Source organism: Haliotis rufescens, unplaced genomic scaffold (genome assembly GCF_023055435.1).
Source record: "Haliotis rufescens isolate VD_foot unplaced genomic scaffold, xgHalRufe1.0.p SCAF_10, whole genome shotgun sequence".
NCBI classification, from domain to species: domain Eukaryota; kingdom Metazoa; phylum Mollusca; class Gastropoda; order Lepetellida; family Haliotidae; genus Haliotis; species Haliotis rufescens.
The window spans coordinates 2,523,346-2,630,314 of record NW_025963780.1 but is presented as its reverse complement, the minus strand read 5'-3'; the positions used below and the strand labels follow the sequence as shown (position 1 = coordinate 2,630,314).

The 106,969-nt window shown below is 38.9% G+C and overlaps 3 protein-coding genes across 5 annotated transcripts; 2 read left to right on the top strand and 1 right to left on the bottom strand.

The window, feature by feature from the left end:
* Positions 1-13,972: 13,972 nt before the first annotated feature.
* LOC124145451 (E3 ubiquitin-protein ligase TRIM56-like) lies at positions 13,973-53,155 on the bottom strand. 3 transcript variants are annotated; one of them, XM_046515216.2, is made up of 4 exons: positions 53,040-53,155; positions 20,881-21,044; positions 16,117-16,785; positions 13,973-15,481 (listed from the first exon to the last, which is right to left on the bottom strand). In XM_046515216.2, the coding sequence occupies exons 2-4, from the start codon at positions 21,042-21,044 to the stop codon at positions 14,989-14,991; spliced, it is 1,326 nt and encodes a 441-aa protein (XP_046371172.1). In that variant the 5' UTR covers positions 53,040-53,155; the 3' UTR covers positions 13,973-14,988. The 3 variants fall into 3 exon arrangements, with proteins under 3 accessions (XP_046371172.1, XP_046371171.1, XP_048242373.1); XM_046515215.2 differs by lacking the exon at positions 53,040-53,155 and adding an exon at positions 22,010-22,440; XM_048386416.1 differs by lacking the exon at positions 53,040-53,155 and adding an exon at positions 21,886-21,947.
* Positions 53,156-58,892: 5,737 nt separating this feature from the next.
* LOC124145455 (post-GPI attachment to proteins factor 3-like) lies at positions 58,893-66,500 on the top strand. The gene is made up of 7 exons (XM_046515220.2): positions 58,893-59,485; positions 61,907-62,056; positions 62,793-62,855; positions 64,119-64,180; positions 64,930-65,066; positions 65,526-65,730; positions 65,973-66,500. Exons 1-7 carry the CDS (start codon positions 59,210-59,212, stop codon positions 66,037-66,039), a joined length of 960 nt encoding a protein of 319 aa, XP_046371176.2. The 5' UTR covers positions 58,893-59,209; the 3' UTR covers positions 66,040-66,500.
* A 4,565-nt stretch (positions 66,501-71,065) lies between these two features.
* LOC124145454 (post-GPI attachment to proteins factor 3-like) lies at positions 71,066-80,936 on the top strand. Its single transcript, XM_048386411.1, has 7 exons — positions 71,066-71,830; positions 75,335-75,484; positions 76,108-76,170; positions 77,982-78,043; positions 79,007-79,140; positions 79,586-79,790; positions 80,760-80,936. Exons 1-7 carry the CDS (start codon positions 71,555-71,557, stop codon positions 80,824-80,826), a joined length of 957 nt encoding a protein of 318 aa, XP_048242368.1. The 5' UTR covers positions 71,066-71,554; the 3' UTR covers positions 80,827-80,936.
* The last annotated feature ends 26,033 nt before the right edge of the window (positions 80,937-106,969 follow it).

The window sequence follows — 106,969 nt, the reverse complement described above, 5'->3', positions numbered from 1 at the left end:
GGTACCCAACCCCCTGTCACCCGACCATACCCGGGTACCCGCTGTAGGTCTCAAGAGATTGGTACAAAATGTCTGATAGGGAATTGTTTGACCAGAGACCTGGCAGAAAGTAGTCAGGTACTCTATAATATAATCTGGTCATGCATCACTGGTCTTGACTGAAGCTTTGTCTTTATTCAAAAATATATAAGTCGGAAGGAATGTGTGAATAGTTCGAAAAAAGGGAAAATCCGTGACCTGTAGGGTATTCACAGAGTTCTAGAGAACTTTTGTCATTAAACAATATATCATGTGACTTACCACGGGTCCGGGTAGTCCTGTGAGTACCGTGGTCCTACTCAGTACCCACCAGACTTGAGTACCCGAGTTACCCGTCCCAGCCTTAATCTGCACGTCATTAGCTTGTCAGAAGGTTCGAGGAACACTTTGAGGAATCATTACTTAATGTTGGACTTCTGAATGTTTTTATGCAGTCAGTCTTAAGAATGCCATCAACTAATAATATACCACTAAAAAAAGAGTTGAAGATCCCGTTTCCTTCATATTACTGTAGGGGGCACGGGTGGCCCAGTCGTCTAAGGCGCTGCCATTCGCTGTGCAGAAACGTATGATTGTGGGTTCGAATACCAGTATGTTTCTAGGTTTGTCAGCACCATTCCGTGCTCATGGATTTCACCGAAGTGGTAAACGTCCGAGACCTGCATCACTTCCGGCTTTCCTCCCACATTAAGCTGACACACTGCGAAATAACTTGAATACTGTTAAAATTGGCGTTAAACCCAACTCACTCACTCATATTACTGTAGTCAATCTGTCATAGACTCAAACAATGTTCAGGACCATCTGATTCTTCCTTATTACTTTAGTAAATATGGTTTAACTTTTGTAATATGACAGAATTTGATGGCCCTTAACTTGTTTCGAGTAGTATATCATTAGGGCTTAATGTAGGCGATAGTGAAGGTTAGCTACAACCGAGTCCAGGTAGTTAACGTGTTGACAAAGTTGTAGGTGCTGGCTTGTTTTTTTAACAGGCATGTATTTTTGCTTTTGTTTATATTTTACAAGATAGTCATATTTTTGTATATATGTAGAAATATATTTATTGTTATGACACTTGTTACGTACGGACAAAAGATGAACCATTTATGTGTGGTTTGTGGGTCTGAACGCTTTGACTTTGTCAATAAGGGTACATGATTCTGTTTCAAACTGTTGCCATGGACAGTTGGTTGCTAAGAACAACTTTGAATGCCAAAGTAGCCAATGAATTTATTGCCATATATTTTATGCAGTTACATGCATTCAGATGTTTTATGGATAGTATGTATTTCAGTTTATGCTGACTGTGTCATATCTGATTTGTTTCCAAGTTACCATGGTTACTAAAGGAGTCTGATAACGTCATAATCACCTGAAAATGAGCTTAAGAAGTCCAACCTATGCTTGTCTCTCCAGGGGGATTCTGAGGTAGAATAGGTCACCAGTAACCTATGCTCGTCTCCCCACGGGGATTCTGAGATAGAATAGGTCCCCCGTAACCTATACTTGTCTCTCCAGGGGGGTTCTGGGATAGAATAGGTCCCCAGTAACCTATGCTTGTCTCCCCACGGGAATTCTGGGATAGAATAGGTCCCCAGTAACATATGCTCGTCTCCCCATGGTGATTCCAGGTTTGAAAATAATATTTGCAGTGTAACACACCCATGCTCCAATAAAAGCCACCTGACCAACTTCCGGACCACCCTGTTCGTCTCTGTCAGAGTAAACTTCATAAGTGTCCCCTACTTATCCTTATATGCTTGTACAGGTGATTATGATGCTAGATGTCTGTCTGTCTGTCTGTCTGTCTTTATACTGACCGGATGATGACCTGAACTCTTTGTGCTTGTTGGTACTATTCTTGTGTTGCGTGAATGTGCACCAGATGTTGTCATGTCACAAGCACTCGCTGCAAACAACACTCCTTAGATGTGACAAGTACATGACACACCATCTTCTTGAGGCAAGGGAGTTAACTGACTTTTAAAAGTCCAGTTTCCATCCTTGCCAAACTAGGCTGGTATTATGGAGTTACATTTTGGCTGGATTTACGAGTCTATGCATAGTCCAATCAAAATCTCGCAATGAAATTGAAATACATTTAGTAAACTGTCATGCAGATTTCGGCTGATTGCAGTATTTGCAAAGCATGTCCACCACCAACTCGTTTTCAACAGATATTTTCCTAATGTTTTTAATCAAGGTGCTCATATGATTTGATGCACTTCACGATGTAAGACCTGTTTTATCACAATATAGATCTCTATTATCGATCAGATCATCGTGACTGGGCGCCGCCATTTTGTATGAAGCAAATGTAAGTGATATGAGAGGTGGAATCTGATTGGTCAGTAGGAGAGGCATAGAAGGGACATAACTTGTAATAGCCTCTGGTGGTGCTGCAATCGCGCCCAGGAATTCCAGCCTAGTTCGGCAAGGGTGGAAACTGGACTTTTGTAGTCGGTTAACTAACTCTCTTGCCTCGTGAAGATGACACATGTGCTGAATTATCTTTACAACATAAGTTTGTGAGTGTGAACATGGATAAAACAGTTTCCAAACCAGATCTATAATACTAAAAAATAATTTTCCCAATGTTTTAGTGTTTTCAAACTCAAATTTCACCTGTGAATGGTTGTTAAACATATTGGTCACTTACAGCCAATCAGATACGGTGTAGATCTAACCTGATCTTGACATCTATTACAAAATGGTGTCAGCATTGAGAGAATTGAGGCGGAACTTGGTTACAAGATAATGTTTGTCGTGTGAAAACACAAATTAGCAATCATTTTGGAGTTTACAAGTCTCTTCTTGAAATAGTTCTCCTTGAAGCTGAATATTGATCATCATGATGAATGTGTGGAAGAGCAGGATACAAAGTGAACATATCGTTTTGATTTTCTGATATCAGCCTGGCATAAGATACGGTTTCTTTCTAGTTTTTATTTGATTTGAATATTTTTCAATGTACATTACATTTTATCTGAAAGACTTGCATCCTCACAAAGAAAAGGTATGTATGTCTGAAATAAAACCAATATCCTATCTCGTCTCATGGTTGTGTTATTTATGAAAACTGACGAGCCACAGTTCATCTGACCCAGTACTGCCAAGACTGGCAAGGGTCCACAGTTCATCTGAGCTTGTATAGCCAAATTCTTCTGTGATCCAGTTCATCTGACCCAGTACAGCCAAATCTGGCAAGGGTCCACAGTTCATCTGAGCTTGTATAGCCAAATTCTTCAATGATCCAGTTCATCTGACCCGGTACAGCCAAATCTGGCAAGGGGCGACAGTTCATCTGAGCTTGTATAGCCAAATTCTTCTGTGATCCAGTTCATCTGACCCAGTATAGCCAAATTCTTCTGTGATCCAGTTCATCTGACCCAGTACAGCCAAGTCTATCAAGGGTCCACAGTTCATCTGATCTTGGTAAAGCGGTGATCAGATGGTCACAATGACAGTAGAGTATGGATGAGGACTGAATCCTGCAGTATTTCAGTTATAGAGGAAATCCTGAGGAGATGCTGACCTTTTATGTTGACAAACCAAGAATAATAAGGCAAATCTTGGATTCGAACCCATGTAATCTGTAGTCATGTGCTCTTACTGTCACTGGTTTGTCTTGTCCTGATGGAGGTACGGGTGGCCCTGTCGTCTAGGGCGCCGCAATTGGCTGTGCAGAGTTGAGTGCCTTGGGCACGCCAGAAACCTATGATTGTGGGTTCGAATCCCGGTTCGCCCCAATTATGTTTCTAGGTTTGTCAGCACCATACCCGTGCTCGTGGGTTTCACCAAAGTGGTAAACGTCTGAGACCTGCATCACTTCGGGCTTTCCTCCCCCATCAAGCTGACACACCACAATATAACTGGAATACTGTTAAAAGAGGCATTAAACCCAACTCACTCACTCACTCTTGTCCAGACTGACACACTGTCGAGATAAGTTGTAGTTTTCACTTGCCAATAAAGAGAAGAGAAAAACTGATTTTTCTAAAACAATTTTATCAACACTTTGCAACAAGTGCTACAAAACAAGATGTTATGCAAAGCAATTAACAAAAACATACATGTAATTTACTATCATTAAAAGTATAAAACATACAAAACTGTACACTTTGCAAGTTAGCACTCACAACCAAAAGGATAGTAACTCTCACAAGTAGACAATGCTGATGAACAAACTAAAAGAAAAACCTCACCCCACCACTTTTCAAACAAGCAGAAAAATATCCCGGATTCACTATCAAAAGGTGAGTGGTACATTTAGCAACATTGATATAGTTACTTGAAATGTTTTCAGATCGTGTCAAAATGTCTTATCATCGAGAAACAAATATACAGATCTATATAGTAAAATACTGATCGCCAAACAAATAAATATTGGGTAGATCCATATTAGTGAAATGCTGATACCCAAACAAATATACAGATCTACATTAGTGAAATGCTGATCAAACAAATATCAAGATCTTTATCATACCTCCATGTCAGAATGTCGAGGTCTGATTGATTCACGTGATCATGACAAAATATGATGCATCTCACCTCACCTGCGTGGGAAATATATTTCTGAGACGGAGAATAAATCCCTTATGACCTGCTTTAAAACAGAAAGCCGAGTCAATGAAAGTCATGGGGCAGCACAAATTAGCCTCAGCTCAATGGAACAGCTATTTTCTATTACTTTGTGTATACCGTATTCGACGTAATAAGCGCCCTTGGTGATATTTGCTAATATATTGGCCAGTGAACAATCCCAATTAGCACCCCTTCCGATAGATCAGTGTACACAACACATATAAATTCGCGTATAATACGAACTCGTTTGTTATATGCACCCTCAATTATGGGCAATTAAATTCCGAAAATATGTATCTCTCGTATATAAACATTTTAGGCTGTCTGTATAAACCACGAAATTTATCTTTCGACTCTGTTTTTTTGTCACCAAAATAATATTCTAATAAGAGCCCCCAATTTCTAATTTTGAGAGCGCCCTGGGCGCTTATTACGTCGAATACGGTATGTGCAGGGCTGTTGTGGACTGAGATGGCAGGCTTTACCTCACTACAGCAATATTCAGTCAATATAAATGCTCTAGCATCAACTTCACATATTACACAGACTGAAGCAGACAGATTGCAAGACATTCTTATATTAAAAAACTATACAAGTTAAACTTTTAACTACAATCTAAATTAATTGAATACTGAAAATTAATAATTATGTGAACTATGTGGCTGTACCAATCTCACTAAAACATTTTTTACACCAATACGATGCCCACCTGCTTGAAGAACTGACCACACCTCCAAAGTCAGTTGCGTCGCTGAACCCTGACAGTAGTTAAAACCAGCCCTTTATTTGTTTGCATTCAGAATTTCCTGATAATGTTCGTTTTCAAGACATCCGATATGCTTGTTTGAATGTTTTGAGTGAGTGAGTGGGGTTTAATGCCGTTGAACGCCGTTTTTAAAAGTATTCTAGTTATATGACGGCATGTCAGCTTAATGTGGGAGGAAAGCCGGCAGGTCTCAGACGTTGACCACTTCGGTGAAACTCATGAGCACGGGTATAGTACTGACAAACCCACAATCATAGGTTTCTAGCGTGCCCAAGGGACACAAGTCTGCACAGTGAATCGCGGCGCCTCAGACGACTGGGCCACCCGTGCCTCCACTCGTACCAAGAGTTTACAAACCTCAACAGTGGCTGATCAGAAAGCTCCCCTGATCTACTCACAGAGATCATATCGTAGAAAAAGGGCTGATTTTAACATTGTGGCTCTTCTAACTGGATTTAAATGTGTTAGCTTGCAAGATAAGTCCTGGTTCATAATTACAACCCTATTACTCACTGTACAATAAAAGTCATACAAATTGATTGTCTTGGTAGAAACTTTCAAATCTGCAGTTGAAAACTGTCCTTATTGTTCAAACACATTGAAAATGGGGATAGTTTTGAATGCCTGAAACATGAAGCATTGTTTATCACAAGTCGATCATGCAAAAAAGAGAGCTAAGTTTTGGGGTTTTTTATTCGTAAAAAAATATATTTAACAGGGTAGGATGCACAGGAATGAGAAATAATTATTGCCATGGGAAAATATAAAACCTTTATCAGATTTTCTCCTAAACGTGTTAAATATTGATTTGTCAGATGTAAGAAGAGATTCTGTGGCATGTATACATTTTCACAGCGTATGTGAAAAAAATAACGAACAGGCATCCCTCAAAATGAAATTGTGGTCCCCTGGATAACACTGACATAACAATAAGGACAGTTTCATGATCTTTGAAAGGTCACTGGGTACACACATACAAATATACATAAAACGGACAAATCGAAACACCGTCACACGCAAAGCAATCTGATTATACGGACACTTTTTGAAAACACTTTCTAGCTTCCGTAACCATGGTTACAGGGTAACTGTTTTGGAGCGCAGATAATTATGATAAGTGCCTTCAGAAGAATGACAGAAAATCCAATAAGAACAAACTAATGAAGATGACACGACAATAAACACACATATCGAGATGAAAATATGTCACCTTATTAATGCAAGCTCACATTTTTCACATTAATTTCATGATTTACAGTAACCATTTCATAAAAAACCAGCATAATTAGTGTCCTGTTTCAATATTGATTATGGCTTAAAACATATAAGACAAACAATACATGAAGCACAGAACACAAATTCCACTATTATCCAGCTTATATGCTCCTGGTCTAATGTATATATTTGAATACTTCTTTGGTACTGGATTTGCATAATGGTTTATTTCGGAGGGCACTGCGGTATCGATCCTCTGTATCTCCAGGGTAAGAATATGTGCTGCCTGGAGTCTATTGTACAGTGGTCCATTCTCTTGCAACTAAAGTTCGTTTCAAGGCGTCAATAGCGGTAATCTGACCGTGGTTGCTGTAAATAACGGTGAGTTGTGCGATCTACCGATCACTTCACACATGATTTTGCCGAAATTATTGTAAACATTATTATAATTATTGAATGAAATATTGATTAATATTAATCAAATATATTGCAAACTCTAGTCCAGATAAACAGTGAAAAAAAAATTTATTACCAGATATTATAATGATAGGATTAAATTGCGTTCTTTAGTTCGGATTTGTTGACTTGTATTTCTGGTGTTACGTGATCGCGGTGATCAGCTGATAATGTTTTCTGAGATGGGGGAAAACATTGTGTCATTGGAAAACTTAAGTTTACTAAAAATGTTAGTAAATTTGGGGAGCCATGCTTTACCGCGCTATAACCGAAGCGCTCAATAACGAGGGAACACTGTACGTAACAACTTGTAATGTGTGTGAAAAGTCGTACGAAAATATATACGCTATTTGAAGGGGGCGTGGCCTAAATGCAAATGTCCGATTTGGATTTTAAATTTTCCAGACCCCTGCTATTGTATCTAATACCCACTGACGTCCAACCTCATTAAAATCAGATCTTAGTTCTCGCTACCGCCAAACAAAGATCTGAAAACACTCCAATATGGGTCACATCAGACCGACCATTGGAATGACTGACAAGAAGGCAGCTTTCTCGTGCTTTACGGCACTAATTTCAAATTGGCAACTACGCTTCGAAACATTTTGACAAATTCTTAATTAAAAATTTGAAACTTGACCAAAAGATGGTCTAGATTGTATGGATTCAGTCATTAAACCTGAGGTTCAGCTGTATATATATAAAGCATTGCCTAGTTTCATCTCCTTAACAAACATTGAACAGCATAAGTTAGCATGGTGTACATCTAGCAATTAGCACCTCTATGAACGACAATATGAGAAAGCAAACTGCCTATCACATCACAACCACAAACTCATTATTCAGATAACACTTTCAACTATACATGTGGATGTAAAAATAGCAAATACCTATAAAATTGTTTCTTTGGTGAATAGCTCGTCTTGTCTACAAGAACGTTCATATAAACAATATGGCACTAACAAGGTATTTTTACATGATACAACAACTGGTTAAAAAAAGCAAACTCTCCAAAACAGACATCTCAGGGTATAGAGATATAGTGAAATATAGGTTTTCAGGAAGTAATATAGACGTTCATCCCGCCTACTGGACGACAACACATTTCTTATGATGGTATTTTCAGGCCTCAAAGTTTAAATTTTTAATAAGAAGCAATATGGCTACAAGCATTTTTTCCAGGTAGCCAGTGGTAAAATGAAAAAGTCAAGCCAATATTGTAGGTAGCCAAAAGCATTTGAAATTAATTTTTAACAATTAACTATTATATGTACAAGTCATAGCACTAGTCTTGGAATTGTATATTAGTGGAAACTGTACTTGATTTTTGTTATTTGTGACTCAAACAATGATGTTATTTATGTTACTAGATTATTTAGGTATATCCTTGTTTATCCAATGAGCATTGTCAACTGAAATAAAATACTAATTACACTAATATTTTTGTACTTCGGTTCATTGTTGTCTGTAGACGGTATTATACACAAGTACAATTATTAGCAGACATGTTTTCCACAATCAGCTATTATTTATTTTTGTGTTTCAAATGAAAAGCAATAGAATTTAGTTGCCACTAGATGGTTTTCAGGGTATATATTTGGTGACCTCTGAATTTTAAACAATAGACAAATTGAAATTTAGGTCAAATTGGCTACCATTTTTGTCACAACTTTGAGGCCTGATTGTCTCCAGGACCCACTTGCACAAAGCGATCTTAGCGCTAAGATGATCGTAACTCCCATACTTTAACATAGGCTTACAATAGTCTTAGCGCTAAGATCGTTTTGTGCAAGTGGGCCCAGGTCAGGTGTTCACTCCTTCGTTTAGGGTAAATCACCACAGACGGTCCATCAATGGATACTTGTTACATGTGAATCCATCCATCAAGACTCAATGTACACAGCTACCTTGAACAGTTTCATTACAACACATAAAAAACCAAATGCCTCAATATCTGATTTGATACCATCCACAAAAAATGGATGAAAATATCAGGTCTTGAGCACTTATGTTAATATATAATAGTCGAACTACAACAAATATGACTTTCAACGACTCAAAGTATGGCATTTATTATATATATATCCTTCTCTGTCTAATAAAGTTTGTTTCAAGGTGTCAATAGGGTTTATCTGACCGTGGTTGCCATTAGTAACTTCACAAACGTTTTTCGTCAAAATTAATGTAAACAATATCGAATGAATTTTTGAATAAAATTAATAAAATTGATTACAAACTTAAGTCCAGATAAACAATGAACAGTTTTATAACCAGACACCGTAATTACATTATTAATTTACATACTTCAGTACAGATTTGTTGACATGGTATTTCGAGTGTTACGTGCTCACAATAATGTCTTTGCGTTGGGGGAAAAACTTCAAAACTCTTCAACCCTGTGTATGGGGTGAACCCCCTTGAAAGCCACCTAATTCTAGGTACTAAAAACTAGGCTGATACACAGTGATATACGGTATATCATCAGGGATTTAGCAGAGATTAAATACTAGATGTGGTAAGCAGGGAGATGGGGAAAAATGTTGTGTTCAAAAGTCAATTTAAAAAATTCAATGTATTCAATGTAATTGCCGTATTCGACATAATAAGTGCCCTGCTCTAATAAGCGCCTATGGCGATATTTGCTGATATTGGCTAGTAAACAATCCTAATTAGCACTCCTTCCGATTGATCAATGTACACGAGACTTATTTATTCGCATATAATAAGCAATTGTGTGTTATATGCACCCTTAATTGTTAAAAATATTTCTGTCGTATATAAACATTTCAGGCTGTCAGCATAAACCACGAAATTTATCTTTCAACTGTAATAAGAGCCCCCTATTTCTAATTTTGAGAGCGCCCTGGGCGCTTATTACGTCAAATACGGTATGTGAAACTGAGTACCATTAAAGCCACTTCCTTTTCCTTGGCCCTGTGATCAGTGAAATACAAGTCATCTCTGCAAAGACATGACATGAACTGGGAATTTACCATTCCAATTTTGGAATTTTGACTAACATTTGCTGCAAACTTGTGGCCGATTTATAAATCAGCCTCTTAGCAGGTCTCAATAAATCCCTGAGTGTCTCAGCTTTTGCGTGTAACTTTTATCTTTGTTCCCCCTAATTAACTGGTATCTTGACTTAATTCAAACCCAAGTAAAACCATTTTGGTCAGCATACCTATCCATCTCCAAATAGACTGTTACATATTTAATTGTTCTGGTGATCAACTTGGACCCTCTTGACATAATGTTAAAAGCAGCCTTTTGAAATTGGTGCTCATCCACTAGCCCAAGACTACAAAATTGTTCTGAGGACAAGTAGAACATCCAAGATGGTAGTCCTCACTGACTAGAGCATTTGAGATCTGTAATCTTGTACCAGTTCTCAAGGCTTCAGTTTTGCTACAAATTGGAACTGATTAAAACTGACAGAAAATGTAAACATTGTAAATATTTTTGTCTTGTTTAAGCAGGACAAGCTGCTAACTCTGAGGACGAGTGAAATAAGATTTCCACTAGGGGTGGGACAAGTCCAAATTTACTACCCAGGTACCCAATCCCCTATTACCCGACCCTATCCGGGAACCCACAGTAGGCCTCAAGAGATTGGTAAAAAAAAAATTCCCAATCTGACATTTTGTACCTTAGTCCTGGCAAAACGTATTTAGATACATGTATTAAACAATCTGGTCATGCATACACTGAAGTTATATCTTCATTCAACCACATGAAAGTCAGAAGGAATGGGTGCGTAATTTTTGTCATTAAACAATATATCATGTGACTAACCACCAATTACAACCAACCAAGCAGCCTACATCTTCCGGAGGCAAGTGTGTCCGCAATCCTGTATCAATCTGTTTTTGTTTGTTTGTTTGTTTGTTGTTTAACGCCGAACTCAGCAATATTACAGCTATATGGCGGTTGTCTGTAAATAATCGGGTCTGGACCAGACAATCAAGTGATTGATATCATGAGCATCGATCCACGCAATAGGGATGCGATGGCATGCATTTACCAAGTCAGTGAGTCTGACCACCCGATTCCGTTAGTCGCCTCTTATGACAAGCATAGTAGCCAATCTTTAGTGAAAACTAGACTTTGATATAGGATAGTTGACATACTTGCCTCAGGAAGTTGAGCAGCCTTTTTTATGTTCCAGACAGTTAGGGACAAACATTGATATTCTCTGTGTGTGTGTGTGTGTGTGTGTGTGTGTGTGTGTGTGTGTGTGTGTGTGTGTGTGTGTGTGTGTGTGTGTGTGTGTGAGGGGGGGGGAGAGGAGGTGTCTGGAAATTTTGTTTCTTTATTACAGACCTAAGTGACTAACATTAATATTTTCATATGCCAACCATTTCATTCCATGGAGCCACACTGAGAGTCTGAGATAGGACATGTATTCATAGGGGTTTCACTGAGTAAAGTCGAAACATCTTTATTTTCCCCCAAATTACCGCGTCCCTAGAGGGGTGTGCACATTATGCTTGGGTGTACAATACATTAGGGACTGTCATCAGTTCTGTTTGTTTTTTAGGTTGCCAAATTGCCGTGCAGTAGATCAAATAAGGGCGCCAATCATAGATTTAAACCACATCGGCAACTTAGAAGATTGAAAATATATTGTCTTGAAAAAAAAAATTACACTTCAGACTGATGAAAAGAAAAGAAGCTGTCTTCCACAAAAATTATATTGTTGCAAGGCATCTTTCTTAAAAATTATTCAGGCTCAGAGTTTTAATTAAAAAAATATCTAGTTTTGCAGCTTTAACTGAAAAAATACATCATTTCCAGAAAAAATCCCACCCCAAAATATCAAATGGTCGGTCCCTTAATATGAGAGGAAATATCATTCAGGAACATAACGTAATGGTTGGGTTTGACGTTGAATTCACATGTCACATTTCACTGAGTTTCCTCGTATTCCTCCCTTCCTCTCTAGTTCCATGACACAATATCAATGTTGGAACATGTTTCTAGGCGTCTGTTTACATTTGGTCCAGCATTATGGTCAGATGGTATCAAATCACAACTATTGCGAAGACCGGAACATTCAGGTTAAAAAAGATAATAGTCTTGGTTCTCAGGCACCACCAGCATCATCATAAAGTCTGCCACACGTTTTGTTTATATTTCCATTTTCCCAAAAATATAAAAATCCTAATACTTAAACACAATGCACCAAAAAAAATGGAAAATGGAAAACGAAACGTGCAATGAACTTTATGATGATGTGGGCAGTGCCTGAGAACCAATTTTTTTTAGCCTCAGCTTACTGAATTTCCTCTACTGAGGGCCGAACCCCACATAAAGGGCAGGTCAGCTACAAATACAATGATTGCTCCTAATGATATTTAAATAACAAGTTACTTAACTACTTCCTTCTCATAACAGATAGAAAGGAATAACACTGGCCTCAACTTGTGGACTTGTCTGACAGTAAACTGAAGTCACTAAGGGCACATGCTATCAAATAGAGGCAATACTTTTGTATTACACATTTTCATAGCCAACATTAAAAGAGACAAGAGTTAAATGATTTACAGGGCTGGTTAAAAGTTTATATCCAAGATAACCAACAATGCAGCTCTTGAAACACATCCAACATGATGTTCAAAATAAGCACACATTTTCGGAAACACAGTTTTATGTTTTTACACATACATGGTTGTCCATAAAAAAATATTTTGGCTTAAAACAAATTATGATGGCAATATTGGAAATGCTAAAAAGGGGCACAGTGCTAAAAGGGGCACTAAATGTGATAGTTTAGCAATGCATTCTTGCCCCATAAACCACCTTGGCACATCCTCAGTGACAACTGAGCCAGACCCTCCTTCTCAAAGTTCAAGGTCACAGACCAGCATCGTATGGTCTTGTCAACAACACTGCATACAAATATATCCTGACCAGTGTTTTGCAAAATCAAATGAAGTCCTTAGGAACAAACTTCCCCGTTAACACCAGACACATGGAAGAACTATCAACATCTAAGTCTCAACTGATAACACAACTGAAGCCAGAAGATGAGGCTTTCTACAAAGTTTGTCATTGTTCCAAACCACGGACCTATATAACATATACAAGTCCGTGTCCAAACAGAGCTCTTGAGCAGGTTATGGGTCGGAATTGGCACAATATGAATTCCTATTATTCACCTTTCATATTATCTAGACCCTGGAGAACAATCAATTCCAGACTAGCATCACGGACTAGTTCTGACCACCCACAAAGATCAGTAATGAATCAGTTATATACCATATACAGATTCCTATACTTATTGATTATGCTAAGCCTTCTTATGCAACAAACGCGTCAAAAGTCATGTCAGAATTGCACAACAAAAACAATATCCAACAAAGATCAAGGTAGGATGCAAACCCTATCTGGCCCATTTAAACAGCCAAATTTCAAACTTGGAGAAATGTTTAGAAAACATCCTGAAATTCTTTGAAACATTTCGTCAGACTGACAGACAGTATTTGTCTTTTAATGCCTTTACGTTTTGGCCTTAGACATTAAATACAGAGGTACGATTTAATGTAATATCAGCAAGTTCTTGCTGGTCAAGATTATATTTATTATGTAAGGCCTATTTTTGTTACTTGCTTCACAGATCCACTGACTGTAAAAATAATTGAAATGGAAAAAAATAAAATTCAGAATTTGCTCTTTTTTCATCCCACCGATAAGCTGTTAGCATATTGCAACCAAAACTATTTTCTATGCAATGACCCATACAGTAATGGGGGGGCTGTGGTGGCCCAGAGTTGCGTCCCTTGGGCACACCAGAAACCTATGATTGTGGGTTCGCCCCGATTATGTTTCTAGGTTTGTCAGCACCATACCCATGCTCGTGGGTTTCACCAAAGTGGTTAACTTCTGAGGCCTGCATCATTTCGGCCTTTCCTCCCACATTAAGCTGACACGCCGTGATATAACTGGAATACTGTTAACAGCAGCGTTAAACCCAACTCACTCACTCACTACAGAAATGCAGCAGAAAACTAAACAAACAAAAACTGAATTGCCTTTTTTCCCCACATACCCACAAGTATTTTCCTGTAAAAAATCTGTAAAGCAAGCAAAGAATAGAGTGGCCTAAATATGTGTACATAAGAACAGTACAGTCATTTTGGAAAATTTCGTTTTGGATCACGGACAAAAAAATCTGCTTTTTTTCATGCCTTTTTCATACATTTTAGCCATCTATATCTATTACAGTTGTAAGTACAAATTATAAGTGTCTTTAATGAAATAAATCTTGTCAATTATTTCAACACACATCTGTCGACGCAACTCAGTGGGCCAGATCAGTTCCCATCATGCCTCATCCAGTCAGGACCTTGTGTCACCCATTCCGCACCATCCAGAACTGTGTATTAGTGACCATGCTATCATGTCAATCATAACTGCGAAGCAAGACAGATTCCATTCATGTGAAGAAACTGTACCATGACCACAGTTAGACTAGTTTGTTAATTTTGTCGAACTTTTTAATTATTTTCATTAATGTGTTCGGAATGCATTAAAAAAATCAAAACTAAAGTCGGCCTAATTGTCTCATTGCAGTGTCAGATTTTTATTATAATTACAATAAAAAGTATCAGATCCAGTCTGTAGTTTGCAGCACTAACATACAAATTTCAAAAATCTGCAGGAAGTTTGCAAGAATTATGTGTTGTATATCTATATCTATATCACAGCGGCGAGACACCCAGCAAGGGCTTCACACATTGTACCCATTAAACCCCAGTCTTATCATCATCATCATCATCATCTATCCAGGACAAATCTGTCACTGACAAAACAATGCATTTTGGCATCATCATCATCATCATCATAATCATCATCATCATCTATCCAGGACAAATCTGTCTCTGAAAAGACAATGCATTTTGGCACTGGGATTGTCACGATTGTTATGATTTCCTATACGCAAAATACGATGCTAGAAATAAATAAACACAAAAGAAGAGACCCACGCCTACTTCTTGAGCATTGTTCGGATCAGAAATGTAGGCATGAATAAGCTGACCAATCGTAAACAACATTGAAATCACAACAAGCAACAAAGCAATTTTCCCCGGTGTGAGCAGACGGAACAGAAACTCCTTCACTGAGTAGTTGTCAAGCAAACCCTTTTTTGTCAGGAACTTTTGGCGGGAAGAATAACAAGCCAGCTTGCCAACACTGCCGGCATAATACTGTTGAAACTGCAAGTCCCAGCCCTCTGACAAGGTGAATTTCTTCAGCTCAACGGCTTTGTTGGACGATTTGATCTTCTGTTCTTCCAAAGAATTCCTGTATTTATCATAGCAGTCCAAGAGTTCCAGACACATGTCCCCCTCCTGCAGGTCTTGCAGGAACCGCAGGCCCTTGTCCGCCTCCTCCGAATACTTCCTCAGGTCCTTGCTGAAACATTGAGTAATGAGTGAGTGAGGGAGGGAGGGAGCGTTATTTAATGACTATCCCCACTCTATCAACAGACAGGCCTGTAAGCCTAAAAAAAATAATAGTCTTGGTTCTCAGGCACTGCCCACGTCATCATAAAGTTCATTGCACATTTCGTTTTTGTTTCCATTTTCAATTTTTTTTGTGCATTAGGATTTTTATATTTCTTTGAAAATGGAAATAAAAACAAAACATGCGGCAGACTCTATGATGATGCGGACAGTGCCTGAGAACCAAGACTATCATTTATTTTTTTAGCCTAAATAATAACCTGTACTTGGCAATCCAAGTAAACAAAAATTATGTTTGTTTTGTTGTTTTTTTAGTAAAAATCTCACTGTATCTTTACTGGGCTGGGCCCCATTCCACAAAGCGATCTTAGCCCTACGACTACCGCAGGCCTGTGTTAAAGTATGGGAGTTACGATCATCTTAGCGTTAAGATCGCTTTGTGGAACAGGGCCCTGGTCTATTATCATGGATGATCATTCATAGTCTCGCCCAGATTGTTTTGGTCAAGTGGGCCATCTTCTTACAAATCTGAAGTGAGTTCCACAGACCACTACTCCAGTGACCGACATGAATTACCTCCCCTACCTGTATGTGCCGAGTTCGTGAAGCGTCCTCCTCTCTCCTTCTCCGACAACACTGATGTGCTCCATGACCATCTTGTCTATCCTGCCATGCAGATCCTTGCCCCGATCCTGAACCTCCTTCCTGGCGCCATCTGCCCACTTTGACACCGAGTCCGACGTCGCTTGGACCTGACCCAGCGTCTGTTGAATGTGTCTCTTCTCCGAAGCTAGCCGGTCCAACTCTTCCTGAAGAGCTAATCTGGATGCTGACAGCTTTGTTGCCATGGGAACAGTCTCGTGTCGTTTATGATCCTCACAAATACATGTAATACACACCGGTTTGTCGCAAGTACAGCAATACAATTGCAAAATTTCTTCCAAGTGTTTGGGGCAGGATCTTGTCGAGGACAGGTGGACATCGGCTGGGGTTATCTCAATTCTCATGATGTTGTACTGTCGGGAAGCATCGTGCTGGAAGAGTCTATGTTCGTGGATGCAGAACTTGCATATCACCATGTCACAGTCCACACACCTGAATTGGGAAATGAGCCAGTCCCTCTTGCACATGTCACACGTGTCGTGGTACGTCTTCGTGCCGAGCTCATCCTGCAGACTGATGATGTAGAAGTTGAGGGGGAACTCGTGGATGCCTCCGCGGGGAACACACACATCTCTCCTGCACTGTGGGCACCTTGAGTGAGGGAAGAAAAAAGAATAGCTATTTATGCCATGTTAAGATTATTAATTAATTTATTTATAGTTATTACAGATTTTGTGCCAATTAGGAGATAAACATACTGTGTTTTCAATGTAGAACTAGGCTACCTGTAGATTTAACCCTGCTAAATTGAATTCGGAACCGAACGCGTAGCATGAGGTTTCAAATGTTAATTTTAGCACGGTTAAATCTACAGGTAACCTAGCTCTACATTGAAAACACAGTATGTTTATCTCCATTCTACCATAAAACGCGAACTCTTTGGTGTTAGCAAGTATACTGAGTGAAGCGGCATGGGTTGAGTTCAGTGTTTTGAGTGGGTTATCGATCTGAATTACGGAATCACCGAACAAAATATGGTGCTGTGTATACTCAAGCAGTTTGTTGACACCGTAATACTTCACTCGAAGATATGACAGGCATTGAAAGCATATAAGCACGGCAACTTGGCAAGCTAACATGAGGTGGGCATCCCTAAAGAAAACAAGTATTTGTCACAGAGTGACGAAATATCCCCCGCCTGTACACCATAGTACCAAATATGAAGACAATCCAGCGATTAGTTCTTGAGATATTGTGGCAACACCGTTTTCCAACTCCAAAAACAGATTTGCCTGCTGTGACCTTGAAAATGGGGTCAAGGTCACCAAATCTGACAGGTGTATGCGGTGTCTGTATATACACTATAGTTCCAAATATGAAGACAATCCAGCGATTAGTTCTTGAGATATCGCGGCAACACCGTTTTCTAACTCCAAAAGCAGATTTGCCTGCTGTGACCTTGAAAATGGGGTCAAGGTCACCAAAACCGACTGGTGTCTGCGGTGTCTGTATATACACTATAGTTCCAAATATGAAGACAATCCAGTGTTTAGTTCTTGAGATATCGCGGCAACACCGTTTTCTAACTCCAAAAACAGATTTGCCTGCTGTGACCTTGACAATGGGGTCAAGGTCACCAAAACCGACTGGTGTCTGCGGTGTCTGTATATACACCATAGTTCCAAATATGAAGACAATCCAGTGTTTAGTTCTTGAGATATCGCGGCAACACTGTTTTCTAACTCCAAAAGCAGATTTGCCTGCTGTGACCTTGAAAATGGGATCAAGGTCACCAAAACCGACTGGTGTCTGCGGAGTCTGTATATACACCATAGTTCCAAATATGAAGACAATCCAGTGTTTAGTTCTTGAGATATCGCGGCAACACCGTTTTCCAACTCTAAAAGCAGATTTGTCTGCTGTGACCTTGAAAATGGGATCAAGGTCACCAAAACCGACTGGTGTCTGCGGAGTCTGTATATACACCATAGTTCCAAATATGAAGACAATCCAGTGTTTAGTTCTTGAGATATCGCGGCAACACCGTTTTCCAACTCTAAAAGCAGATTTGTCTGCTGTGACCTTGAAAATGGGATCAAGGTCACCAAAACCGACTGGTGTCTGCGGAGTCTGTATATACACCATAGTTCCAAATATGAAGACAATCCAGTGTTTAGTTCTTGAGATATCGCGGCAACACCGTTTTCCAACTCCAAAAGCAGATATGCCTGCTGTGACCTTGAAAATGGTGTCAAGGTCACCAAAACCGACTGGTGTCTGCGGAGTCTGTATATACACCATAGTTCCAAATATGGAGACAATCCAGTGTTTAGTTCTTGAGATATCGCGGCAACAAACAGGTGGGACGTACGGGACGTACGGACGGTCGTGAATACTATATCCCCCGCTTCGCGCTTTCGCGCGGCGGGGGATAACAAAGCAAGCTTTGCAAGACTTTCCCTCTACATCGCACGTCACCATTATGACGTCATATCGCTCATTGTGACGCAAAAGATATGACGTCACAGTCGTATGTAGAAATGCGCCAAAATTCCAAGCTCCCTGTTGTCTCCAAAACGTAAATACATTCTCTTTGATGATTTCTGTCATGTTTTTCTGCACGAAATGTATTGCAACACATCCTTTGAATATTGTAGTAACCGCATCTGTGCATTTTGTAACCTGTAATTGCAGATATAATTATTTAAATATGTCTACCGACAATGACTGAAAATAGTACTATTCTATGAATATTAGCTTCCGCGGTGATGCGGCCGTCAAACCAGCTGTTTCAATCAGAGGGGATTTATTGTGATTTAATAGCCTCTGATTGACCAATCAGAATCAAGTAAATTCCAAATTCATGTTAGAATTCTTCATTAGCTGGAAGCAGTCACGAAATCTCAGTGGCTTTTGTTATGTACACACAATTCCATTTAGAAAGTGGTCAAATGTAAAAAGTGTTATAGTTGGGATAACACTTTCTCGGCAAAGGACAGATTCTGGTACTTTTTTGGGTTAACTCCCATCCAGGTTTCGAACCCACACTGCCAGAGTGATCTAGACTACCAATTGTAGGACTTTCATATTTTGTAGAAGCCTCAGTGGCTGAGTGGGTTCGATCGCTGACTTTGTGTGCTGGGGATTAGGTGCCTCACTCTGGCAGTGTGGGTGTGATTCCCGGATGGGACACAACCCAAAAAAGTACTATAATCTGTACTTTACTAAGAAAGTGTTATCCCAAACATAACATTTGTTATAGTAGCTTTTGTTGATGCCTGGGGTAATAATGTAAGCGCCATGAGCACACGACCTGGTATGGAGTTTGGAACCATACAAATGGACTTATTATTATTATCTGATCCAGTAAAGACCAATAGCGTCCTGATGGTGACAGGGAAGTAGTATGTCTTACCTGAACATGCGTCCAGTGATGGAGACAGGGAAGTAGTATGTCTTACCTGAACATGCGTCCAGTGATGGTGACAGGGAAGTAGTATGTCTTACCTGAACATGCGTCCAGTGATGGAGACAGGGAAGTAGTATGTCTTACCTGAACATGCGTCCAGTGATGGTGACAGGGAAGTAGTATGTCTTACCTGAACATGCGTCCAGTGATGGTGACAGGGAAGTAGTATGTCTTACCTGAACATGCGTCCAGTGATGGAGACAGGGAAGTAATATGTCTTACCTGAACATGCGTCAAGTGATGATGGCAGGGAAGTAGAATGTCTTACCTGAACATGCATCCAGTGATGGTGACAGGGAAGTAGTATGTCTTACCTGAACATGCGTCCAGTGATGGTGGCAGGGAAGTAGTATGTCTTACCTGAACATGCGTCCAGTGATGGTGACTGGGAAGTAGTATGTCTTACCTGAACATGCGTCCAGTGATGGTGGCAGGGAAGTAGTATGTCTTACCTGAACATGCGTCCAGTGATGGTGACTGGGAAGTAGGATGTCTTACCTGAACATGCGTCCAGTGATGGAGACAGGGAAGTAGTATGTCTTACCTGAACATGCGTCCAGTGATGGAGACAGGGAAGTAGTATGTCTTACCTGAACATGCGTCCAGTCATGGTGACAGGGAAGTAGTATGTCTTACCTGAACATGCGTCCAGTGATGGTGACAGGGAAGTAGTATGTCTTACCTGAACATGCGTCCAGTGATGGTGACAGGGAAGTAGTATGTCTTACCTGAACATGCGTCCAGTGATGGTGACAGGGAAGTAGTATGTCTTACCTGAACATGCGTCCAGTGATGGTGACAGGGAAGTAGTATGTCTTACCTGAACATGCGTCCAGTGATGATGTCAGGGAAGTAGTATGTCTTACCTGAACATGCGTCCAGTGATGATGTCAGGGAAGTAGTATGTCTTACCTGAACATGCATCCAGTGATGATGACAGGGAAGTAGTATGTCTTACCTGAACATGCGTCCAGTGATGATGGCAGGGAAGTAGTATGTCTTGACTGAACATGCATCCAGTGATGATGGCAGGGAAGTAGTATGTCTTACCTGAACATGCGTCCAGTGATGGTGACAGGGAAGTAGTATGTCTTTCCTGAACATGCGTCCAGTGATGGTGACAGGGAAGTAGTATGTCTTTCCTGAACCCTCTAGTGATGATGTCAGGGAAGTAGTATGTCTTACCTGGACATGCGTCCAGTGATGATGGCAGGGAAGTAGTATGTCTTACCTGAACATGCGTCCAGTGATGATGGCAGGGAAGTAGTATGTCTTACCTGAACATGCGTCCAGTGATGGAGCTGGCCTGGAGGATGTTGTGGATGCAGTCCAGGCAGACTGTGTGGTGGCAGGGAAGAAGTCTCGGATCTTTGTACTCATCCATACAGATCGGGCACATCAGTAGCCGGTCCCGTAGACGCTCAACCTTGTCTAAGTCCATCTACAACACAGGATATATAGGTGATGTACAACACAGGATATATGGGAGATACACACCACAGGATACATAAATGATATACAAGATATATAGTTGATGTACAACAGGATATATAGGTGTTATACTCAACAGGATATATAGGTGATATACAACAGGATATATAGGTGATATACACCACAGAATATATAGGTGATATACACCAACATATATAGGTGATACACACCAAAGGATATATATGTGATATAAACCAGAGGGTATACAGGTGATATACAACAGGATATATAGGTGATGTATACCATAGGATATACAGGTGATATACAACAGGATATATAGATGATATACAACAGGATATATAGATAATATACAACACAGGATATACAGCAGGATATATAGATGATATACAACACAGGATATATAGATTATACACACCACAGGATATATAGGTGATATACACCAGGATATATAAGTGATACACACCATAGGATATATATATAGGTTTGTTTGTTGTTTAACGTCGCACTCAGCAATATTTCAGCTTTATGATGCAGGTTTGTAAATAATCGAGTCAGGACCAGACAATCCAGTGATTGACATCATGAGCATCGATCCACGCAATTAGGATGCAATGACATGCATCAGCAAGTCTGACCACCCGATCCTGTTAGTCGCTGAAGACCTATTCTACCCCGGATCTTCACGGGTCGGATATATAGGTGATATACAACAGGATATATCGGTGATATACGACAGGATATATAGGTGATACACAATAGGATATATAGGTGATATACAACACGGGATATACAGGTGATACAGGGTGATATACAACCCGACGGATACATACGTCAGCTTGGGGTTTTCATTAACGACGTCCAGAGTAACGAGGTTTCACTGTATCCAGGGGAAAGAAGACTTACACATAATTGTTCTATACCATATTGATAAACGAATCACCAGTCAGTACTCACACACACACGTTGATGTTTTGACCTTCAAAATCTCAGTAGTGTATATTTTACGGGTGCTTCTTGCTCATGACGAATTACTTTACTAAAACGTTTTCTTTCTCTTTCCAAACGACATATCATCAGACTCAGGAAAAGAGTGGCGTCTTGCGTAATCTCAATCTTGGATGCAGGCACCTGACCACACAATTTGAATACATCGCAAGTTTTTACTTCACTGCCTGTAAGCGTTGTATCCTGACTGGTTGAATTCAATACCGTTCGTGATCACTTGTGTCTTCGAGAAAACTCTTTTATTTGCGACATGCGCATTCCATTCGTGAACAACTCGAGCCATTCCGGGACAAGCCTTTTCGTAAGTTACGGAAAGATGCGAGTGGTGACGAATAAGAATGGCAGCGTTCGTGGCCCACTCGTGTCTTCACGGGGCAAGTGTCAAGCAGTTTGACGGAAGGGATGGTTTTTAGGTTTCAAGTCAATTTGTACAAAGCTTATCGTCATGTTTTAGCCGCAAAAGCGCCACCAACTTTGTGAATCCCTGTGGAGTAGGAGATGCTCGATAACCAATCTTCGAGGATGTCAACATTTTTTTTACCAATAAGTTTGTTTGAGCGAGTGTCTTATATGTTATTGGATAAAATCACTTTATCCTATATTGGAATTTTGAAATGCCCCCTTACCGAAACAAGACCAGAGGCCATATCAGCGTATGGTTTCTGGCAGAACAGGCCACCATAGTCACCAGTTCTTAGTGATAATCAATGTCTTTAAAAACAGATAGTTTACTCTGATACTATATATATGTCTTGATCGTTAATTGAGTGTTATCGGGAGCAGGTCAAAACGGCCTCAAAAAGTAAAATAAAAACACTGAAAGGCCAAGGCCGTAGTTAACATTTTTTGACGGGGGGGGGGGGGGGGGGGGGGCAAATATAAAGATTATGCATTTCTTATTCAAGTTAACTTTCACAAGGAAAAATGTTTTCTATAAAAAATCCATGGGGGCAACTGACTTTTTTGTTGTGGCCGGTTTGACTATGGGTTTGTGACCATTTTGACTTTTTTTGTGTGGCCCTTTTGACTTTTAAGTTTCGAGGCCGCTTTGAATGCAACCCATGTAATCGAGGCCATAAACCAATCCGATGAACATGATGTCACGATCCGATTAATATGCAAATGAGGTCGCCTAGCTGGAACTACTTTCAAACTTCATACATCGATGTTATGCGACCCGTGAAGATCAGGGATAGAAAAGGTCTTCAACAACCCATGCTTGTCGTAAAAGGCGTCTAACGGGATCGGGTGGTCAGGCTCACTGACGTGGTTGATGCATGTCATCGTATCCCAATTGCGCGGATCGATGTTTATGATGTCAATCACTGGATTGTTTTGGTCCAGACTCAATTATTTACGGACCGCCATCCTATAGCTGGAATATTGCTGAGTGCGGCGTTAAACAACAAACAAACAAATCGATGTTGTGCTGATTTGATTTTAATGAGTTTGATGTTGTAAGGTTACAACGTTTGACTTCCCCGCGCTTAGACAGATGTCTGCTGTTGGTGTAACAGTGGTTTACCTGAACCCTGAACCAAACTTGTTTAATTACTGGCCGATGTCAAAAAGTTGTAATATTACCCACTGGGACCAAAAACACAGTAAAAAGAGTCAATTCTTATAAATCAGTGTAAATGTTCATTGTCGGATAGATCTACAGGTGATACGATGACATGCATCAACCAAGTCAGGACCCGTGATGATTCCGGGGGTAGAATAGGTCTTCAGCAACACATACTTGCCGTAAAAGGCGACTATGCTTGTCGTAAAAGGCGGCTCACGGGATCGGGTGGTCAGGCTCCCTGACTTGGTTGATACATGCCATCGATCCCAATTGCGTGGGTCGATGCTCATGATGTCAATCACTGGATTGTCTGGTCCAGACTAGATTATTTTACAGACCGCCGTCATATAGCTGGAATATTGCTGAGTGCGGCGTTAAACAACAAACAAACAAACAACCAAGTCAGCGTGCCTGACCATCCGATCACGTTAGTAGCCTTTTACAGAAAGCATTGGTTGCTGAAGACCTATTCTAACCGGGATCTTCACCGGTCACATTGCAACCAGTAGGTTTATCTGTAGTCTACCACGACACCGGTGGAGTTCAGCGTCTTGGGCGAGTAGTCGACTGATACTTGCCTACACGTATAAACAAAACATGTCGCTGTAGAAACGTTGTTGTTTTACATCGTCATATTTTACTCGTACATAGTTCGGGCATTGAAAGCGTAGCAAGGCTACTTCATAGACCAACATAACGTGGGTACCCCTGCAGAAAACGAAGCAAGCCTTGCAAGTATCAGTTCTATTTCGGACATCACTATAATGCCGTCGAAGCGCTCATTGTGTGAAACAAAGGATACGTCTCAGACTGATATCGAAAGCGCCAATTTTCTAGTTAACTGTGGTCCCCAAAACTTAAAATACACTTTCTCAGTGTTCTATATATCGTGTTTCGTGCCAACATGTATCAGCCAATCAGAAACGAGTACTCACCAAATTCATGGTAGGATTCTGCCATGATCGTTAGAATCCTGCATTCTGATTGGTCCCCCAGTGGTATCGAATCTACGTTAGACAATGATTTTGCTGATGGCCACATACCACCGCGAAAGAAAATATGTATTCAGAACCACTTCTTTCGCAAGCCCGTCCCTTTGGCAATTTCAAATAGTCATCTTACTTCTCTCAGTGTAACCTGTTGCTGTTCCTATATTATTTACAGTAAGTGTGGTAATATAATGGTTTAAACATATTTTTTCACAAGAAGTGAACGGGATTTGGTGACAAGTTTTTCCAAGTTAGATTGACCTATCCATAGTATTTACAAATTTCGCAGTTTAGAAATACAACATACATTTATACAACACTGTAGAAGAGGCAAAAAATGTTGAAAGATAGAGGGAGAGGGAAAGGGAGTGAAGGAGAAGAGAAATTTATTGGATGAACAGTTCTTTACAAAATGTTTTTAGTAGTACATATTTAATGTTTGACTGTCTGAAATAAATACAGCAATATATTTCAGGCAGAAAACGTGACGAACAAGTAGAACAAAGCGTAACAAAGGTGGCTTCATTTTTTCTAGATGTCACTTTGAATAAATCATATAGGGTATCTGCCAACGTGACTTTATCGTGTCTCGGTGAAGTGATTCAAGTTGTAGGGAAATTTATGGTTGGATACATAAAGCAAACATATACCCAGATGAATTCGCCCTCTCAACCTACTGGAAATATTAGTCGCAACCGATTCCACATCAATAATCATTTCTGCTTGATCAATATGCAAAGACTTCGCGTTTGTTTTGACATTGTGTTATGGTACAACAGAGACACACAAATTGTGTTTTAAATGTAGAAGTTCTGAACTTAAGATATTTAAAGTCGCGTTCGGTTTCTAATGAAATTTACCGATAACGAATCTACGTTTAAAACCTTAACACTGAAAATAGTAGGTTTGTCTTCTAATTGTAAAAATAATGGCAATGTGTACTGTAATCTGATTGGTTGGAAAAAGTGATAAAATGGGATTCGAAGCACTGCTCATTAACACTTTTGTTGATAAATATTTTTTCTTCTCAACCCCAAATTTGAAAAACGAGTCTTGGTGAAGTGAATACCACTTTTTAAAGTTAGTTAAATATTATTGTTGATCAATATTTATCAGAACTTCGATTTAATTGGTGTTTTGCACTTGTTCGCTTTCTAATTTGTTATCGCGGTGACCGCCTCCGTGGTCTTGTGGTAGAGCGTCCGCCCGGAGAGCGGAAGGTCCAGGGTTCGATCCCGGGCCGCGTCATACAAAAAGACGTTAAAAGATTGTACTTGTTGTTACCCTGTCTGGCGCTCGGCATTAAGGGGCTAAAACAAGGACTGGTCGGCTCGGAGTCAGTATACTGTGTCTGAGTGGGGTATTCATGTTAAACTGCGGCATGGTATCTCAGTGAGCTAGCACTATAAATCGGCATCAGTCCGGACTAGTACAAGCAGCCACACACACACATACACGTGCATGCACGTCGCTATATAAGTGCAATAATCTTGGACGCGACGTTAAACTCAATTTCACCTCACTGTTATCGCGGTAGCATATGACGTCACCCATGGTATAACAAGATGTCATTGATGGTGACGTCATAGTAGTCTAGTATTCATGCCTATCGCGTAGCTGTGATAGGACACGAAGATATTGAGTATCTGAAGCCCGGATATTTCATTTAAACCGCGGGCATTAGCAAAATTGAAAAAAATATTTATGTCGTAATTCAGAACTTACCCAGATTAGAAACACAACTCAAATCCCATTCGCTATATTGAGCGACCTCTTACACGAAAACTTCCCCATTTACTGAAAATGACAGATTCGTTCACCTTACAAACGTAGGTCGCGTCACTCCATTTTGTGTGAATATTATCCATGTACATAGCCCCCATCGCAACTGAAGAATCCTGAATATGCCGGTCAGTCCTAACCGACCGGGCTCTACTGAACATATACATCTGTGTAGACAATGATATACCCTGAATGTAAGGTATGCGATCAGCAAGACAACGGAATGCGACCTCACGTTCTCCTAAACCTAGATAATATCGCTGGTTCCATTCATATTTTCCGCTCCGCGCTGACAGTGGCCTATAACTCAAGGCCACTCGGCTGGAATTACATTATGAATGTGTGTTCAACCAGCCGGAGATGGGTTTTCTACTTATTAGTTTTGATATGATCTCAAAAGGATTCTGATAATGTTCTGCTAAGTCGACAAATATTGTATGGCAATCCTAACAGGAAGTTCTATACGACGAGGCGACACACTGCCCCCTTAGAAGGGGTGGTGAGTGGGGGGTGGATGGGGGTCTCCAGTGACAAAACGCTGGAGTAGGTTTATTGAAATATTTAATAGATCTAGACACTCTACGTTTACTTGGGAACTACAAGTGTAATATCGAGGGAAATGAATGTGAGTTGTGGTACACGTATAATACCGAGGGAAGGGAATGTGAGTTGAACTACAAGCGTAATATCGAGGGAATGGCTCACTGCACACACGAAAACATTGTTTTTCTCCGTATATGGTCATTAGACGAAAAAACGACGTTATTTGGACGCTTTCAAATCATCGTTTTTCCGTCCAAATAACATCGTTATTTGACATCGGAATTTACTGGGAGAGAACGATATCATCAAGCTCCCCCCTTTCCTGATTGACACAGTCAATCAAGCAACAGTGTCTACCGGTATTCCTACTTCTCAGATTTCATTGGTCAGTTCTCGCGTGTTAGATTACAGGCCCGAGTTTGACGCTGTACTCGAAGCGCTTAGCGGAAGTACTGAAATCAATCGTTCTGCGCATGCGGATTGCTTAATGCCTTGTCCAAATTTTTCGTTCTGTGCATTCGCGATTTCGGGTATTGTTTCCACTATGTCACCACTATTTGACAATGATTCATAAACACAGTCTCGTGATAAGTTCATAATCGTATAAATGTCACTTTAATTTATGGCACGCATTTCCCATTAACTAATACAATGATAACGGTAATAATTTTAGTAAAAATAATAAGGAAAGCGCAAGGCTCAGGAACGTCTGAGTATAGGAATTGGATTTATACTTTCGGAAGTTATATAATCGTCAAACATGCAAACGAATATCAACCGGCTTTTAAAACTTATTTTTGTAGAAGGTGATCTTGGTGTATATTGCAAGATATTATATGCATATACATTTCCCCGATATTGCTTATTTTAATGTATATTAATAGTTTTAAGGTTCGTCCGCCTAATTGACGGGATTCCACTTTCTCATTTGTACATGACACTTAAGCAGTGGCCTGTTACTGTAAACAGATTAGTTTCAAATTCCATACTGGTGATGTCTTTTCAGACTAATGCTTAGTCTCTAAAACTGTATAGTTTTGAAAGAAACACGTAACTCAATTTAAATTGAAGAGGGGCCCCAGTTATAGGGAGATTCCGAGATGAACCTATTCTATGGATATCTAAGCTGCCACCCAAACCGATCTAAACGTGACCCGAAAACTTATTGCATGCTATATAGTCACATGGACGTGCACCAGAATTATACATTGTATTCCGGACGATTGTGTTCTTTCATTTACTTTTAAGTCAGGAAAAAAGACTTAAAAGGAGAGTTGTTGAATCTAATTATTAAATGTTGCCTATATTCACTAATCTGGACGTACTACTCATTGTTCTATTTATGTCATCCTATATATATATTCAGAATTACAATTTCTTGCAACATTTATACTACGAGAGCCTAACGCTTACTCACCGGTGGAACGTAGACAATATCGCTAATACAGATATCACGTATTTGAATGTTTATACTAAAGACAACCACTCATTATTTTTGCAGTGACGATAATACACTTATACACGTTTATTGGTGACTTTCATCAGTTTTGCTAGTCATTTTAATAACTTTGTTTTCACATATACAAGTAGCAATACCCGACTAGCCTGTCATACATACTTATGGGGCAGTTTTCAATCCTGTACTGACTTACTTTGGTATCCGGAGCGAAGCTTATTGGCTTGTGTGTTATACCCCGTCTGGTAATCCTATTATTACTTCATTTGTATCTGATGACACCCTGTTCTCTGGATCACGGCTCCGTGACTATCCATAACAATTAAGATGAACGTTCAGATCAAGTACATGAATGAGTTTGTTTTGAAGCCACAGTCAATCAAAGACCAATGCTGTGCGGTTTGATTACACCCTTCTACCAGGTCGAACATCGTGGATCTTTATTTTCTACCTAAAGAGAATCATATTTCATATGCTAATCCAACTACGAAAACCGTCCTGCTCAAGATGACCTTGCTTGTTGTTAAATCCACCATCTATCCCCCTACTCTCTACCCCCCCCACCCCACCCCCACGCACGCACGCACGCACGCACGCACACACACACACACACACACAAACACACACACAAACACACAAACACAACGGACCTAAATAACCTGGACAGGAAAGACTGCTGATCGCCTATGGTCAACACCGCCGCGCTACCACGGAATGTTCGTCCAACTCTGCAGTTGGCATTCTCAGTAGCTTCAAACGCGCTGAAATGCTTTCGCCTTGCATCCAAGATGGTGGACAAGTGAAATCGTATCATATTTGGCTATTTTAGGTCGCTATGTCTTTATGGATTACCCAATAAAGTCAATTCATGGTAACACGGTTGTGGAGAAGCTTACAACTTTATAACACTTATTCATTTTCAAATGAGCTACTCGTACTCACATAAAGTTGTAGTTATTATGTCACTGTGTTATTTCTTTAAAAATATATTACGTGTTCACCAATAACAATTAAGATGAACATTCAATTTCCGATACAAGTAAATGAATAAGTGTGTTTTACGCCACAACCAGTCAAAGACCAAAGTTGTCCGGTTTGATGACACACGGTCTACCAGGTACCACATTATGTTCACCCGATCCCCATTTAAGTCTCCTCTGTGTGGATATTCCTGCCGAAAAGGCCCCATGTACCTGGGAATCTCATTGATACATTCATGTGCGGCATTCTCTGCCTTAAGCAGATCATAGTTAACATGCTTATCCAACTCGAACTACCATCCCGCTAAAGATGAATGTTTTATGTTTATCCAACAGACCCACATTGACACACACACAACACACACACACACACACACACACACACACACACACACACACACACACAACACACACACACACACACACACACACACACACACACACACACACACACACACGTGCATGCACATCTCTATAAAAGTGCAATAATCGTGGACGCGACGTTAAACCCCATTTCACCTCACCTCACTGTGCAATTTGTAATTGCGAACACCATGTTCCAATCGTCTCAGTGATCGATGGCAGGCATTCCCTTTTGCCCGGTTGTGTATTTATATCCTGGGAATATAATTTTAAACAGTTTGAGAATTGGTGTCGTTAATTTCTTTTACTGTTCTATGATACACATGCACAAAAGTTAAGCGCCACCATATTCATAGTCTTTTAATTTCACGTGTGGAAATCAGAAATACGAAATATGATGATGTATGACTGAATTGGGCTTCCATAGTTTCATGAACCCAAATTTGTCCAGATACCACAAGGAAAGCGTGCTTTACGTGTTGCTGCAGTTCCCCCCACCCTATAAATAGTGAAATTCAAGTTTCAGACACGTGGTTGCATATTGCTCCTGTGTGAGATTCCCCTTCCAATAGAGGTTGAAAATCAGCCATGGTGAGGAGAAAGTTAACGAACGCTAAAAGATGGCAAGTGATAGGCATGAAAAATGCTGGCATGTCATGCAGGGCCATTGCAAGACAAATGGGTCGTCATCACAGTGTTATCACTCGTTTGATTGTCAAACATGGTCAAACCTATGATGTCAATGTCAGGCATAGGTCTGGTAGGCCAAGAAAGACCTCTAACAGAGAGGATAGACGTCTTTTCAGGATAGTCAGACGAAATCCATTTGCCACTTCAACAGATTTAGGACTGCAGTGGATTACCCATCAGAGACTCTTGATGATGACCGTAAGGCGTCGCCTCAGAGCGGCTGGTTATAACGCCAGAAGACCAGTAAAACGTCCTCAACTGATTGAGATGCACATGCGGAATCGTCTGATATGGTGTCGTCCCCGTAGTCGATGGAACTTGGCCAACTGGAGAAGGATCCATTGGTCTGACGAGTGTCGAATGCTGCTACGAACTGTTGATGGTCGAATACGTGTTTGGAGGCAACGTAACACTCGTTTTGCACCAAGGAACATCCAGAAGACCTTACCATGTGGCGGCGGTCTGTCATGATATGGGGTTGTGTTTCCTTCGGCTGGTGACAATTCGTGGAAACCTGAATGGCCAACAATACCAAGATGCCGTTCTTCGTCCAGTGGTAGTCACTCATTTTGACAACCATCCTCTTCAGACAAGACCTGTTTACATGGACGACAATGCTAGACCACACAGATCTCGGGCAGTTTTGGCTTAATTGCGTCAAGAAGCTATTGCCACTCTTCCTTGGCCGGCCTGTAGTCCGGATCTTAATCTGATTGAGCATCTCTGGGACATTCTTGGCCGGAAAATCAGACATCATGATCCCCCAGTTCAAAATCTCGCTGGACTTGAAGCCGCACTTCATGAAGAATGCATCCGTTTGCCTCAGAGAAGCATTCAACAACTTGTAATGAGTATGAGGCGTAGGTTTGAAGCTGTGGTCAATGTCCGTGGATCATACACATGTTACTGACGTTTCCGTCTTGCAATAGACTCTGCACTCCCTAGGATGTCTATGTGACACCTGATATGGTCTGCTGATATCATGACAGTTACATGACAAAAAAAGTTTTTCAAAGTTTTCTAATGCTTCAATTTCTGGTCTTCGGTAAAATTCCTTTCTGCTCATATTCTTTTGGAACACAAGATAAACTTGCTTTAGGACAACTTTTGCATCACATGAGGTTTACATATACGGCTTATAACAATCGTACATCTCGTTATAATTGTCTTCGTTAAGTGCCAAAAGTAACAGCTCACAAATATGGTGGGTGGCGCTTAACTTTTGTGCATGTGTATATTTTTGATACTGTACAGCAGTAATGAATAGTTTCCTAGACAGAAAGCATGATCTATGAAACGGTTTCTGGTAGTTCGTAATACTCTTTGGCCGACATCGACCTTGTGTCTGCAATCCGACTATCCCCTCTCCCAGGTAAGTTACATCATGTCAAGAGGTCTTTGTGTGTCAAGGACGTAAAAAATCAGCTGATGCCCGATGCTGAAGAACCGTGCTCACAGCTGACCGACTTGATATTTTTCTACACTGACAGAAACTGGATATACTGACACACAGCTTTTATAGTTATTTAAATAACCCCTGATCATATAGATGCCCTTCGTTAATGTCTGTGTGGAGTAACGTATATACCTTTGATAACGGTACCGGTGGCGATGCTGATGCTGATGATGGTAGTGATGATAATGATGGTGACGACGATGATGATGGTGATGGTGATGATATGCTGATATCCTTGCATTTTACAGTGGTGATAAACATTATCTATGAAAATGAAAACACATATAGTTGATCATATGATCAAGGCCGCTGGGGTTGCCTTGTGGTAAAAGCGTTCGCTCCTCGTGCTGAAAGTCCAGGTTCGATTCTCTGCATATCATAGGCACAATGTGGGAATCCCCTGCCGTGATATTGCTGGAATATTGCTAAGGCGGCGTAAAATCCGACTCGCTCACAAACTCGCTACACAAACACACACTAACACACACTACCACTAACACACACACACACACACACACACACACACACACACACACACACACACACACACACACATTAATTGTTTTATTAAATGTATCCTCGAGAGTCAGAAAGAAACAAGAAATAACTGCCTTTGTTCTGTAAATCTCACCAAGTTTCAGTTTTCCCCTCTTCCTTTGTGGAATGAGGTTTCGTATTTGTAAAATGATCTCTCTTATCTGTCTGTACCATCAACTTAAACTGCCCTCACCCCCCCCGCAGTTTTCCAGTCCCATATTGCCAAGCAGGTGACCCACAAGGAGGAACACGGCCCTTCCTCAGTCCAGAATCATGAGTTATACTGTGCCTACCACAATAAGTTGTGAATACGTAGCCTTGCTGTGGCCACACATTTTGTAACAATTTGGCAAACTTTGATATGTAATCAGCACATATAATTCAGATTTATTTCATCTTAATATATCAGTTGAATCCCACTTGACCTTTGAAGATCTGGGTTAGAATAGGTCTTCAGCAACCCATGCTTGCCATTATAGGCGACTATGCTCGTCATAAGAGGCGACTAAAGGGATCGGGTGGTCAGGTTGGCTGACTTGGTTGATGCATGTCATCGATCCCAATTGCGTGGATCGATGCTCATGATATTAATCACTGGATTGTCTGGTCCAGACTCGATTATTTACAGACCGCCGTCATATAGCTGGAATATGCTGAGTGCGGCGTTAAACAACAAACCGACCAACCAACCAATCATCTCGGAATCTCCCATATAACTGGGGCTCCTCTTCAATTTAAATTGAGTTACGTGTTTCTTTCAAAACTATACAGTTTTAGACATGTTAGAGACTAAGCATTAGTCTCAAAAGACATCACCAGTATGGAATTTGAAACTAATCTGTTTACAGTAACAGGACACTGCTTAAACGTCATGTACAAATGCGTGGATCGATGCTCATGATATCAATGTCTGGCCCAGACTGGATTATTTACAGACAACCGTCATACAGCTGGAATATTGCTGCGTGCGGCGTTAAACAAAGAACAACAAAAACGGAAAAAACCCAGATCCTACTTATTTTGTGGATACCATAACAATATATCAAACCAATAGATCGTTTGAGCTAGCTAAATATAAAAAATAGTCGATAGTCATAATTCCCTCTGTTGGTCCCACTTGAAATGTTCTTCATGAATCCTGTAAATCATAAACTTAACGCAATAATAAGTCAGCACATTAATGCGAGTATAGAACCCTCGCCTAAAATGCGTCATGACATTTAAGAGAACAGTCTTGCACTGTAGACTCACAATTTAATAATGTAGTATTGGCTCATAGACATTCGACCGAATAATATCATTTGATAACTTCAACTGTTCATCTAATTTCCATTAATGTATGTTACATAGATAATATGTTCATGGGTTTCTTCACTGAACGTATAGTGTTGAGGACTACTTCAGTTGAGGATAAGTAACATAAATAATGATGATATTATTATGATATTATTGTCATAATTATTCCTTCAGATGATTAAAAAGAGTTATTATGTTTTCATATTAAACATAGAGAAAGAGGTATGGATACTGTGGATATTATTTTTTAGCATCGGCATTGTTAACATAATTCTTAAGATATTATGTTTTGTTTATTGTCTAATGCTGCACTCAGCAACTTAAGGATATTACAACATACATACATTTAGGTTCAGTTGTATTATTAAATTTGTTTATTTTGCAAATGTTACAGAGACCTGATAAAGTGATATAAAAATGTATAGTCGCTATTCTTAAAAGTAAGCATATGTTAAATTTATCAACCAGAAATATTGCACACCAAACGATAATCATATATCATGACACTATGTCGAAGTCAACGATATTTGTGTATGCTATTGCTACATGATTGGTTATGACACGGATACGTCATGATAAAGCAATGTGAAATTGACATTTGATGATATAAGACAGCTCTGGATAAATCGCAAAGAACAAAGAAGAAGGAAGCGATATTTATTTCACGATAAAACATTGTTCTATCATGACGTCATTTAAGGAGATTCGAACATGCACTCGCAACTTAAGGACGTCATAAATTTGACGTTATTTGTGAGAGGGAAGTGTCTAGTGAGTTGTTCCAAATAGATGTAGCTGGGGAAGGTAGATAAATGCAATGCCCGAACAATCGCATCAGAAAGTGAGAGCGAAATGACAATCGGTATTGGGACAAAAGGCACAGATAATCAACGAGAAAATTGTGAGAATATGCGGGAAAGACCAAATTCAAACCCTTCTGATCATAAGTTGGATTTACCTGGCATTGCCGCGGTCGGATTCTATTCAGGGAGTCATCATTATTTAAGTACGGGTAAATATTTTTAAAGCGTGTACTTTTTCCTAATTTAACACCCTTAAAGAGGCTGTACGTAATGTTGATATCTCATAAAAGAAATAAACGAGTCATGGTCGTTGTTTATCGTACAATAAACAACTTTCACTTGCGGTTTGTTTCTTAATTACATGACCATATACACTGACATAATATCACATATTTATCAGTTGACAAAAACGACATTAGCCGTTCCATCATCACAAGAAACCCTTGCTAAAAGTGCCAACTGCACGATTCCGACAACACCAGGAGTATGTTTCATTATTCACCCTATAAAATGATGACACTGGGTGCTCGCAAATAGGCGAGCTCATCCCGATCCACTAGTGGCATCCGCCACAAACACATGCAAAGGCAAGCCAATTGTTCACCCGAAAAGGCACGGAAACACACGGTACAAGTCAAAATAGAGAATTGCATCAGACATCATTTTGGTCATTGATACGTCAAACCTGGAAATGCTGTCTTCACGTCCAACACAAAGCCCAAGCCAGGACCCGAATCCTTTAAACCCGCCCAAACAACCACCTGAGCATGAAACTTGCCGAAATCCAAAGTTCTGTTAATTACATACATTTTCCCTCAACCTAAAGTAATCTATACTAGTTCTGAAGTAAATCGTATTTACCCGCATGAATCGGTTTATGTCATTTATTGGCGATAAACAGAATATGCACACTTTCTGACAGTAATGTGTGATAGGTCCTATACCTATACTCTCGATATACATGTTGCTCTTACTTAAAACACTATTGGGCTAACAAGATACGTATATTAAAGTGCCATGCTTTCCTGATGTGCTATCATTCTAATTTGAAATAATGACATAAATAGTTTCACTTCAAACTTCAATATTTTTCAAGGTCGGGTTAATCACAAACATATTTAAATATAAACAACAGCTATACATACTTATCTTTATACTTAAAAGCATTACGTTTGTCTGTCATAGAGACCCCGAAACAAATATGTCCAATACAGCCCAAAATTTGGCAAAATGAAGAAAGTCTCTTGGCTCCTTTTTATTATGTTTTATAACTATTGTTTAACAACTGTTTTTTTCTGTAAAATATGTTCATTTCTGAGATTAGTTGTAATTCTAGCATCAGGTCTGTGGTACGTTCACTGCATCACCTTTGACATAAAAACGATATTTACATATATAAATACATACAGAGGAAATGCTTAGCATTTATCTTTTAAGGAAGAATGTGGGACTTGCTTAATACATATGTATGTGGTAGGGCTGGGACGGGTAACTCGGGTACTCGGGTCGGGTGGGTCCTGAGTAGGACCCGGGTACCCACAGGACTACCCGGACCCGTGCTTAGTCACATGATATATTGTTTAATGACAAAAACGTACTATAGCTCAATGCCTACACTACAAATTGCTAATGTTAGCTTTTCTTTCTGACGATGCTCACGTTCCTTTTGACTTGTAAATGTTTGAGTAAAGATTAAGCTTCAGTAAAGTTCAGTGAACGCATGATCTGATTGTTTGATATATGTATCTCAATAGTTCTAGCCAGGGCTGCGGTAAAACGATTACCAATCAGACATTTTGTTCCCAACTCTTGAGACTTGCAGTGGGTACCCGGGTAGGGTCGGGTATTAGGGGGTCGGGTACTCGGGTAATAAATCTGGACTCATCCCAGGCCTAGTATGTGGACATATATGTATGAACATTCGGATGAATATAGATATTCCTGCTTATAGATAGTGATCGTAGATGATTGTAGAACGTGCATGGAGAAAATGGAATAATTATGTGAGTTATCGGGTAAATACCACGTTTAGCCATATTCAGCCATATTGCAATATTGGTTTCCAACATACAAGACGGGCCATGAAATTATTACTTGAATTTGGACCTGGCTTTCTGGTGTGATGTAACACCCCATAATCTCCTGTAGAAAAAGAGCTAAAAGCACGAATAAAGATCACGAGATGAAACTGATGAATACATCTGGACATATATTTGCTTAGTATTACTACGTTAATTTATCAGTATATATGTATTTTGCGCAAAAGGATATTGTAGGATGGACGCTGACATGCTCATATAACCTATTCACCAGTGCTGTAATATTTAATTCATTTGTCTTTTGATACATATCGATAGGAACATGGAGAGTCTGTCTGAAGAAATATAGACATGCATGGGATCTTTTGGAAAGTTGTACTTCAAGGTTAGACTAATGTCTCTGAAAATATATTATTTTGGTTAAAACGAAAAACTAGATTTAAATTTAAAAATAGCCCAAGTGATATGGAAATTTCAGCCTGAACCTGTTGAACATCTAGGCTTGTTTCATTTGGGGCTATAGCATTGCAGTAAGGCCTGGGCGGAAGGGAAAATAATATGGTTCAGGGACTGTGAGACAAACTACTTCATGGTCTGTATCGACGTCCTGATCTTTAGAGCTACGAAATTAGAGCCATCTGAGAAAGCGACTCGACACCTGTTTGCGACCATCAGATACCAGTCACTACTGTCACTACGTCTCTCTCCAAACGAAAAAAACGCCTCTGTGGTCTAATAGTAGAGCGTCCGCCCGGAGAGCGGAAGGTCCGGGGTTCGATTCCCAGCCGTGTCATACCAAAAGACGTTAAGATGGTACTTGTTGTAACCCTGTCTGGCGCTCAGCATTAAGGGGCTAAAACAAGGACTGTTCGGCTCAGAGTCAGTATACTGTGTCTGAGTAGGGTATTCATGTTAAACTGTGGCATGGTATCTCAGTGAGCTAGCACTATAAATCGGCATCAGTCCGGACTAGTACAAGCAGTGACACACACACACATGCATGCACATCGCTATATAAGTGCGATAATCTTGCACGCGACGTTAAACCCCATTTCACCTCACCTCACCAAAAGAAAAAAATACAAAAAATGTCGGAAGTGTATATTTTTAATCCTTCTAATTTACTATTTAGATACGTTTTGTCGCCATTGTGTAGCTTTTGTGGAGTTATTATGAATATCAAATACATGTCTTTAAATATAGACATGTAAAAGAGTTCATCAATGAACCATAAGCAGTCTAACCCATTTAATTGGCGTGTATGGATATATTATCCATTTACTTATACATGTACACACTTATTATGGACATATACAGAATTTCATTGTACCTTATTATTAAAAAAAATACCCGTGAAGATCCGGGTTAGAATAGGCCCTCAACAACCCATGCTTGTACGAAGGTGACTAACGTGATCGGGTGATTAGACTCGCTGACTTGGTGGATGCATGTCATCGTATCCCACTTGCGTAGATTGGTGCTCTTGATGTCAATAACTGGACTGTCTGGCCCAGATTGGATTATTTACAGACCGCCATCATATAGCTGGTATATTGTTGAGTGCGGCGTTAAACAACAAACAATCAAACAAAAACTATTATTAAACACCTTCCAACAATGAGAAATTAAACTTTTATTTTCTATATATTTAGTTTTATTTATAAAATAATTTGATTCATAATTAAATAATTGCATTGCTTTCTAGTCTGTCATTCAATGAACATGTTCAAACCCCTTAACTTTTAATATTGTTCTTGGCTCCTTTAGATTATATTTTGTAGATACATATTTTTAACTACGAAAATTTTACTGACACCGGTACTGTCCCTTGAAGCTATTTATAGCTCGAATAAGAATTTCGAATTATCGTCCATTGTTCGATGTCAATACATCGATGACAAGTGAGGATATCATATAGTAATCGTTGATGCCGCGCTACACTATAATAAACATTATAATCAAGTTGACTAGTATGAACATTACTACAGTGAACATGTACCTGATCATGCCCTTTGTAATATCAAATACAAATATGTGATTGTGTGATGAGTTTAACTGGATTATTGGTGACATGTGATATTAATAATCCATCGATTTCTTTCCTGGTTGGCCTATCCATGTCCACAAAATAAAAATAAAAAAATAAAAAAATAAAAAAGAGGACAGAACAATTCTTAATTTCAGGCTAGAGCTGAGGAAATCTAGACTTTCCCAATCATTGTAGCCTTGCGTTGGTCTCATTTTTTACTTTATTCTCTTGGGTCTACGTAACAGCTCATACCACACAATAATATCACCAGTTTGCTCCAGTTAGCTTCTGGATTTTGGTTATATCATCTAACATGGCCACTTCTGCTCTTAAGTAAACAAGAACCTAATCAGTGAGGGGTCCTTTAACATCCCTATTTGACTGCTTATACAAATCTTATATCTCTCCTCACAGCTGGTTACTATATATTTTTGCTGCTGAATATTCGAAACAGAGTGATTGAGTTGGTACTACACATGTATACGGTTCCATTTTAAATGACTGCAGCGCTCCATTATGAAAACAAATTGTTTTAACTGCTCTCAGCAGTATTCCAGTAATACACGATGGTGGTCTGTTGTATATGAAATAAATGCAAACTGAATCTTGAATCTTGAAAGTTGTAGCTTTCCCGCAAATCAGTATCACATGCAGTATACAGTATATCAACTGCAATATACTGTATACAACATGCAGTATACAGTGTGTCGCAAGCTCCGCGCTGGGCTGGAGCACACATTTCCTGCCCCTCTCCTTTCGGCAAACACAGCATTGCCTAAAAGTCGGGCCGGGCCGGGCCAAGACGGACCAAAGTTGTATAGGCTAATTACTCCATTATCGGCGACCATACCTACATATTATTGATGCAACATACACATCAGAACTCCAGATAAGCCTCATGGTGTTGTGGGTATTTTACCCATGCATTTTAAAATCATTGGGTATCAGTAATTCTATCTGGGTATTCAAATTTCTGTTACCCACTAGTTTTTACACATGTGGGTATTTAAGTTAAATATTTAAAACCACTATACATCTAGTCCCTGCAAACTGGTGTCGTGTGGGTTCAAGAGCTTTATACCACAATACTTCCACAAGAAAGTGTGATGGCAAATGATCATGATGTAACTGTCATCTTGGAGTTTGGCAAGGTTGACGGAATGCCCGTTTATAATTTCAAAATAAGTTGCTGATTTGCTAATCGAATACGCAGGGTTACTTCACAATATTTTGATGATACGCACAAGTTTTATTTTTGTAACGTATCTGTAATGTTCGTTGCGTATTTGATACGCTTGGATTTTATTTTACTGCGTATTTCTGCATTTCTGATGCATATTTTACGCAGATACGCAGCTTATCTGGAGCTCTGCACATATGACATTAATGAACAATTATCAACCAAGAACGTGCACCATAATTAAGTGTTTCGGAGTAAATCGCTTGAAAACCAGAATGTGGAGCTGTGTGTAAGCGCCGCTGATCTAGGTAACATGTAAAAGGGCAATCGTTAAACGAAATAGGATTTGAAACGTATCAAATACTTCTGGCTATCGTGATACAAATTTCCATCTGTCGGCACAGCGTTTTCATTATAGGACAGTACTATATCTAAGGAAATACCACTTTATAATGTCACTGTTCATCGCATTTAAAACAGACACGTTAGTTAAAGTAGACCTCTTCTCCCCATACTCTCAACAGTCTCACAAGTGTTCGGTCCGACTTGGCCCGGGCTGTCAAAATAACTTTAAACACACGGATGTATCATCAAATGTGTTTACATCTATAGACTAGTATTATATCTACCTTTATACCATTTTATAATGTCATGGTACATCGCATTGAAAGAAAACTGATCCGTTAAAGAAAATATCTGTCAGAGTGTTCTTTCCGACTTGAACCGGGCTGTCAAAATCAACTTTAAACACACATATGTATCATCAAATGTGTTTACATCAGTGGATTAGTATAATATCTACCTATATATCACTTTATAGTGTCTCAGGTCGCAGTATTTAAAGAAAACAAGGTGCTCAAAGTGAAGCCCTTTTCCCTCTCCATTCTCAACATAGACTCTATCAGAAGTGTTTGGCTTGTGTTGGGTCCGACTTGGCCCGGGCTGTCAAAATTAACTTTAAACACACATATGTAACATCAAATGGTTTCACATCTATCAACTAGTATAATATCTACCTATATATCACTTTGTAGTGTCTCAGGTCGCAGTATTTAAAGAAAACAAGGTGCTCAAAGTGAAGCCCTGTTCCCTGCACATTCTCAACATAGTCTCTATTAAAACTGTTTGGCTTGTGTTGGGTCCAACGTGGCTGTCAAAATCAACTTTAAACACACAGATGTAACATTAAATGTGTTTACATCTATAGATTAGTATTATATCTACCTATATACAAATTCATAATGTCACATTACATCGCATTGAAAAAAAACTGATCCGTCAATCCAACACTTTTACTGTATTTTGTTAAGAAAATCTTTGTCAGAAGTGTTGGGTCGGGACTTGCCCGGACTGACAAAATCAACCTATATACCTACCTACCTATATATACCTCTTTATAGTGTCTCAGATCACGGTATTTAAAGGAAACAAGGTGCTCAAAGTGAAGCCCTTTTCCCTCTCCACTCTCAACATAGTCTCCATCAAAAGTGTTGGGTCCGACTTGGCCCGGGCTGTCAAAATCAACTTTAAACACACAAATGTATAAGACCTGCATCACTTCGGGTTTTCCTCCCACATCAAGCTGACGGCCGTGATATAACTGAAATTATACTATTCAAAGCAGCGTTAAACCCATATCACTCACTCACTACTCTTGTGTACGGTTCCGTTTGGTTTAACTGGGTTTGTGTTGTGATTACTTCCGGTTTAAATTTGAAGTATGTTTAGAAGAATTATGTTTCGAGAAAATAATTGCAAACTAAGGGCCAACATGTTGATTTCCAATGTATCCAGAAGCAAAGAACTTAAACGGGTGTATAATCTCTGCAGGAAGTTAAAACAACTGTCAATACAATAAACCTCATAGAACCGTAAACCGCCGTATGAAACGGTATGAATCATATTTTACATACAGGGAACTACTTGAAACTGTGCTCAAATCTGCACAGCAAGCACCATACATGTTATTGTGAAAACAACTTATCACAAATTTCTGATATCAAACCCGTTGTTTTACATGTATTGTTTATTAAACAAAGTCATGCTTCATAGAAGCCTGGTATTAAATCGTGTTGAACAATAAGTTGCAATAGCAGTGTGAAGGGAGAAGCTGAGTGCATGTTACATGCTTGACCTGAATTCCTCCTTGGAACCATTCTCGCTGGCTGCCTGAGTAACATATGATACATTGCAAAGGTAGTGGGCAATAGAGCCAATTGGGTAAGATAATCACTCACTCTCAGTGATACACCTTGAATAAGATACTATGTACAGCATTGCAAGGTTACAGTGATAAATCTCTATACTACACATAGAGCTAAAGAAGATAATCTCTCAATGCGCAATAGGTTATTCTAACAAAATATAGACCGGTCAACTTAAGCGAAAGGAGATATACACTCTTCGAAAAAAGAAACGCACAGGTAGATTTGTAGTAAATTTATTGTACCTAATAAAGTCGATATATTTAATTTAATATCATAGATACAAATATGAAATTTTGGAGTCCGATAGTCACATGTTGTCGTTGTACAAAGGCATTGAAAACTGTTCATTGTCACGTCACATAAGACCACAAGGGTGCGCTGAACTCAAAATCTCATGTGACCGCCCTTGGCAGCAATCACAGCTCTGCATGTCACCAGCTGTTAATATACAAAACAGAATAATACATCAAGATGGCAGTTTTCATGTAAAGATTAAGTATTTCTAAGCAAATTAAAGATACATATATCTAGATATTGAACATATATTTAAGTTGCTTAGAAATACTTAATTGTTACATGGAAACTGTCATCTTGATGTATTATAATGTATTGTATATCGACAGCTTAAGATTAATTGTTACCAGATGGCTCCAGCTGGGGTAGCAGACGACACACTTTCCAACAATGGGGAACAAGGTAAAAATATGAGCATGCTGGTTATCATCGAACTTTAGCTGGGCTAGCAGACGACTCACCAGTCTAAGGTGTATTGAAAAAACACAATTAATTCTCAACTTTATTTAATGTTAATTCAACAATTTATCATATACTTTTCAGTGGGATATTCTGTTCTCTCTCATAATTCTATTGAATGGTTCTGTACATTCTATCAATGTTTATTTGTACAAAGCTGTTTTATGTATGTACAGAAGTGAGACACTAATAAGTTATTGTCTGTCTGTCTACAATGTATACCGCACAATTAACCGATTACACACAGATGCTTCACTTTGAGCTCCTTTTTTTCTTTAAATACCGCGACCTGAGACACTTCAAAGTGATATATAGGTAAATATTATACTAGTTGATAGATGTGAAACCATTTGATGTTACATCTGTGTGTTTAAAGTTGATTTTGACGGCCCGGGCCAAGGTGAACACAAGCCAAACACTTTTGATAGAGACTATGTTGAGAATGGAGAGGGAAAAGGGCTTCACTTTGAGCACCTTGTTTTCTTTAAATACCGCAACCTGAGGCACTATAAGTGGTATATGGGTAGATATTATACCAGTCTATAGATGTAAACACATTTGATGATACATCTGTGTGTTTAAAATTGATTTTGACAGCCGGGGCCAAGACGAACCCAACACAAGCCAAATACTTCTGATGGACTATGTTGAGGATGTTGAGAATGTGGAATGAGAAGGGCTTCATTTTGAGCACCTTGTTTTCTTTAAATAACTGAGACACTATGAAGTGGTATATAATGTTGCGTTGTCGAATTGTCGTGCATTGGTTAATTTTGACACGTTTTGCTTGTTTTTGTAAGGGCGTCCCTGTCCCTTCAAAGATTCCATACTGATCTGTGCAAATAAAACTGAGTTATGAAATAGAAGTCTAACATGCCAATTAAAAGATAAAGTGTAAAAATGCGCTATAGCAGCTTCTGAATTCATAGCTCTTAAAGAAGGATTATCAATAATGGGATGGGTGATGAGTTCATCTGCATGCCGAGTCTATACGCTGTGATTAACAATAATTCTCTGAGTCAATACATTCTGTCAAATGTATGACATGTATTACCCGTAGGAACATATTGTTTATACTCGTCCATGTTTTGGACGGACAATACAATTTACATGCTCGGTAATAGTGAGGACAGGCATCATTGTGTGTTTCCGTGCTTTGTTCAGGTGAACAGTTGACTTGTCCTTGCATGTGTTTATGACGGGTGCCACCTGTGTGGCAGGATACGATCACCTTTTCGCGAACACCCGTTGGATGGCCTGAACCACTTCGGATTTTTATCCCACATCAGTCTGATACACTGTGAAAAACTGAAATACTGTTCAAAGTGGTGTTTAATGCGATCACCGTAGTGTGTGACTGCAATTGTCCACATTTTGTGTAGTGATGTTATGTAATATGTAAAATAAAGCATATTCAATTATCCAATTGATTTGATTAGAATATACTTGCGTCAGTGTATTTTATTAACGCCCCAAACTGTATTTGTTAAACACATATAACAACAGATCATATACACGCATGGCGCCTTGACTTACTGTTAGCTTTAATAGGCCATTCCGGAATAAAATAGTTCCCCCAATTCCTAGTTTGTTTACAAGAAATGTATTAAAAAAATATCCTCATTAGTTGAGAAGGTCTGTTAAGAACTAACTCAGTAAGTCAATCACAATGACAGAGCGTTGTAATACATTTACATCAAGTACAAGACGTCAAAACGTCCGACACGATAAACGTGACGGGAGATATTTCCGAAATTGTTAATTAACCTGTGGCGATTTCAAGCCTTTGTCATCACTGATCAATTGGTCGATCATTGAAAGGTGATTTAAAAGATTTGTCAAATAGATACTAAGGTAAATTCATAGATTGCTGTAGATTGTCACTACGATAGTTTGGATTTTTAGGGGTTTTTTTTCTCTAGGATGGGTTGTAGCGAGGGTATCCTTGAACGGGCATGCAACCAAACTCTACGACTTATCCCGGAGTATGCTAAGACGCTATGTTCAAAATTAAAGGGCCTAAATAATGACAACTAACGCTTCTGTATGAATTCGTACTAGAGAATTCCCAGGGTTTTCCCCAGGATGTGGAAGTAGTCAGTGTTTACGCCATTTCAAGAATACAGTCACATGAAAAACGTCATGTGACCCACCTCTCGTCCTCTGGAAAAGCTGTATATCGTGTAAACTTCACATTACAATGTTAGTTACTGTTATAACCAAATAAAACACAACCAATTATCCGATAGAGGTAACTGTGCATAGCGGAGGGATATGTTATCTCAATAAACTTGGTAACATGGTTTGGTTTGACTTCTTGGCGCGTGTCTGAATTCCATTAACGTGTTACATATCCTAAAACTGACTAATCAGCAAATCTCGCTGCACTGCGCACGACAGATACTAGAGTAACGCATGCCAGAAATACAAAACTTAATGCTTCCGAAAGGAAGCCTTGGGCATCACGGGCGTCGGGGGACCAGCACCATCTGATTAGCCGGCCGTTAACAGTTGTACAAGGCGGAGCAAAAAGCATCGTTTTTCCGTCCATTTTACGCTTGAAAAACTCCGGACTTTCCGGACACTTTCTAGACGCTAACCAATTACCGTATTTGACGTAATAAGCGCCCCGCTCTAATAAGCGCCCACGGCGATATTTGCTAATATATTGGCTAGTGAACAATCCCAAACAGCACCCCTTCCGATTGATCAATGTACACAAGACTTTTTTATTTGTGTATAATACACACTCGTGTGTTATATCACCCTTAATTATGGGCAATTAAATTCTTGAAAAATATATCCTTCGCATGTAAACATTTCAGGCTGTTAGCATAAACCACGAAATTTACGATCTTTCAACTCAAAATAATATTCTAATAAGCGTCCCCTATTTCTAATTTTGAGAGCGCCCTGGGCACTTATTACGTTGAATAAGGTAATCAATTTTAATGAATTTTTAGTCATTTTTCCGTCCAATGACCATATACAGAAAAAAACGACGTGTTTGCAGTGGATGGAGGTTGTGGTTTACTGTGATATGGAGGGAATGTATGCGCGGTGTACATTTTGAGGTGTATTTTTGAAGTAACATGTATGTGTAAGTACACTGGAGTTATATCGACGTGTAATATCGAGGGAATGGTATGGAAATTGGTGCTTCAGTAGACGTCTAATATAACATGGGAATGCGACTTGTGTACTCGTTAATATTGAGAGAGGTGTGATACATGTACCACACATATACTAGTACACCATGAAATCATTCTATCTATGACCAAGTCTGAAACTCCGGGATCAGTGCCGACATCGCCATATACTAACTATCGAGCACATGCCCGTGTGTGCTTTAGAGCTGGGTGTAAGAAACCAGATCTACCAGCCAGCTGGGGCTATCATTGTCAGCTAACACAAGGCCCAGACACAATCAATACTTTATCGATTAGTATGTGTGGAGGGATATGATGAACACCAAGTGTGACTCTTCAAAATACCCAATACTTCGAGTATACACAGATCTAGGAGACATCAGCAACTCTGGGCACATCTTAATATGACCAGCATAAGGATAAATGCAGAGTCACCAGCCCTTGCGACATACCAACCCTTCCCTGATACTATTCCTTTGCCAAAATCTAAACGGGAAAAAAATAAATACAATGAGATGCCACTGTGGATCACCAAGACATGCGGTCAAAATTTGAGAATGTCAAGAAAGACAGACAATCAACGAGAGTTTAGTTCAGAGAATTAAAGAGCGACGCATTGTGGACATTTGACAAACAAGCCATGAAAAAGGTCATGGATAATGCTACCTCGGAAAGATCCAATCATAAAATGTCAATTAATACAAACCCAAAAGTTTTTTACACAAAATACATACATGCTATTGTAGCTCTGCACTGTCGTACCCAGCATGTTTTAAACCAAAGGGTGTAACTCGATTTTTTTTCAATTCATGTCCCCACTCCGTTTCTTTGTAAATCTGTGTAACGGGATAGACCAGGATCGGACCAGGAGCAGTCAAACCACGTAGGAAGTGTCGCTCGAAACATTTTTACGACATCATAAAGCATTCGTGACCTGACGTCCTAATCCGTGACAAGCCGAATGGTTATGGAAGGATGCGAGGGGTGAAGAATCGGACTGCTGGGGTGGCGTTATAGCGAGGTCTGGATGTACAACTGCATGTCGCAGCAAAATGTCTGTCCGGCATCGGGAGGGCAATACACAAGCATATAGATGCTGAAAGCGAGCATGTTGATGTCTGGCACTGTGTATGATGATGTCTGCGTGATTCGTGCAAAACATTCCTCCACGAAGAAGCCTGACCAGTTCTTTTGAAAGCCAGGTGCATTCGTGACCAACTCGTGGCCATTTTTGCAACTGGGTTTCGTCTAAGCGCAAACGGGCATTGCTAAAGGAATTGTCAACTCGTTGCGTCATGATTCACGTATATTTGCCCCATATATCATGTACGTTCCATAGGCTATTGGGGACACGTTGGGATATACAGTATTATACAGTATGATTGAACACATCACGCATTCAAAATGTCTTAGCTGCACCAAATATATCGTCTTTCCCTCGCATTAATAACATCGGAGAGAGTCCACATCGGGCGTATATCTGCATCTTCCGGAGGCAAGGGTTGGTAGGTTGTTTTACGCCACACTCGGCAATATTCCAGCTATTCCAATATTGACGTCGGTCTGTAAATAATTGAGTCTGAACCAGAAAATCCAGTGATTGATATCATGAGCATCAATCCACGCAATTGGGATCGATGACATGCTTCAACAAAGTAAGTGAGACTGACCACCCGATCCCGTTAGTCGCCTCTCACGACAAGCATAGTCGCCTTTTACAGAAAGAATGGGTTGCTGAAGACCTATTCTATGTCGGATCTTCACTGGCAAGGGAGTGAATGGACTTTAAAAGTCAAGTAGAAACTGGACTTTTACAGTCAGTTAACTCCCTTGAATCGGAAAGATGTATATCTGGACCTCCGGTGTATTATGCAGACATTCACGACATTGGTCACGTTGAGTGGATATCAGTGGACAGCCCTCCAATACACTAGCTATACAGCCTAGTGGTTAAACAGTCATTGCTTGAATATTGCTGAAGCGGCGAAAGAAATCAGATGCCTCATTTCACAACAACAGGTATACTGACATATATTTGGTATCTTGCAGACATTGGGGTGTGGTTGTAGCATGGTTGATAGACTAACATCTAGTCTCTGAAATGAACATATCGTACAGAAAAAACAGTTGTTCAGTTATCTACCAATATAATAAAAGGGTGCCCAGTGACTCTCTTCATTTTCATCATCTGTTTAAGAGTGATACTGCAGTAATCTAGACTTGCCAAACATTATAGACTTGCATGGGCTGTATTTGATATATATTTGTATCAGGGTAAGACAGACTACATGGTTGTGTCCGTAGACATGATTGCTGACCCTGGCCGTAATTGAATATACCACGAGATGTCAGAATATTTATTAGCGCAAGTGATCTTGACACAATCCCTCTCATTCGAACAAGAACGTAATGCTGTTAGATGACATTCCTGACCTTCAGTAAGTCTGGTTTTCCCGACAGAGCAATTAATGATGACACGAGGAAATACCTTAACTGATTCATATGTTGACACATATGCTGGCTATATATACATACTGCATAACATATCCAGTTATATCATTGTATATCTATAGTGTATAATATACCAGTTATATCTATAGGGTATTATATAATGGCTAAACATAATATACCAGCTATATCTTTCCCACGCTACTTTTTCCCTAATCTTCTGGTCCTTTCCTTGGTGGTCATTGTAAAATAACACGCAAATAATGGTGAGAGTAAGCCATCGATTTCATTTTAATTCCAATTTCATAATTGTTGTCAAAACAATTTTCCTATTGTAAAGGGAGGCAACTCTTAATTATTTTCTTAAAATCCGGACACAAATTCAATTGTCCAATCTCAATAGAGAAAGTCTGTCTGTCTGTCTATAATATAATATAGATATAGTTGGTATATATTATGCCAGCCGTACCTATACTATATACTGTATATCTGGAAATTAATGTGTCTCCAAATTAATATGACTGCTGACCCCTAGCCAAAAAGGTGAGGTGAAATGGGGTTTAACGTCGCGCCCAAGATTATTGCACTTATATAGCGACGTGCATGTACGTGTGTGTGTTTGTGTGTAGCTGCTTGTACTAGTCCGGACTGATGCCGATTTATAGTGCTAGCTCACTGAGATACCATGCCGCAGTTTAACATGAATACCCCACTCAGACACAGTATACTGACTCCGAGCCGACCAGTCCTTGTTTTAGCCCCTTAATGCCGAGCGCCAGACATGGTAACAACAAGTACCATCTTTTAACGTCTTTTGGTATGACGCGGCCGGGGATCGAACCCCGGACCTTCCGCTCTCTGGGCGGACGCTCTACCACCAGGCCACGGAGGCGGTCCCTAGCCAAAAATGCAACTCAATATCAACACAACTCCCCCCACCCCATCCCCAGTGGAATCCCATATCCTTACCTTAATCCAATCAAACAGCAAATAGCTCGCTTATTAGCACTGAGTAGAGCACTTCCATAAAAACTGGCATTAAGGAAGTTCAAAGGCAGTAAATAATTGAACCAACAACAGTTCACTGATTGGTATGCGGAGAAGGTGTCAACAAGCTTGACACGAGTGGGTAGAACTCTTGACCCCAGCAGTGGCCACTCACCGGATGCCCATTATAGTATATATGTTACAGGAAATATGTATAATCAGGGAATATGTGTATTCCCTGAAATTTTCAGGGAATATATTTAATGTCTGATTCACTCAGGAAATATACATAATCCCTAAATGTTTCAGGGATTATACATATTCCCTGATTATACATATATACAAAATAGATACATATTACACCAGCTGTATCTATATCATATATATATATATATACACACACACACACACACACACACACACACACACACACACACACACACACACACACATGGTGTAATATATACAATATAGATATACCATATTCGACATAATAAGCGCCTAGGGCCCTCTCAAAATTAGAAATAGGGGGCTCTTATTAGAACATTATTTTGGGAAAAAACAACAGAGTTGAAAGATCGTAAATATCGTGGTTTGTGCTGACATGACAGCCTGAAATGTTTATATACAACAGATATTTTTTTCCAGAATTTAATTGCCCATAATTAAGGGTGCATATTACAAACGTATTATAGCACAAATAAATAGTCTTGAGTACATTTATCAATCAGAAGGGGTGCTAATTGGGATTGTTTACTAGCCAATATATTAGCAAATATCGCCATGGGCACTTATTAGAGCGGAACGCTTATTACATCGAATACAGTAGTCAGTATATATATATATAGATACAGCTGGTGTAATTATATAGTCGGCATATATATTACACCAGCTGTATCTATAAAATATATAGTATAGATATAATTGGTATATATTACACCGGCTGTATCTATAATATATATAGTATAGATATAATTAGTATATATATCATAGATATAATTAGTATATATTACACTGGCTGTATCTATAATATATATAGTATAGATATAATTGGTATATATTACACCGGCTGTATCTATAATATATATAGTATAGATATAAATAGTATATATATCATAGATATAATTAGTATATATTACACTGGCTGTATCTATAATATATATAGTATAGATATAATTGGTATATATCACACCGGCTGTATCTATATAGATATAATTAGTATATATTACACCGGCTGTATCTATAAGATATATAGTATAGATATAATTGGTATATATCACACCGGCTGTATCTATATAGATATAATTAGTATATATTACACCGGCTGTATCTATAAGATATATAGTATAGATATAATTGGTATATATTACACCGGCTGTATCTATAATATATATAGTATAGATATAATTAGTATATACTACACCGGCTGTATCTATAATATATATAGTATAGATATAATTGGTATATATTACACCGGCTGTATCTATAAAGATATAATTAATAATATTACATCAGCTGTATCTATAAGATATATAGTATAGATATAATTGGTATATATTACACCGGCTGTATCTATAATATATATAGTATAGATATAATTGGTATATACTACACCGGCTGTATCTATATAGATATAATTGGTATATACCACACCGGCTGTATCTATATAGATATAATTGGTATATATTACACCGGCTGTATCTATATAGATATAATTGGTATATATTACACCGGCTGTATCTATATAGATATAATTGGTATATACCACACCGGCTGTATCTATAATATATATAATTGGTATATATTACACCGGCTGTATCTATAATATATATAGTATAGATATAATTGGTATATATTACACCGGCTGTATCTATAATATATATAGTATAGATATAATTGGTATATATTACACCAGCTGTATCTATATAGATATAATTGGTATATATTACACCGGCTGTATCTATATAGATATAATTGGTATATATTACACCGGCTGTATCTATATAGATATAATTGGTATATATTACACCAGCTGTATCTATATAGATATAATTGGTATATATTACACCGGCTGTATCTACACTGTACAATATACAGCCAGGGCAAAGGATTGAGAGGGGTTCCATGTTTACTGTTGTGAGAGGGGTCCTATGTCTACAGTGTAGGTGTAAACATGTAGGTCAGTGGCCTGACCCCTTCACAGTCAACAAAACAGGATACAGATGCTGCTGAAAGTGATTGCATCGTGACCTCGCCACATCATCCTACGGTCAGCAGGCTACTCTGTTGTAGGTAGGACAGGACAGCCTTGTCCACGTGCTGTGGGGCTCTAGTTCCCATTTTTATGGTTATTATAACAATATTTCTTCCCAGCTGATGATAATGGATGTGGGCATCTATTTAACCATACACTTGTGATAAATATCACACAAAATAATACTCCCATGTTTCACAGATCATATATGAAAAATATTGCTGATTGTGTTCACATAGATCTATATATTTTCTGGTCCATTCCCAAAATATAACAATTCCACAAAAATGTTAATTAACTCTTGAAGTTCGTGTTTAAATATTCCATTGTCAAATATCAAACATAATTTGAATAACATATTGTCCAACTACTACAAACAAAAATTAGTTTTTAATTTATATCCATAAATGATTTTCCCATTATATTTTGAACATGAGATGAGACCATATTAAAAAACATATTCCCCCATATTGTCATTATATATATAAAGACAGAGGGTTGCACACATACCTGCAGTTATCTGTATGATAGAACTTACAGAAAAATGTATTGTATATGTTTTCCAAGATATGTACCACACTGAGTTGTGGAGAATGGTACCATAGCTAGGTCTCAAGTGGAACAATTCGGTAATTTTTAAAATAAAATATTTAAACAAAGTCAAATGAAGTAAGAAGAATACCTATTGGTGCAATAATATATGCTTTCGTATATGCATGACATGCACAATGTCAGACATATGTACTGACGGTGCAATTAGATCATCACATACAATAGACTATTGATAACTATATAGCACCAGCTGATCATGGACCATGTGATTCAGTGTACTTTCTAAAGATGCGACAGTCATCAGTACCTGTCAATTTCAACAAATGGTCTCTGGTTTCAACTGTAAAGCCAATAAAATCACTTCATAGCGACAGTACAGTACCAAGGGAGCGTCTCAAACAGAATCTAGTCCATTTACCTGTCAGCGTTACGCCAGGTGTCCCGAACACCGAGTGGAACACATGTACATACAGTTAGATGTCATCTTGATATTGTCCACATAAACATTAACCAATCCAATCCCGTGTTACAAACACGTTTAAATAAGAAAATATAGACGTAGAATAATTATGTCTTCGGTCAGTTGTTTTGTTTCTTTGATCCAAGAATAATTACAATATCTGCTGATGTTTAGTTCAATCACATCTACTACACCGTGTCACGCCGAGAGCCAGGTTCAATTTTGACGATGATATTCCATTTTATTTGTTAAAATATTTGGCGTTGTGATCTGGAAAGATGAGTCACTCATTTTGACTGCAACGGTCTGTCCATCTTGATTCAGAGTTTGAAACATGATCTCAATCTGGGTTAAGATATTTGAAATGTTTTTGATCAATTTATTTATTTGTTTACGGTGGCATCCATATTAAAAGATATTATGTGAATGTTACAATATGAAATATCGAATTAGTTCTACCTTAATGGCTGTGATCACAACTGTCTCATTGTTTGTGTCCGAAACACATTCTTCTTTCGAGCCGTCCTTCCATCGTTATTTGGCAGGTGCCCGTGTCATTACAACAAAGCTTCCGCATAGTTCTTTTCATGTCAGGGATTGTGATTGGTTGGAGATACAGATTTCATCCAATAGGGGAAGGTGAGAGATACATGGCTGAGAATAGTAGCTTATGGACAACTAATGGTATGTTATATTTTGATGAGCAGTCATCTGCAGAAATGGAAACTATTGATTAAATTTAGTCTAGATTAATTTACACAACTGTAGCAGTTCTTTCTAACTTTACGTATTAAAAGTAACGAAATAGAATTATTTATTTGTGCGTGAACAAAACTTTAAATGTGTATATATGAAATCATATCATATAAATAAACTGCAAGTGATTCGAAGGCATTTAATTATAAATAATCAAGCAATTGTTTTTTGCGTATATATATTTCCATAAATCGAAAAGAATAAGCCACGCCCACTACCGGACTACTGTTTCCTTTATTGGAGGATAATAGAGTGGGCGTGGCTCATGTTGCATTACTGCGCTGGTCGTTGTAGAGGGTTGTTGTTTCTTTTTAAAAATTATAAATGTTGCTTAAATAAGCAGTCTGTGAAGTTATCATTGTTCACTCATTCGTGAGTATTGACTTCAATATGTTTTTTACGTTTATGGAGATATAAACGTGAATTCCTGATTGACACTGTGTGCACATCGCATTTTTAGTTTATACCTCCATACATGCAAAAAGATAATGTAGTCCTTTCTTAAATATCTCAGACATCGCATCGTTGTTTTAATCTCAATGAAATATACAAACAATAAAACCTCCTGCTAGTTATAACTTGTCTTTTACCCGATATTCTTCTGTAATTTCACCGTTTGCATGGAGTAGGAACCGTCGTTGTTATTGTTTTTTCATTGTTACGTTTCAGTATATATTAACAATGTATGCAACAATAAGTTTCCATACTGAACCTTTCTGCCTTTCTGGGAGGTGAACACTGCTTAATAAAGGAGACCGCCTCCGTGGTCAGTGGCAGAGCGTCCGCCCCGGCCACATCACACCAAAATACGTTAAATGATGGTACTTGTTGTAACCCTGCCTGGTGCTGGGCGTTTAGGAGCTGAAACAAGGACTGTCGGCTCGGAGACAGTATCCTGTGTCTGAGTAGGATATTCATGTTAAACAGCATTAGTCCGGACAAGTACACACACACACACACACACACACACACACACACACACACACACACACACATGCACGCACACACACACGAGCACGCACGCACACACACACACACACACACGCATACACGTAGCTGTATATGTGCAATGATCTTGAACCTCACCTCTCTTTAATAAAGGATGTTACTGACCAATTGTGTCACTGTTTCTATAAATAATAACAGACAGACAGACTATTTTTATGATCAGTGTTAAGACATAAATATAAACACATGTAAGTACAATTACGTCACTCGCAAATGGAAATTTGGGAGTTTTACGTGATACACATTGTTTTATGCTGTCATATTAGGGCGTGTTCACCAAGACAGTTTTCACACTGACATACGCACACGCACACGCACACGCACACGCACACACACATACGCGCGGAATCGAACTCATTTCTTCGATGTGATGAGCGAATACTTTATCAACTAGTCTTCACAACAGCTCCAAGTTGGGATAAGTGAGTGAATGGGCGTCGCTTCGGTCGTCAGCATTGTTATGACATGAACCCTCAGCCCGATGGCACAATACCAAAATATCTGTCCCCCGCGCCATCGGTCAGTACTGTTGTTCTCGCACCTTGTCATACCGGCAGGGGTTTATCTACATTTGCTGATATATTTGGTCCCGAGTCTACATACAATGTCAGATATGATCCCCAAATTATCAAATTACAAATTTCCCGAAACCGTGACACTATCATAGTAATAACTTTAATATATTATTGCTTTATAGAGATGATACTTAGTTTCATCTTCCCGAGGCAAAGGAGTTAACGGACAACAAACTGGACAGTTAATTCACTGGCCTAGGGAAGATGCGTATTTTACTGATAACAGGGTCATTACCGTATTGAATGCAATGTCAGAATAGGGGGTAAAATACCTAAGAATTTAGGAAAATACTTTAAATTTTAAAATAATCACAATTTTAACCAAAATATGGCTTTATCGCCAGACACTCCACTCCTAGATAAATGCCTGCATCGTAAGGATACGACGAAACACAATAAATCAGGCACTAATTTTTTGGGATTTCCTCGAAGTTGCTTTTCCATAGTGTCCATACCCAGCGGCCATTTTAACCATCCAATCCTCACTTAGTGGGCCCTCAGTTTACAAAATGTAAAGCGGAGGGAATGATGGCGATGGAATCAAAGTGTCGTGTATTCTCAACAACAGATTGACAAGGATATAGATGAACATGTTTACAGGAAGTATTATCACTGAGCACTGTAATTTGTGCGTCACGCTGATTGTCAGAGAAGTCGACCGCACTTAGTTTCCAGGGAAGTGGCGGCATCAACAGGTTCGTAGAGTCAACTCTTCGTGGAACTGCAGGAAGGGACAGCGACACCCTCATGGGTCTAGTTGCGCAGTTTCCGTGTCATAGATTATCTGCGTCGGAGTTGGCTCGGACTGATCTCGCTGACGTAGAGAACTGGCTATCTTCCCCGCTACTTGGGCCCACTTGCACAAATCGATCTTAGCGCTAGGACTACTGTAAGCCTATGTTAAAGTATGGGAGTTAAGATCATCTTAGCGCTAAGATCGCTTTGAGCAGGTGAGCCCTGGGCATTGTTCCACAAAGCGATCTTAGCGCTATAACAGTCGTACGTCTATGTTAAAGTATGGGAGTTACGATCAACTTAGCGCTAAGATCGCTTTGTGAAACGGGGCCCTGGTCTCCTGGCGGATGGTTGTGTGAAGGCACATTCCGGACAAACCGGTGGTCTGTGGTACACTTCCCTAGGCATACATCCTGTACATAGACTGACGATAAAGGTATCCTTTTTTTAAATTACATCTCTACGAAATAAAAAAATAACATCCAAATGGAGCCCAGAACAATGCCTAGTGCTTAACTTCAGGACAGAGGCAGTCTAGACTTGCCATATCATTCTAGGCTTCTAGACTTATTTATTCTCAATAGAAACTAGGCGCCAGAATGACATTTCCAGTATACACAAGTATGTCGCTGGTTGTAGAGGCTGTGGTCATGCATCTAATAGGATTTGTTGACAAGCTTTTTGTGTTGTGAAGTATTCGACTTTCTTAAGATTCGCCATGGTTTGAACCAAGAATTTCCTGACAGGCATTTTACAAAGATCCTTCTTCACCATGAGTAAACTAAATATAACAAAACATCTTGCACCATTTCCAGCTCAAACTTGGCTTACACCAGGTAACACATGCACAGACACTAAAACAACAGACCCGTGAAGATTCCGGGGTAGAATAGGTCTTCAGCAACCCATGCTTGCCGTAATAGGCGACTATGCTTGTCCCAAGAGGCGACTAACGGGATCGGATGGTCAGGCTCGCTGACTTGCTTGATACGTGCCATTGATCCCAATTGAGTGGATAGATGCTCATGATATCAATCACTGGATTGTCTGGTGCAGACTCGATTATTTACAGACCGCCGTCATATAGCTGGAAATATTGCTGAGTGCGGCGTTAAACAACAAACAAACCAAACTATACCACAAAAACAACAAACTTACTAACCCTTCGCGCAAATCTTTCCGCTTTTTTGTTTGTTTGCGAATTAACAGGTTCCTGTTCATGCTTGCGATAGGCTGTGGAGGGAGAGAAGCGACACCATGCACGGGAACCGGGAACTGGTCTATTTAAGAGGTAAAACATTCTGTATTTTCGATTTGATAGAGCCAGGTTACCTGTATATTTAACCGCACAAATTGAATTTGGAACGGGTTTACTGCTTCACCGCACGTCACTCCGTTCATTGGGATGCAAAGGTTATGACGTCACAGTCGGCTACAGAAAAGGCGCCAAATTTCAACCTCCCTGCTTTTCCTAAAACTTACACTATCTGCATTTTGAAGCCCATAAGTGTACATGTTATGGTTTTAAAATGGCCTACTGACAATAACTGAGAAATAAGTTTTTTTCAGTAATACTAGAATTGAGCCTCATCACAGTTTCTTTTGATATCAAATACTCGTTGATAAAGGTCTAAAACTTCGCGGCAAGTCTCGGAGGTTTGATCTTTTCATGGACTTGTGCTGATGTATATCATGTCAAAAGACGCGAGGGTGGGATTCTATTTACACCCAAAACATTTACAGTTTGTAAACAGTAATAACCAGTGTCTTGTGAGCAAAACATAGAACTAACAAGCTTCAGTAGCAGAGCGATTATAGTGATTTATCATCCCAAACTGGCTCCCACAGGAGATATCGCTTGGGTGAGATCAAGCGATATCTACATTGTAGATATAGATATTGTTCCGTGAAAGTTATGTTCACAGCAGTGAAATAGCAAGTGTTATGTTCACTACAGTGAAATATCAATTGTTATATTCACTTCAATGAAAATATCACTTTCTTCAACTTCGGAAAATACAGTCTTTCACACGTAAGTATATAATAAAATTCCCAATCGAACATTACCCACAGGACAATTCCCCACAGCGCATTTCCCAACAGGATTTTCCCACAGGACAATACAATACCAACAAAGACACTTCTTCCACCAATAAAGGGATAGTTCCCAACACCCAACAATAACTTGCTGTTAGTGTGACAGAAGGATTTGTTTTCTAAGCATTATATTATAGGAGCAGATGAATAAAGGGTTTGTGTTCCTTATAATAAACAGTTTAGTAGTGAATGATTACTGCTTTAAAAAAAAACCTCCGTTCAATAAAGAACAATCATTATCTTATTATTCTCTTGAGGATTTCATCTTCAAAAACACATTCTCTTACTTTTATCAATTGACTTATTCATATACTTGTAGTTGGTGAATATGTATTCTACCATGAATTTGGAATTTACTCGATTCTGATTAGTCAATCAGAGGCTATTAAATCACAATAAACCCCCTCTGATTGAAACAGCTGGTTTGACGGCCGCATCACCGCGGGAGCTAATATTCATAGAATAGTTTTTTTTCAGTCATTGTCGGTAGGCATATTTAAATAATTATATCTACAATTACAGGTTACAAAATGCACAGATGCGGTTACTACAATATTCAATTGATGTGTGGAAATACATTTCGTGCATAAAACACGATAGCAATCTACAAAGGGACTGTATTTATATTTTGGAGACAACAGAGAGCTTGGAATTTTGGCGCTTTTCTATGTACGACTATGGCGTCATATATTTGCGTCACAATGAGCGATATGACGTCATAATGGTGACGCGCGATGTAGAGCGAAAGCCTTGCAAAGCTTGCTTTGTTTTCTTTAGGGATTCCCAACTCATGTTAGCTTACCAAGTTGCCGTGCTTATATGCTTTCAATGCCTGTCATATGTTCGAGTGAAGTATTATGGTGTAAACAAACTGCTTGAGTATACACAGCGCCATATTGTGTTCGGTGATTCCGTAATTCAGATCGACAACCCACTCAAAACACTCGACTAAACCCATGCCGCTTCACTCAGTATATTTGCTGACACCAAAGAGTTCGCGTTTTATTTTGTCATGGTAGAATGGAGATAAACATACTGTGTTTTCAATGTAGAGCTAGGTTACCTGTAGATTTACCTCGCTAAATTGAATTTGGAACCGAACGCGCAGCGTGAGGTTTCAAATTTTAAATTTAGCGCGGTTGTCACGTTGTATGAGATCGAACAGACCGCTAAGCAGTAGCGAGAATATAGGCAATGACAGGCAGTGAACGGTAGCAGCAGCAGACTGGCAGAATGCCCATGTGAAATTTCTCGCAAACCGGCTGCATGGATATTGACATTAAGTGTATTGATTTGTTCACGTGTCTTATCGTATATGAGTCTGAACTTCAGGCTTAGCGTTTCTGGATAAATATTTAATGTCGATGGTGTCGCTTGGTAATACGCTAAATATTAACACAAAAATGTCACCAAGAATTCCCCAACCCTAGACCTGCTTGCTCGGCACGATCACAGACAATGCATTCCAGTATTCTTACAACGGCAGCCTTGTCAATGATATATGTCGCCTCGGTGGGTGCTTCTGTCGGAGACAGATCATGGATTTATCAGAAGTGTGTGAAAAACTGCAGCACAAGCAACTGTACGGACGTAGAGACGTTTCTTAAAAAACAACCATATCATCTTCAGTTGTTGCAGTGGAACTGTACCGATGAATGTCAATATGAGTGTATGTGGTCAACTGTTGAGGCTTTAAGACGTGATGGAAGTGGAGTTCCACAGTTCCATGGGAAGGTAAGGACGAACCAGGGCTGGATTTAGCTTAATAAAACATACACTATTACTGGAAAATGCAACTAAATAATTATGTCTACACGAACCCAGTGCATGTCAAAATCTTTCACATTTGTGGCTAAACCTTTGTGTCCACACAACATTGCTTTTGTAACACATTGATATTTCTAAGCTTTGTTTACAATACTGCTCAAACAGTCACAGTGTTATTGTCATGCTTTTCGGGGGCTTGATGTCCTCAAACTATGGGTACTTCATGGGCATGGGTGCATATGTTTCAACTTTGATAAATTGATGAGATCTGGGTGCAACCTGTTTTTTTCTGGTGCAACTTGGTTTTCATGTCAACATGTTTGTTGGTTTGTTGTTTTACGACGCACTCAGCAATATTCCAGCGATATGACGGCAGTCTCTAAATAATCGAGTCTGGACCAGACAATCCAGCTCGTCACGCCGAAGACCCGGGTTCGATTCCCGACGTGGCTACAATGTGTGAAGCCCATTTCTGGTGTCCCCCGCTGTGATATTCCTGGAATATTGCTAAAAGCGGCGTAAAACCATACTCACTCACTCATGTTTACTTTGCCCCACCATCTCAGAGCTACAGATAAGCTGCGTATTTGCGTAAAATACCCCTAAAAATATTCAAACCTTATTACTTTCAGTTAACTTGCGTACAGAAACGCATGTCTTTTATTAAAAACTCAATTGTATAAAAACAGCACGCGTAAATACCCAATGAAGCTTTTTGGCGGCATGTGTACAACAGAGCTAATTTCCGAAACACAATTACGAGCTTACTTACTTTCCAAATCAAGCCTATATATTTAGAACCGTTATATACATCTAAAAGATTATTTCATTTTTTTAAAATCTCAAAATGTTTACTCATTTTGGGAAAATCCAAAAAGAGTGATGAATAGATGAGTGACAAAATACTGGTTACCAAATTAAAAATGTAATAAACCAATTAAAATAGAAACCATCAGGTAAAACCTCAATTGTTCAAAAAGTTATCTGGAGCTCTGCCATGGGTAGTCTCATTTATCCATACTACCAGGTACCCATCTTACAATCTGAAGTATGGATTATTGAATGAAGAAGTTCAATTTGAATATATATATTGTATATCAGGGTTTAATCTTGACTTTCAAAACTAGGGGTCCAGAGGACCCCCAATTACTAATTTCAAGGGTCCTTACGGGTAAAATATGAGGGTCCTGTAAATTAATGAAATGGTGTTGTTGACTGTTTATAAGATCTAATAATTACCTTAATTACAGGAAGTAAATATTTCTTGTCAAGAATTTGGTGCAGTGAACATTATTGTACATCCCTTGGGATGCAAATATATTTTTGTCTGCATCCATTCTATACATTTGTGCGTAATGGACGCACATTTCTGCGTCGCGTAAAACCCTGCAATGTGTATCGCGATACAACACTCTGTATTGCGATATATTGCTATATGATTTATGTGGCAATATGTCAACCCTTAAACATGCTGAGAACTTCCTTACAAATGTATTAATTATATTTAGGGGGCTGAAGAAAAATAGTTGATCAGTTGATAAATCCAATAATATTAAAAATGCCATTAATATAATTAAGCTTGTGAATTGCATATATCTTACAATATCTGACAACTAATATTACGACCGATGCTCATGTTGTCAATCACTGGATTGTCTGGTCCAGACTCGATTATTTACAGACTGCCGTCATATAGCTGGAATATTGCTGAGTGTGGCATTAAACAACAACAAACAACAACAACAACAGAGGTGTTGGAATCACTTGTGCTCTGTGTAGATATACCCTTTTTATCCCCCCCAGCATATAACATGTATAATGTCTGTCTGTCCCTCCATCCGTCCGTCTTAATTCAGGGTATGAAACTCCCAAAGATTTCAGCCAGACCACAGGACTGGCTAGCTGAAATACTTGCCAGCCCTGACCAAAACCTGCCTGCCCACTATAATCATATGTTTCTCAGGATAAGCTAACGGGGTTTCTTTTTGGTTACATTTTATCATTCATCTTTACATGTGAATTAATGCTTATCATCGGGAAATATTTAGAATATTTTCACATATGAAATATAACCCGACCGTCGGGCAGGGGGATTTGAAAATCTGGCAGCCCGAGTTGAAATCAACCCGTCTCGGACGGTCGGGGGCAGGTATTTCGAACACTGCTTATTTCCAGAGCATAACTTGAAAACCTTGAGAGATTTTCATCGAATCTTTGTACATGTATTAACCAGAGGCTGATTTTGTTGGGATGTCTTCAACTCGTCTAAATAGTTATTATATAAAATAAATAAATATTGTATTGAAGCAAAAGAAATCATATTTCACACAAAAACATACAGCATAATACAGGATTTTTACAGTCGAATTTTAATCTTTCTTTTCCAAGTGGCCGTTTGTCCGCGTCCTTGGGGTACAGGAGCCTGCATCCACTCTGTTCTCCATCCTCAACGCCTTGTCCCGCCTGGGGATGATCAGGTTTCGGTCGCAGGTGTCCAAGTCCTGCCCTCTCTACTATGTCTGGCACGGGGAAGCTATGGTATGTTAACATTTCACTCACCGACGTACCCGTGAAGATCCGGGTTACAATAGTTTTCAGCAACCCATGCTTGCCGAAAAAAATGACAATGTTTGTCAGGATAGGTTGGTCAGGCTCAATGACTTGGCTGATGCATGTCATTGTATCCACATTGCGTAGGTTGATGCTAATGATGGCAATCACTGGATTGTATTGCCTTGACTCGCTTATTTACAGACTGCCGTCATATAGCGGGAATATTTCTGAGTGCGGTGTTAAACAACAAACAAACAAACTTGATGAAACCTCCTCGTCGAACTAAACATCCATGCTTCATGTACATGACGTACGGCACATCCATAGACAGCTGATGTTTGTTTGTTTGTTGTTTTACGGCACACTGAGCAATATTCCAGCTATATGACGGCGGTCTGTATCTAATCAAATCTGAACCAGACAATCCAGTGATTAATATCATGAGCATCGATCCATGCAATTGGGAAACGATGACATGCATCAACCAAGTCAGCGAGCCTGACCACCCGATCCCGTTGGTCACCTCTTATGACAAGCATAGTCGCCTTTTACAGCAAGCATGGGTTGCTGAAGACCTATTCTACCCCGGATCTTCATGGGTCTGATAGTTGATGTACACAGATGTCTTGTACAAAAAATCAAACGTAAAAAATGAAGTGCCTCCCATCACACTGTTTTTAACAATGTTGATAAACTTAAATAATTGATTTATTGTTTACAGGTTGCGATTAATGCTTGGACGTGGTCCACTGTCTTCCATACAAGAGACACCGACTTCACCGAGGTAAGGAACACTTTGGCCAAAACCACCTACTGCTGTTTCAGGGAGCATGGACCAATCAGAAGGGCCTGTAGGCAGGGTTTAGGGTTGTTGTTTTGTTTTTGTAAAATAATGTTTAACACTGATGGCATTTTCAGAAATGATATTAGTTGCAATTTTTCTTGAATTTTAGATCAGAACAGCAATTATAACATGTGGAAACATTCAATGTTTTATCAGAATGAAAATGTCGGATTCTTGACGTCTGTTTCCATAGAACTTTTGGATAGCAAGTGGAACAATGGGTCGGTCAGGTTACCTGAAATACAAGAATGTTTTGGGGGAGAGGCGCCCTGGTCAATAACATACATGTAGCTGGTACATATTATCACCATCAAAAGTTAAATATAACAAATTCAAAATGAGTTGGTAATCAATCTTATTGAAATCAGATCTTTTTCTCCAATATGATACCTCCTCATTGGTTAAGTTTGGGACACCTCAACCAGGAGCAAATTTTGACCTTCAAAATAAAGACTGTGTAGATTCTTTATCCAATCAGACATTCGCTTTCTATAATGACACAGCTCTTGCCGGCTTCATTCATATTGGCCTTTATTCAAAAATTTTGATTTGTACAGATAAAAACCCACACAGACGACAAACGTTTCCTCGATGGTAATCCGTTTTGGGTGTAGAAGCTATGGTGCTCTGAAAGACAGGGTGTATGAAAATATCTACAAAAATAAAATAGCACAGACTTACTTATCTGCATTTGGAACTTGTGGTTTTAGTTTGTTTTTCGAGATACAGAAATCAGTTATGCTGGTCTGAGTGCTTCACTCCCTCATACTAAGACTTTGGAGTCTTTGATGCTGATTGGCTAAGAAGAAAGTTCACCTGACACAACTGCCTATGGACGGTTCCTTAGACCTACAAACAGAGGGGTATCGTATTTGAGTAAAAGATCTGAGATTGTTTATGATTGAATTGGAATATATTAATCAAGACTGGAATGCTGATTAAAGAAGTTCACAATTATTATCATGATAATAAACCAATCAGCCATTCATGATGTTTGTAATTAATCATAATATAAAAATCTGTGGGAATTAATGTGTATGTCCCTTGTACGTCTGAATGGAGAGGGGAGCTGTTGTCTTTGGGGAATAACATTTCCATGATGAAATTCACATATATTTCTTGAAGACAGTGTTTTATGTCGTCATCATGTGTTACCATGGAAACTGATCGACATACACATGATAAAGATGATCTCTGTTTCAGAAAATGGACTATTTCTTTGCCTTTTCCATTGTGCTTTACAATGTGTTTATCTTCAGCTGCAGGTGAGTACAGAGAAGAATTGTAAGTGTTCATGAGGTTGATTGGTTTGTGGTTTTACGCCACACTCAGCAATATTCCAGCTCTATGACGGCGGTCTGTAAATAATTGAGTCTGGACCAGACAATCCAGTGATTGACATCATGAGCATCGATCCACGCAATTGGGATCGATGACATGCATCAACTAAGTCAGCGAGCCTGACCACCCGATCCCGTTAGTCGCCACTTACGACAAGCAGTCTCCTCTTACGGCAAGCATGGGTTGCTGAAGACCTATTCTACCCCGGATCTTCACGGGTCTCATTCAGTTGAAACCAATGATAAAGATGATGAAAGGAAACATGTCAAGATTCTAGTAATACTTTGTTGTTGAGTGATCGAGTATGGTTTTACACCCAATATTCCAGCAATATCACAGCGGGGACACCAGAAATGGGCTTTACCCATTGTACCGATGTCGGGAATCGAACCCGGGTCTTCGGCGAGCGACTTTAAACCACTCGGCTACCCAACCGCCCCCTTTGTTGATGAACACAACATGACTGCAGTGACAGTTTAGTGGTGATGACATTGATGGCTTACAGATGATGTTATTGATGATGATGATGACTTTGATGCGGATGGGAATATAGATGGCAATGATTATAATTATTATTATGATTACTGAATGACGATGTTGATTAGTTGACGATTATGGTGACTATGGTGGTGATGATGAGGTTGATGATGATGTTGCTTTTGAATGTGTCTAGGATTCTGGGGACGAAAGTAAGATGGCGTCAGTGCCTGGTGGGTGTGATCCTTCTCGTCATCTACGCACAACACATCTACTATCTCCATTTCATAAAGTTTGACTACGGTTATAACATGAAGATGAATTTATTCTTTGGTGAGTTTGAAGTTTTCTTCTCTGCCAAAATATTTCTGACGTCAGTGGAGGTTATGGCATGGTACATTATCCCCGTCGGCTGTTCATAATCCGTTAATTTAGGATTCTACATCTTAATTTTGATGTAAGAATGAAATTTTCAGAGAATGTCCAGCACTATTGGACTCAAATTTCAAAACAGTTTTAAAATGTAAATTTTACATAATGTTTTTTATGGTCGAGGAATCACAAGCATTGATTTTATGTGTAGCAGCATCATGGGATGTCCCTCCTAACGACCAATCACATCAGTAAAATAACATAGGGCAACCAATGAAGCAATTAATGTGAACCAGCCCATTTACCACAAGGTGAGAATGATAATGCTCAGTGAAAAGTATCGACAGTAATATGTCTGATATCCTTGGCTTGGCCTCATGGGTGGGTATGAACGCTTTTGAAAAAAAATAATTCTTGCAGGCATCGTGAACTTGGTCGGATGGTTGATCTTGTGTGGCGTGAAGTACAAGAAACAACGCTATGTGTGGAAGTGTGCTGCTGTTGTTTTAGGAATCAATGCGTTGTTGTTGCTGGAGTTGTTTGACTTTCCGCCATTGTGGTGGGCGCTGGATGCACATGCACTGTGGCATGCTGGGACGGCTCCCCTCGGGTGGCTGTTGTACAGGTGAGTTCATCCCTCTGTTGTTGGGGGGGGGGGGGGGGGGGGAGAGAGGTTTTTAAGATAAAGTGGCTAATGTCGACTTCTTGTAAGTCATTGGTCAGTCAAAGTTCGCTTCAGGTTGTTGTGATGTAATGGAATATAATGTTATACTGTTATAATGGAATGTCCTGAGATCTTTGTTTAGCAGAAGCAAATGGTGCCTGTTTCGTTAGAATTGGTGTTAGCTTTATAGTCCTTTGTTTCAGTTTTATCATAGACGATTCCCTGTATCTGAAGCAGTGGGAAGAAGACATGGCACTCAAACTGGATTAACAACAACAACAACAACAACAACAACAACTACAGATAGCATCATCATCAACAACACAAAGGAGTTGATGAACAAGGGAGATATATCTATGGATGTACAACTTCTTTATAACAATGCATGCCACTTTTCGGTGTAGGTACTAACACCGTTGTCAATTGACTTATCTCCCTTGATCATCATACCAACTTCTGAATCATTCGTCACCACTCGCCCCTTTCCGTAACCTGCAAGAAGACTTGTCCCCCCTATGGATGAATGTTATGTGAGAAAAAAAGACAAACCAATCAGAATGCGTGTATGATTTTAAGATCTTCCTCAAAGAATCCCTCAGAAATAATTTTTGATTTTACATGTCTTGCATCTAAAAATATACCTGACACAGTTAAATGTGTTCAACAATCATACTGTATAATTCCGCATGTCCCGATGTGCTTTAAATTACATCTGCAATATATATAACATGCAATGAGTAGACAGTTGTTTTTGGTATGCCCGTTTGCGCTAAGACGGAACCCGGTCGCAAAAATGGCCATGAGAGGGGCATGAGTCGCTATTTGGCTTGTCCGGGAATAACACGATTTGGTCACGAATGCTTCTAAATGCCACTTGAAGACCTTAAGGTAGTTTATGCACTGAATTATTTTTTATCAAGGCACCTTACATTTGTGACTGGTATATGAATGTGTCGCACCTCTCCAACATGGAGTGGTTCACTTTAGCTGCTGATACTGAGCCCAGACATTTTTAAAACTTGGTTTACAAATCCACTGACTCCCAAAAATTGAATGGTTGGAAAATAAAAAAAGTACAGTGTTTTTTTTATTTTGCCAACAAGAAATAAGTAAAATAATGTTTAGTCATTTACAGCCACTATCAAAATAAATAAATTATTTCAGATACTGTAATTGAAACCTGTTAAAAGTTTATCTTAAAGACATCCCCAACTCCATTTAATACCTTTACCATAATAATCCCTAACTTCTGAACATGAAAATCATTAAAAATATATCAAATTGGCATCATTTACAATTATTTGTTTTCAATCTACCAACCGTAATTTTAGGGAACAAAAACTGTGAACCAAAAAGAAGAAATGAAACAAAAATTGGAATAGTGCTGACAAACCAGGTTGCGAATGCAGCAAGGATTATAGAAAAATTTAATGCATTTTTTTAAGATTACCATTTTATAGCTTTTTTGGTAATCATCACTAATCTAAGGAAGAGAGTTTATGAATGTCAACGTCTTTGTTATGAGAAACACAACGTTTCGGAGTATATACTTACTCCTTCATCAGTTGACATCCATTAATTCCTTATGTGTATCACTTCTAAATGCCTTTCAAAGACTTGATCACTAATCTAACGCAATATTTTGAGGAAGCATTAGTGATGTTGCCATGCCATTTTAGAAAGCATTTTCCACAATACAATCATTCATACACAGTAAAATATCCCTGGCTCGATTCCTACTCGATTTCCTGGCTTCACATCCCAAATAACATGTCACAGCCAATCAGAGCGCTGCACACCCACCCACCATGTTGCAATGCATACTCATATTACTTTCAGGAATTCCAAGTAACTTGATAGCCAAACTGGGAAAGAACATTTTGTTCAAATTGTTAAAGTTGTCAATTTCTTAAATTCAGATTTATCTTATTGAATTTGATGCAGTAATGTGAAACTGAGGGTTAATACTTAGCGGTCCTGGTCCCAGTTCCACAAAGCGATCTTAGCGCTACGACAATCTATGCTAAAGTATGGGAGTTACGATCCCCTTAGAACTACGATCGCTTTGTGGAATGGCCCTCTGTTATCAGTGAAATAGACACAAGACACCTCTACAACATTAGTTACACCATCTTCCCGAGGCAAGGGAGTTAACTGACTGTAAAAAGTCCAGTTCCAACCTTGCCGAACAAGGCTGGAATTTCTGGGCTCAATCGTAGCACCATCAGTTATGACCAGTTACGTCCGTTCTATGTCCCTTCTATAGACCAATCAGATTCCGCCTCTCTTATCACTTGCATTTGCTTCAAACAAGACAGGGATGCCATGTCGAGACGATTTGATCGATAATTAAGATCTATATTGTGATAAAACGGGTCTTACTTTGCAAAGTGCATCAAATCATGTGAGCACCCTGATTATAAACATGAAAAGATTTTGAAAATATCTTTTGACGCCGAGTTGATGGCACATATGCTTTGCAAATCAGCACGGCAGTTTACTAACCACATGCCGATTTCATGACATGATTTTGATTGGACTATGCATGGACTCGTTAGTCCAGCCAAACCGTAACTCCATAATACCAGCGTAGTTTGGCAAGGGTGGAAACTGGACCTTTATTGTCAGTTAACTCCCTTGCCTCGGGAAGATGTAGTTCCAAGTACATAACGGGAATTGGGACATGTTTTATGCCTCTATAGACATTTTCACTGACATTGGCTGTAGGCTTTGTGCCATACTTGGGCCATACTTAGACCTTGGAGCAGGTCTAGATAAATTCCTGACTGTTTTCTTGTGATTTCTGCTGCTGATGTTTTATTGTAACGTGACTTTGATATGTGATGTACGTTTATGGCCTGTATGGGGAATGACTGTTTATTCAAATTGTGTGTATCGTGTTTGTGATGCGAGTGTAATATATTGTATTTGTCATGTTTGAAAATGTTGAAGTGAATGCCAGTTAAGGTTTTAATACATTGAATGGAAGTATTGAAACCATTGTATTCAGTTACCGGAATTGGCATATCACAGTTCATGGTAAAGATGTGTTTTGTAAACTATATCCTCGAAGTATATCTCAGATTGGTCAGGAATTTTCTTGCATCAAGCCTTAGTGCATAAACAGAGGCAGTCATGGATGAAAATGTGTCCATGTTTCCTGTCATATTTCATTAACAGAGAGGGGGACACGGGTGGCACGATTCGCTGTGCAGAGTTGCGTCCCTTGGGCACGCTAGAAACCGATGATTGTGGGTAAGAATCCCGGTTCGCCCCGATTATGTTTCTAGGTTTGTCAGCACCATACCCGTGCTCGTGGATTTCACCGAAGTCGTAAACGTCTGAGACCTGCATCACTTCGGGCCTTCCTCCTACATTAAGCTGACACGCGTTGATGCGAGGGGTGAAGAATCGGACTGCTGGGGTGGCGTTATAGCGAGGTGCTGAAAGCGAGCATGTTGATGTCTGGCACTGTGTATGTTGATGTCTGGCACTGTGTATGCTGATGTCTGGCACTGTGTATGTTGATGTCTGGCACTGTGTATGTTGACGTCTGGCACTGTGTATGCTGATGTCTGGCACTGTGTATGTTGATGTCTGGCACTGTGTATGTTGATGTCTGGCACTGTGTATGTTGATGTCTGGCACTGTGTATGTTGATGTCTGGCACTGTGTATGCTGATGTCTGGCACTGTGTATGTTGATGTCTGGCACTGTGTATGTTGATGTCTGGCACTGTGTATGTTGATGTCTGGCACTATGTATGTTGACGTCTGGCACTGTGTATGTTGACGTCTGGCACTGTGTATGTTGATGTCTGGCACTGTGTATGTTGACGTCACGCACTGTGTATGTTGATGTCTGGCACTGTGTATGTTGATGTCTGGCACTGTGTATGTTGATGTCTGAGTGATTCGTGCAAAACATTTCTCTACGAAGAAGCCTGGCCAGTTCTGTCTTTTGACATATACATGATATTTCACGAGACACATAGAATATCCTATTTAGTAGATACTTTTGGTGTAGTTGTCTATTGGAAGATTACTTATTTCATTACAAATGTAAAACCTTGAAACGTAAATTCTCCCTACCTAACACACAGGGACGGGTCACCACCCCTTGTATTTGCGACTAAAAAAGTAGTTTCGTGTTTGCAAAATCTTACAAAATATACACAAAAGTATAACAAAAATATTTAGGGTAGCGAAACTTCTGTATCGTACATATAGATATAAGTATATACAAAATCAACTTTAACAACAAATATTCTTGAAAACTTCGCGATCGCAGTTGGAAGCGAAAGAATACACGCTGGTCAAGTAACAAAAATGGCGCTTTGTGATACGAACGGTCTCGATGGACGAGTTAAGAGAAATTTACAGTTCATAACGGAACATTTTCAAGAGAATCACAAACAGCATGAAGCGATATTTACTTCATGAATGACCATCTGTCCTTATTTTGCCATGTCAGTGTGGAACTACCGTAATAAGGAAGTCAACAGTTTGTGAACGGGCCAGACACTTACGATAAAAGGAGACAATTTGAGGGGAGGTCACTCTTGTATGACAATAGTTCCGTGAAAGTTATGTTCACAGCAGTGAAATAGCAAGTGTTATGTTCACTACAGTGAAATATCAATTGTTATATTCACTTCAATGAAAATATCACTTTCTTCAACTTCGGTAAATTCAGTCTTTCACACGTAAGTATATAATAAAATTCCCAATCGAACATTGCCCACAGGACAATTCCCCACCACGCATTTCCCAACAGGATTTTCCCACAGGACAATACAATACCAACAAAGACACTTCTTCCACCAATAAAGGGATAGTTCCCAACACCCAACAATAACTTGCTGTTAGTGTGACAGAAGGATTTGTTTTCTTAGCATTATATTATAGGAGCAGATGAATAAAGGGCTTGTGTTTCTTATAATAAACAGAGTTTAGTAGTGAATGATTACTGTCGTTGAAAAAACCTCTCCGTTCAATAAAGAACAATCATTATCTTATTATTCTCTTGAGGATTTCATCTTAAAAAACACATTCTCTTACTTTTATTAATTGATTATTCATATACTTGTCGTTGGTGAATATGTATTGAAAAATGGATTTCAAACATGACAGGTGTCCGAAACAAAATTTTGCTTCAAATAATTTTCTTTTTACGTTTTTAATTCACTTGCATGTGTGGAAATAAAGATCACCAAAATCACCAAACGTTTCGTTCAGTTTAAAACCTTACCAACTGATTGTAGAGAAGTAACTAGTCGTTGAGAAAATAGCGTATTCAAAATGCTTCGGAAGGGAGATAACTCCCATTAGAGAACGTGCTATTTATTGTCAACATGGACCTTCATCTACAGGTCAAACGACCAAACGTGTGCCAAATACAGTTTCAGAAATCAGTAGTTTGTTTACAAAATACAATTGCTGACATGTTATGACCCATGCTAAGCGGTTGTCACGTTGTATGAGATCGAACAGACCGCTAAGCAGTGGCGAGAATATAGGCAATGACAGTCAGTGAACGGTAGCACCAGCAGACTGGCGGAATGCCCAAGTGAAATTTCTCGCAAACCGGCTGCATGGATATTGACATTAAGTGTATTGATTTGTTCACGTGTCTTATCGTATATTAGTCTGAACTTCAGGCTTAGCGTTTCTGGATAAATATTTAATGTCGATGGTGTTGCTTGGTAATACGCTAAATATTAACACAAGAATTTCACCAAGAATTCCCCAACCCTAGACCTGCTTGCTCAGCACGTTCACAGACAATGCATTCCAGTATTCTTACAGTGGCAGCCTTGTCAATGATATATGTCGACTGGGCGGGTGCTTCTGTCGGAGACAGATCCTGGTTTTATCAGAAGTGTGTGAAAAACTGCAACACAAGCAACTGTATCAACGAAGAGACGTTTCTTCAAAAACAACCATATCATCTTCAGTTGTTGCAGTGGAACTGTACGGATGAATGTAAATATGAGTGTATGTGGCCAACTGTTGATGCTTTTAGACGTGATGGAAGTGGAGTTCCTCAGTTCCATGGGAAGGTAAGGACGAACCAGGGATGGATTTAGCTTTATAAAACATACACTAAGGCAAGATATTACGGAAAAATGCAACTCAATAGTTATGTCTACATGAACACAGTGCATGTCAAAATCTTTCACATTTGTGGCTAACCCTTTATGTGTCCACACAACAGCTTTTGTAACACATTGATATTTCTAAGCTTTATTTACAATACTGCTCAAACAGTCGCCGTGTTATCATGGATATTTTTAATTTGTCATGCTTTTGGGGGCTTGATGTCTTCAATCTGTGGGTACTTCAAGATAATGTGCATGTGTTTCAACTTTGATACGTTCATGAGACCTGGGTGCAACCTGTTTTTTCTGGTGCAACTTGGTTTTCATGTCAACATGTTGGTTGGTTTGTTGTTTTACGCTGCACTCAGCAATATTCCAGCTATATGACGGCGGTCTGTAAATAATCGAGTCTGGACCAGAAAATCTAGTGATTGATATCACGAGCATCGATCCACGCAATTGGGATCGATGACATGCATCAACAAAGTCAGTGAGCCTGACCATCTGATCACGTTAGTCGCCTCTTACGACAATAAACAACAAACCAATCAAACCAACCTTTTTCAGTTTTGGTATTGGTATTTTACTTTTACCATGTTTACTTTGCCTCTCCATGTCAGAGCTACAGATAAGCTCAGTATTTGCGTAAAATACCCCTAAAAATATTCAAAACCCAATTACTTTCAATTAACTTGCGCAGAGAAACGCATGTATTTTATAAAAATACCCAATGCGTAAATACCCAATGAAGCTTTTTCAGCCTGCATACATCAGAGATAATTTCCAAAACACAATTACGAGCTTATTTACTTTCATAGTCAAGCCTATATTTAGAACAGTTATATGTACATCTAAAACATTATTTCATTTTTTTGTAAATCTCAGAATGTTTACTCATTTTGGGAAAATCCCAAAAGAGTGATGAATAGATGAGTGACAAAATATTGGTTACCAAATTAAAAAAATGTAATAAACCAATTAAAATAGAAACCATCGAGTAAAACCTCAATTGCTCAAAAAGTTATCTGGAGCTCTGCCACAGGTAGTCTCATTTATCCATACTACCAGGTACCCATCTTACAATCTGAAGTCTGGATTATTGAATGAAGAAGTTCTATTTGAAAAGTACAAATATATATATAATTTTGGCCCCAATATGTAGTGCAATACCAGGGTTTTATCTTGACCTTCAAAACTAGGGGTCCAGAAGAGTCTAATTACTAATTTCAAGGGAAATACAGGAAATATGAGGGTCCTGTAAATTAATGAAATGGTGTTGTTGACTGTTTATAAGATCTAATAATTACTTTAATTACAGGAAGTAAATATTTCTTGTCAAGAATTTGGAACAATGAACATTGTTGTACATCCCTTGAGATGCAAATATATTTTTTCTGCGTCCATTCTATACATTTGTGCATACTGGGGGCACATTTCTGCATTGCGTAAAACCCTGCAATATGTATCGCAATACAAAACTCAAACATTTCTGCGTCGCGTAAAACCCTGCAATATGTATCGCAATACAGCTCTCTGTATTGCGATATATTGCAGTACGATGTATGTGCCAATATGCCAACCCTAAGTATGAACATGCTGAGAACTTCCTTACAAATTTATTGATTATATTTTTGGGGCTGAAGAAAAATACAGTTGTAGTGAGTGAGTGAGTATGGTTTTATGCCGCTTTTAGCAATATTCCAGCAATATCACGGCGGGGGACACCAGATATGGGCTTCACACATTGTACCAATGTCGGGAATTGAACCCTGGTCTTCGGCATGACGAGCGAACGTTTTAACCAGTAGGCTACCCGACCGCCCCAATGTAGTTGACCAGCTGATAAATCAAATAATACCGTATTCGACATAATAAGCGCCCAGGGCGCTCTCAAAATTAGATATAGGGGGCTCTTATTAGAATATTATTTTGAGTTGAAAGATCATTAATTTCGTGGTTTATGCTGACAGCCTGAAATGTTTATATACGACAGATATATTTTTCCAGGATTTAATTACCCATAATGAAGGGTGCATATAACATACGAATGCGTATTATACACAAATAAATAAGTCTTGTGTACATTAATCAATTGGAAGGGGTGCTAACTGAGATTGTTCACTAGCCAATATATTAGCAAATATCGCTGTGGGCGCTTATTAGAGCAGGGCGCTTATTACGTCGAATACGGTATTAACAATGCCATTAACATGATTAAGCATGTGAAGTGCATATATCTTTCAATATCTGACAACTAATATTTCATGCATTGAGGGGCGCATTGGTGGTCAGGTTGTCAAAGCATGCCAAGGCACCTCAGTTGCTTGCAGAGTTGTGTCCCTTGGGCTTGCCAGAAACCTTTGATTGTGGGTTTGAATCCCAATTCTCTGATTGGTTCTGTGTTTGTCTGCACCATACTCGTGCTCGTGGGTTTCTAAAATGTCTGAAACCTGCTTCACTTCAGGCTTTCCTCCAACTTTAAGCTGACATGCTGGGATGTAACTGGAGTGCATTTGGTTGTAGTGTTAAAACCCACTCACCCATGCATTGAACTAGCAATAAAGCTTGAGTAGTATATTCTGTTTTTTACCATGTTTACCAGACATATTGGCTGGTGGTTTTTTTGCAATGAATGTCAAGCCCTGGATACAGGTGTTGGAATCACTTGTGCTCTGTGTCAAATTTTATTAAAATCAGATCTTAGTTCTCGCAACCGCTAAACAAAGATCTGAGGACAACCTTTCATCGGACCAATCAGAGCGTCGCTTACCAGATCATGAAAGTGACAGTTGGAATGTGTTTTGTAATCATGCAACTTCGAAAACTTAAACACGGGGTATTCGGTACGATAGTTACAGGCTTAATGACTGAATCCATACAATCTAGACCATTTGTTATTCCAGAAGGTTCTTTTGTTCAGGTTTCAATTTTTTAATCGAGAATTTGTCAAAATATTTATGAACGTAGTCGCCGATTTGAAGGTAGTGCTGTAAGGCATGAGAAAGCTGCCTTTTGATTGGCTAATGTCAACTTCTTGTCAGTCATTTCATTGGTCGGTCAAAGTTCGCACAACGTTGGTCTGACCCATAATGGTGTGTTCTCAGATCTTTGTTTGGTGGTAGCGAGAACTAAGATCTGATTTTAATGATATTGACCTGTGTAGATATACCCTTTTTATCCCCCCAGCATATAACATGTACCATATAATGTCTGTCTGTCCCTCCATCCGTCCATATTTCATTTCCTAACTTGAAAACCCTGAAGGATTTTCATCCAAACTTTGTACATGTACGTGTATTAACCTGAGGCTGATTTTGTTAAGATCTCTTCAACTCGTCTAAATAGTTTGAATTGTAAATAAATATTGTATTGAAGCAAAAAAAACATATGGACATATTTCAGACAAAAACATCAACTAAGTAATACTCGATTTTTACAGTCAAATTTTAATCTTTCTTTTCCAAGTGGCCGTTTGTCCGCTTCTTTGGGATACAGGAGCCTGCATCCACTCTGTTCTCCATCCTCAATGCCTTGTCCCATCTGGGGCTGATCTGGTTTCGGTCGCAGGTGTCCAAGTCCTGCCCTCTCTACTACGTCTGGCACGGGGCGGCTATGGTAGGTTAACACTTCACTCACCGACGTACCCGTGAAGATCCGGGTTAGAATAGGTTTTCAGCAACACATGCCTGCCGTAAAAGTGACTATGCTTGACAGGATAGGTTGATCAGGCTCACTGACTTGGTTGATGCATGTCATCATATCCAAATAGCGTTGTTCGATGCTAATGATGTCAATCACTGGATTGTCGGGTCTTGACTCACTTTTTTACAGACCGCTGTCATATAGCTGGAATGTTTCTGAGTGCGGTGTTAAACAACAAACAAAATAAACAACAAACAAACAAACCTGATGGAGAACACCACATCGCCCTACTGAACATGTTAAACATTCATGCTTCATTTGTTTGTTTGTTTGTTTGTTGTTTAACGCCGCATGCATGCATGAACCAAGAACCAAGTCAGCGAGCTTGACCACCCGATCCTGTTAGTCGCCTCTTACGACAAGCATAGTCTCCTTTTACGGCAAGCATGGGTTGCTGAAGACCTATTCTACCCCGGATCTTCATGGGTCTGATAGTTGATGTACACAGATGTCTTGCACAAAGAATCAAACGTGCCTCCCATCACACTGTTTTTAAAAATGTGTATAAAATTAAATAATTGATTTATTGTTTACAGGTTGCGATTAATGCTTGGACGTGGTCCACTGTCTTCCATACAAGAGAAACCAACTTCACCGAGGTAAGGTACACTTTGGCCAAAACCACCTACTGCTGTTTCAGGGAGCATGGACCAATCAGAAAGGCCTGTAGGGCATATTCAGAAATGATATTAGTTGCAATTTTTCTTTCATATTTAGATCAGAATAGTAACAGCAATTATAACATGTGGAAACATTCAATGTTTTATCGGAATGAAAATGTGGGATTCTTGACGTCTGTTTCCATAGAACTTTTGGATAGCAAGTGGAACAATGGGTCGGTCAGGTTACCTGAAACACAAGAATATTTTGGGGGAGAGGCCCTCTGGTCAATAACATACATGTAGCTTCATATGTGTGCCCGCTGGTACATATTATCACCATCATAAGTTAAATATAACAAATTCAAAATGTGTTGCTAATCAATCTTATTAAAATCAGATCTTTTTCTCCAATATGATACAGGGGGCACAGGTGGCCCAGTCGTCTAAGGCGCTGCGATTCGCTGTGCAGAGTTGCGTCCCTTGGGCACGCCAGAAACCTATGATTGTGGGTTCGAATCCCGGTTCGCCCCGATTATGTTTCTAGGTTTGTCAGCACCATACCCCTGCTCGTTGGTTTCACTGAAGTGGTAAACGTTTAAGACCTGCATCACTTCGGGCTTTCCTCCCACATTAAGCTGACACGCCGTGATATAACTGGAATACTGTTAAAAGCGGCGTTAAACCCAACTCACTCACTCACTCACTCCAATATGATACCTCCTCATTGGTTAAGTTTGGGACACCTCAACCAGGAGCAAATTTTGACCTTCAAAATAAAGATTGTGTAGATTCTTTATCTAATCAGACATTCACTTTCTAAAATGATTCAGCTCTTGCCGGCTTCATTTATTTGCGGTGATTCAAAAATAATGATTTGTACAGATGGAAACCCACACAGACCACAAATGATCACCCGTTTTGGGTGTAGAAGCTATGGTGCTCTGAAAGATAGGGTGTATGAAAATATCTACGGAAATATAATGGCACAGACTTACTTATCTGCATTTGGAACTTGTGGTTTTAGTTTGTTTTTCGAGATACAGAAATCAGTTATGCTGGTCTGAGTGCTTCACTCCCTCATACCAAGACTTTGGAGTCTTGATGCTGATTGGCTAAGAAGAAAGTTCACATGACACAACTGCCTGTGGAGGGTTCCTTAGACCTACAAGCAGAGTGGTATCGTATTTGAGTCAAAGATCTGAGATTGTTTATGATTGAATTGGAATAAATTAAGCAAGATTAGAATGCTGCTTAAAGAAGTTCACAATTATAATCATGAAAATTAACCAATCAGCCATTCATGATGTTTGTAGTGAGTGAGTGAGTGAGTTGGGTTTAATGCCGCTTTTAACAGTATTCCAGTTATATCGCGGCGTGTCAGCTTAATGTGGGAGGAAAGCCTGAAGTGATGCAGGTCTCAGACGTTTACCACTTCAGTAAAACCCACGAGCACGAGTATGGTGCTGACAAACCTAGAAACATAATCGGGGCAAACTGGGATTCGAACCCACAATCATAGGTTTCTGGCGTGCCCAAGGGAAGCAACTCTGCACAGTGAATCGCGGCGCCTTAGACGACTGGGCCACCCGTGCCCCCTGATGTTTGCAATTAATTATAATTTAAAAATCTGTGGGAATTAATGTGTATGTCCCTTGTACGTCTGAATGGAGAGGGGAGCTGTTGTCTTTCGGGAATAACATTTCCATGATGAAATTCACATATATTTCTTGAAGACAGTGTTTTACGTCGTCATGTGTTACCATGGAAACTGATCGACATACACATGATAAAGATGGTCTCTGTTTCAGAAAATGGACTATTTCTCTGCCTTTTCCATTGTGCTTTACAATGTGTTTATCTTCAGCTGCAGGTGAGTACAGAGAAGAATTGTAAGTGTTCATTAGATTGAAACCAATGATAAAGATGATTCTTGTACAGAGCTCCAGATGACTTTTTGAGCAATTGAGTTTTTACTCGAAGGTTTTTATTTTAATTGGGTTATTACATTTTTCATTGGGTAACCCATATTTTTTCAAAAATTTAGATTTCAAAAATAATAAAAAAATGTTTTAAATGTAAATAACAGTCCTAAATATAGGCTTGACTTCAAAGGTAAATAAGCTCGTAATTGTGTAAAAAATTCAAAAGCTTCATTGGGTATTCACGCATGCTGTTTTCAAAAATTGAGTTTTCCATTTAATGCGTTTCTGAACGCAAGTTTTTTTTAATGTAATTGGATTTTGAATAGTTTTGGGGGGTATTTTATGCAAATACGCAGCTTATCTGTAGCTCTGGTTGTATCTGTCGTATGACAAGTCTTGAGTAGGTTCTAATGTTTGTTCAGGTTTGTAACAGTCGTGCTTAACATCTAAGATGGCTGACCCCGCCGAGCAATTGTGTTATATCGCATGTGAAGTTCAGTACATGTAACGCACCTCGCACATGAAGAGTTACCCTACATAGTTACCTCCCCTATACCACTACGTGGCTGCATAGCATATATACCACAATGATGAAAAGAAAACATGTCAAGATTGCAGTAATACATTGTTGATGAACATAACATGACTGCAGTGACAACTTAGTGGTGGTGGTGATGATGATGATGATGATGTTGATGTTGATGATGTTTATGATGATGTTAATGATGTTTATGACAGTGATGACAACTATGATGATGATGATGATGATAATGATGATGACTTTAATAGGGATGGGAATGTAGATGGCAATGATTATAATTATTATTATTGTGACTGACTGACGATGTTGATTAGTTGACGATGATGGTGACTATGGTTGTGATGATGACGTTGCTTTTGAATGTGTCTAGGATTCTGGGGACGAAAGGAAGGCGTCAGTGGGTGGTGGGTGTGTTCCTTCTCGTGATCTACGCACAACACATCCGCTTTCTCACTTGCACCAGGTTTGACTACGGTTATAACATGAAGATAAATTTATTCTTTGGTGAGTTTGAAGTTTTCTTCTCTGCCAAAATATTTCTGAAGTCAGTTGAGGTTATGGCATGGTGTAATATCCCCGTCGGCTGTTCATCATCCGTTAATTTAAGATTCTACATTTTAATTTTGGCTGTAAGAATGAAATTTTCAGAGAATATAGGACTCAAATTTCAAAACAGTTTTAAAATGAAAATATTACATGAAGTTTTTTATGGTCGAGGAATCACAAGCATTTATTTTATGTGTAGCAGCATCATGGGATGTCCCTCCTAACGACCAATCACATCAGTAAAATAACATCGAGCAACCAATTAAGCAATTAATGTGAACCAGCCCATAGACCACAAGGTGAGAATGATAATGCTTAGTGGAAAGTATGAACAGTAATATGGCTCATATCCTTGGCCTCATGGGTATGAACACTTTTGAAAAACAAAACAAATTTCTTGCAGGCATGGGGAACAGCGTCGGATGGTTGATATGGTGCGGCGTGAAGTACAAGAAACAACGCTATGTGTGGAAGTGTGCTGCTTTTGTTTTAGGAATCAATGCGTTGTTGTTGCTGGAGGTGTTTGACTTTCCGCCATTCTGGTGGATGCTGGATGCACATGCACTGTGGCATGCTGGGACGGCTCCCCTCGGGTTGCTGTGGTACAGGTGAGTTCATCCCTCCGAACCGCCTCCGTGGTCTTGTGGTAGTGCGTCCGCCCGGAGAGCGGAAGGTCCGGGGTTCGATCCCCGGCCGTGTCATACCAAAAGACGTTAAAAGATGGTACTTGTTGTTACCCTGTCTGGCACTTGGCACAAGGGGCTAAAACAAGGACTCGGAGTCAGTATACTGTGTCTGAGTGATGTATTCATGTTAAACTGCGGCATGGTATCTCAGTGAGCTAGCACTATAAATCTGCATCAGTCCGGACTAGTACAAGCAGCCACACACATACACACCTGCATGCACGTCGCTATATAAGTGCAATAATGTTGGATGCGACATTAAACCCAATTTCACCACACCTCATCCCTCCGAATTACGCTGCCGTGGTTCCTGTCGTTGGGGTCACAGTACATACTGACTAATTTCGTTTTTTAATTCTCCTTTGAATCGTATGTTTTACATGTGAAGGATGTGTCTATATCATGTTAATTACAAACATCTGGAGACAAGATACATACTCTTTGTGCATTTGTTTATGATTTATGCTGAACATTAACATATTCATTTGAGAAACAGTGTCATTAAAATCAGATCTTAGTTCTTGCTACTGCAAAACAAATGTCATTAAAATCAGATCTTAGTTCTGTTACCACTAAACAAATGTCATTAAAATCAGATCTTAGCTCTCGTTACTGCTACCGCCAGAATGTACTTTTGTTTCAGTTGTTGAGTTTGGGGAGGGGTTTGAAGGGAGAGGAGAGAGGAGGATGTTTTTTAAGATAAATTGTCTAATGTCGTAATGTCGACTTCATGTAAGCCATGGTCAGTCAAAGTTCGCTTCAGGTCGTTATGATGTAATGGAATATACTGTTATACTGTTATAATGGAATGTCCTGAGATCTTTGTTTAGCAGAAGCAAATGGTGCCTGTTTCATGAGAATTGGTGTTAGCTTTATAGTCCTTTGTTTCAGTTTTATCATAGACGATTCCCTGTATCTGAAGCAGTGGGAAGAAGACATGGCACTCAAACTGGATTAACAACAACAACAACAACAACAACAACAGCAACAACAACAACTACAGATAGCATCATCATCAACAACACAAAGGAGTAACCTGCAAGAAGACTCGTCCGCTATGGATGAATGTTATGTGTGAAAATAAGACAAACCAATCAGAATGTGCGTATGATTTATAGTTCTTCGTCAAAGAATCCCTCAGAAATTTTTTTTGATTTTAGATGTCTTGCATCTAAAAATATACCTAAGACACAGTCAAATGTGTTCAATCATACTGTATAATTCCGCATGCCCCGATATGCTTTAAATTGCATATGCAATATATATAATATATGGGGAAATATATGTGAACCAATGAGTAGACAGTTGTTTTAGGTACGCCTGTTTGCACTAAGACGGACCCCGGTCGCCCAAATGGCCATGAGATGGGCATGAGTCGCTATTTGGCTTGTCCCGGAATAACACGAGTTGGTCATGAATGCTTCTAAATGCCACTTGAAGACCTTAAGGTAGTTGATGCACTGAAATATTTTTATCAAGGCACCTTACATTTGTGACTGGTATATGAATGTGTCGCACCTCTCCAACATGGAGTGGTTCACTTTAGCTGCTGATACTGAGCCCAGACTTTTACAAATCCACTGACTCCCCAAAATTGAAAGGTTGGAAAATAAAAAAAAATAAAAAGTGCACTGGGTATATATTTTGCCAACAAGAAAAAAGTAAAATAATGTTTAGCCATTTACAGCCACTATCAAAATAAATAAATTATTTCAGATACTGTAATGAAACCTGTTGAAAGTTTATCTTAAAAACATTCCCAATCCCCCGTCCCCCCCCCCCCCCAAAATGCAAAGTGTATCAAATCATGTGAGCACCTTGATTATAAACATGAAAAGATTTGGAAAGTATCTTTTCACGCCGAATTGATGGTACACATGCTTTGCAAATCCTGCAATCGATCGAAATCTGCACGGCAGTTTACTAACCACATACCGATTTCATGACACGATTTTGATTGGTCTATACCTGGACTCGTCAGTCCAGCCAAACCGTAACTCCATAATACCAGCGTAGTTCGGCAAGGATGGAATCTTGACTTTTATAGTCAGTAAACTCCCTTGCCTCGGGAAGATGTAATTACAAGTAAATAATGTGAATTGGGACATGTTTTATTCCACTATTGTCATTTTCACTGATATTAGCTGAATGCATTGGGCCATACATGGACCTTGGAGCAGGTCTAGATAAGTTCCCGACTGTTTTCTTGTGATTTCTGCTGCTGATGTTATATTGTAGCGTGACTTTGATATGTGATGTACGTTTATGGTCTGTATGGGGGATGACTGTATTCAAATTGTGTGTATCGTGTTTGTGATGCTAGTGTAATATATTGTATTGGTCATGTTTGAAAATGTTGAAGTGAATGCCAGTTAAGGATTTAATACATTAAATGGAAGTATTGAAACCATTGTATTCAGTTACTGGAATTGGGATATCACAGTTCATGGTATAGATGTGTTTTGTAAACTATATCCTCGAAGTATATCTCAGATTGGTCAGTTTTCTTACATCAATCCTTAGTGCATAAACAGAGGCAGTCATGGATGAAAATGTGTCCAGGTTTCCTGTCATATTTCATAAACAGAGATGGGGGCACGGGTGTCGCGATTCGCTGTGCAGAGTTGCGTCCCTTGGGCACGCCAGAAACCTATGATTGTGGGTTCGCCCCGATTATGTTTCTAGGTTTGTCAGCACCATACCCGTGCTCGTGGGTTTCGCCGAAGTGGTAAACGTCTGAGACCTACATCAAATCGGGCCTTCCTCCCACAATAAACTGACACGCTGTGATATAACTGGAATACTGTTAAAAGCGGGGTTAAACCCAACTCACTCACTCACTCACTAAACAGAGATGGGGTGAGGATTTTGAAAAACAGTGTCCCCACAAGACCAGTCACAGGACACACTGACATCGCTATGTCTCATACCTGCCTCTGCGAAAATATGAGTGACACTTCATCTTACAGCAACCCATGCTCGTCAGCATAGGCGACTTATGGGATCGTCATATAGCTGGATTATTGCTGAGTGCGGCATTAAGCAAAGAAAATCAAACTTGATTTGTGGTAAACTGATGGATGCTCAAATTGATGAATGGTGTAAGTATGAATTGTGATAAATCTATGCCACAAAGTATTAGAAACAAAACTGATCATTTCTCCTTATAATTATTATTCCGTAATATTGACAAATCTAAAGAACTTGTAGAAAAGATTGTTTGATTATGTTCTGTCGTGAGGTGAAGTCAAATGGGGTTTAACATCCTGTTCAAGATTACTGCACTGATATAGTGACAAGCATGCACGTGTGTGTGGCTGCTTGAACTAGTCTGTACTTAAGCCGGTTTTATAGTGCTAGCCCACTGAGATACCATGCCACAGTTTTAACATCAATACCCCACTCACAGTATACTGACTGAGCTGACCAGTCCTTGTTTGATCACTTAATGCCGAGTGCCAGGCAGGGTAACAACAAGTACCATCTTTAAACATCTTTTTGTATGACGCCGCGAGGGATCGAACCACCGACCTTTGGCTCTCTTGGCAGACTCTCTATCCTCAAGGCAATTGAGGCATCTATTCTGTAGTAACATGGTGATGGTCTTGTTTCATGTTAATAGAGTTTGTGCTATGCACTTGTACGCCACCGATGTGTCTTATGATAATTATCATTGTGTATGTGAAACATTTGTATCTGTTGAGCTGTGAAATCAAGACTTGATGTTAATGTTAAGATGGCCTTGTGTGCAGAATCTAGTGTCTACTCTTGTGCTACACATCTCTGTCACATCCCGGGGAGAAATTAGCTATTGCTGAACTGAACAACGGCGAACACTTCCTGTTAAATGTAAAACTTGCAAAATAATTCTGTGCCTAACTATGCCTTCTTGACCAGCAGGGAGAACTCCATATTGGAAATGGATTCACATGTTTGGCCGAGCTCTGTTTTTATTGTTTTGGCTTGCAGATGTTTTGAGCCAATCATTCACGCCGGGAGGTGGTTTTGAGCAGACTCATTAAAATCAGATCTCAGTTCTCGCTTCTGTTATAGTTAAGCAGTAGCGGGAACTAAGATCTGAGTTTAATGAGTTTTCACTTTGGAGAAACTTTTGATAATACTTATGATAATACTAATGATAATAATAATACTAATAATAATTGATTGTGGCCATAGATGGGTGTAATTATTGTTTCTATTGTTTCATAATGATTATGTGTAATGTGTCATTGTGCATATCTTGAGCGTAAAGATGAAGATTCTTGAAGAGAAATATGTTTCTATGTTCATACTTTTGCAATAAATTTTTGAATGCTTTTTTCAAATTTTTCATTTTTATGAGAATAGCCGAGGTTATTCTGTTCACTTTTTCATGCATCTATTTTATACATGACATGTTCATTCAGACTGGGACAAGAAGTTGCAGATTAACTTAGGTATGTGAGTGAGTGAGTTGGGTTTAACTTCGCTTTTAACATTATTCCAGTTATGTCACAGCGTGTCAGCTTAATGTGGGAGGAAAGCCCGAAGTGATGCAGGTCTCAAACGTTTACCACGTAGGTGAAACCCACGAGCACGGGTATGGTGCTGACAAACCTAGAAACATAATCGGCCACACACATAAATGGAACAACTTCTCTGCAGCTGGACCTCGCACAGATTCGTCTTTCTGTAAAAAATCCAGCAGTAAATGAATTAGGAGTAGTGCAGGATAAGTATACAAATGTATTTTTTTAATAGATTTTACTACATTTGTTCATAAGAAATAGTGCTCAATACTCCAATCCCTTCCTACACAATTATATGACATTCATTAATTTAAACATACAAGGTGCCCCTCTAGGCTCTTGCCTCAGCAAACATGACCCACCCAAACATCAACCCATCAACACAACCACTTCACGCTATCACCCATAAACCTGTTAGTTTGTACACCTTTCTAAGTCTATAGTCACACTCATTATCCTTGTAATTCTGTATTATGTGTATGATTCTTTTTGATATTTCAGGGCTAATTTGGTCCCTAGTACCTTAAGTTTCATGCAGGGGTTGTGTTTGTGTAGTATTGATATTTTTGCACACATCCATTTCAAGGAAATGAATAATGTTTTAATGTTTATGGTCTATGGGCTCTGTCTTATTTTCAATGACCATGATGACATTTCATTTTGTTTACACACACACAATTTTACAAGTGTATCCGACGAAACCATGTTATCATTGGTTAGAGACGGCAGCTAGCATTACTTGGTATACTACAATGAATACTTTTATATTAACGCCACTGACAGGTCATTCTTCATATTTTTATATCAAAGAAACAGTCTTGCGTACTTTCCGTATCAATTAGAGGGGAGGCGAACATTGGTCTGGGCAACGGACGACTACATACTATTCATATTGCCTTGTGTATTGGGTTTGGGAAAATCATCTCCGGTACCCTACTCTTGGTATAACACAAAGACCTTTTGCGACAACCGACAGATCGCTCTACACATTGGTTTAAAAGAAATAGCATATTTGTATTTTCCATATAAATTTATAGGCGGAGCGAAAATTGGTCCCTGAAAGGGGCAACTACAAACTTCATATTGCCTTGAATAAAGGGTGTAGTAAAATCATCAACACTGCTCACACAATTGGTACAATTCAATTATATTTACATATTAACGACTCTGTCAGGTCACTCTACACATTATTATTATATAGAAAAAAACCAGACTTACGTATTTTCCATATCAAACGGGAGGCGAACATTGGTCTGGGAAAGGGGCAACAACAGACTGTTCATATTGCCTTTATAGGGTGTTTGAAAATCCTCCTCGCTACCCCCAAAGTTGGTATAATACAATGATTTTTTGATAGACTTAGTCCACTGGCATGTCACAGTTCACATTATATAAGAGGAAATGTATTTTCCATATTAACTAAACCAGAGGCGAAAATTGGTATGGGAAAAGGACAAATACAGACTGTTCATATTGAGTGTGGGGAAATCATGGTCAATACTTTACAGCTAGAATGATGAAATTAGTATTTTATATTTACGCCACTGAATGGTCTCTCTACATATTAATTTATTATATAAAAGACACGGACGCGGTGATGAAGGCTGGCTGGGTCTGGGAAAGGTGTAGCGACCAGAACTGGGATAAACACAATTTCGTAAAACTGACTGCATAATGTATGACATTGTGCTAGATCTGTACCTGCCTTGATAGAAACCACAGAAAAAAAAGTAAAAAGTAAAGGAATAATCATTTACCTTGACGTTCTCGCTTTAAAAGCTTCAGCCACTTGGCCTTCCACTGCAATGACCAGACGACAATTTTGATCGTTGTGAAGGGAGGATAACTCTTACTGTTGCTTTGTCTTGCAAATTTTAATGTCAATGATGACAGAGCATGAGATAACAATTTCAATTCTCTATTAGTAATGAGTTTATGAAATATATGTTATTTGTCATAAGTTGGTAATTTTGAAGCCTTTCTAATTATTTTAATCATATTAAATGATATTATTTAGATTCCAAATGTATCAGAGACCATAAAAAAATTAATGGTCTCTCCATATATATGAGGAGATTTTGCAGGCAAAATGGTAATGAAAGCTGCAATGTATATATGTCAATAAGCTACCAGGAATGGTTCAATGAGTTTCACAGTTAACTCTCTCACATTCCGCATCTTTTATTTCTTGAAGCAGTTACATGCACCTCCAACATTAATAAAATAAATAGTTGCTTTTATCATCATGTACACAATAATCAAATGGAGTGATTTTAAATAATTGTTACCACAAAATTCTTGCATTATAGTGATAATAATATTTACAAAAATGACTTTGGAACTTGAGAATACAAACAAAAATACACGCATCAGTTGCCAGAGGGCTGTGAGGTATTGGGGCTTAGAAATTCCTTGAATAGTACAAATGTAATTGTACCCCTTTTAACACTGTTGTGAATCATATTCTCTGTTTGATGTTTAATGACACACTCAGTAATATTCAAAATAATAGTATAATTATATTACCGTATTCGACGTAATAAGCGCCCAGGGCGCTCTCAAAATTAGAAATAGGGGGCTCTTATGAGAATATTATTTTGGTGAAAAAAAGCAGAGTTGAAAGATAAATTTCGTGGTTTATGCTGACGGCCTGAACTGTTTATATACGACAGATATATTTTTCCAGGATTTAATTGCCCATAATTAAGGGTGCATATAACACACGAGTGCGTATTATACACGAATAAATAAGTCTTGTGTACATTGATCAATAGGAAGGGGTGCTAATTGGGATTGTTCACTTGCCAATATATTAGCAAATATCACCGTGAGCGCTTATTACGTCGAATCTGTACATACCCTCCTACATATATAGTGTGAACATCATCGCCTATTGTACAATGTTATGAGTGTATACTCCTAGATATTTACCTCCTGTGTTTCTGTGTATGAGAAGAATAATTAAAATAATCTTAAAAAATAGCATAACACAAACATCCTAGGAACTTGTATTATTACACTTATATCCCCACCAATGAGTGGCATAACATCTTCAAAATATATAAATTAGAGAATAATTTTATTTTCATTTGGCTTTTGCTATTTGAGCATTGTCTTGGTGGAACAGGACTCCTTTAGTGAGCATTCCCCGTCGCTTAGCTTTGACAACTTCACGCAACTGTCTCAGTAGGTCAGCATGATATCTTCCATTGATAGTCTGGCCTTTTTGAAGATAGTCAATCAGCAGAATACCCTTGGAATCCCAAAAGACCGAAACAATCACCTTTCCAGCAGAAGGAACCGACTTGGCTTTTTCGGGGGCTGGTGATTCCGGATGCTTCCATTGTTTAGACTGAATTTAGGTTTCTGGTTGAAACAAATGGTAACAAATCGGGCCAAGAAATCATCGGGATCTGCTTCAAAACGGCATAAATTCTCACGGGACGTCAGGAATCTGACACGTTTCTGATCCACTGTCAAGAGCTTTGGCACCCATCTTGCAGAAACTTTTGTCATTCCAACTCGTTGGTGATAATGTGCTCAACCCTCTCATGAGAGATGCCCACAACACTGGCAATATGTCGAGTGGTCAATCGTCGATCAGCAATCACCATGTCATGCACCCGGGTAATGTTTTCCGGAATGGTTGCTGTTGAAGGCCTTCCTGGACGCGGGTCATCGTCAAGGCTCTCTCTGCCACGCTTGAATTCCGCAGCCCACTTCTTTACAGTGAAAAAGGAAGAGGCATCATCCCCTAAAGTGGAGACCATGTCAGAATGTATCTGTGTTGGAGTTAGCCCTTTCAGTTGCAGGTACTTGATGACTGCCCTATAGCCAGTTTTGTCCATTTCTGGTGATTTCAGTGGGTAGGTTCACAAGATGGTCTGGTACAAAGACAATAATGACACTACAGTTGCAGTTCTTATGTCTATGATTCATTAAATGATTGTACTTGTTGGTGGCAAAAGTTTGTTTCAATCCGATTGAGATATCCTACTAAGGCTTAGAACTTTTCAGCCAGCCCTCGTATGTCTATGTTGGGCATTGCTTAAAATATACCAACCGCTTCGCTAGTCGTGTGAGGTGACAATAGATGGTTGGTTGGTTGGTTGTGGTTTAACGCCGCATTCAGCAATATTCCAGCTATATCGAGTCTGGACCAGACAAAAAATCCAGTGATAGACATCATGAGCATCGATCCATGCAATTGGGATACGATGACATGCATCAACCAAGTCAGCGAGCCTGACCACCCGATCCCGTTAGTCGCCTTTTACGACAAGCATAGTCGCCTTTTAGATCAAGCATGGGTTGCCGAAGACCTATTCTACCCCGGATCTTCTTGGCTTAGAATATACCCACAGCTACGCTTGTCGTGGGAGGCGACAATCGATGGACCGGTAGGGCATGCTTGTATAGTGACTTCGTTTATTGTGTGTCATGTGACCCGATATAAATACATGTAATCGAGACTTGGCCAGACAAACTAGTGGTTTAATTATGAACAACGCCTCACGCCGACATGTACCATGACTCACAATCAACCAAATAACAAACCTGACTACCCGAGGCTCTTTAGTCGCCTCTCATTATACGACTTTAAGCCGGGTGTTATCCCATTTCTGGTCGAGGTAATATGAGTGTAAATATAGTAAAAAATCTCTTAAAATTAGAAATACTGACCAATTGCATTGAGACCTTGTTCATAGGTTTGAAATGTTATTTACTATCATCAACCAAGAAGAAATCTTAAGATTCCATTAATTGTAGATTTTATGGGTGTTATCCCATTTCTGGTCGATGTGATATGAGTGATAATATTGTCAAAAATCTCTTAAAATTAGTATTATTGACCCATTACATTAAGATTCTGTGCACAAGTGTGAAATGTTATTTGCTTTCTGTAGCCAAGAAGAAATCTTAAAATTCCATTAATTGTAGATTTTAAAGGCATTATCCCACTTCTGGTCAAGGTGATATGAGTGATAATGTAGTCAAAAATCTCTTAAAATTAGTATTATTGACCCATTACATTAAGATTCTGCTCACAAGTGTGAAATGTTATTTACTATCATCAGCCAAGAAGAAATCTTAAGATTCCATTAATTGTAGATTTTATGGGTATTTTCCGATTTCTGGTCGAGGCCATATGAGCAATAACCGTGTGCGAAATACGCTCTCAGTCGGAAAGCGCACGTAAAATCTCCAATGTTAAGTAAGAATTAGTAATAATATAATACCTGGCAAATAAAACGAGAGTGAGTGAGTGAGTGAGTTGGGTTTAACGCCGCTTTTAACAGTATTCCAGTTATATCGCGGCGTGTCAGCTTAATGTGGGGGGAAAGCCCGAAGTGATGCAGGTCTCAGACGTTTACCTTTTCGGTGAAACCCACGAGCACGGTTATGGTGCTGACAAACCTAGAAACATATTTGGGGCGAACCTGGATTCGAACCCACAATCATAGGTTTATGCCGTGCCCAAGGGACGCAACTCTGCACAGCGAATCGCGGCGCCTTAGACGACTGGGCCACCCGTGCCCCCAAATAAGCGAGAACAAAGGATTACTGCTTATTACCATAGTTAATGTATAGAGATCTACTTGAATGTTTAGGTAAAATGTACATATTGATAATCTATGTCAGACAGAATAGTTTCTTTTTGTCTTTGCTTCTGGAGTTCAGACATGGTGTACAAAGAAAAGACATCATTAAATATTTTACAACCTCCGCAAAAGCCACCATCGTTTTCTGACAGTATTTCACTCTGTTTAAGGCATTGTGCAATTCTCGTACTTAATACAGCAGTAAACAATTTGCCAACGCAGTTTATATTACCCCGGTAGTAGTAATTTTTTCCATGATTAGATTAGATAATACCATTCAGCCAATATTCAGGTATTATTCTGTTGTTGAAAATTAATAACTTTTCCATACCAGGGAGTAGCTTTCCCTCAGAAAATTTTAAATACTCATTTGCATTCAACTCCAGTAACTTTATGTATCTTAAGATTGTGTATGACCTGTGTATGTGTATTTCATCTTTGGTAACATAACAATCAAGAACATCATTGGTGGATTGTAAACTTGTACTAACTAACTATAGCATGTACTAAAGGTGTCAGACAGGGAGAGAACTTATCACCTCTTCTCTTCTCCATCTTCCTAAATGACCTTGAACCTTTTCTTATATCTCAAGACTGTGAAGGTATAACTGTTAATAATGACTGCCAAGAATCAATTATAACTACATCAATAGTTATTTTTGCATTATTATACGCCGATGACACAGTACTAATAGCAAACTGTAAGAAAGACCTACAGAAAATACTAGATGGATTCACACAATACTGTAAAGACTGGAAATTGAAAATTAACGTAAAAAAGTCCCAAGTAATATTTTTTGGAGGAATCAAGAAACACTACGAAACCAAATTCTCTCTGTGAAATAAACATTTAGAAATGGCCAAATGGAATACATTTTGATATGAGGTGTATCAACAAAGTGATACTTTTAAGTACCTACAAATGTTCTCTGAAAGCATAGGTCTTGGATGTGACTTTATACTGTTTTTCTAAAAATATAAACAGGGAGATGGAAGGCTTGTATTCCTTAAAGATATTTGTAAGGCAAACCAGGAGCATGTACAGCCTTGTATTTGTGCACCAGGACAGCCAGGCAGTTCATTCGCAGTATAGCTATTCCCATGACAACTACTCCCAGTATGACTACACATGATTATGGACACCCATTAATTATAGTAATGCTACAATGGAATGACCTGAGATAGCAAAATGGTACATATGAAATAAGAAATTTCACAATAAGTAGTTTGACTACTATTTGAATTTCCTCCTGAATCTGTTGTGATTGTGATTGGCTTAACAATTGTTTTTACTGGTTTCAGGATTAGAACTGATAGAGAAGCCGGTTATGGGCCGGAAACGCCACATTTGAACAGCAGATAGCCCTGCGAATGCAGAACACAGAGCTTTACTGTTAGTACCACGAGTGTCACATCCATGGATTAGCCTGAATGGGTACAGAAAGCGCTTAAGAAGATGAAACCTACTGAAGAGTTCTTGACTGTGTTTACAGTTACAATGAGTCTACTCACGAAGCAGATAGTTTTACAGATAAAGCGCTTGTTTCAGAACACATAAAATATTGAAAAGCTTTCACATGCTGAATCATAATATCGTCAATATGACACTGAGTAAAAAGGCATGCTTAAGAAGTCTTATCATCCAAAATAATACAACCAAGATGGCAAATGTGCAACTGAGAGTGACTTTTAAAGAGAGTGTGAGAGGCAGATAGCAGCTGTACGAGACTTTTATGAGTATTTAAAAAAATATATATCAAATATAATGAAACGGTAGACATGGACCAAGAACTGTTACTTATAGGCCTTGGACGACTCCAAATGTACTACCCGGGTACCCAACCCACTATTACCCGACCCTACCTGCTGTTGTCCCAATAGATAGGTACAAGTGTGGAACGGGAATAGTTTGACCGTAGCCCTGGCAAAATGTATGTAGATACTCATAGAAAACGATCTGGTCATGCATACACTGAGGTTGACTGAAGTTTTACCCTCTATTCAAACATATAAAGTCAGAAGGAATGTGTGCATAGTCAGAAAGAAATGCGAACATTAGTCACGTATAGTGTAACCGTGGGAGTTCTAGATAATGTTTGTCAATAAACAATATATCACGTGACTAACCACGGGTCTGGGTTGTCCTGTGGGCATCCGGTCCTACTCAGTACCCGTCAGAACAGAACAGAACTTTATTACGCCCAAGGCTACAAAAAGTAGCATGTTGAGGTTTAACAGGAGATGTGACGTATAATAGTGATGGCAGCTATAATAGTTATTTAAATGTAGCCATAACTATTTTACAATTTTTTGATAATTTTTTCAAGAAGATATTATATTTACAATGAAACATCTGTTGAAGTTTAAACATAGATGGATGTACAATACGAGTCTTTGGTATGTATTATTGTCTTACTTCTTTAAAATATTCACATTTAAACATATAATGATATTCATCCGCAATGTCTTGGCTTTTACAAACAGTACACTTTCTATCTAATAAAGGGGTGTGATTCCATCTTCCACATTCAATAGGTAAATAATGGCAAGAAGTTCTGAAAAGTAGTAGTGGTATGTACACTCGTTTTGGTAAATTACACAGATATGTTTCCAGTGGGATATTATCTTTAATGACTTTATAAAAAATTTCCTTTACTTGAATTTGTGACATCAGAATTCCACCGTTGTATAAACTGATCTTCCAAACAAGTTCTAATCACACATGTAAAATGACTGATTTATCCAAACATTGTTATTACCTGTTATAACAAGAATATGTTGAACAAGCTTTAGCCAATTTTGGTGTTGATATTTTACAGTGTAGTTATAATACAAATGTTTATACACAATTGATGAAAGTTTGGTGGCTTTTCCAGATAGCAATCTTCCCCAAAAAGTGATGATTCTTGTCATGACAGTAATATACAGAGGTTTTCGGCCTGTTTCGCCGTATATCATATATAAAGGTGTACTTTTCTTTACAGGAATTAGTTTTCTTAAAAAAAGATAAATGTACATTTTCAATCATTGATAAATTTTCAAAACCCCATACTTCACATCCATGCATATCTTAAAATGGGTAGAACAATAGCATCAAATAGTTTTAACTGACAACTTATAGATAAATTATAATATCTAGATTTTGTTAAGATAAAATGGACTGCCTTTGCTGCCTTCTCACACAGTTCTTTCTTGTTTACATTAAATGTACAGTTTTTATTAAATATAATACATAAGTATTTTATGATTTAACGTTTTCTAAATGTTTATTTCACAGAGAGAATTTGGTTTCGTAGTGTTTCTTGATTCCTCCAAAAATTATTACTTGGGACTTTTTTACGTTAATTTTCAATTTCCAGTCTTTACAGTATTGTGTGAATCCATCTAGTATTTTCTGTAGGTCTTTCTTACAGTTTGCTATTAGTACTGTGTCATCGGCGTATAATAATGCAAAAATAACTATTGATGTAGTTATAATTGATTCTTGGCAGTCATTATTAACAGTTACAGTCTTGAGATATAAGAAAAGGTTCAAGGTCATTTAGGAAGATGGAGAAGAGAAGAGGTGATAAGTTCTCTCCCTGTCTGACACCTTTAGTACATGCTATAGTTAGTTAGTACAAGTTTACAATCCACCAATGATGTTCTTGATTGTTATGTTACCAAAGATGAAATACACATACACAGGTCATACACAATCTTAAGACACATAAAATTACTGGAGGTGAATGCAAATGAGTATTTAAAATTTTCTGAGGGAAAGCTACTCCCTGGTATGGAAAAGTTATTAATTTTCAACAACAGAATAATACCTGAATATTGGCTGAATGGTATTATCTAATCTAATCATGGAAAAAATTACTACTACCGGGGTAATATGAACTGCGTTGGCAAATTGTTTACTGCTGTATTAAGTACGAGAATTGCACAATGCCTTAAACAGAGTGAAATACTGTCAGAAAACGATGGTGGCTTTTGCGGAGGTTGTAAAATATTTAATGATGTCTTTTCTTTGTACACCATGTCTGAACTCCTGAAGCAAAGACAAAAAGAAACTATTCTGTCTGACATAGATTATCAATATGTACATTTTACCTAAACATTCAAGTAGATCTCTATACATTAACTATGGTAATGAGCAGTACTCCTTTGTTCTCGTTTTATTTGGGGGCACGGGTGGCCCAGTCGTCTAAGGCGCCGCGATTCGCTGTGCAGAGTTGCGTCCCTTGGGCACGGCAGAAACCTATGATTGTGGGTTCGAATCCAGGTTCGCCCCAAATATGTTCCTAGGTTTGTCAGCACCATACCCGTGCTCGTGGGTTTCACCGAAGTGGTAAACGTCTTAGACCTGCATCACTTTGGGCTTTCCCCCCACATTAAGCTGACACGCCGCGATATAACTGGAATACTGTTAAAAGCGGCGTTAAACCCAACTCACTCACTCTCGTTTTATTTGCCAGGTATTATATTATTACTAATTCTTACTTAACATTGGAGATTTTACGTGCGCTTTCCGACTGAGAGCGTATTTCGCACACGGTTATTACTCATATGGCCTCGACCAGAAATCGGAAAATACCCATAAAATCTACAATTAATGGAATCTTAAGATTTCTTCTTGGCTGATGAAAGAAAATATTATTTCACACTTGTGAGCAGAATCTTAATGTAATGGGTCAATAATACTAATTTTAAGAGATTTTTGACTACATTATCACTCATATCACCTAGACCAGAAGTGGGATAATGCCTTTAAAATCTACAATTAATGGAATTTTAAGATTTCTTCTTGGCTGCAGATAGCAAATAACATTTCACACTTGTGCACAGAATCTTAATGTAATGGGTCAATAATACTAATTTTAAGAAATTTTTGACAATATTATCACTCTTATCACCTCGACCAGAAATGGGATAACACCCATAAAATCTACAATTAATGGAATCTTAAGATTTCTTCTTGGCTGATGATAGTAAATAACATTTCAAACCTATAAACAAAGGTCTCAATGCAATTGGTCAGGATTTCTAATTTTAAGAGATTTTTTACTATATTTACACTCACATTACCTCGACCAGAAATGGGATAACACCCGGCTTACAATCGTATAATGAGAGGCGACTAAAGAGCCTCGGGTAGTCAGGTTTGTTATTTGGTTGATTGTGAGTCATGGTACATGTCGGCGTGAGGCGTTGTTCATAATTAAACCACTAGTTTGTCTGGCCAAGTCTCGATTACATGTATTTATATCGGGTCACATGACACACAATAAACGAAGTCACTATACAAGCATGCCCTACCGGTCCATCGATTGTCGCCTCCCACGACAAGCGTAGCTGTGGGTATATTCTAAGCCAAGAAGATCCGGGGTAGAATAGGTCTTCGGCAACCCATGCTTGATCTAAAAGGCGACTATGCTTGTCGTAAAAGGCGACTAACGGGATCGGGTGGTCAGGCTCGCTGACTTGGTTGATGCATGTCATCGTATCCCAATTGCATGGATCGATGCTCATGATGTCTATCACTGGATTTTTTGTCTGGTCCAGACTCGATATAGCTGGAATATTGCTGAGTGCGGCGTTAAACAACAACCAACCAACCAACCATCTATTGTCACCTCACACGACTAGCGAAGCGGTGGGTATATTTTAAGCAATGCCCAACATAGACATACGAGGGCTGGCTGAAAAGTTCTAAGCCTTAGTAGGATATCTCAATCGGATTGAAACAAACTTTTGCCACCAACAAGTACAATCATTTAATGAATCATAGACATAAGAACTGCAACTGTAGTGTTATTATTGTCTTTGTACCAGACCATCTTGTGAACCTACCCACTGAAATCACCAGAAATGGACAAAACTGGCTATAGGGCAGTCATCAAGTACCTGCAACTGAAAGGGCTAACTTCAACACAGATACATTCTGACATGGTCTCCACTTTAGGGGATGATGCCTCTTCCTTTTCCACTGTAAAGAAGTGGGCTGCGGAATTCAAGCGTGGCAGAGAGAGCCTTGACGATGACCCGCGTCCAGGAAGGCCTTCAACAGCAACCATTCCGGAAAACATTACCCGGGTGCATGACATGGTGATAGCTGATCGACGATTGACCACTCGACATATTGCCAGTGTTGTGGGCATCTCTCATGAGAGGGTTGAGCACATTATCACCAACGAGTTGGAATGACAAAAGTTTCTGCAAGATGGGTGCCAAAGCTCTTGACAGTGGATCAGAAACGTGTCAGATTCCTGACGTCCCGTGAGAATTTATGCCGTTTTGAAGCAGATCCCGATGATTTCTTGGCCCGATTTGTTACCATTTGTTTCAACCAGAAACCTAAATTCAGTCTAAACAATGGAAGCATCCGAAATCACCAGCCCCCGAAAAAGCCAAGTCGGTTCCTTCTGCTGGAAAGGTGATGGTTTCGGTCTTTTGGGATTCCAAGGGTATTCTGCTGATTGACTATCTTCAAAAAGGCCAGACTATCAATGGAAGATATCATGCTGACCTACTGAGACAGTTGCGTGAAGTTGTCAAAGCTAAGCGACGGGGATGCTCACTAAAGGAGTCCTGTTCCACCAAGACAATGCTCCTGTTCACAAATCGGTGGTTGCCATGTCAGCGATCCATGATTGTGGCTTCGAACTCATTGACCATCCTCCTTATTCACCCGATTTGGCCCCGTCAGACTTCCACCTGTTTCCCAAAATGAAAAAGGAACTAGCCGGTCGCCATTTTCCTGGTAATGATGACGTCATTTCCGCTGTGAATGACTTTTTAGGCTGGCTGAAGAAAATTACTTCTTGACCGGCTTCCAGGCCTTGCAGCATCGCTGGCCAAAGTGTGTAAACCTGGAAGGGGACTATGTGGAGAAATAAATGAAAACCATCGACTTGGTACGGGTCTTTCACAGTTATGCTTAGAACTTTTCAGCCAGCCCTCGTAAACACTGCACTGTTCATGGATCATCGTGATTTTAGGCTAAATATATTATTTCGACTTCAATATATCTTTCCTGTCATTTGGAGATCTTCCAAACAAGACAAACTGCAATTTCAAATTGAAGCTTTCTGGTTCCTTAAACACTTTGAAGTAACTATATACTCCTTTCTGTTAGGTCTGGTTTACTGGTGCATGCATGTATGAGCAGTCATATCCGTCTTCTATCTGTTAGTTTTAAATTTGCACACCAAACTTCTGAGCTTGCATTACCTGCATCATGTATATGTGATAGGGTTAAGTTTAGGAGATATTGTTATCTATCGTTCTGAGTGATGTATAGTTTAAATCCGATATACATACTCCCCCGCGTCTTTCATTTATAATGATGTATATAACATGTCTGATATACAACATCCCGCGTTTCATTCTGAGTGATGTATATTTTATGTCCGAAGTACCTGTGCACTTCCCCGTATTTCTTTCTCAGTTATATACATGTATATAACATATTCGATATGCACCACCACTAAATATTTCAATCATATTAAATGATATCATTTAGATTCCATATGTATCAGAGACCATAAAATATTTATGGTCTCTCCAGAAATATGAGGACATTTTGCTGGCAAAACGGTTATGAAAGCTTCAACGTATGTATGTCAATAAGCTACCAGGAATGGCTCAATGAGTTTCCCGGTTATTTGAATGCTGACCAGGAAGAAGATTTTGTCATTCCGGGTATTACATATGGTATTTTTTCCTTTTAAAAAATGAGAAAAAGAATGGGGTGGTGGGTGAATCAAAGGAACATTAAAGAAATCTTTTTCAACAAGGGAAATCTTTATCAACAATTTCTACTCTAATATTTTTATATGTAATTAGTTTCTTTTATTTTTTAAGTTAGACTTCTAAGATGAAGCACAATCTCTCTCACATCCTGCATCTGCTATGCCTGGAAGCAGTTACATGCACCTCCATTAATTAAAAGAATAGTTGCTTTTATCATCATGTACACAATAATCGATTGGAGTGATTTTCAATAATTGTTACCATTAAAATCTAATATCATAGTGATAGTAATATTTACAAAAAATGACTTGAGACTTGAGAATACAAACAAAAATACACGCATAAGTTGCCAGAGGGCTGTGAGATATTGGGGTTTAGAAATCCCCTGAATACTACAAATGTAATTGTACCCCTTTTAACTCTGACATGTTGAGTATTCATTGTTTGATGTTTAATGACAGACTTAGTCATATTCAAAATAAATAATATCATTTTATTAATGTACATTCCCTCCCACATATATATTGTGAACATCATCGCCCATTGTACAATGTCATAGTGTATACTCCTAGACATTTTCCTCCTGTGTATGAGAAGAAATATGTCCAACTCCTAAAAATCTTGAAAAATAACATAACACAAACATCCTAGGAACTTGAATTATTACACTTGTATCCTCACCAATGAGTGGCATAACATCTTTAAAATACATAAATGAGGGAATAATTTTATTTTCATTTGGCTTTTGCTATTTTGTAGGAAAACACTGTGTTCAGAAGTGGCCAAGATAGCTATTTAACAGAAAATTTACTTTGTTATTAAACATGTCACCACCTAACGAAGGTTATGATATGATAGACAATCAAATAATACATTTGGGAGTGATATCATGGTTAGAAATTAAACATGGCAATGGGCAGTAATTACAGATAATAAGCAACACAACCCTTTTTATACGAATTGCATTTTTTCATTAGCGACCTGCATAAAAAGAAGAAATTGTATTTCGCTTTAGTTCTGCATTACCACTTTTATAAGCTGCTATATTTAGCTGCAAATGGTGGATATCGAGTCAGTAGCATTGCCATTGGCGCACTTTGCAGAACTGAGTAAAAATACAAAACACAAGAAGTGCAGATCATTTTGCTCTTATTAAATGTTTGTCAATTAAACACATAGTTGCATGCCACAGATATAATTCTCTATGATGTTTATCCCAGTTACACAATAACTACACATAAACCATGACCTAAATAGGGTGAGTCTTATCAGCCACTATGACCTGTAAACACACTATGTCAGCTACGTCACCCTGTTAGGCTGAGCATGCATTTAGACAAATGATACTAGAGTACATATTTATCATAATGGCGAGAGGCACATCAAGATGTAAATTCATACGCTTGGGTCGATCACAAATTTGTGGAAAGAGCTGTATGTTCGATTTTTGTAGAATCCACTCCATTGCAATTAGAAAAGGGCACATTAATTATTCGTTTTCTGTATGTGGGATTGGGGTTAAACGCAGTTACTGTTTATGTAAGAGTCACGGTGCTGACAAGAAACGGTTTCAAATTATTTATGAGAGGAAAAAGGCTTACCGAGATGAGATAAATAGATTGGGTAGAATTCAAACCAATTAGACATTAGTTCACATGTATTTATATTAGTATTTTAGTTGGAGGCTTTAGCAAAACAACGTGGTCTACGTGGATATTCTCGAATGAGAAAAGCTGAATTGATCGATTTACTCGGTTTGGAATACAACAAACCCCCGACTGTTAGAGAACTCAAAGCTCAAGCGAAAAACATTGGGCTGGGAGGTTATTCTCGAATGAGAAAAGCTGAATTGATCGCTTTACTAGATAATAATAAATCAGTTGATGTTGATAAACCCACTGTTGATGAGTTAAAATTTGTACCCACATCCGCCGGCATTGGTAAATATCTAAGAGGTTGGAAGATGGATATTAATTCCAACATGGATGTTAATGATGTTAAGCCCATCATATCGAGTAAAATTAACGAGGAGTTAGATGATTTACATAGTATAAAATACCAGCTGACGATTAAAATGTCATTCAGTAAAAGTAGCGCAAACGATAGCACTGAATATACCAAACCATATTTCCGGAGCAATCAAGAAGTTATAACTGAATCTGATACTATAAGCACATCATTAGATACATCAATTCAGAGGATACAGGAAACTTTAGAACACTGGACTAATAGAGGTTCGGGTTGGGGTGTGGATAAAATCGATAGTTTATATTTAGATATAGCAAATTATATGCCCTTCAAAGGTGGATCTTATATAGATTTACCCCCGTATTATAAAAAGAAAAAAGACATAATTAATGTAAAATATGAATGATGATAAAATCTGCATTGTTCCCCGCAGACAAGCATCCGGATAGACCTTCTAGCTATCCTCAAAACGATGGACTAAATCTCGATGGTATAGACGAACCTACACCAATATCACAAATTGATAAGGTGGAAAAGCAAAATAATTTAGCTATAAATGTTTTCGGACATTCTTCTAAAGGAATTGTTGTATACAGGATAAGCTCCGCTCCAGAACATATTCCCAGAATCAATTCATTTCTGATAAAAAAAGATGAAAAATATCATTATACATGGATAAAGAGTTTAAACAGGCTATTATACGATCAAACAACCCATAAGGAAAAGAAATATTTCTGCGAAAAATGCCTACATGGGTACAGCAGACAAGATCTCTTAGAAGCGCATAAAGAAGACTGTAGAGGTGTTGGACAGAATGCTATCAGGATCGATATGCCTAAAGAGGGGAAAAATATATTAAAATTTGAACATTATTGTAATCAAAGGCCAGTACCGTACGTAATTTACGCTGACTTCAAAGCGCTTATCAAACCTATAGAAAATAATCAAGATAATCAAGATAGTTTTACGTACAAAACTCAAGAACATATTCCTTGTGGGTTTGGATATATAGTTGTAAGGTATGATGGGAAAACAAACCCGCCCGTGATTTACAGAGGTCCCGATGCAGCGGGAAAGTTCCTAGAATATCTACAAAATGAAGAGAGAATAATCAGGGAAAATTTATCGCGTAAGAAACCAATGTGTATGACGAGGGATGATTGGAGGGCCTCATTGCCACGTCACGGGTAATTATCGGGGAGCCGCGCATTATGAGTGTAACTTGAAACTAAAAATGAATTCTCAAACAATACCCATCCCTGTTGTGTTTCATAACCTTAGAGGATACGATTCTCATCTCATTATGCAAGCTATCTCAAAGACCGACGGTGGCTTAACGTGTATTCCTAATAATATGGAAAAATATTTATCGTTCTCGTTGACTAAAACTATACATTATATGGACAAGGATGGGAAAGCCAGAATAAAGCAAAGTAATGGACTTAGATTCATAGACTCCGTAAAGTTTCTGTTATCTTCCCTGGACAATTTAGCTAATGCGAACAATCCTGATGACTTTGCGATAACAAATCAATATACCGATAGGTGCCGTCATTTGTTGTTGAGAAAAGGTGTATATCCTTACGAATATATGGATGATTGGTCTAGATTCGACGAAACTAAATTACCACCCCTTGAATCATTCTATAGTAACTTAACAGAATCTAAAATAACTGATGCCGATTATGAACACGCTCTGACGGTGTGGGATAAATTAGATTGTAAGAATTTAGGCGATTATCACGATCTGTACTTAAAAACCGATGTACTGTTACTCGCCGATATATTCGAGATATTTAGAAAGACATGTTTAAAACAATACGGCTTGGACCCGGCATGGTACTATTCCAGTCCCGGACTATCGTGGGATGCATTGTTGAAGAAGACCGGTGTAGAACTAAAACTACTCACCGATTACGATATGCACTTGTTTATTGAGAAAGAATTAATAGGTGGTATATCGATGGTAGCGAAAAGGTATTCTAAGGCTAATAATAAATTAGTGGAAGGATATGATCCGAGTCAACCCGACACGCATATATTATATCTCAACGCCAACTATTTGTACGGATGGGCTATGAGTCAACCTTTACCCATGGGTGGTTTTGAGTGGGTCGATGTGAATGATATCCATAATATTGATGCGAATAAAGGGTACATACTAGCAGTTGACTTGGAATATCCAAATTTGTTACATAAAGGCCATAACAGTAATCCACTAGCTCCCGAAAGATTAATGGTTAATAAAGATTGGATGTCGGAATATCAACACTCCTTGATGGGTAATACTAGGTTAGCTAACGTAGAAAAACTCGTACCAAATTTGATGGAAAAGACAAAATATATAGTTCACTTCAGAAATCTCCAGTAGTTTTCTCACTAAAGAAAATACACAGAGTTCTAAAGTTTGATCAAAGCCCTTGGATGGAGCCCTATATAAATATATGGTATATAAATCTGGCTCCAGTTGAAGTGGTCCAGAACCCCCATTACCTATACTACTTCCAAACCATGAATCTGCCTATTTCTTGTTTTCTATTCGAGGACGTCAGGAAATTGTCTTGTCGAAAGTCCAACCCAAGCTATAGATTACATCATTCGCGATATCGAATTACACTACAATTGACTGATACTGAATACACCAAACTGCTGAAAAAGGAAGGAAGCTGAATTGCAATATACCAAATACATGGACAGTTATAGCATAAACGTATTTAACGTAAATGGAAAACTGTCTTGGGAAACACTTTAACCGATGTTAAAAGTAAAAGTATTAAATCGTAATATCACAAAATGAAAAGGAAAGAAATCAACAAGTTATAGCACAAATTTTGCTAAATGAACCTGAACTACACGCTAATTGCTAATTTAGACGCAAATAATACCAAACATAGATATAACAAAAACTAAATAAGATGAAGTCACTAATACAAATATTGAAGGTTTTATCATTAGATCAAAAGGCAATGGATTGAAAATTGGAGAAACCAACTAAACATATTTTTGACATTGAGAGAAAGACGTTTTTAAAAAAAAGCACTGTTGAAACTTGGAACCAAAAACGGGACAACTATATCAAAAACAAAATAATTCATCAACCAAGTACAAATGTATTAAGATATTACCAATATCAAGAGGATTTCGAACATTTGGTACACCTAAGCCTAATACAGATTAACATGATAGCATGGAGGGAGAATGAACCCATAATGAAGTACCAAACGCCCTCAAACATAAAGGAAATGAAAATGTCCCGGACCATCGGGTTATACTGTTGAATTTTAAATACTAGTATTCTCTTGGAAAGACGTTAAAATTTACTTTAGCATACCAAAAACAGGGATATATTTCATCTTTGTCTCTTAGCGTTGAACCAAAACACTTTCTAAAAAATTGGTATTCATTCACAATTCAGGGTTGTAGTCAACAAACAAACTCTCACTATTTCATGCAAATTGAGTGAGTGTTGGGTGCTACCGGGAGGACAGTACATGCTCATCCTTTTTCACTAACTCTTATTCATAGATTTTTCACATATAATTCACCGCTTTATTGCTTTCACGCCAAATATTTTGTTTGTTTGTTGTTTAACGCCGCACTCAGCAATGTCCCAGCTATATGACGGTCTGTAAATAATCAAGTCTGGACCAGACAATCCAGTGAGTGATATCAAGCGCATCGATCCAAGCAATTAGGATACGATGACATGCATGAACCAAGTCAGTGAGCCTGACCACCCGATCCCGTTGGTCGCCTTTTACGACAAGCATAGTCGCCCTTTACGACAATGGAATCTGTTTCGGCGAATAAGCGAGACTGGTTATTCTCCGGCGTTGACCTTTGTATAACCATGAATAATTAACTTCGATCTTCGACATCCTGTTGGAAGTCGCACTTTTCAGATAATTACAATGCCAAGACAAACTGCGGAGGTTCAAAACCGGTTCTCACGACCTGCATGTATGATCATGTTAATTCTGGTTCATGAATATTATGACTGGATAAATGTTTCATGTTACAAAGCGACGAAAAGGCTGGGTGTGGTTTGAAATGGCAATTCATTTAACAAGAGAAACCACATCTTCTTAAAAAGACATTATTCTCTGGACAAAGTGAAGTCTTTATATTAGTCATGGACATGTGACAGTCCCAATAGAAAATCAAATTCGTTTGTATCTAAAGCTTTGACACCAGATCATGTAACCGGATCCTTCAGTGAGTGTGCCTTTGAGATCCTATGACTTTAAAGTGCTATTTATTACATTACAAAGAGTTTTGAAATGCTTTCAAAAGCGACTGTCGTCAACTACAGCGATACATGCCACGCCGACAGCAACCGATCCACGGCAACAGCGTCTAGAACCACAGTGATATTAGCTTTTTGTGAATGAGCTTTTATATGTTGAGTGAGGTTTTTGTTTTTGCTACGCGTCCTTACAGTCTCCTCTTATATTGAATCTCAGTAAGTATCTGATTCCCCGATATTTGATGGACACCGGAACTTTGTCACTTGTTGTTCCAACACATGATATATATGTAATGGAGCATAGGAAGAATGGTCTTATACTTTGATAAGTTAAGCAAGAACTTTAGACATGGCAATTAACACATAATTTATGTGTCATAATCTCTAGGCTCCAACTAAAACAAAACACATAGCTCATAGGAGCTGAATACATTTTCCCCATTCAACTACTGCAGTGCCTGTCTTGATACAGAGCTCAGTGTCTTAGTGAATCATGATAGACTCACAATGGGAATTTTACTTTGTGAAAACCACCCTGACTAGATGTGTGCATTGTAGCGTACGTGACATACTCCTGGGGAATTACGGTGAAATAATTCATTCATTAAGACCTCTTCTTAATGACGAATACATACACATTCACTCGATAATTGATTCCTGTCAATGTATGTGACATATTCATTATCAAAGAAATATAGGTTGTGATATTTAAAGTTTAAATTTGTCATTCAAAGTCGGCATGGAGCGTTATTTGTACAGGTGCGTTGGCTATTTAAACTCAGTATGGAGCATTAGTCATTACCAACATAACATAAGGTGTGTTATATTCGTTCTAAAAGCCTATTGGGTGTAATTTTCCAAGTTTCTGCACATGAATCTACATTGCTTATACTTGTTATGCTGCATCATAAGAACATGTTGCCCTGTGCGTCTGCCGCCTAATACATAGAGGCAATCACCTGAGTGTGTTTGGGGATGGTTAATATCCTGCATTAGGAATAAACATTGTATTTAGCGAGCCTTGGCGAAAATATCCTGCATTAGGAATAAACATTGTATTTAGCGAGCTAAATACATAGTGTTTATTCCTAATACAGGATATTTACCATCCCCCAAAACACAAGCGTGATAACCTCTTTATCATATAATGTCATTCTTTAATTCTATGCTTAAAAATCGCTTTCCCTCTCTCACAAACATTACCGAAACATTGCGAGTTTTCCTGGAATGCGCGCATCAATATTTATTACGTCACAGGGTAAGTGATGTGTCAGTCGGACAGTGACAGTAGCCAATATAGTTCCAACTGAAATTTGTTTCTTATACAGTGGCGAAGCAACATATACGCAAAACAACTATAGTTTTTAATTGCCTTTCGCGGCAATCCATCGGTCTGTCCGCTAGAGTAACTGCCCTTTGTCAAAGGGAAGCTACTCTAACCCTAGTCTATGAGACGTCACGGCCACGGTCAGACGTTGTTGACAGTCGGCCTGTCCTGTCATAACGTTAAGAAGTGTAGTCAGATGTACACACAGCAACAAAACGAAACAAGGTAACAATTCAAACATATTTCGGCCAAATCCAACTATTTTAATTTGTGGAGAAGGTTTCAAGCCGAAGAGGTCTACAAGCACAGATATGGCTACTGATCCCGCTTGGCTAGGCCTCGTGCCCTGGCAAAATTGTTTCGAAATTTATATCTCCAAAGTTGCTAAAACTTATAAAATGCCTTAGCTTCGTCACAGTTAGACACTGATTTTCAGTATATTAAACTGTTCTTTTGATAATGATAGCAATTATTCCTGTAGTTTATCCAGATTCCCGATGACGAGGACGACGCCATGTTTGTTTATAAACAGTGAAAGTAGTCCCTACTTGACCTTTGATATTTGCATCTCTATCCGCATATGACCCAAACGGATATCGTTTTTAGCCGTTGGCCTTATCCTGCCGAGAAACCTACCCATTACATGATAAATTAATATATGCCACACACGTTAAAACCCCACAGTGATTAATTATTGATTATATTCCGTATAGTCATAGTGTTACATAAGGAGAAAAAATTTCCCGCGCGTCGGTTGCGATATTTGCCCCTCACATGAGACAACGTCCCTAAACGGTACCTTATGCAGTAGCCTTACATAACAGTCATGCCTTTGCACTGGGAGAGCGGTATTCTAATACATGCAATAGCATCCTAACGCCAATATTAACGAATTGCTCTGCTATATTTTTCAGCTATATATTCACTAAGAAGTAATTACAGTTACAGGCTGAGATTATATTATGATATCACTATGTCATGACGTCACAATGCAATACAGTTACAGATTATATCGATTCGTATGATTAATTTGTGAATTTCATTATATACTCAACAACATCAGTTCCTGTGACACCAATATTTTAGTGTATTTTTCAAACTAGTAAAGTTTGGTTTTCAATATTGTAGTACATGTATGGAATCAAGTCACAAAAACGCAACTGCTACAGAAAAGCATGCATTCCATGCAAAAGTTGACTTTTATGCAAGCCCCATGCATTTCACTACTCAAGAATTGGTATAAAAACATGTGCGTTAACGGGATTCCATATGCATTGTTTAAAAACAACATGACGCAATTATACAACATTACGAAATGCCACGCCTGTCCGAAAACGAGCGTCTGCGAGCCATTGGTATGCTTGAAGCAGGATCGAGTCAACGTGATGTTGCAAGACAATTTAACGTCCACAGAAACACCATTTGGTGTTTATGGCAACTTTGGAAACAGACGAATGCAGTCAGAGACCATCCTCGGAGTGGCAGGCCACGCGTAACCAATAATCGACAAGACAACTGGAATCGAACAACACCCCTAGGAAATTGTTTCCAGCCAGCAACAGTAACTGCAAGAAGCATCCCTGGCCTTCGACAAATATATTCACAAATCGTACGTCGCCGCCTCAGATGTACAGGGATTGTCGCCCCGCAAGACGTCACATTTTGACAGGAAACCACCGTCAAGCACGTCTACAGTGGTGCAGACAGCGTCT

Excerpts from the sequence above, each read along its gene's own strand:
- LOC124145455 (XM_046515220.2), top strand. The coding sequence starts at position 59,210 with ATGCATTCCAGTATTCTTACAACGGCAGCCTTGTCAATGATATATGTC. Across the intron at positions 65,067-65,525 it reads GAAGATGAATTTATTCTTTG|GCATCGTGAACTTGGTCGGA; the intron begins GTGAGTTTGAAG and ends TAATTCTTGCAG. Across the intron at positions 65,731-65,972 it reads CTCGGGTGGCTGTTGTACAG|TTTTATCATAGACGATTCCC; the intron begins GTGAGTTCATCC and ends CCTTTGTTTCAG.
- LOC124145454 (XM_048386411.1), top strand. The coding sequence starts at position 71,555 with ATGCATTCCAGTATTCTTACAGTGGCAGCCTTGTCAATGATATATGTC. Across the intron at positions 75,485-76,107 it reads TCTGGCACGGGGCGGCTATG|GTTGCGATTAATGCTTGGAC; the intron begins GTAGGTTAACAC and ends TATTGTTTACAG. Across the intron at positions 78,044-79,006 it reads GTGTTTATCTTCAGCTGCAG|GATTCTGGGGACGAAAGGAA; the intron begins GTGAGTACAGAG and ends GAATGTGTCTAG.
- LOC124145451 (XM_046515216.2), bottom strand. The coding sequence starts at position 21,044 with ATGGACTTAGACAAGGTTGAGCGTCTACGGGACCGGCTACTGATGTGC. Across the intron at positions 16,786-20,880 it reads ATCACTGGACGCATGTTCAG|GTGCCCACAGTGCAGGAGAG; the intron begins GTAAGACATACT and ends CCCTCACTCAAG. Across the intron at positions 15,482-16,116 it reads CACGAACTCGGCACATACAG|CAAGGACCTGAGGAAGTATT; the intron begins GTAGGGGAGGTA and ends TCAATGTTTCAG.